Source organism: Calypte anna, chromosome 3, assembly GCF_003957555.1.
Source record: "Calypte anna isolate BGI_N300 chromosome 3, bCalAnn1_v1.p, whole genome shotgun sequence".
Classification (NCBI taxonomy): Eukaryota; Metazoa; Chordata; class Aves; order Apodiformes; family Trochilidae; genus Calypte; species Calypte anna.
In genome coordinates, this window is record NC_044246.1 from 77,801,075 (window position 1) to 77,916,964 (window position 115,890).

Consider the following 115,890-nt stretch of genomic DNA (forward strand, 5'->3'; position numbering starts at 1 on the left):
ACTGAGTTGGTAAAGATAAAAAAGGGAAAAACCCAGCCTCTCCCAGAGCGACTACAACCTCAGCCCCAAGCAAGGCACGTCCTCAAACCAGCCCCCTACCAGGGAGCCCGAGAGACGCCCGGCCTTGCCCTGCCCGCACCGGCCGGGGAGGCCGCGGGAAGTCCCGGGACGGGCTGCGGGCCGGGGCTCCCTGTCAGACGACGCCGGGCCCGGGCTCAGTTTTCCTGCCGCCGCCACTTCTTCCTCCCCCTCCCACCGCCCTCGCCGGCGCAGCCCCCGCCCCCGGCCAGCCTCAGTAGCGCTGACGTCCCGGGCGGCCGTGGCGGGCAGGGCCGGGCCGGGCTGTATCGTGCCGGGCGGCCGGGGGCGGCGCAGAGCAGAGCAGCGCAGCAGCCGCGGCGGCAGGGCTGGCAGAGGGGCGCCGAGCGCGGCAGCAGCAGAAGCGGGAGAAGCCTCAGGTAAGGACGCGGCGCAGCAGGGCCCCGGCCCCCTCACCCTCCTCCGCTACTCTTGCGCGTCCACCTCCCGCCCGGTGCGGAGGTGCCGGCCCTCCGGCCTGCCCGCGGCGCAGTGCCTCATCGCCTCCCCGCGCCGCCGCCTCCTGCCCGGGCCCAGAGCAGCGCGGCCCGGCTGGTACGGCAGGTGCGATCGGCTCCCGGTGAGGGCTTCGGGGAGAGGACGGGGATGCAAAGGAGGGAGGAGGGCGGCTTTACGCCCGGTAGCCCTCACCTGAGACGCCTGGGTAACGAGGGCAGAGTTTTGCCGCTGCTGTCGCCGCTCAAGGTGCGTCCTGGCGCTGGCGGGGTCTGCGGGCTCGGGTAGAGCCGGTAGGTCCGGGGGAGCGACCTGTTGGTGCGGGACCGGGCCGGGCCGAACCCCTCCGCCGGGTGAGAGCTCCCTGTCAGCCCTCCTCGGGGCAGGTGTGCTGTGCGCTGTGCCCAGACCTTCCCGGTGAGGTACAAGTGCAGTCTGAAGTGATTTTAGATTTTTTTCTTCACTTCTTAAAGTCAACTGTCATGGGAATTCCTTCCCTGTGGTTTTTTTTCTCCTTCTTCCTCCCACCCCTCGTATCATCCTCTGTGAAATGCCATCCCTTCTGAGTGTCAGCTGACCCTCGCCTTGTTTCAAAAACATTTCTGTGGTCATAGGATTGTCAGTATCACAGAAAAAAAATATGTATATATATATATATATACATATTTTTCTTTACACAGTATGACCACTCGTGCAGTTGAAATACATCTTCTCTTGGACAGTGTCTCATTTAAGTACTTTTGCAGGCTGCGTTTTTGCAGCACAGTGGGGTCTGCTACCCAAAACTTAGTTCCTGTAGCTTGAATTCATTAGTGAATAGGAAAACTTAAAAAGGTTCATCCCCCTAATGGGCCATCCCTGGAATACAGCTTGCAATGCAGCATATTTATTGTTGATGTTTGCCTGATACTTGGCCCTCAGATTCCCAACTAGTAAATCCTAACGCCACCAGAGGCCTGTAAGATTGAGATAGCTAAATTAATAGACTACAGGTTGTGTAAATAGGAGGCTGTTACCTGTTACTTCATCCAGATATTGATGATTGTCAGCCCATTTATACAAAGGTAGAGGGAAGTACTATGTCATCACTTGAGTGCTGTCTCTCCTCAGGGGGGAAAGACCTTTGAGGCCATCTAATTTCTTACAGCTCATTTGGCATCACTGGGCTGCAGAGCAGCCTGTGAGCTGGGTTTATAGCTGTTGGAGTACAAAGGTTGATCAGGAGGCTCAGTCTTCCTTCTGTTGCAAATGTGACAAATTAACAGGGCAGAGATGTACTCGTGAGTTAAATGTCATCTGCATTTTTTTCTTTTGGGGACAGAGGGGAGTGATAGAGGGAAAAAAGCCTAATTGCAATAGAAATTATGAAACTTATCCTTGTGCAAATTTAAAAGTATGAGCAAGTGTCTTCTTGCAATGCTTGTTTAAATATCACAAAGCATGTTCTAATGTACAAGTTAAGGATGAGATGTATGGTTTATAAAATAACCGCAGAAGACTGAGTGTTGTTGAGGTGGGAGAGTAAACATCAAAGCACAAGTTAGAAACTTTTGTAATGTTTTTACTAACGTAGAAGTGAGGATTCAGTTTGCTGGTTTTTATAGTGGATGTGTTTTTAATGTATATAAGTTAATAAACTATTTAGTGATGGCACAGTTATGCCTTTGACTGTGAAACTATAAAGCCAGCCGTGCGGACAGAAAGGCAGTAAAATTTGCTGTGAGGTTTAATAGCTTTCTGAATTAAAACCATGTCAGCATAAGCTTGCAGCAATTATAAGTAAGCTGAACTAATTTCCCTAGCCCATGTTTCTAGCCCAGGTAGGCATTCAGGTATTATCTTCACAAAATACTGTGTCCTTCAGGATCTAGGATCACTGTGCCCCTTTCTTTTGATTCAGGGTCAATATTTTGACCCATTAACCATAGTGTTCTCATAAGCAAGGTGAAGTAGTGCTTGCACAAGGTACCTGGTGTGCAGGGGTGGAAAAGGCTTTGTGACTAATCTGATCTTTATATTCTCTTACTGTTTGGTAGTGCTGAAGTTAAGTTATGAAGAAAACTTGGAGGTTTTAAAATTTGGATGGTTTCCTGAGTGATGTGGCAAAGTGGAGTAGGGACTAACTTTTTTTTGTCACTTTCAGTAGCTAATGTGGAAATGTGAGATTAAGCTGGCAGGTTCAAAACAAACAAAAGGGGTGTGTGTTGGTTTTGTCCCAGTGTGTGGTTAGTTAAGCTTTGGAAATCCTCCCTGAAGCATGTGGATATTGAAAAAGACTCGAAAAGCAGCAGGGCAGATTAATGGAAGAAAATGCACTAAGGCTTACTTGTACAGAGTACCTCCTGTAGCTCAGAACATCACTGAAATGCAACTGGAGCCTGGGAGTATATACTGGGAAAGTACTGTTAAGGATTTACTATATTTGTTTGTGCATTTCAGACATTGACTACTGCAGGCAGCATAGTGGAGATAAGAGAGTTGCTGTCTGACCCAGTACGACTGCTTTTAGGAATATTGTTTATTCACCTGGAGAGTTTGAGAACAACTGAGCAAAAGGGAGCAGGTCTAGAGGTAGCGACTCTGAATGGTTATTCTTCTGGAGTGATTATGAGTTATTATCAAACTTGGAAGTCAGCTTAAGTGGTGCTGGGGTCACTGTGGTACTTGATGTTGTCATTGATCAACAGAATTAGTGCTGAAGGAGTCCAAGCAGGGGTTTCAGTCTCTGGTTTTGATGCTCTGTTTTGGTGGACAGGAGGTTTTTGGTATGCTCAATGCTTGCATTCAAGTACAAGTTACTGTCTTCAGGAAGGAGATCCCATAATTCATATGAATAAAGTCAGATGGGCAGCAGTACCATGGAATCAGATATGAGGGCTATGGGAGATCATGATGAGCAATGAGATGCAGTGCTGTTGAGGTTTATCACTTAACTGTTCATACTAGTGAGGCTTAAGTTAAGAAAATGTGTTCAGTTTTGGCCACAGCCCTATAAGAAAGAGAAATGCAAATGTCTCAGTTCAACAGAAACTTAGCAAGAGTTTGGAAACCATCATCTACAGAGATGACGTGTTTGGAAAGTGTGTTCTACAAAGGCTAGAAAAGCTCAGTTCCAGAAGAAAGAGGATAACAGGACAAGATGATGTTACAGTCTTAAAATTAGTGGAAGTGGTCTGTGTCCTGTCAGTGACTGTACTGAAAAAATTAAACTACTTTGTACCGAAGTTTGATGTACTTCATGAAAACTGCTATGCTTTGGAGAAAATGGGAACAAGCTCAGGTTGTGTAATCTCCTTTTTGTGACTTTAAAAAAAAGTCAAATAGGGCTTGTGTTGAGGATATATTAGACTTTCCTTCTGCTGTTTTACTCGTTCTCACAGGGGGCTGAACCTGATGATTTCTTCAGGTGCTGTCTGTATTCTGGCCTGATTTTATGTGGAAAAAGTAGTTTTAGTGCTCAAAAGAAATGCAGTTTCTTTGACAAAGACCTAGAATCATTCAGTTATTGCTGATCATCTCTTGTAACAGCTTAATTTGGTTTTAAAAGAATATTGAGGCAAACTGTTGCATTTGACAGCAAAATGTTGGGGTTTAGCAGCATAGACTGTAATACTGTAGGAAATGTTTAGGTGCAGGATCATGCTGTGATTTGAACTGAGGAAATCAGAGGGATAAAACCCATGGTATGTATCATGTGCTATAGTATATACTGTATGTGGCATCATGAACCATGTCCAGACGTTATAGCACCTTCTGTTCTGAAACAGTTTCAAAGAACTGTCAGCCTAAGAAATCAGACTTGTTAAGCAATGTGTATTTCTTTATGTACCTTCATTTTTAATCTGTTTTTTAAATTGCACATGGGCAGACAGAAATGACTTTACATTCTGTCATGGTTTAACCCCAGCCAGCAACTGAGCTCCACGCAGCCACTCTCTCACTCCCCAATCAAAAGGGAAATCAAAAGGGCAAAGTTGGGAAAACTCATGGACTGAGATAAAGACAGTTTAGTAGGCAAAGCAAATGCCATGCTCGCAAGTGAAGCAAACCAAAGAATTTGTTCACTGCTTCCCATTGGCAGGAAGGTGCTCAGTCCCATCCAGGAAAAGCAGGGCACCATTGCACCTATTGGTGATCTAAGAATCCAAATGCCATCGTGCCAGATGTCCCTGCTTCCTTCTTCTTGCCCCAGTTTTTATATAATGAGCATGACACTGTGGGGCATGGAGTATCCTTTTGGTCAGCTGGGGTCAGCTGTCCCAGTTATGTTACAGCTTCTTGTGCACCCCAAGCCTTCTCACTGGTGGGGTGAGGAGCAGAAAATGTGACTGACTCTCTGTAAGTGCTGCTCAGCAACAGCTAAGGCAGTCCTGTGTTATCAACACTGTTTGCAGCACAAATCTAAAACACAGCCCTGTGATAACTAATGTGAAGAAAATTAACTTGACAAAACCAGCACCCATTTTAACACAACATACCATCTATTTAGGTTTTTGCTTCACTGTTTCTTGGAATGACTGTAGAACATTTATAGTAAATACTGGTGACTGACCCGTTTCTGAACTATTGATGTTTCCAGGTAACAATATGGACATATAATAGCCATATAATATTATAATATGGCCATATAATAATATTCTTTATAATTATATAAAGAATGCAGAAAAAACACAGTTTTTGAGCTGAAGTCTGTGGGTGAAGCCTTTTTTTATTTATTTTTCTTGTTGCCAAAATATCAGTTTTGCAAAGCTAACTGAGGTATCAGCAGACTTCATGCACTTTTCTAAGGTTTAGTTAGGAAGAAAAAGACTGATAAATCCATGAGGTCTTTAATCTCTGGCAGAGTGATTTCTTTAAGTAATGACTGTACATAATTCATAGAATGTAATTTATTGGAAAGAGCACGCTAATTCTGTCCTTCAAGAAGCAACTATCACAGAATACCAATTTAAGAAAAATTGATTTAGTCAAAGCAAGTTTAGGGATGGGGAGGGAGGGAGGGCTGGGTGGGTTCAGCCCTGCTGCTGTGCTGCATGCTGCAGCTCGAAGGGAAAGCCTGCTGCCACCTGTGGACCCAAGAGCACAGCCTTGTGCTGGTAGTTTGGGAGCCCCTGCAGCACCCTTCTTACTTTTTCCCCAGTGAAAAGGGAGTGAGCTGCAGCCAGTTGGTGTTTGCCCTGCAGTCAGGGTGCTCTGCGGGGTGAATTGCAGCTGCTGGCAGCAGCAGGGCAGGCACAGATGCTGAGTAAGCATGGGTTGGTATCAGTGTAGCTGTGGCTACACTGCAGGGCATGCCCAGAGTTTATGTGACCCCTGGAGGAATTCTGTCAAGCCAGGAGGAGTCTTTCCTTGTCAGCTGAATGCTTCTTCTCACTCTGCAAGCTGATGGATGAAGGGTAGTTTCTGCTTGCTCCAGGGACTGAGAGATGGAGGAAGCACCCGAAGTTAGATCTCACTTTTCATATGTGCCACTGCTCAGCTCACCTGAGCTCTGAGTGGTAAAGGTGGAATGGGGCCATTCTCCAAAGTGGGATCTGGCCCTGGCAGCACTGAAGGGAGCTGTCATGAGCACTGCCAGAGATGGGGTTGACACACTGGTTTGTGTGTCTTTCAGGGTTTGGTCTGCTCACAGAAAAATCAAGAGAGAAATTCCCAGAGTCTTCAGCTGGAAGTCTGAGTGAGCCCTGGATTTGTAATTGCTCAACAAAAGACCTTTTTTAACATAAGAGGAAATTTTTCTTTGTGGTTATTTTGAGTAACATGGCTTGAACAAGCTTGCTGACTTTTGCAAAAATAGTTAGATTATTTGTTTTCTTTGTAATTAAGAAGATTCAGCTGACTGATCTGAAATTTTTTGGGAAAAAAAAAAGACGTGAGGATCTAACAAAGTCAGTGGTTCTCAAAAAATGTCTCTGATATCAGCAAGATCTCTGATCATATTGGTGGTAGCAACTTTCTGAGCTGTATCAAAGTATTTCCATGGATCCTTCAGGTTTGGTCTGAAGTCATGTAAGTATAGTAATGTTTCATATTTTGAGCAAATTGTGCCTGTGATTTTTCATGTCCAGAACTCTGTCCTTCTTATCTGCTGTTGCCGTGACACTCTGCAAGGTTTTAGTAATCTCAAGGTTCTCTCTTAGTGCCCCAGCTCCAAAGCAACCTGACTAAAAGGTGGGACTGCAAAAGCTGTGTTTCAGAAGAAGCTGCTCAGAGGAGGGCAGTGTGTCCTCCAGTCCTGTGAAGGAGACCTTGCCTGCAGTGGGGTGAGGCACCCTGAGTTCTCCTCCATGCTTCACTATTTGCTGATTTCTTCAAGCACGACCCATAACACCTGCTCTATAGTGCCAGAGGTGATAGCAATAAAAATCTTTCACAAACTTCTTCGTGATAAAAATGGCTATTTTGCAGTGTCTTCCTTTTTCTCAGGTGGGTGAGCACTCTGATCAGGCAAGCTGAACCTGCCTGCCGTGGTGCTCTGCTTGTTGGAGGGGAGGCACTGGAGAGTTTTGGGAAGAGGATGTTCTGTAGCTGCTCTGCTGGTTTGAGGTTTAATGGTGTGCAGTAACCTTCTGTGCTGTCAGTCCTGCTTATATACTGCAGAGTTTCCAGGACAGGGGTCAGGGCATTCAGGAATGAAGAATCTGACAAATATTTTTAGGAACTTCAATTTTAATGATCCTTTAAGGTTTCAGTTCTTGAGTTGCTGAGCTGTGGTAATTTCCAGCTGGTCCCCCAAAAGATGGGAATCTTTCCATGGCAGCAGCCTCCACTCTGCTCTCTTCCCAGCTGTCCTGGGCTTTTCCACACCTCAGTGTGAACTGCTGGCTCTGCAGAAACCATCAGAACCATCAACCTTGTCTTCTCCGTATCCCTGTTGCAGAGGGACATCCCGCAGTTCAGCGTTTATGCAATGGGGAAGCAGGAGCACGTAGTGGGGAGCAGAAAGGATGGGAGGCAGAAACAGTGTGGCCAAGTGTTACCCCTACTGCTCACCCTCTGTGGGCAAACTGCAGCGTTTTTTACAGTCCCTTAAACCTGTGAAACACTTCATTGCTTCTACCAAAAGGTACGCAAATGCCTCCAGTAGCTCTGTTGTGGGGAGAAATGTGGACATAAAGAGCACATGTAGGGAATTTCAAAGTCCTAGCAGTACAACCAGAAAGGATTTAAAGATCATGGACTTCAGAAGGCCCCAGATAACATGGACTTTTATTACTGTGTAAAGATAAAAACACTTGGGCTTATTACATGTTGTGGTTTTAGGGGTGGGGAGGAGTTCTTTTGTGGTTTATTTTTTTTTTCCTTAGAAAAATGTGCTTATTTTATGGGCTCCTAACAAGTTTATATTTTTGCAATGTTCTTGGATTGCTTTAAAGCTTTTGGTGTGTTCCTGCATCAAGCCTTTTTTGGCAGGTGCATGGTTACAAAAATGGTGTTCTGCAGCATGTTGTAAATCTCTGCTCTGCTACAAGCAGTGTTATTTATGTGGACACTGTAGGGACAATGCTGTTTCTCCTTCTCTCATACTTGTTGGCATGCCTTCTGATGAGTGTCCTGCCAGGCCTGTTTTCTCCTCCTCTTTTATTTATTTTTTTTCCAAAAATAGACTTACTTGCCAGCTGTGTATTCATTTGTGGGAATACATGTGCATGTTGCATCATTACTTTATTGTCCTTGTTTTCTCTTTGCTGGGATAATTTCTTGAAGACTCTAATAGATTTTTATAGATTTCAGTAATTGATCTTCTCATGGCTGTGCTTGAGAGCATTGCTTTCTAAGTTCTAAATTTCAGAGTTCTTGGGAAACAAGAGAAATGGGCTTGCCTGCCATAGTTTTATTGAATTGGAACTGTTGGAAACAAAGAATTTAACTGCAGGTGTACAGAAGAAACAAGTTTCAGAGATGGTGAGATGACCTTTTGTCTTCAGTTGCCATCCTGTTACAGTACTCTGGCATCTTAAATTAGTCATGGTCAGACACTCAATCTCAGATTATATGGACCTTGACATAGTCTTTGGTTCACTGCATTATATATTATAGTAAGTGTTTGGAGATGTTCAGGGTTTTTGAAAAAATAGTGTAACACCCTGATATTTTATTATATATATATTTTACGTGAGTATAAATTTTAAGGTTTGCTTAGGGAAAGGATGCTTTTTCAAATAGGTTTTATCTTCTGATGGTAATCTGAAACAAACTGAGGTCTTGTTTTATGTTTTGCTTTGAAGCTCTACATGCTTTCAGAGAAAGATTATTGCTTAATATCCTAGGGAGAAGAATCTTATCCATGAAGTTTCTTAGTCTGTTATCATGCTGTACAAGTCATGTCTTGCTCAAAAGGTCAACACCCACAGAACATGGTTTTTGCAGTGCAGTGGACTAAGTAGCTGCTTTTCTTGGGGCTATAAAAGTCTTTCCTATTGTAAATAAAAATGCAGTCTTTTGATGATAGGGCATCTGATGCTATGTGTATTTCTATGTTAAATGTGAAATTATAATTATATATATACACAACATCAAAGCAGCAATGGTATATGTAAATAATATGTTGATCATATACTCTTCTGGATTATTCTTTTAAAAATTAAATCCTTGCAGCCTTTCCCAATTTTTCATACATAATATGTATTCTTAAAAATATGACATCAGATTTCTTTTAACTTGGAACTGAAAGAAATTTTTTTAACAACTGTTGGAATTCAGCTTCTTTATTTCTGTAGATGCAGAGTTTTGTGTCTGTTCATGTAGTGGTGAAGTAGTCAGTCTAGCAGGGTTTTTAAGATATTAAGCTGGTTCATAGATTTTTTTTTTTAATTATTATTTTTTTTTAAATTGTCCTTCACAGCTTCTCTTGTAAACTCTTCTGTCCTGGATCAGTTTCTGAGCTCTGTAAAAGGAGAATTGTTTTTCATCCCTTTAAAAAGATGTAGTCCTGTTATTTCCTGATGTTGTTAATTATTATTTTTTAGAGAAAAATTGGAATCTATGTGAGTAGTAAGCATTGACTGCTTAGATGGAAATTGAAATGTGTATGTTTTCAAATGTTTTCAAATTTAAGATGAGTTGTTCTCCGTATTAATCCTGGTTTCTTTATGAATCCCTGTGGGAGGGAAGAGGGTGGACAAAGGCTACTTTATGCTGCTGGCGTGTTTGCTGAGTGACTCTGCTGCTTTAGCCCTAGGGAGGAGGTGGAAGCAGGGGAGAGGGAAGCAGGGAGAGCAGTAGTTTGAGGTGAGCTCCTTCTTAACACGTGGAGGCTGAAGGATGATGCCACAGCAGGAAAGGCTGGGGAGATGAGAGGACCAAAGGGACCTCAGCAGACTCAAAAGGGAACGCTTGAAGACTGTAGTGGAAGAAAAATGCTGGTTTGAGTGCTTGAAGGCAAAACATGTTAGCATCAGGGGTTGCCCTTCTTGCCATGCCTGGGCTGGATTTCAGAGCTATTGTCTCCTTCTCAACTGGAAGATGCTGCCTGATTCCTATACGTGCCCAGGCACTGATCCCAGGTGTGCCTGCCAAAGGTGTAAGGAGGCCACGAGGCCTTGCAGTTTGGGGTATTTCACCCCAAGACAGGTAGAGGTTTTGGAGTAGCATCTGAAGGTGTGCTGAGGTGTGGTTAGTTGTAATTAATGAAAGCTAATCGACTCATGTTTTCCTAGTACTCGGTGTGTTCTCTCTAGCAGCTTCACTTGTTTCCCTCCATCATCCTGTTGGAAATGACCAAGGAGTTTTGAGAGGGTTCAAATAAGGCAGGAGCCTTCTCAAAAGGATCTGTTACTTCCCCCGCTGTACATACTTTATGGAAAAATTTGGACAGGCAAGATATAGCTGTGCATGAGCCTCCTGTGGGGTTTTTTTGTTTAATTTGACCAACTCTTCCAGTTTAAATTTGTGGCCTCACTTTGCGATGAACATCTCTTAGGCAGCCAAACCCACAGAATTCTAATGAGCAGTCTGGCAATGAGGTAAGCACATCTGTGTAATAAATACAGGATTTTTTTCAAGTATCTAATAATACTTTTTTCAGGCCTTTGCTTAAGAAAAAACTGTGTAACTATCATACACCTGAAGATACAAGAGAGCCAAGTTGAACAGAAAATAGCCACATCTGCAAGGAAAACAGTTTTATGTTGCGAGGAATTATTGGCCTAGTGTTGTTAGCAAGCATTTAAACAAAGTTTGGTGGTTGGTGTTTGCTGTTTATTTTTGAAGCTTATGTCTTAGCAGTCTTGAAGTTACTGACTTTGAAAAAGATGAGTGTTTTAATTTTTTCTGCCACAATGTTGCTTCCCTTAAGCATCTCCTGGAAGTGTTTGGACTACGCTGAACTTTTAATATAAGCTACAAGCTTGTACTAGTACCTAGGGAAGTTAGAAAAACTAAAGCACATTCTCAATTACTGTATTTCTGTCAAGATCTTCACATATAATTCAATACTAACAAGAAGAAAATGTGGGAGGAAAATGAAGAGTTCTTTTAAAGGTCTTCCTGTAGCTGAGAGAGAATTTTCCACTGTGTGGGTACCGGGGCACTCATCCAATGGCCCCCACCCAGGTGGGAGGAGAATGTCTTGGTGTGGAGCTTTGGTGCTTCAGGTATAGTCATACATGGGCTGCAGACCTGGGTTTCTTGATAGCTGATACCCCTCTTTACACTGCTGGATGTAATGGCAGTCAAATTTTGACCCAGATGCATGTGATAGTCTTCATTTCGACTTCGCCAGAGCGTAAAATGTAATGAACACCCCAGTATATGTTGTTAGCATGTCACCTGAATTGGCTTCCTGGGTTGCATTGTGTCTTGCTCATTGTTCATCTGCCTGAATCAGTCTGGCACCCGGGCTCCAGTGGAGGTGTGGTTTGGATCCTTGGTGCTTCAAGCACAGGTATTTGTGGGTGGTTTCCTGAGGCTGCTCTGAATCAGACATCAGCTGCCGCCCTTAAAGAAACCCTGTCTAATTTATAACCCTGTCTAAATTATAATACAGGGTTATAATATGGGTGTCCCAGGACACCTGCCTTGCTTTTTTTTTTTTCCTTTTTTATTTTTTTTTCGCCCCTTCTACATTGCTGCTTCCAGGATATCCTGCCTTTTGTGTTTCACAACTGGCTGGAAATGAGAAGGATTTGCATGGCGTCAGGCGTCCAAATGAGCACACAGCTTCACATGCTCTTTGTGGACTGTGTATACCAAGAAAGGTTGCAAATGGAGTTTGTACAACAGAGCAAGTAAAACTGGCTGCATCAGTACAGTTTTCTGAGGAGGAAAGAGATGCTGGTTTTTGTTTTAGTTGGCAGCCAGACTTATACTCTAGTAAAAATGGTAGTGGGAAGACACAGGGCAGAGCATCTGGTAGAACCAAAATTTAAGGATTAGAAAGAGTTATAATCAAAATCCGTATTTTTCTCTACTCTGCTTTCCCTGTTTTGGTGATGAGCAGTGTCATACTGGTAAGCTCTGGGCTGGGGTGTGCTGTAATTACTTGGAAGCTGTCAACCTACAATTAACCCTGCTCATTAGCCTGAGGTTGGGAGAGTGACGTGGAGGAACGCTCCTCACTGCACACTTTGCTCATGTGTGCCCAGCACAGCCTGGCAAGCTCTGCACAAGAATGTGCTTGCTCCCCATGCCAAGCAGCAGGAAGAAGTGTTTTTTGTTGTTACAGGCTATTGTGGGTTGCTGTTCTGCTGCTTTGGGCTCCTTTAGCTACTAACATTGGTCCTTGCACTGGATCTTCTACTGGGTTAGCAGAAGCACTTTGTCACCATGCCAAGAGCACCCTAGAAAGCCCCATAACTTTTGCCACCCATAATGCACGTGGATTCACTAGATGATGCCTAGACCAAAGCTACCATCTGTGGGAAGTGGCAGTGTGGGTTATACTGCTGTATTGAGATCAAGATGTGCTTTACAATCTAATTTTAATTGCAGCTTAATGTGTAAGGGGAAGGCAGTTTTGATTAGAAGAGCTTGAGAATGGGAGTAAGTACTAGACGTACAAACTTCATAATGCCTACACCTCCCATGCAGGGTGGCATAGGTAGAAGCAGCCAAGTGATGTAGGGAAAGCAAAACCTGAAACAGTGGCTGCCAAGCTGTGGATGTGCTGGACAGAGGAGGCTGAGAAGATGTGGCTCACCTTCCAGGTTTGCTTTCTCTTCAGAAAGCAAAAATGTATTTTGAGGCTGGGAGAAGAGATAAACTATGGGATACCTAGAAAAAGGGGGGAAGCCAAGGCTGAAGAACATGAAAATCGTGTGCTACAGTCAAAGCCTTTTTTTCTGTTGCACTTCTTCAACAGAAAGGCAGGCCTGGCAGAAAACTAGTCCTCCCTGCCCTTATGTTTTTCAGTATAAAAATAGTTCAAGATACCTAGAGCAGTAAGGACTTGCAGGATGGCTGCTGTAGTTGTTAGAGCACTTCCTGGGTGGCTCAGGAATGGTCTCTGAAGCCACACCTGGTGTATTAGTGTTTCCTGTGCCATTATTACAGCACCCACTCTGTATGTGTTTCAAGAATGATGCCAAAAGCTTCTGTAGCAGAGGAGGAGGAGGATCATCACACAGCACAGTTGAATTACAGCATCCAGTAAAACTTGAATGAGTTTTATAGAGCAGCAGCTGCAAAACTTCCTTGATTTTTGAAGTATACTTCCACTTCTCTGTTGTGTGTTTATACTTTTATACTTGAGCATCAGTAAATATTGTCATGTTTTAAAAAAATATAAAACTTATTATATCTTAAAAGCCCAGACCAGGTGCGGATATTTTTCTTTTAACAAGATGAGATCGTAACACTGGGAGGTTAGCAAGCGTGGCTCTCCTTTTTCTGTGAAGGGTGTATAGGAAATTACTATTGCTGATTGTGCAGGTATTTGAGAAGGCATTTGATTAATTTCATATTTTCCTTGCTGTTCCCAAGTTATTCGGTTTATTCAAGTCTGCCAGAATAAACCTTTATAGCTAGCACGTTCTTTTTACTACTTGGACAAGTAAAGCAGAAACTCTGGAAGTTGTGAATTTCCTTTTACCTGAGCATTGATACCGAAATGCAATATCACCTTGATGATTAGTATTATTAATTTTCTTTCTGTGTAGGAAGAAAGAAATACCATCTGTTTTTGGGAGATATTGTGGCAAAAATATACTCTAGTTTTATAGTTCAGTCTTTTAAACTAGAGTCAAGTGCTTCTTTTAAACATCCTCTATTTATTAATAGACATAATAAGATAATTCTTCGGACAGAGTGTCCTTCAGTAAAAGGAAATGTGCATGCCTGTAATTGAAGACAGGTATGCTGGTGAGGAGGGTGGAACATGAGCCATAGTGAAGAGAGGTGGAGTCTCCATGAACATGGTGTGACAGGGGTACTGATTCACCTCCTGATTCATTTTGCAAAATGGGTCTGTGGGTTGGTTGTGGGTTTTTTTGGTTTTTTTGTTTCAGTTTGTTTTAGTTCAGTGGGTTGTGAATTGGGTCAGCTGGGCTACTTTTTAAGTATCAAGAATGATTGTGTTCAAAAAGAGTAACATGAGTTCTTCCCTCAAGTCGTCATAAAGGTCTCTGGGAGGTGACTGAAGCCTGTGTGTTTATTGCTTTGTCTGTGTCAGCACCAAAGGAAGGAATGGGGCTTCTCTGGGTTCCTGAGGAAGTGCCTGACTTGCATTAACCCTCTGAGCTCTTAACTGTAGTCAGATTTATCTCTGTTCTACACATAACTGTTTCTTATACACTGTTTTTTTGTATTTTTCTATGGTGACCTTAAAAGATCTCTAATCATATGGTGCTGTAAGACAACTATACTTACAAGCTTTTAGTTCTACTTCCCACAAATATTTCAAAACCCAAAAACTCTTCCCTAAAGGAGATTTTTACTCCAGAGAGGAAATACGAGGCATGTATTAGGACCTTAGTATTAACCCCTCTGTTCTTCCAAGAGGGTACTCAATGGTGTGATCCATCATAAAAGCATATTTGAAATATTTCTATCCACAAAGAGGAATGTTCGTTGGACATATCTAACTTTGATGTGGAATTACCTGACCACCATATGATCCTGCGGTACTCAAATTGTGAATGACTTTACAAAAAAGCTATGTGGACCATGTGCCTCTGCAATGAAGAATATATTTGCTGGACTATAGGAAGTGCTGAAGACCTCCAGCCTAGAGTCCCTAATGGAGTGCTTGAGTGAATATGAGTTGTAGACGAGAACTCCAGAAAACTGAAGAGGATGCTTTGTAAAGCCCTGAACAAAGGAGTCATCGGGTTGTCTTCCTGTGGATCTACTGATGAGAAATTTCACATGATCCCACAATCTTTCCTTCAATAGCAGCAAAGTCTCTGCTGCATCTTTGATATATGTTTGATATTTTTCATCTTTTAATAATATGTTAGTTTTTCATGAAAAAATGAGGGACTGTTTTGTGGTTTACTGTTTGGCAGTCAGCAGGGAGGGTCTTTTCTTGTCATCACAAATGCATGAATTGTTTTTATCATCTGGATATTGCATGTGACTTTTTGAACTCTCTGCTTTTGGTTGACATTGCTGACATTTCTGAGTATCTGAAATATCTACAAATGCTGAAAATGGCCTGGAATCATCTCTCAAATGTGTCTAGCAGAAGGCACTAGCACTTATCTTGGGCTGTGTCTGTATATGTACTGAAAATAAATAAAAAAGGCAGTTGCTTTGCAGACTGGTTGTGATGTTTTGCAAACCAGACTGAGAAATACTGAACTAGGAAGAAAAAAAAAATCACGTCCTGATTTAAAATCTGTGTTACTGATTAAAAGTAATTCTAGAAAAGATTTTTGAAGTCACCAACAGTCTTTGTATTTGGAATAGTGCCCCTTTCGAGTCTGTGTGGCCTCTGTTTCTAGTGAATATGTATTGGAGCTTTTATCTGCTAGATTGAAGAATTCTGTAGGGTTTGTTTTTTTTTTCAGGTAAATATTGTGTATATTTAACCCATAATTGCAGGTTTGTTTGAAACTTAATGGAATCTATGTGTGGCTGGTACTGAGCCTATAGAGGGAAGTTGTAAAGATGTACAGGAAGAAAATTTTTTGTCTTGACCTTGGGAAAACTGGAGTAAGCATCTTCTATGTTAGGAATTTGTAATAATCCTAATTACTAGTTATTTTTAGATTAGTAATATTTTTTTAGTGGGAAGGTTTTTTTAAACTATTCAGTTAGGTTGGGCTAGAATAGGAGGAAGGCTTTAAAGATGCAGCTTTTTTAAAGATGTGCTTAAAGATATCAGAAAGTGTTTGAATAAATAAAAATAAGTAAGAAGATTCAGGTATCATTGAAGCATGCTTAAGAACTATATCATGCTATCCTCTTCTCTCATTGATTAGCTAGATAATAGGTTTAAATGCACCAGAGAGCAAAAGCAGTGGATTTTATAGAAATTGATCTAAGTTTGTTTTTTCCTTTTGTGTCACCTAGCTGAATCCTAATGGTATATAGGTTGTTTCATTAAACTGCGTTGGGTTCATTCCTTGGGAATGATGTTGAGAAGATGAAAAATTCTTTCATTAATTCCTTCTATTTAAGTTCAGTGCATTTCTGCTCCAGCTGTACCTGGTTCTTCTTTTGCATTTAAACTATTGAACTACCTTTCTTGATGGTCTCCCTGTGGAGTGTATCGACTATACTTTCTATGTGCAGATGTGTAGCTGATACATAGTTCTATTTTAGCAGCTAAGTTTCTGTCATTAGCCCCAATAACAATTTAGTCTTTTTGATACAGACCCCCTAATATTTCTCCTGGGCCCCTGGAATCTGTTGGAAATTTCACATCTCTAGGGTTTTTTGGAATATTAGCTTTTCTTAATACCCTTTTGGAGGCTGTCAAATCAGCAGTTAAAATATACCTGTTCTAGAAGAGCCTTATTTAAATCCTAAAAGTAATAGTGAGTGAAGCGTTACACAGTGAGTTAGAGGGCTGAATTGTCCTGGCAGGGAGGTTTTGCTTGGTTTATTCAGTGAAGGTGTCTGAGGTTGGTTGTAAAGAGTATGCTGATTTGTATTGGTGAACTTTATAAAGTTCTGTGTGTGTGCCTTGCACACGCTCCTCAGGGATATTTTTATTGATGTCTTTCAGTGTGTTTCTGAAACAGCTTTGAATTATATTTTATATATTGCCCCAAAAGGAAAGAAAGTTAACCTTTTATGAAGTTTGAAGAGGAGCAGAGATTTAGGTACATGATTATATCTGCACAATTGCAAATGTTAGCTGTGCTTTTGGCTTAAAGCCCTAACTCAAAGCTCTCCTGTCTGACAAGCAGCAGGAAGATTAATCTCCTCTGGAGGGAGGAGGAATCCACCCCCAAGTTTCAGACAAAACACAATGATTAAAGTTATTTGTAGGTTGAGTAAGTGCAAGCCTTTGTTTGGGAGAGCTGAACAGGGTTATGTTGAAACATGCAGGAACAGGACTTAAGCACATTCCTGTTGCTGCTGCTTCCAGGTTTCCAAGCTGCAGCATCATCTGATTGGAAGCCTGTGATAAATTACTAGCTGAGTGTAGAAGTGATATTTTACTTGGAGATCTGTTCCTTGATCAGACAACACTATCTTTGGGTGTCCTCCTGTAGCTGGGGTGAGGGTTGCTTGCCAGAGTGCAGTGGGGTAGGGAGAGGAGGAGTATTTTTGCCAGAGGAGGGATAGGGAGAGGTGCCTGGTGGTGGCTTAAAGACTGGTGGCTGCTGGATCATCTTGGGACACTTCAGAGGGAACTGAAGATAATTTTAATGATACTTTCTGTTTAGGAAGCAAGATCACTACAGTTGTATAAAGCCTGAAAGGAAAAACTCGTGATGTTTGAGCTCTGCTTTTTAAAAGACGCATGCATTTTAAGTATTGAACTTTGGAGGTCTAAGGGAAAATGTGTTGTAGTGGGAGTTGTGCATTGTTGGGGATCGAAGAAGGAGTATAACAGCTTATGTTATTTAAAAGAAAAAGTTATGAGAAGTTCTCTTCCTATTGTCTTAAGACCTTTCTTGCTGTTTAAGTAATATTATATGGCCAGTAGATATCTATGACATGATAATGAATGCACAGGATATAAAACTTCGATTAAAATGGTGGTGAAGTGTGGATAAAAAAGGAGAAAAATGTCCTAAATTTGCCTGTGACTATTTTAAAGCAACAGTGGCTATTTCTGTCTTCTCCTATGCCAGGAGCCATCAACAGCCAGATGAAGAATGTAGAAGTGTGCCTCCCTTAGTGTTTTAATTTGTCTCAGGAGTTTGCTCTTGTGAATCTCCCGCTTGTCTACACTTTAGCTCCAGCCACCAAAATGGATCCTTTTGGGATGAAACCTAAGTGAAAGATTCTCCTTAGAAAAACACTTGATATTCTCCCGCTGTGAGTTCGTATTCAGTCCTGGGGCCCAGACTAGAGCCATTTGGTACTGAATAGATTTAGTAAAAACCTCAGAATGCCTCTAGTATGGTGCTAGCCTCTCAGCACTTCTGTTTTACCATGCAAATTTGTTCCTATTTTACTGTTACTTGCTAACATAGATGTATCCACTGAGTTCAAAACTTGTTTTTCAAATTGATGTCACCACAAGTAGTGGCTTGAAAAAATTTGTGTAAATAATGCACCCTTCACTTCTGAAATTTGTCCTTTTATTGAGATGATGGATGTTATTAAAATCTCTGCATTTAGTAAAAAAACACACAGACCGTCCCAGACCCTCCCCCACCAAATTGGAAGTATCTAAAATTGGTCATACAGGGTTTCTATATGACTTCTCTGGCCTTGTTCTAAAATGTGTGCAGTTTAATTTAAAATATTGTAGGAAGGGCTGTAAAGCAACAAAATTTACTAGAGATGTCATTTAGAGTTGAAAGTAATACCAGTGTTTTAATTTTTCATTTTGTTCCTGAGGTGAACATTCATGTAGTATGATCTTAGCCCTACTGCAATGTTGAATTCTGAGATAATTGTTAAAGGAATGAAAATTAAATGGAAACTAAATATTCATGTGATTGAAAGTGGGGAAGGGAAGAGTGGTTGTGATGAGTTTCCTGACTTCTGGAACTGTGCCCTTTGTATAAAATATTTCACATAGTCTGAAATGAAGCCTCAAGTGCCATAGGTAACTGCTCTGATCTTCAACATGCTGAGTCCAGTTAGGAAATAGCAGTGGCAACATGACAGTACTCATCCTCCCAGAAATTTTGATCCAGATGTAATTGCTCAGGAAGTTTTGAATTTAAAAACACCTAAGCTACATTTTGTGGCTGAATTTACAACCTGACTAAAAGCTTCTCTTGACTCCACTTTTGGCCTCCTTGCCAAAATAAATAGGCTATTCTTAGCATGTGACCATGGTGGTTTGTCCTCTGCATGAGTTTCTGTACAAAATTTGTAATTACACTGAAGTCTTGGTCATGGTAGCCGTGCTTCTGCATGTGTTGTTTTCATATAAAGATTTATTGAGGCCACGTGTGCCTGTGGTTGTGCTTTAGTACAATTCCTGGCCTCAGGGATGACCAGCTGGCTCATGAAGAGTCAGTGTGTCCACTCTATCACCTGCAGCAGAGACTTCCTACTGAAAGCCTTAAAGCTACCCTAGATTTCTTCTGGAAGATAGATTTGGCCAAGCCTGGTCTCTTCTATAGGTTTTGTAACATATGGACAGCAAATTATTAATGATTCCTGTGGCAATGCTGGTTGATAACTTTTAAAAGTCACTGTTGACTTAAATGGAATCTTCCTACCAGGGATACACTTGGACGCAGCATTCCTGTTAAATTAATGAATAACACTTTGTGTGTAGTGGGGGTGGTGAGCAGTATTCAGATGATATATTTGGGGTTTAAAATTAGTCAGTTATATACAACTGAAATTTGATCTCAGTCTTCTGCCTTTGATCTTCTAACCTTTTTCTTAACAAGAAGTCAGCGTGATGTTCCTGAGATGGATTTCTTACAACTTGTGGTCTGTAGAAGTATGAAGCTGTGGGAGCTGCATCAGTTACTTGCTGACCCAGCAGTAAGAAAAGCAGCCTGACAGGAGTACATTGGTCTTAGGCTGTGGCAAAATCTTAGCAAAGATTAGCTTTGGTCCAGAGTCCGTGTTCTGCTTGGCCTCGTACTGAGGTTTAGGGAAACCCAGGACTTTCTCAAACCTTGCAGAGAGTTAGTGTCCTACCAAAAATGAGAGTTGAGCTGTGGTCAGGATGTGGCTAATGTGTAAGTTGTCATGGTTTGCAGTTTTCCCTGCTGCTGAGATCCTGTTGGTGCTAATGGTAGGTTTTTCTACTGTTGCTGTTCAGATGCCTGGCCTTTCCAGCACTTTGCCTTCCATGAAAATACAAACTCTTCTGGAACAGTGCAAGAATTAAAGGTTATTTTAGACTCACAGAATGGTTTGTGTTGAAAGGCACCTTTAAAGATCATCTAGGTCAACTGCTCTGCCATGAGCAGATCTCCCACTAGATCAGAGTGTTCCAAGTACCACCCAACCCTGACCTTGAACATTAACAGGGATGGGACATCCACAGCTTCTTTGGGCAACCAGTTCCACCAGGGTGTCTCAACATAAGAAATTACCTCCCTTACATCCATTTTAAATCTGCCCTCCTTCAGTTTACAACTGTTACCCCTTGCTGTGTCAGTAGAGGCTCTGGTTAGAAGTCTCTTTGCATCTTTCTTATATGTGCCCTTTATTTATTGAAAGGCTGCTACCAGGTCTCCCTGAACCCTTCTTTTCACTGGGATGAACGACCACAAATCCCTCTGCCTTTCTGCATTTGTTCCAGCCTTATTTTTTGTGTATTTTCAGTGCATTTTATTAAAGCATATGTTCCATGTCAGTCTTTGAGATTGCAATTGTGTAGATGATTTTTTTGCAATTACTGTTTCTTGCTGAGATTACTATTTGTACATTCTTGCTTAATAAGGGGCCCATTATACTTAACTCCACAAGAAACCCGATGGATTTACTGGCAAAACATACTCTGTGTCAGTTTCTCTGGGTAGCTCTGAATAGGCTTTTTTGGTCCTTTCTAGTTGATAACTGTCTTAAATGGCTGTCACACTTGTATACTAAGAGAAAGCTTTCAGCCTCATCCCTCGAATTTTCTTTAGACTAGAATGAACAGATTTGGGCAGGAATCTTTCTTTTTTTAGTTCCCCATTTCTGAAGAGGAAGTTTCTCCAGAGTTCCTCACAATCTGTAGAAGATTGTATTTCAGCCTGTCACCTAGAAATTACAGCTGTACTTTTTGTAGGAAGTACAAGCTGATATGAAAAGATGAAAAAGTAGGTAGCACCTAATAATGTAAGCATTTTTAGGAGCTGATTCTGTCTCTGAAAGAATTAGGGCTCTTGTGCAAAGGGGGTTGACAGTAAACAGTTCTTGGATTGTGCCTGTTAATCTACAGATGCTGATTGCCATTAGCTTCTAGTATTTTTCCTTTAAAAAGTAGACAAGTCAAAGTTTGTGCTTTTTCAGAACCTCTTATTTACTTGCTATTTGTTATTCTGGTACAAGGACGGAAAGCACAATTCTCTTTTTACCAGTTCAACCTCTCTGCTGTGGCCTGAGGTCAAGCATCTGAGGTTTCCTCCAACAACCTTTGATGCTGCCATCTGCAATGCTTCGTTTATTTGATTTGAATTGGATCCTGGCTGAGTGTATATTCTTATTTTTCTAAAATATGGGTTCCATTTTCGCTTTGATATGTACCAGGAAGTGGCGTTTGGCAATGTTTTCTTACGGTTGGACTTCAAAAACAAATTATCATGCAAATTTGTCTCTCTGTTATTTATAGACATCTATGTCTTTATCAAATTGATAAAACTCAGTGGCTTTTTTGCTTATCTTTGTATTGACTTACTTTCTGCAGTGAGGGAGTTATATAGCTAAAGTTCAAAACTTGACAAGACAAATGAGTTCAGGGAAGTATCCAGACTTCTGTGTTTGTTGGTCAGCCCTGGAGTACTTCCAAAGCATTCACAAGTGCAGCTGGGGAGAACAAACTTAGTGAGAGGCTTAAGGTTATGATTCAGCTCTTGAGTTTTCACTGTTGGAATTGCAGAGTTGCCCGAACTTCAGGGGCTGAGCTTTACTCATCAAAAAGGACAAATTATATGGTATCATCACCAGTTACTGTAGGTTTTCTTAAGTATTTTTCTGAAAAAAATAGTTGTTAGATACGAGTTCTTGAATTATGGATAAGTTACCAGAAATTCAAAAGCACTCAAAAGGTTCCTTTTAAATTATTATTTTATTTTAATCTTTATTTTTTCTTAAATTGGTGCATACAAATATGCCTCTGATTTACTTGTGAGGGGCTGAACTTTGCTGGGTTTATGTATTCATGTGAGTTAATCTAGGTGAGTCTGCCTCAGTCTCTTTCTGAATTGGCTTGGCAAAAACTGATGTAAAGTACAAAATATGCTGACTTTAACTGTATGAGCCCCACCTGGTCTCACCAAGATATGCCTTTAGGAAATTACAGAGGTTTAAAATTCTGGGATCCCAATTACTTCTTGTAATGTGCAGCATTTCAGATGATGCAAGCTAGTGATCAGATATTTTTGTATCAAACCTGTATTTATGATAAGTGATAGCATTTCCTTTAAGTACCTCAAGGAAGGACTTTTTTTTTTTTTCATATATATATTTTTTTCCCATTTCTTTCATTCGTGTTATCTGATTTTCTACTTTTTGTGCTGGAGATGTGCTTGTTTTTGGCCAACCTGAGGCTGATTGGAAGCTTTTGTTTTATTATACAGAGCTCAAGAAGAAACAGAAATACTTAGAAAACTGCATAGCCTTAATAGAGAATAAACATTTCAGTTCTTGCATTAGGTCACCTGAAGATGAGCAATAGCTTGGCAGCAGGGTGCATTGGGTGGGGTACCAGGGCACTCCAGTTTAACAGTAGGAGAATATCAGATGGTGAAGATGGATGTTTGGGGAAGGCTGGGAAATGACATTACTGGAAGAGAATTTAAACTTCATGAGCTCTGAGATAGCTGTCCTCAGCCTTCGAGAAGTATTTGTTCTTTCTGATGTTTACACCTGGAAAACATGGTACAAGAGGGTGTAAACAAAGACACCACTGAAGTGCTAGCTGAAGGGGTTTGAAGTTACCTCAGTGAAGCTGCTCCTTCAGTATGATGTGCGCTGGCCTGCTTAAACACTACTACCAGTGGTCACAAAGTGTGGTCTCCCAACTGTAGGGATAGTTTACTCCAAGGTGCACCTCATTAGCTTGAACTGCTCCAGCTAGATCAGTAAGAGATCACGTCTGTCTGCTTCATACTTTATCATGAGGCGGCTGAAGGTGCCTTTGATTTTGCTTTGATGCCTTTATCTGTTTGCAGACTTCTGCCTTGTAGTTCCTTTCTTCCCCTCTCACTGCCCACTGGTTTCACTAGGACTGGCTTGCATAGCCTCAAAGCATTCAGTTGATTTGAACAAACTCTTTCAAGCTCTGTTTTCTAGCCACTTTGGTTTTCTTGTTTTTCTGTTCCTCTGTTCTGTTTAGTAAGGCTTCTGAAGTGGTGTCCAGGCCGTAACTGAGAAGTTCTTTTTTTAAGTTCAGCTTTTTAAAAAAATTATTTTCTTTTTATTTTTTTGGTCTTGCTGAAATTTGGGATTGTGCTTTGCTGCTTTCCCCCTTTCAGCTTGTTGCTTGTCAAAAAGTGCTTATGCAGATTCCCTTGGCATATTTACTCATTGGTTATAACCAGCAAGAATTTTGTTAAATTGACTAGAGATGGGTTTCTGCAACTAAGATCTGCTTCAACCTATCTTTCATGATACTGAGAGATGCCTTATTAATTTTGTTTTCATTTTCTGAACTGTTAGTGCAGTAGAATGCTATGGCATAAGTCACATCTCAACAGATACAGTCAGTACTTGCTGTGAGAAGCTCTGGAGTGCATGGTGCACATCAGGTGCCACAAAGGCCTGCTGTGCCCATCAGGTGTGCTGAGGGATGCATTTCCAAAATGCCCAGTTGGGCAGAGTCCACTGGGAACTCAGTAACTTGCTCCAGCAGCCCCTGTTGTTGGCAGAAGGGGAAACTTGCCATCAAGGTTTCTGGAGCTAGCAGGTTTGTTTAGGCTTAATAAAAGCAAGATGTTGCGTTTTACAGAATCACAGAATTGTCATGATCGGAAAGAACCTCTAAGCTTACCATGTCCAACCATTTTTTGGTATATTTGGAATTTTTGAAGCTGGAGCTACGCCTAACGTTTTTATAATTTCATATAAAATTATGGCTTTTTCTTTGGCAGGTTTGAGCAAATGCTTCCATACTACAGGTTGCAGAAAGCTAAGTCTTTTGGCACTTAGAACACATGGAACCTGCTTGTTCCCTTCAATTTATTTGTTTAGGCTTATAGAAATTAGCTTTTTTTTTTTTTTTTTTTTAACTCTTCATATATGCCTTGTTCCTTCTTCGTGGAAGTATGTCATGTCAAGGAAAATCAGTCATGATTTAATATGAGCCAATATCAATCTGCCAGTTAATATAAAATGTATGCTGCTCTCTTCCTTTGCTATGTCTCATTTTACCTTTCATCTTTTCTACTCCTTGCTGTCTTCTCACATGATACAGTGCATGAGGGTGTTAGCTGCTTCTCCTCTGCTGGTATGCAACAAGCAATCTTTTTCTGTCTCCAGTCCCTCTTTTGGCCTCGTTTCTTCCCATACCCTCAGAGTTGATGCGCTTGTAGCCCAAACCCTCCTTTCTCTGGATTTCTTGGAGTTTCACTGTAACCTCCAGTGGCAGATTTCCTTGGCCATTCAGTATTTATTTTTGTTTCTTGTGCAGTACGGAGGCTCTTGGCACTTGGCAAACAATAGCCAGAAGACATCTGGCCTTTTAGAAAACTTTTGTGTTAAAGTACGCAATATGTCAGATAAGCTTCCTATGATAGGTACTTTTTTAGGATCAAATCTTTGTTATGTGAAAGGTTCATATAATTACAAAAGTGATAGTTGATTAAACATGATGAGCATGAAGCAATGGTATTTCAAGACTGAAGGAGCTTGTGTCTGTCACACCTCATTTTCAGAATGGTGAAAAATACGGAACATTCATTTCCTGTGAAGGAAATTTCTTATCATTAATTGAGTTAACAAATTGATTCCTTTTAGGAAGTTATTTGGATGCAACATACATTTAAATATTTGCAGGCCAAATAGTTCTGTGTGTTTTCAAAACATGAACCTGTTGCAGCAAGTCCAGAGCAGAGACACAAGGATGGTCAGAGGGTGGGAGCACCTCTCCTACAAGGACAGGATGGCAGCTGGGATTGTTCAGTCTGGGAAAGAAAAGACTCCAAAGATATCTTTCAGAAGCCTTCTAGAACCTGAAGGAGACCTACAAGAAAGCCAGGGAGGGACTTTTTCAAGCTGAAACAGAAGATTTAGATTAGATATTAGGAATAAATTATTTCCTGTGAGAGTGGTGAGGCACTGAACAGGCTGTGCAGAGAAGTTGTGGGTGTCCCATCCCTGTAGTGCTCAAGGTCAGGTTGGATGGGGCCTTGAGCAACCTGATCTAATCAGAAGTGTCCCTGCCCATGCAGTGTGGTTGGAACTAGATGATCTTTAAGGTCCTTTCCAACTCAAACCATTCTATGGTTCTTAAGTAGACCATGTCCTGCCCTACATCAGTATTTCTCAAGTTGTCCAGGCAGGGAAGAGGCAGGATCAGGGAGCAAAACCAGGATCATAGCTGGGGTGAATTGGCTTGAGTAATGATTAAGACACAGGGGAAGGTGAGATGGTTTAGAAAAAACTGTGCAATTATTTCACTAATCCTGTTCCTACCACACCTATGCTTCTGGTGCTTAAATTTTTTTTTCCAGGAGCGTGGATGTTGAAGGCAAAGGTGTTTGAGAAATTATCTGGAGCGCTACAGGCTTGTTTAACCAAAGTTCAGAACCCTTTTTTCGTAATCAGGAATTGCCATATTTACTCTGGAGAAAAGAAAACAAGGTTTCTTCCCTGCTTTAAGCAGGTGTAATTGGCTCATTGTTTCAAAAAACATTCCCAGTAGTAAACACAACATCGGAGTTGGTATTTCCCATGTGAGTGCTAAACATAAAGCGAATACAAATAAAAGAGTAATTCACACAGAAATACCACAGAAATAAGTTTCTAGCTGCTCACTATTGAAAACCTGTTCATACATGCAAATATACAAGAAATAGAGCATGCCAGGAAGATAATTTAATCAACTGCTGTGCTCAAATTGTCTCTAGCAGTCAGAGCATGTAACTTTAAAGAAGATTTTATGTAGTAATTCTCAGATGTGTGAGTTATTGCTCTTTGGTTTACTTTCATACATCTACAAAATGGTTTGGCAAATAACATGATAGCATTATTTTCAAGGCAAATTGTTTCTGTGGATACCTTTGTGCTGTGCTGTATCCTAGCCCATTTTTTTTATTTCCTGGGCTGGCAGAAGTCTCTGCTTAACGCAACATACTGATGCCATTATACACAGGTATGAAAAATCTGCAGTTTGGTATGGCTAAATTGGAGTGTGTTAGTGCATAGAAGTTTTATACTAAATCAGAAAAGTCAATAAGAAATAAAAATTGGGTTTAATATTCAGTTAACTATGCAGTTATGACTGCATTGCATTTAGCTGGCAAAAAAGATATAGACCTCTGCAGTATATCTGCAATTCCTTTGAAAGATTATGGCACCTGCAATGGGGTGCTGAATGCTGCCTAAGCTTTGATTTGTCAAATTCTGTTGGAGTTTCAGTTAAAAATAGTGAACTAGGATTGAAAAAATAACAACTGACAGTAAGCTACCATTGGATCAATGCTTTGCTCTATCTTATCTGTCCAGTATGTTTACAGGACCTTTCTCAAAGCATTCTCATGTATCTGATGTGATCTGAAGAATTTTGAGCATCTTTTCAGTTGTATGGTGTTTTTAGTATAAATTAACCAATGTAATTCCACTTTTACTGTGATAATCTGCTACTGTACCTATTCTCAACAGTCTGTTTTTCTTGGTTTTATTTGAACTAATGAGATACAGTCAATTGTTTAATGAAGTTTAATTTTTCATTTGTTTTAATTTGTTCATTCAGCAGTCAGTACAGTGCCTTGGTATGGAAAACTTTTCATAGGAGAGTAGGTAGGAATTAGATCATGCAAATGCCTACCTCTGGGCTCTGGTAACAATTTTAAAATGGCATTACTCTTTTGTTTTCCTAGAATTCTTTCACCTTATATTAGTGTTTGATATCCTCTTGAATAACATACAGAATTGAAATGTAGCTGTATTTAAATGTAGCTGTTACTTAAAAATAAAATAAAATAAAATCTGTTATTTAAAAATAAATAATATTGAAGTAAAAATAACTGAGATGATAATGTGACAACTTTCAACTGAGGAATTCTTAGTTGTTTCATATACTCAAATGTGTTATGTAGATAATTTTTTTGAGTAACCCTGTCATTAAACATTCTCCAAATGAAAGAATAATATAATAGTGCAAAAAAAATAATTAAAGAAGAGCTGATGGATGCTGTTCTTGCTGTTGTCACCTGTGCAGCGTAGTTTTGGTCTGCAAGCAGTTTAGATGGCTGGCTTACTAGTGTTTAGTAAGTACTGAATGTATTGTGTACTATTACTGATAAATCAAACATATTTAGAAGATAAATTACAGCTTGACAATCATGAAAATATAAAATCAGAGATTTGAAGAAATAACTATTAAGATGAAGAACTTTAAACAATGGTTTGTTTTATTACTGTCCCTCTCCAGTTCAACAGAGACGACCTCCTGCTCTCTTTTTCTATGGACTTTAGGCAGAGGGTTTTCCAGGCAGCTGGTTTTCCAGTTATATACATAATCTTTGTGAATTTTCTCCATGGTGTTGGAAGAAGTCTTAATTGTGGAGACCAAAATAACTTAACAACATATAATCAACTACTTTGATCTTTGTGAATACCTATACATAAATTAAAACACCAAAGGTGACTCATTTTAGTCTCCTTTATTTGGATGCATCATTCAGGTGACTTTCAATTATGTTGCCTCAGTGCTTTTACCTAGGCTGTGAATTGTAGAATCACAGAATCCTTGAGGTTGGAAAAGACCTTTAAGATCCCATAGTCGAATTGTAAACTTAACACTGCAAAGCCCACCGTCTTTTTGCTTTCACAGTTTTCAGAAACCGTGTGGTGTTTCAACAGTGTAGTGAAGTTAACTGTATATAGAGTGGATTTAGGTGGATGCACGTGGGGAAAAAAAGTTTGTTCTGCTAATTGCTATTAATGAATAGTCTGTAACCAGACTGGAGCTACGTTTTTATGGGGAAAATGTGATTTGACAGTTCTCTGTCCAAATCTATATTTTTCCCACTTTCTACTCTGATATGTATACTTTAATCAATAAGGCATAGTTTCATGGTTTAGAAAAGTGCTGTTTTCCTTCTTAAAGTACTTGTATCAGGTAGATGAACTTTGAACTCCTTTTGTTTTGTTTTGTTTCCTCTTGAAATGCTGTGCTAGAAACTGGCTGTTCAAGAACTGGTTCAGGAGTAGATTTCATGCATCTATATCAAGGACAATGGCATATGCATGAAATGGAGGGGTAGAGAGTAGAGCAGGTATGACCTGATAAGTTTTGGTATCCAGTTTTAATGTGCTGCCTGTCAGAGTCCCAGCTGACAGAGATGGAGTTGTGCAAAACCAAAATTTTACAACTGGTTATTTTTTGTTTTTTTTTCTTTGGTCACTTCTCAGGCAGAAAACTGTATTTGTTTGACAGATCGGATGGGGCTTTGAGCAATCTGGTCTAGTGGAAGGAGTCTCTGCCCATGCAGGGGGATTGGAACTGGATCATCTTAAAGGTCCTCCCCAGCCCAAAGCATTCTGTGATTCTATGATTCTTTAGAAGTCATTGTCCCATGAATAATTACTGCACTCCGGTGCTTTCACCTGAAGGCTTCCTAGACTTCTACAAAGCCTCAGGTATTTTTCTTAAGCATCCATTTTTCTGATGTTGCCTGAATTTGATCAGTACCGTGTCCTTAAGGAGAATTTTTTAATCTTGTGATGCTCCCCTGTAAAAAAAAAAATTTAATAAAGCATGAAGAATATATAAGAATGAAAAAGGCCATGTCATTGGGCAAAGCAGAAGCCTCTGGATGCTAACTGGGGAGCTCAGTTTCTAACTTTTGGCAGTAATTTAAGGTTTTGTATGTTGTGCAACATGGTTGTGTCCTAAGCCATGGCTGTGCTACTCAGGATGTAAAAGAAAGACTTGTTTTTAGTGGTTGTGTGACATCACTTAAATACCAATTTGAACTAAAATTTTAAAAGTAAATGATAGGTTTGTGAAGAAATGAAGGCCTGGTTTTATCCAGAAATAAACTCAGCTGTTTAGCAACTGTGCTCATGGTGGCAGTTGTACACAGAGGTCAGATCTGGCTGAGAAAAATAAAAAAAAAACTGTGGTGCATACTAGATCTTATTTACGGTATACTAAAGTAAAGAAAAAATGGCCAGTATCCAATTGTGAATGAATACAGGTTTTGTTTTACAGGATTTATTGTGTGATGCTGGCAATACGTGATGAAGATGATGCTATTTTGTAGAGTTCATGGGATGTGGCTAAAGGTTTGGACTATAGAGAAGTGAATGTTACACTCGAGGTTTCAGAACATAAGCTTTCTATGTGTAGTTAAAAGAAGTTAATATGCTCTGTTCACGAGGGGAAAGTAAACCACAAGCTTTCCTGTATTGAATAGAATGGTTTAAATAGCATGAATTGCATGAGTAGAATGCACTAGAAACATTTGTTAAAATCTTTGAGTTTCTTACATTCTGGACTGCATTTGAGAAAAAACCCAAGCTGATTTGCTTGAGTAAATTTTATGACGAAGTCAGACATCAACACTAAATTAAGTACCTGATAACTAGGGCTTTTTTCAAAGTCTCTTCAGAATGCTATTTCTTTTGAAAAATACTTGACTTTTCATTGTGAGTCTTTGCTTTAGAATAATTTTTTATCTTCTATTATTTCACACTAAAGTTAACAACAAATTGTCGAATTCCTTGAGAAGTAAGATGCTGAGACCAGCAGCATTCTCAAAGTGGTCACATCAAGCCTTTTCCTTCTCTTCAAACTTTTCTATTGAAGACTGTGGGTCTTGTGCAGTGTGTCCTGAGAGATTCTCAGTAGGACAAGTGTCCTTTTCTACTCATGGATGTGCAGCTTTCTGGTGGGCCATTGACTCGTTTTCCTTGCTGCCACTAATGGCAAAGGGTTCTGCAGCCTTCCACGGTTGTGAGAAATTTTGTAGCTCCTTTTTCCTTCAGATGTGGCAAAAGAAAAATGTGGGACATGTTTTCTAGCTTTTGGTTCATACTGAGCAGCAAGTTAGACCTAGGTGATATGAGATACTTGTTACAAATTTTGGAATCACTAAAACATGTCAATTTAGTATGTGAGTAAGTTTTGGAGGAGAGTAAGAAACTGCTTGGACAAGTGATCCTTTCAAGCTGTGTGGACTCCCTATCCTTATTAGGGTAAGGACTGTAAAGGAGGCTTAAAAAAGAAAGAAGAAAACCCCAAATTCTGTGTATTTAAAATGGCACCGTTAGCCATTCAGAGTGTGCCAGTCCTGGCAGCTTTCCTGGTTAGTTCAATGAACATTGCATGCAATCAAATTCTCCTTTTAATGTGGAGCTCATTTAGCTGCATAACTTGAGGAGCCTCAGGTTTGAATGTCCTGGCCTTTGCATCTGTTTCACTTGTACATCATAAATTCTTCTGAAACAATTTTCATAGTATTTTTAAAGAGAGTAAGGTTGGTGTTCCTTAAGAAGCATAATTATAATTTTATAGTATCAGAGGTCAGTCTCTTAAAAGCATCTAATATGATAAATGAATTGTGAACAGATGTATTTGTAGGTTATTTAAAAGCTCTATTCCCAGCCACATGAAAAGAGTGAGCATGTTCATTTGCCTTGGTTGACAAGAGACTGGATTTCTGCTCACGTGCCCTTTAAAAGAACTCAAGTATTTGCACACCAGATCAGGTACAGACAAGTATCCATCAGCCATATGACCTCCTGCATGCACATGTATGTATGTGTGTCTGCACATGTTATATGTATACACATGTATACCCCCTTCTAGTATAGTCTTAGCTCTGAACCTGTCTTGTACTTCTGTTTTGTTTGTGAGATAGACTCCTTTTTTAGTTCACAATTTAGGGAAACTGAGGAAAAAGCTTCAGGGGGAGCAGACTGTGAAGCCCCCCAAAAATGGATCAGCTCCTGAATATTCTTCATAGTCAAGGCTGCCCTCTGTAAGCAAAATGTCACAGATTGGAAAAAGGCTGGAAGAGTCTTGTCCTGACAGGCTGACTCTGGCCTGCAGGTTGGCTCCTTCTACACTGAATAATATGAATAAACATAGTAAATTAAAGTAGGCATAGTGAATCCTGACAGTTTACAAAATTTGTATACAAAAGGTTTTTTGTTTAATTTTTTTTTTTTTTTTTTTTACAGGAAATACTGGATTGATCCCACAATGGAGGACGGGAAGCCCGTTTGGGCTCCACACCCAACTGATGGATTTCAAATGGGTATGATTGTGGATATTGGCACTGACAACTTAACCATTGAACCTTTGAATCAGAAAGGCAAGGTAAGTGTCCCACAAAGAAAGGAACAGAGAATAGTCTTATAAAACCCATTTCACCTGTAGGCAGGATCTTTGCCAATATCTACAGTTCTACAAAAGCCTGAAGGAGTGGAAAAGTTTTCTGTTCAAAGTTTGATCAATAATCTTTGTTTAGCTTTAGTTCAAACTGCAAATGAAACATCCTACTGATAGGAAGCACATGCCTTCTGTCAGTTGTGTGTTGCATAGGTGCTCATGAAAGAGAATCATTCAGTCTTTGTAGACATTTTATTCAGTGCTGTATACTTATTTTTTCTAATTTAGAGACTGGTCAAGAGTCTGCTGGTGGGATTAGCTTCTGTCTTTCCCCTTAAACACACAGAGGTGTCCTAAGTTCTGGTTTACTTCAGTGTTTAGCTGATGAAGATTGCAACATGGACTCTCTTACCTCAAATACCTTGAGAAGTATCCTGGTTTTTACTAACTGGGATAAGATCAGACACTCTTTTAGAAATTGTAGGTTTTGTCTTAGTGAATGTGTGATGTGTGCCCTTTCTAACAGATTTGTCCTTTCTGTATCTTCTTGTGTGGAAAAGGCAACATGGAACTTCTTTTTTCATGTCAACAGTAGTAAGGAATACCTTGTTACAGGCCAAAAGGTTATGCAGCAGTTCTTCCTCTGGGAAGGAATGTCTTGTTTTTCTACATCGTGGAGAGGAAATTTGCTTTCCTTAGAAATATGAAGAAAAGTTTTAAGTCTTGATTTTTGTGTGTGAGAGATAAAGTCTTTAGGTTTAGTAGTAGTGAAATGCATTCTTCAGTTCAGAAAGTGAAAAATTATTCAGATGAGAATACTAAATATTCCAAAGCTATGGTTAAGTAATTTTTAATTGACTGAAATTATTTTTACCCCCACTGCTATTTTTTTTAATATCCCCAAATGGTTCTGATGTGATAAAGACCAAAAGTCTGTATACTGAAACAGAAAGGGGCAATAAGGACATTCCTGAGTCACTCTATAGTTCTAACTCCTTTCAGGGAACATGTTGTGATCCTGAAAATACAGATATTTTGCTTCCTGTTTCACAGTGGACAGTCTCTGTTATCTAGGAGCTTGATATCCTCCTATTTTTGGTTTTTTTGTTTGTTTATTTGTTTTTTTAATTAAGCATGTCAATTGAAGGCCTGATGTTCACTCATTTAAGGGCATGAGCACTTCACAGTTAGATGCTTAAATATCATAGAGCTTATGGTCCTATATTTCTAATTATCAAACTTCCTTGTAATAATGGAGGTGGAGTTAAACATTGTCTTGATTACCTTCCAAGGCTTTTTCAAGGTATCTTTGATTTCTTTTTAAAAAGAAATGTTTCTCATTGCTTTTTGTCTTTTTTAGAAGACTCTTTTTGCGTGCACTTTGACCATCAATTTGAAGTAATCCGCATCAATATCCATTATTACCCAGACTTTGTTTACTCAAAATAATAGTTCAAAAGTGCTCTTAAGTAAGAAGGAGTGATCCAGAAGCTCCAGAGTTGCCTATGATAATTACAGGGAGGAGAGGAGTAACCTGATCTTGTAAACATATCCAGGCAGTGTACCATATTATTATTATTTAATCTGGGTCATTAGCATGTCATATATATTCTCTGTAGACGCTGGTAGTTTACCAGAGATCACAGGCTAAAAAGGAAGTGTGTATGCATGTGTGGGATTATTGCCTTTTATATCACTTAATGGTTGATGGAAATACATTGTTAATAACTGCAATAAATGCTGCAAGGCAGAGGTTTTATGATTTCTTAATATTTTCCCTCCCTCCCCCACCCATCGCTAGCCCTGGTGTTGCAGACTGGCACCCTCTCAGCTCTGCCCACTGAGCTGTGCGTGACACAAAAAACGAGGTCAGCAAATGGATCCAACTAAAAAGTGAAGAAGTGGAAAGTTTTCAGGACAGCAGGAAGCAGTGGCAGGAGGATGGAGGACCTGAGGCCAGTGTAGCGATGGATTGCTGTGTATTACGAAACCAACTTAGTCCAGACAGGGTGAAGGTAGTTGGCCAACACACCGATTTACTTAAAAACCAGCAATAGCAGTTTTGAGTACCACAGGCCATACATAGTTATCAAAAGCATTTACATTTCTGTGCAGGGGCTGGGTGTCTAAAGAGAGGTGGGGATCTGAGTCACCCAGCCTGTGCTATACAAAGAAGTGTAATCCAAGCTCCAGGAGAGTGCTATCAGAACAGAGGATGCATGTGTTACATGATGGGAGCTACTCTAGGAAAAGTAGATCATCAGCTTGCAAGGCTGATAAATGCCATGACTGGAAAGAAAGCAGAGAAATTGGAGAGGAGGTTGCTAATGATCGTGGCCCTCCTAGGGCTGGAGTGCTGCCCTGAGAATGGGCTCTGAGCTGGAGCAGTGTCCCACCAGCAGGCGTGTGCTGGTGTACAAAGAAGAAGGAAGGTAGAAAGGCAGATAGCTGTTAAACTTGACTAGGATTGCATTTACACTTCTACTTGGAACATACTTTTCTGGACTCTCTGGGAATCCTAACCACATAGTGCATGTATTTCATTGTATTGTTTGATGCTATAATAGGGAAAAGGGAGATAAGAGTGAAATTCCCAAATGGGGAATTAACTCCTGTCCTGGAGGTAACAAATTTTAAGTAAAATGATTAGGAAGAGATGCCTTGCTGTAACTTGATCTGACATGCCCAGGACCCTTATGGCACTGGGAGGAGCTGGGAGGTTGCTGAGTGCTGCAGACATCTGCTGACACCCCTTCTGCTGTCAACTGAGAGGGACCTTATGGCTCTGTGCCAGTTCTGAAGACTCACGAAAGGCTTTATGAGGCACCAGCTCTGGTATGATGGAAATAACCAGGAAGATATTTTCCTGGGCTAAGTGTAAATGAATTCATGTACTTTGAAAGTAACGACTAGAACATCCAAAGGTCAGCGTTTCAAGATAAGGATTTTATTATTTTTTTAAAAATTAGATAGTACAGCTTGCTTGTGGAAATGAGGTGTATTGTCTGCCTTACACACTGTACTGCTTTAGGTTGATTTGTGAAATACAACTGAGGGGAGGGATGTCTCCTGCCTGTATGTGGAAGGTATAAAGGAAGGCATGGTTACATGGATTAGATTACATGGTAGAAAGAAGATCCTGCTTGAATGGAAAGATATCTTTTTTCACTCATCTAGTTTCTGGGAGAATAGTTAAGATTACCATTGGATTGCAAGGGCTGCTTCATTAAGAAGAGGAGGAAAAAACCTTACAAAACCCCCTAAACGCTCTGTTTTGCCTTGTGACCACTTTAGGGTCTGATAAGCTTAATACCCTCTCCATTTTAAGCTGTGCCTTATGCAAAAGTCTTCTATGGAATGAATGCCTGAAGTGTTTTCTTCCTACAATAAATGTTTAAAGAACTAATAGCAGAGCAACATATTGAAGAATTACTTTGGATATTTTTTAATTGATAGACTTGGGATACTTTGCCTGTTTTCTAACTTAATATATTAGAATTTAATAGTAATTGGCAGTACTCAGAGCTCTGCACATCCCAGTAGCATACTTGCCTACATAACAAGTAATTAACTGCCTTACATAAAGCAGTGGTCCAACAATGACATTTGGGAGTGAAACTCTTTGTGACATACTTAGAATTAGGTTTCATGTTTTGATCTAAGTAAGTCTAGCAGAAAAGCATCAGCTTTCAGATAAGTTGTCATATTGTTTATTTGATTTACTTCCTCTGAGATATTCTAGAAATCAATTCAGAATTCCTCCTGAGTGAAAAAAAAGAACAAGGCCATAATACAGCATGAATTATCATTATTTTTTTCACTGAAATTTACCTGGGGTCAGAAGGCTGAGTGGTGACGACACTGAAAAAGCTCTTCCTCCTCTGAGATGGGAATATCTGGCTTGAGCTCTGTGGAACATAAAAGTGTCAGAGACTGGCTAACAGTTGTGCAGAATAGTTGGGTATTGTGTTCATTCTCTCCTGTGGAAAAAAAAAAAAGTCTCGTAGTGGATAAACTTTGGTTACAGCAGACAAGAACAAGAAATGAAGTTAGATTTTTTTGAAGCCAGACACGCTCTTTTTAAATTTTCCACTCTTTCATGCACAGTGAACTGATTATATGGAAGCTGTTGTGTACAAATATATCTTTATCCAATGAAATATACCTTTATTGTTGGCAAAATTGCAGAGAAAATTCTTTGTATAGTATGTCCTAACTGTAATACCGTGAGAGAGAGGAAAGGGCAGGGAGAGGGAATCCATGCCTTGCTAGAACTCTGAATAGCAGCTGACAACTTTCTGAGGCAGGTAAAGGTGCTCAAGTCCTCCATGTCTCCTCCAACCTCTGATTAAGGGTATTTCTGAGGAAGAATGGACATTCAGACATTCCAGTGTCATTGAGGAGCTCTATTTCCCTTAGGAGAGCTTCTTGTGCATAGTTTTCTGCATTGGATCCTGATAAGGGTATGCCAAAATATAATTTATTATGACTGCAAATTGCATACTTTACGATAACTTTCTAGGGAAGCGATATCACAGACTTGCTGCTTTCTGACTGGCACCAGTTGGTTCTGTTCCAAAATATTTTTAACCCTTCTCACTTCAAAGAGAGTTGGAATTTGTGGCTGTTCATGATGCTGTAAGCTACTGTGTCCATTTCACCATGGCAAAGCTATGAGCAAGTCACTGTATTCACCTAAAATTCCACGTGAGCTGTTTCTTGTGGGACTGTCTTCCTGAGTGCAATGTTAAACAAGCAAACACATTTGTTTACTGAGGTCATTCTTTAGATCCAGTTGGTTGCCTTTTCAAATATTAGACTAGACTTCTTGTCTCCACTTCCAGGGGGAAAAGGAGCCTGTGCCTGCAGCACCATGGCTGCTGTCATGTTTAAGTGGCACAACGGGGGTTTTGTTCATTCATAGGTAGCTCTAACAAGCTTTTACTACAGTAAACAAACAAAAAATATAATTAAAAGTGTGCCTCTTACAATAGATTTTTTTGTGCAGATGCTCTGAAGCATGTGTGATAGGATGATTTTCCTTCCTTTTTACAGCAATATAAATTATGATTTCTAGAGAATAAGGCAGAAACAAAGTTGCTTTTGTTACAAAATTTTGGAGTTGGACATGAACACTTGATAAATAGCTGTTTTGTATTGAATAGGGTTGAAGGAAGGTCTTGTTTTGCTTTAATATTGATTTATTAAAGAAGAGAAACAAGCAACAACTGAAGTTACAGTATTTGAGGATACAGAGGATACTAACAGTTATATTTTAAGTAGGCATGTGTTAAAACAGCATATAATAACGACAGCACAATCCTTTGACTGAACTAATAGTTTTTTATTCATAGTGCTTCTTTATAAAACTGAGGAAGCTGTCCTTTTCAATGCTGTTTCCTTTGTAGAACTTGTTTTAATCTTTATTATTTTATATTATGCAGTATTACAATTACAGTGCATTCATTTCATCTTCTCAAGCGTCTTTGAACTATATTTCTATTTTTATGGAATTCTGATAATGTTTATATATTTCATCTTCAAGACTTTCCAGGCTGCTATCAATCAAGTCTTCCCTGCAGAAGAAGACAGCAAAAAGGATGTGGAAGATAATTGTAAGTTATGAATTATAAATTCATAAATTATGAATTATGAATTTATGCATAAATTATGAATTGTGCATTTAGAAAAAAATATTTTGCATAGAAGAGAATGTTTCTTCCCTGTAGTTTGTTTTGCTTTTTTTTTTTTTTCTTTTCACTTGTGTTTATTTATAACCTCTGCTAGTCCTTTAAACTTAGTAAAGTGAGCTCATTTTAAATTGGTTTTTAGTTTTTGGTTGAGCATTTCAGAGGAACTCATAGTTACATTATTCGCACATGCAACTGTTACTTGATATCAGATACATATCATCTGTCAACTAACTCAGGATCAACTGCATTCAGCATTGTGGGGGTTGACTGTATCTTTTATAGTGCAGCAAAAGAGTAAGTTGCTTTATCAGCAGCTGTGTTGTACAACATTTTCCTGCACACAACCCATTTCTCAGATAGCATTCCTGTGGAAGTACAGGTAACTGAAAAGAAATTTAAAGATAACATTCCTGAAACTAGAGATGGGAATCTGGGCCCACTGGGGCCACTGGAAATGGAAATAACAGTGAATTGGATACAAGAGTGCTGCTGGAGAAGGAGTTCTGAGGTGAACCTGTGTAGCAGTCTTCACTGTTGATCTGCGGGGCTTTTATTTTGTTAAATACTTCAGTTAGATGTGTGGAAGCAAATGCAGTACTCAAATCTGGGAAGAGAGTAGCAAGAAGGGAGAGTAAGTGCTGGGAAGTGCTTTTACAGAACTGTTGAACAAATAACTTCATTGCTGTTGCTCCATGTCAGCAAATCACACAGACTCTCCTGTCCTGAAAACCTGATGAAGCCAATTCTTTCACATGTTTCCCATGGTGTTTGATCTTGGGAAAATACTGCTAACTTTGTAAGTGGTGGGCAGAAGTGTCTTCTATTGTTCTTCATTCAAAATGGAAGCTAAGGCTTTGAAAATTGTTTAGGTGATTTAACTGCAATTCCTGTTTTGAAATAGAAGTTAGTATTTATATCCAGTGACAGGAAATACAGCTGTTTCAGCTTCTCTGCAAGGAGCAAGAAGATGAGACCTGAGGCTTGTGATCTGACTTAAGTGGCACAGTGTTGTTACAGGTGGAAGCAAACTGGCAGCCTGGTTTCCAGTTGCTTGTATTTTTGCAAACATTATGTGGACTGAAACCTTTCAAGGATGGTATCTATATTTTTTGTACATGATGGTGGGTTAGGGAAATGCATTTAATCTGTGCAGCTCTCACAGTGATTTTGCAGAGCACCTTCTGGTAATTCTGTGTCCTAATCAAGGAAATGAAATTTCGAATGAGATTATGTAAATAATTTGAAATTTCAGCAAAATACTATTCAGTTAATTTACAACAGTGTTCCTGTAAGAGAAAATATCTTCTTTGTCTTGCTGAGTGAAACATAAAACTTAAAAATGCTTTGCCCAGTAATCCTTTCTGTGTCAAATGTTGTTTTCAGACTTTTAAAATGAATTCTAACTTTTTGTTCATTAGTTCAGCTTTTTCTCCAGGATGCATGAAACCCAAGTTCAATTTCTTGCTCTCTCAGAAAGCACTTCTGCTGAGCATTGTTTACCTTTAAGAAGGAATTTTTAAAAACACTGAGTGCATTCTGTCTCTCCTTGTTATACTGTTCTGAAAAATCCTGAGAAACTAGTTGATCATTAAACTTACCATTCCAACCTATGCTTCAGTGATTAACTCCCTTCTTGGAAGTAATTTGGTGAAGTATTGTGGTTTTTTTGCACCCTTAGTCGTCTGTATCCCAAATGCACTAGCTGCAAGAGACACCTTTTTGAAAATCTAGCCCTTCCTCAAATGTGAATTGTCAGGAAATATTGCAAGCAGTGCAGAGACAAAGCATTTGTTTTGGTTTGCTTTAGGGTTTTTTTGTGATTATTACTTCTTTTCTGCTCCCCCCTAGCCCTACTCAGTTTTTGGGAGGTGTCACCATATGCAGAGTTTTTATTTTCTTATGGCCAAGAAAAAGGTTTTTTAAATTATTTTTTGGGTCAAGAAATTTAAAATAATTAAGGGGTGTACAGGGTATCAGGTAAGAATCTTAAAAAAATAGTTCTACACATGCAGAGCCTTGCAATTACATGATAAAGTTACTTTCCACACAAACCCCACTTCATTGTGTGCAGAGGGGAGCCAGTGTGAGTAAATTTGACATTGAATTTTCCTACCTTTTAGTGCCTCATTTCACTTCTGTGAACTTTTTGTGTGTGTATAAGTAAATATATGTATTTTTAAGTGCACATACATACACTGGCTATGACAAGCCACATGAATATTCGAAATCCTTTCTGCAGTGACTTCCATTGCCTCTAGATATGGATGCCTCTCTAAAGGGATTTATTTATTTGTTCTGCATTATGAGCCTTAGTTTGCATGTCTTGAGTCAAGGTGGTGACATTCCCTGAGGGAGCAAGCTCCCAATATGCACCAAGTCTGCAGGTATAACTGCTTTAACAGGGACTTGCAAAGAGAGTACAGGGCTTGCAATGAAATCTCTGATCCTTTGTTGTTTAGATAACTATTAAATTTTTATTAGGATGTTTCCTTTAAAAAATACTGTAAACCCTGAGCAGTTCTTACGGTCAAGGGAAAGGCTTATTTCTTTAAGTGCCTGTAGGCAATTACTGTGTAGTAGTTTCTCAACTCAATACTGAGAGTCCGAATGACTTAAAAAATTAGCAGACTTCAGAAGTTACACCCTGCCCCCCTCAAGGCATACACAAGGGGAGAAGGAAATTTTAGTTTTCATGAGAGCAAGCAGAAGCTTCTGTTTCTGGTGCATTTCCTTGTAATGTCTGTTTCTTTTGGGATGATCGTCTTAAAAAAGGTGAAGGCAGAAAGAAGGCAGTGGAGGCAGAGCTGCAATTTGTGGCCCCAGTGCCACATTCTCCGTCCCCTGGAGGAAGCCGGTGGGCAGGTCCCTTATGGCTGGGGAGGGCAGGAGGAGAAGTCCTGCTGTGTGACACGAGGAACCCACGCGTGGTCACGGAAAGCACCCGTGACCTTGGGTGAGGGGGTGAGGTAATAAGGTCTGTTGGGGTGACAGGGGGCAGATGTCATGGTCAGGGCAGCCCTGCTGTGAAAATGTCACACAGGCTTGATTTCAAGGCTGTTGTGGTCCAAAGGGAGTTTCTGCTTGGGGTAAAGCTTAAGTGTGCCTTGTGTGTCCCTGCTTACACAGGGCTTTTTGTGGAGGAAGATGGTTTCTGCTAAACAACCCAGAAGTTCAAAGGTCCTTTGAGAAGCTTGAATGACTCCTGCAGCTCGAAGCAAAGCTATATTTAGTTGTGTAAGGGAAGGAAGGGCTGTTGTTCAGCAAAATTATGCAAGCCAGAAGCAGGCTACTGAACCTACCTCTGCTTCAGGCCAGTCTGGTGTGGGTGGTAGGAAGCAGAGCCCCTTCTCCATCCACTGCAGAAGGAAGGCAATAAGGTTGAAAATGAAAATGCAGATGCTCTTAAGAAGCTCTCATTATCCTCTCCCAGTATCTTTTGGTTCAGCAGAAGGAGAATTGAAGGAGATGTTAAGAGCTGCTTACTGAGCTTCAGGTGTCCTTGCAGGGCGAGGTGGCTGAGCACATTGACTTCAGGTCATAAAAGCTGGCAGCCCTCTTGCACAATCCTGTAAATAAGTTGGAATACTCCTTTTTTCTCTGATGGAGCCCTTGAGAAAGGTCATCAGTCCAACTTGAGACACAACTTCATTGGTTCATAGATGTGGCCCTCATGAGGTGTGGGGTAGCAGTTACTATTACAGGCTCAGCACTTACTCTTGTCAACAGTAGTCAGGTGTAAACAACTCTTTAAGTGATGCTAACACTATAAGGTTTACCTGTTTGGTAATCAGTCAGTCGTAAGTGGACAAAATAGTGTTGTGCACTTGAATTTTGAGCAGCAAGAAAAAGAGGATTAAACATATTTGAAAATGGAGACTGTGTGAAGTGCCCTCAGTTGGTTTAGGGATAATGTTTTTAATATTTTTACAATGGGCACTAGAAATGACATCTGTAACTAAGGCTGCTAACACTTTCCAGTGCTTTAAAGCTGAAAACAAGGACCAGCTTTGCCATTATGTGAACCTGTACAGTCTGAAGCTTTCTCTGGGTGCCTGCTGGCTGCCTTGAGCCACTGCCTGGTAATATTTAATCAGAATTTGTTCAGTTATTTTATATTAACAAGCTAAGGAGAAAAAAAAGCTAGGTTTTCTTGCATCCACATTTTTTTGCCCTCCAGCAGTTTCTTTGAGGAAGCCTAATAGCAAAAAATAAATCAAAATTGAAACATGACAGGTTGTGTTGGTGCTTGGTGTTGCAGTGATTTCCTCATCGAATCAGTGAATATAAATATCTAAAAATCACCACAAGCCAGCAGTTACTTTAAACATCAGTCAGGTGGTGTTACCCCAGGGACACTGTGGCTGAGATTGGAGAGGGGAGCTGAAAGGAGGGAACCAGTTGGTGTTAGGGATTTTGATAGGCATCTGTTCCTGTGCTTACAGGCTTGGCGTGGAGGGAAATGCACAGTGTTTGTATGGAAGGGTGGTAAAAGGGAGCTTACATGGAACAGGGCAGGCTTCTGGAGTCTGACTTTTTGTTCAGCAACCTTCCATAACTCCAGTTGTACAGTGAAGAGCAGGTCTGTGATTTTTACAGCCCACAATTGAGTCAGCAGTTCTGCCTCAATCAAGACAGTGTAAAGAAATGATTGATAGGGTTAAACTGTAACCAAAGAGAGGGGAAATAAATCTTTTTGTTATCCTACGATTTAGGTTTTCAGCTGTATATGAGAATATACATTTTAATGGTATATGATCATCTTTTACTTTCAGGTTCCCTTATGTATTTAAATGAAGCTACTCTCCTCCACAATATCAAAGTTCGGTACAGTAAGGACAGAATTTACGTAAGTATACCATGTCACAACAACCACTTTCCTGGTAGATGTCCTTTCAAGCAATCAACAAAGTGAGTGTTTCCAGTTACATTTTTTCCTGTAATAGTAAACAAAAGTGGTAACACTGGAAGCTTAGGAAGTTTTAGACCTTTTTTTTTTTTTTCTTTTTTTTTTTTAACATTCTACCTTGTTTGAGATTTGAATCACATTAATCAGAGTAATTTTAGCTAATTTTTACCAAGCAGAGCAATAGATTTTTCTTTATGTGACTGGCTCTCCATGTGCAAGCATATCAACAGCGTTGTATCACAAAGGTCTGTTCCTACAGGTAACTTACTTTGCCAGCAGAGTAGCTGTTAACAAAGATGGTTTTCTTTCTTCATTATTTTTGAACGAAGCAAACAGGTGCCGTCTTTGACACCTCCTAGCTCAGATGTCCATCTTAATCTTTTATATTGCTATCAAATTGCCTAATTGTACTTAATGAATTCTGGCTAAATTACATTTTGTCCTTGCCATCTGCCCAGACACTGACAGCTGTGAAACAGAAGAAAGATAAGAGTTTTCTTTCCTATTTTTTTTTCCTAATTGGAAGCTGACTAGTGATAACACAAAACAGTTCTACATACTTTTAAAGTGTCTGTGTTAAAATAATCAATTTATGTATTAGCATATGGTTCTAAAATGAATGGAGTTAAACCCTTGTACAGAAATGTAAAAAGCAAGTATAGTTGTTTTTCTTTGTTACAGTTAATTTTACATGACCAAGATAGAGCACCAGCTTTAAAATAAATTTTAAAAAATAGTATTTTAAATTCTGTTCTGGAAAAATAATAATTAAACCCACAAACTATAAAGCCCTCAAGGAAGTGGAATTGGAAATTTGAAATGGTCATGAGGAAGGATAATATTTAGGTTCATTCAGTCATTCTTCATTGTAAACAAATACTACTAATAGGTTGTCCTGAGCAAGTGTGTTTTCTGGATAAAAAAAAAAAAAGAAAAAGTTCAGTTTATATTTTAACTTCCTTTCCCCTTAAGATAGTTTTAATTAAAATATTTTTTTGCTTTTTAAAATGCTGTTGAACAGTATTTGTCTTGTTACTAAAAGGAAAACTAATACTTGTTACTAAAAGGAAAACTAATATCAGTACTTGCAGTTCTTGAAGAAATGTTTTCCTTCGGTGAAACAAGTACTGAAAATAGAAACATACAAGAAAATTCATATACTGTGTGTGATCCAGCATATACCAATATATGGTGTCCAAATTTCAGTTGCCTAGGGATATGCTGAGTAACAACAAAACAAGTAAGTTATTCAAGCTGAAGGTTTATATGATTTTCTTCAGAGCTGTTCCTGCAAATATATATATTTTTTCCTGTGATTCAGACATATTTCTTGTATGTAATCTGGCCATTATAAACAAGCTATGGAAGTTTTTTTCATAGTCTCCAGTCTTCCTTACCCTATGGAAAGGTAAAAAGCTGCCTTGGTTTGAGATTCTGCTCAAATTCCTTCTCTGTGAGAGAACATTTGCATTCTGTATTCCTCCCTGTGGAAGCAGCCATAGCTAATTCCTCTCGGCTGAATGCTTTTATTGCCTGGCTTGAGCCTGTTCCCAGGCAGGATCCTGTCAGTCCTTCCTGCTGAGTTTCTTCTATTAGATAGTGAAAAATTATCCCCCTCACTGGAGGAAAGTGCATTATGTTAGGTTATTCACTTTTGAGGAGGAGACTGTGGTGTCTTACCCTTGATCCCGTAACTAGGACAATAGGAAATAATTTAAAAGGAGATTGGGAGAAAGGTCAAATTTAGGACGTACTCTGCAGCTCAGTGCTAAGGAAATTCTCCTGAGAAGTGCTTTTTAATAAAAGTCCTGAGAAGATAATTAGAAAAACTCTAAAAATTTATATCTTTAATCTGCATTAGCTGGAGAGAACTGTAAATGTGTTTGTTATATTTGGACTATATTCTTCAATAGGAATATTAAAATTGCTGTCATCCACTTAGTTGCTTAACATCTAATAGTTTTCTGTTAATTGTTTTCTTCACAGACCTATGTAGCCAACATTCTTATTGCAGTGAATCCATATTTTGATATCCCTAAGTTTTATTCATCAGAAACTATTAAAATGTACCAGGGTAGATCACTTGGAACGTTGCCACCACATGTTTTTGCTATTGGTATGTATTGAGGTTGTCTGTTATAAAACAAGAATTGAATACTTTGCTGTTATCTATGAATTGCCATCCTTAGCAGTGATTAATTTACTTTGACATGTTAAAAACACAGATTGCTAAAATTGCAAAACTTTAATCCTTGAAATGCAGTTAGAGTAACAACAAGCCTGGCAATTTTGTTACATTATTCTGCACTTCCACGGTTTCATGTCTAAGCAGTTTAAATATAACTTACAACCACAAAAAAAAAAAAAAAAAAAAAAAAAAAAAAAAAAAAAAAAAAAGAAAAAAAAAAGAAAAAAAAAAAAAAGAAATTCAGATTTTGCAAGTGAAGACTGACATAATTATCATTGGCACTGTCTTTCAGTGTAATGATTTTCTTAGCCTTTTATAATATTGCCAGAGCATATGCACTGTTTCTTTTTACATGCTTGTGTTATAGGCAGGAAGTGCATTTACATATTAATAGGATAAACCTGATTTCAGTCACTTAAAAAAAAAATAAATTGGAAACTATAAATCAACATTTTACTTGGTAAAAGCTACTATGTTGAATTCTGTTTTTATAATCAGAAGTATAAATAGCTGTTTTTATTACCTGTTGCATAAAAAGAAACTTGCTTTTTTCCAAGTTTCCTTGTGTCAGATACTACTTGTTAGGCAGTACAACTGAAAGTTTCCCTTAAAAAAAAACACTAAAGTCAGATGGGTTACTATTTTGTAAATACAGTTAATTCAAGAGGTTAAGTTCTAGGCAGTTGTTTTGGTTTGTGTTCTGGATAAAGCTGACTAGATCTTTAAAAATAAAGACCTGTTAAGACCTGTAAAGCTGTTACATGTAAAGCTGTTTGAGAGGAGCAACTGTATGTAACTTAAAGAAGAACATACTTCAATAAGTTGTAATGCACTCAAATGTAAAGATTTACCTTTTATTCTGAAAATATTGCATTTTAATTTTTGTATTATAACTTAACTTTATGCTTGCAACTCTCCTAAATACTAATTTTTACGTATTCTTCTTTTTAAGCTGATAAAGCATTCCGGGACATGAAAGTGCTCAAGATGAGTCAGTCCATCATAGTCTCTGGAGAATCAGGAGCTGGCAAGACTGAAAATACTAAATTCGTTTTGAGGTTTGTGCTTCTGGAACAAATTTATTTAGTCAGTCTCTTGTGTCGATGCACTTGGTTGATGTACACACAGAGTGAATTGTGAATTAGTACATTTAAGACACCATTAAATAAGGTATTAATAGAAGAAATTAATAGTGTTAAATGCTGACACAATAACATATGGAAATACCTATATATTCATGGAAACCTTGACTTGGTTGTAGTGACAAAATGTAGTAGTTACAGCTTATGATGCAGTTATTTTGGTATTGCACATCTGCTGTTATGGTAGGTTAAAATGTAACTAGGCATTTTAACTGTATTTTGCAAGACACTGTTCATGTTGCCATAAATGTGCATCTCTGTGTTTTCTCTTTGTTTCTTAAGTTTGCTTAAGCATCCAGTGTTTTTAACTTTTGATTTTGAGATCACTGCAGAGATTCTGTGAAACACTTTACCTTAATTTACTGAATAAGAGTGAATAATAGGATTTTTAAAATTTATTATTCACATATGACCAATACCAAATGAAGAATATTATACTGTGTTGATAGAAGAGGAAGCAGAGCACATGTATATTGCTTTAGTGGTTTTGATCACAATTGCTTTAAACTTCTTTAAATCACTGTGGAACACTGTAACTGTTAAAATCACCTGTAACACAGCTGGCTTGATTATCCAGGAAAGCATAGTGCAGGCAGTGTGAATACTCTTCCTTCCTCACCTTGTCCTTCTTTTCCAGTATAAATCTTTATCTCCCTTTTCTCAGGTATCATGTATTCTCTAGTATATATGTATGGTAGTGTTATTTATTATCTTCCCCATCCCACAAAAAGTTGTCATAGCTGTCTGTCTTTCCTTCATATTGCTCTTCTCTGCCTCTGCAACCTTTAACAGATGGCTGGAAGAATTACTACAAGGTGTATTTAATGATTTTTACAGGGAACATCCTAATTTTGATCCTGTTAAGAGTGAAAAAACAGCAGGCAGTGGGATAACATATCCTGTGGAGGTTATTCTGCTTCTCAGCAAAGGAAGTTCTGATTACACAGCAGGCAAATGTTGCTACTGCTGCTTCTCCTCACCACCCACCTCCAAAGAGTCCATGTAAAAACATAATTGAGTTTAAAAGCAGTATGGTTTTTCCCTTGTGTGATCAGAGAGCAAAAGGTACTAATACATCTCTGTTAGTGCTCCTGATTTTTATTTGGATGGCCCCGTTTTCTGGAACTGTTTCTAACTTGTCCCAGATTTACTTGTGGATTTCCAGAAAGCATGCCCTGTGCATAGGGGAAAAAAAAGCAAAAAACCAAAAAAACACAACCAACCAAACAAAAAAACCCCCCCAAAACTGTCAAACTGCAACTTTAAAGCAAGTATGTTGTGGTTTCATTTTCAAGTTCTTTCTTCAATTGCTAAGTCAGGCACCTGCAGTTTCCTGTATCAACATCTCCATGTGGGATTTTCATTAACACCAGCAGTTGTGAACACAGAAACTGTAAGCGTGGAAACACTGTTTAATTCAGGAAATATATATGAAACCTTATTCATTTACTAAGACTATGAATAAATACAGATTGTACAATAATAATCTCATTAGTTTTGTATAAAAGTGTAATTTCATATGCACGTCTAGAAGAAATTTTGAGTTTGTCTTGAAGTATGGAAAAAAATCTGAAGCCTACTAGAATACTTTTGTTTTAACAAAAATAAGTCAAACTGTATTTATTTTAAACGATAAGGTATTAGGATCTTATAATCAATGTTCTTTCCTAATGGTAAATGGTTAGTAAGTATGGTGCTCAGACACAAAATGAGTCGAGTTGGGTTGGAAGGGACCTTAAAGATCATCTAGTTCCCCTTCTTTTGCCATGGGCAGGGATACATCCCACAAGACCAAGATGCTCAAAGCCCAGTCCAGTCTGGTCTTGCACGTGCTAAATCCTGTGGGATTGATGTAATCTGACATGTGAAAGATACCAGTAATTTCATCTTGCTTTACAGGTATTTGACAGAATCATATGGTACTGGCCAAGATATTGATTACAGAATTGTAGAAGGTATTGGATTTTCTTTATTTGAATTAAAGTTTGCAATTTTTTTTTCTTCCCTCAACTTTGGAATGTCATTAAGAAGTAACTAAATAAAAGTTAGGATGGAGCTATTCTTGGACTTCCCAGGGCATCCTTTATTACTGGTAATTTACCTCAATCCTAAATTCTGAAAACTTTTTTTGTGATTTACTTCATTTTATTTACTGTATAGTATCATATAGTTCTTGATCTTGAAAATGTCTGAGGATGTGTTGGAGTTGAACTTCACACACGTGTGTGTGATTGGATTTTATGCTGTTTGAAATCTGCAAGGGTAAAATTACGTCCTCCTTATTATCTGTTAGTACCAAGAAAGAGTAATCCTTCTCCCTTACCATAAAAGTTACTGATAAATTAGATAAATCAGGCAAGTTCTTCTAAATTATGGTTCTGGGTCATTTTTCTATTACGCCTTTTCTGTCAAAAAGCATGTAATTCAGATTAATACTTTCATTGTAACTATCTTTATAACAGACTCCCAAACAACGTCAGAGAAGACTGTGTTGATTGTTCACTTCTTAACTAATGGAAAATACTGTCAGCATATCTAATAATGCCTCTTGGCAGTTTTATTCTTCTATAGCATATGGTAGATTTACTTCTATGTTACTTAAACCAAAAATTTTTACTTTTTCTTTAAATTTTCTGTTTTCAAATTTGAGCCATTGTATTGTTCAGACGAACTACTGCAGGCTTTAATCTCTTGTTGCTGTAGGTTTGCTTAAACCAATTCCTTAGTGAAATCAACTGCGTGCTAAAGGATCTTGGAAAATGGCCAAGAGTTGGGTAATGCCTGATGCAGTATGCTCTAAAATTAATTGGTACCTCTAGGTATTCATAGAAAAGTTTGAGTTTTTAAGCCTAAATCTGCATCTGATGCATGGCTTTTAAAGATTTTTTAGGCACAATTTTGATGAGTGAACTTACTGCATATATATTACTAGAAGAACATTTAACCTGTGTGAAAGACTTCTTGCAATCTGTTTTTATTTGTAATCTTTTCGTCAGCACTGTTGATATGGAAAATACCTGAATAATTATCAGAGATCTCTTAAGAAGACATTTTTGAAAGTCAGATTTGCATTTAATAAGCTTTAAGTATTAAGTAAGAATCTAGCAAAAACTAAAAACAGTGTTGATGTGGTCATACGAAGTGATGCATTAGCATCTATAATTTACCCAACCGTTATAGTTATTCCTTAATTCTTTAATATTCTTAGGAGCAGATTTGTAGATGGTTGTCAGTGGAGTTCTTTCTCAGTTTCCGCTCACTTTTTCTAATGCATATTTTTTTAGATAAAAGACTTAAAAAATCTTGTAGCTCTTTTCAGTGGTTTATTGTTAGTGCAGTTCCATAAATCAATTTTCTTTGATCTTCAGAGCTACTCAGTGCAGTCTTTCAGAGGTCTCATCTTTTATAACTACTAAGTTATAAAACTGCTTGAACTGTGCATGATGTGTATATATATAAATATATACATATATATATATGCTTCAGATTCTTGCCACTCTTTCTTTATGGCCTTTAAGGTACTTGAAAAACTGCAGCCAGTACAAAGTAAAATCACTCAGTCGCTTAATTGACTCAATTGAAAAGGGCATTTTAATGTTGTTTTTAAAATCAACACACTCTTCTAATAGTTTTAATTCCCTAATCAATCTAACGTTGCATGCATGACATTTAAGTGGCACTTTTGAGTCTGAGAGAAGTAGGTAGTTTAATTTTATGAATAGAAACTCATTGGAAAATGTCAAATTGTGTGTTGACTCATTTAGTTATATATCAGTTATTTGTCTGCTTACTATAGAAGAACACGACTTTATAATTTTCAGTGTTTGCCTCTGAATTTCTTACAGTATTGAATAATATAATTTGCAATGCTATGTGATATCTTAGCACTTCATTGTAGGTTCCACCAGAGTGGAAGTTTGCAAAATTAATTATTCCTAATAGGTAAAATTTTTCTTTTAATTTGCAAACCTTATTTCCATTAAGTTCACTATCTAATTATTATGTATTTGTTATTTCTCTTTGGTTGGTTTTTTTTGTAGCTTATTGGTCAAATTTTAACGTTTTAAAAATTTTAATTTTTTAAACAGCAAATCCCCTGTTAGAAGCTTTTGGAAATGCAAAGACTGTTCGCAACAACAACAGCAGTCGTTTTGGGAAATTTGTAGAAATTCACTTCAATGAAAAGGTACTGAAACCAGTGATGGGGTATTTTTTGGTTTGTTTTTAGTTTTCTGGGGTCTTTACCATTTTTATGGAAAAATGCTAGACTGGCAGTAGGCTGAATAGACTTATTAATCTTACACCAAGTAGTTTCTGTCTTTTATAGTTACAATGTATATTCTATCACCTTGAAAGGAAAAGCAAAGACACTGGTGGGTTGAGTCAGTAGGAAAATTGCTTCCATCCACAAAAGAATAAAAATTGTTCCCTTTCATTGCAAAAAAGGTGAAAAGGTGTATCTTGAGAAGAGCTCACTTGCTTTTAATTACTAACACATTGGTTTAGTGCATAAATAAGTGTATGTTCCATATTAGATATTAAGTATGTGGCAGAAGTAATAGAATTGTTTTTTGTCAGGAGTACTACTCACTGGGTAGCTTATGAAAAATATAGTTTGGGTGGAGGTTTGCTTGTGTACACAAACATTCCACAATTAAGGATGACTACAGCTGTCCAGCATGTCCAAGTTAAAGACTTCTGTTGACAATCCCTGTAGAGGTCATGGAGACATCTCCTCATTTTTCTGGTTGAGGACATAATGGATTGAGTTCTTGCAGTTTCTTTCTTGCAGAGCTTAAGCTCATCATCCAGACCTGAGCTTGTGGTCTTTTCCTAAGCTTTCATCCCCTGGTTTTGTAACTAAACTTCAGACCTGTGGTTAATAGTTTAGGTAATAAATAACTGAATTATTTCAAGGGTGAAGGGACATTGTGTGTTGGTCATGTTCATATTAATCAGCTTAGGGAAAGGAACCCAAATTTCTATTTAGAATGATGGATGACCTGTCAACTTACCTGTCAAAATTTACATGGTGTTTCAGATTAATTGTTTCAGCTGAAGCAAACAACACTCTTCAGAAACTGCTTAAAAGCCTGTTTCAGCTTTTCAGGGCAGAATCAGCCTATTTACTTGACCCCTTTTTTTTTTACAAGGCTAGATACATCACAAAACTTGACTTCACAGCGACCTTATTAGGTCTGATTTCTCTAAGGAATGTAAGTTACAGACACGAGCCTCCTGCATGAGTGACAAATTTGTCAGTCAGTAAATCTTTCTTGCTTGCTGTAATGGCCATGAGCTAAGGAATTTCCTTGCTATTAAGATTTGTCTAGGCACAGGGAATTTTACCATAGGCAATCTAACAAATGACTTTTGAAATATGTGTTGGACTTCCATCTCAGAAAAGAAATGCAACTTTTTGACATAAAATGTTCACTCGTAATTAGTCTGCTACAGCATAAGGGTGGCTGTAGCAATGCTCTTTGTATGAACTACTGGAATTGTACCAAGGATTTCTGCTTTCTGGGGTGAAGCAAACCATTCTTTTAAGAGGAGTGAATCTATATGCAATATACGAGTCAGGGGGAGAAGTTATGGTGAAGGCAAAGGTTTCTTTCCTAAACTTAACATGTATTAGGTGTAGACATGTTTTAGTACTCTTTGGAGCAGTGTCTGTTGAGTGAACCATGATCAGACAAATGTAAATTACTAACTTTTGAATCTCACATAGTAAAAATAAATTATTCAGATAATCAGAAAAATCTTTTTTCCTCCTAGAACTCGGTGGTTGGTGGATTTGTATCACATTACCTTCTGGAAAAATCTAGGATCTGTGTGCAAGGCAAAGAAGAGAGGAATTATCATATCTTTTACAGGCTTTGTGCTGGTGCTCCAGAAGACATTAGGGAAAAACTATATCTAAGCTCTCCTGACAGCTTTAGGGTGAGTATCAGTGTTTATAAAGCTTCTCTTATTGGCACATGGATTTTTCAAACAGCACTTATTAAAATCTTGAAGTATTATCTTTGACTTTTACAAAAATGAGAAGTTTTTGTGTTAAGTCTATTTGATCCTGAAATAAAGCAGCCTGCCATTTTTCCTTGTTGGAAAATTTCCTGTATTTTTTCTCTGTGTCTTAAAATAGAGGAATCTTTGCTTTTCCCAAAAATGTACTGTTGCATCCCCAGCTGCTTGTAATGTTGTGGGCTCTTTAGAGGTGCGAAGTGTGAATTTCTTGATTGTGGATTTCTGTAATGTGGGCAACCCATCTTTTCAGTCCTCAAAACTGCATTTATTTTTCCTTTTCCAGCCATGTGTTTAAGAAGGTGTCGGAGTTGTCCCACAATTCTCTTTCTCAAAGTATTCCTCTCTTACACTTCCTGCTAAGGTGACAAGGTTGTTGTGCTTTATTCCAGTCTGTGTGCTTTCACATCACTTGTCTTTTCTATTCTGATGCACTTTGTTCCTATCACACTATACTAATTTGTACTGCACCACTTTTAAGCCTCTCCTGTTTCTCTCATCATACTCCTCTGTCATTCTTGGTCACTCCAGGTTACATGATAAGACCACCAGTCCCTTTCAGCTGAAAGCTCACCCTTCTGACTCCAGTTGAGACAAAGTTCATGCTCAGCTCTTCCTGCCAAAATTGTTTTTATTCATTAACCATGATTCTCCTTCCCAGGATTTTCTTCACCCAATTTATTCTTTCCTGAGGAATACTTACTATTTCTGCATTTTGCCCATCTTTCCCTAACTTGTCAGTCATGTAGTGGAGAAGCCAATAAAATGGAAATAAAATCAATGCTGACTGTAATACTCAGTACCTCTAAATGAAAGTGAACAGTGGGAAAGAAAGACTTGAATCACAGTCCATGTTAGATTTGTGTTCAGTGGCGGGGAAAAAGCAGAGGAAAACTTTAGGAGGTTTTAGGAAAGGAAGAGAGAATGAAATAGTGAGTTATGCTGCAATGTACATCTGTATCTGTATTTGTAATTAAAATAAACAGTTCTGTCATCCCTGCTCAGAAAGAAAACAGTGAAATACTTGGGTCAATGAGAGGTTATGGTTTAAGCCAAGTTTTTTGATAGTATGGGCCTTTAATTGTAATCCAGTGTTCCTGTTATGATTTCTGATTTGTTTACTGCATTCTCTTCTTCTCCCCATGCTTTATTTTCAGGGGTTTTGCCCTTTTCTAAGATTATGTGGTTTCTCCTGATTAACCTTGATTCTGTGTTACATTTCTCATAGCAATCCCACAAAAAGTCTGGCTTTCTGTCCTACCATTATGTTCTTGCATTCTTCCCATTTTTTCACTGAATGGTTTTACTACTTTAGTTTAACTTTTTCCTCCAGCTTTCCTTCTTACCTTCATTGTGTTCAGATTTCACTGAATTCTGCTAAAAATGATCAACAAACAACATGAAATTTCCTTTAGTTTTCTTTCCTTTCTTGTCAGTCAGGTTTTTTTCTGTTTTATTTTCTCTTTGCCTGTGTGACTCCACCCCCATTTCTCTTATTTCTGAATTCTCTTTTAATTTCTTTGTGGTTTAAATCTCAATTACTGCAGTATGTTTTTTTCTTGAGGAAAAAAATAGTATTTAACTCTTATCCAACCAGTGCAGGTTTACTGATACAGCTATTTCTCACTGTTTTCCTGTTTGTCTCTTCTTTTTATCTTAAAATCAAGCTTTTTGCTGTCCCTTTCAAGTTCTTCCTAAGCCTATTCACATCTAACACTCTCATCACCAATTTTACTAGTTGACAAGTCTTCAGCCATTCATTCCTGATATATAATTATGTATTAATATATCAGTAAAGTTTTGTTTTATTTTCTTTTTGACAGTTATACTTCAACTGTAAATATCTACAAATATCCCTGTGTACTTTGTTGACTTGCATTAACAGGAAAAAGATTAGCAAATCAAATTCTACTGGTAAACAGTGGTCAGTTATTTGCTTGTGTTCTCTCATTTGTCATCATCTCTCCCCTGTCTCTTGGTTTATGCTTGGCTTGGAATCTTATGGAAGCAGAATTGAGTGTGTTTCTAAAATACACAGACCAGGTGTCTGTGTATTTCAAACCCTGCCATGGGTTTGAAAAGATTTTGTAGTGCAACCCTGGAAAGCACAGGGTTGCAGGGCTATAAATACAAGGATGTAAATTCACTGTCATCTTTTTAGACTTCTTTGATCTTATGGGGGAAAAGGAGCTCTGATAACAAAGCATTACAATACTATGATGATTGTTTTATTTTTGGTGTATCTACCTACTTCTTTTTCTAAGTAAAACTTGGTCTGTGCGTATCTGTCACTTAATCCCCCAAAATCTCTTGTACTTAGATTTAACAGAATTCAGCAGTGGGCTAGAAGCCTTAAAGATACAGAGCTCCTGCTAGTTTTATGCAAAGCAGTGGTTGCCTAGATTGCTCCTAATTAGGGCACACATTGTGGGGAAGTGGGTGTATTCTGGTGACCCAACAGGTTGCTGCTGCCTCCTGGCCTGGCCAAGTCACTCTCTGCATCCTGATTAGTGAGCCGGGAAGCAGGCACAGAGCTTCAGGCTCATGTTGTTCACATTTATGTTGTGATATGATCTACATAATCTTGCTCCCTAAAAGCTATGGAGTAGTTTAGGGTATGTTTCATTACTTCCTCAAAGGTGTTTCTAAGTTCCCTTATAGATCTTGTATTATTTCTTTAAATATTTAACTTGTGTTTTCTTATAGTTCATCTAATTGTACTCAGTTGAGCAATGGAAACTTGATCTGATGCTTAGTAAGAAGGAACTGCTTCTGTTCTCTAGGAGGAAAACTTTTCTTTTCACACACCCAACAAACACAATATGTAAATCCCCATACCATTAATTTTACTACATTTTTCATATGGTGCTAGCTTACAAAATTTTCTTCTTTACTGTGCAGTAGTTCTGTGCAATATTCTCTTGGATGCTTCAAAACATGTTGAACGAATTTTCAAATATGTATTTTTATTGTGCAGCCACTTTTCCATGAAAACTTATTTCTTATAGTTAATATATTTTTAAATCTGGAACTGAGTATGCTGCGTGCCTACTACTGGGGATTTTTTTTCTAATCAAAAACTCTGTTCATGAGAGCACACAAGGTTTTAGCTGTCAAGGTCAGAATTAAAACCTGCTTAAAATTGGGTACAGTTCTGCAGTACAGTACAGCAGGCACTCACTTGCCTGTTTGGAAGGTGATGGGGGTTACACTGATGGGGGTTATCTCTGTTAGTTACCTCTCTGTTAGTTCATTTCCCCTGGGGAAGCATGAATTTAGTTGGCAAAGGACTATGAAAAGTGCCCTCCTCTGAGTGCACCCACACAAAAGCATTCCATCCCGGGGGCTCATGGTTTAGGTTCCCCCTGCTGAACATCTGCAGAAATTTCAGAGGAATTGGGTAACCCTGTGCTTAACCTTGCAGGTCTAGGTGCCTTAAACTGCACCACATAGCTGTGAAAGTAAAGCTGCACAGTAAATCTGGAGCTGGAGCATAGTTGCTGGAGATGAGAAGTTGAATTTTTTCCACATCTTAATTACTGGAAGAGAAATCAGATTGCCTTAAGTTTGGGGGTTACTGATGTTACAATAGAATGTTGCATATCCAAGATTTTTAAAAAAAATGCAGCAGTATGTAGATGTTGGATATGATAACCTCCAGCTCTATATTTTTGTACTTGAAAAATAATTTCTTCTCCATTTAATATGTAAATTTACTTTACCTTTCAAATGAAAGCCATTATCATGTGATTAAAAGCCTCCTATGTAGGTTATTATTGAATACCACACTGGTTCTCATTCTCAGCCTGTCACCTCAGTTTCCACACTCTCTTGAAAAAATCTGACCTTTTTCCCTTCTTATCGCCTGTTCCTGAGGCTGTGTTACTATTACTGTAACACAGGAATATTCTGTGCTTTGCGTTGTAATCGGCTGGTAAAGAAAACTTCTCAGTATTCTGCTAAACATCAAGTTAACTTTGGACAGTGTTTCTTGTTACTTTGTTTTGATATTAGTTTTTTAACCTATTTTTCATCTGCTATTAAAAAATGCTATGAATAGTATTCCATTTTTAATAATTTTTGTATATAAATTGTTATCAAAGTGTAGGATTATCTGTGTTAACCTAGTTGAAAACATCATCTTTGTTTATGGGCTAAGGCAAAGAATCAGTTCACTTACTTTAGACAAAGGGCTCTGTCCAGGCTTTTGGACAGAGTTCTTGCTTTCAGATGAGCAAATGAGAAAGAAAAAGCTGGCAATCTCATTTTGCTGGAAGTGTCAGTCATTATCTGAATGCCTGGTTTATTCCTTTTACTGTACAACATGGGTATCAGAAACCAGATTCTGAATTCTGCTCGTACAGTGTTATAAGCTTAAAATACTCTCCAAGATTTTTAATACGCTCTCTTACTACCTATGGAAAGATTTCACTGGTGAGGAAAAAAAAATGATACAACTACTGTTGACATAGTACCAAAAATTATTTGATCCTACTTGTCTCATCTCACCACTAAATATACTATATAAAGCATATGGGTTGCTGAAAACATAAAAATTATTGTGAATTTTTCTAATGTTCTATACAGCTTTCTGGAGTAAAGTTTGGTATTACACATAAGCCAGAAAATTTTTTTTCTTGGTTCTTAATTTTGATTGTCTTTTCTCTAACCCCACACTCTATTAAGAGGTTAAGTGCTGTCAAACATCAAGAAGAGATTGTGGAACCTAGAAAAATTAATATCCCACTGTGTTAAAAATTTGTCACAATTGAAAAGCTTTCAATAAAACTCTGTTACTGTTGCACTTCTGTAATTTTGTACATGTAAATAAATGCATTTTCAAATCATTAATTCTTAATACCTAGCGTGTTGTTGGTATCATATGATTAAATTAAGCTACGTAGAGCAACACTTAAATGACAGCATATGTTTTTTGTGTTTCTTTAAGCATGCCTTCCCACTTTTTTTTTTTTGTTTTGTTACAGTATTTAAATCGAGGCTGTACCAGATTCTTTGCTAACAAAGAAACAGACAAGCAGATTATGCAAAATCGCAAGAGTCCTGAGGTATGTTTGTGTCTTCAGTTCATTTATGTTATTAAGTAGTGAATATGGAGTTGAAAATTATGATTACAGTTTCAAAGTGTGGAATGAAATGTTCATTTTACACACCTTTATATAGGTCTAAAGGGGTACTGTCAAAGCTGGTACATTTGAGGCTCTGGTTTTGGAGTACAGTCCTAGAAATACATTTTAAGATGCATCTTAACACCACAAATGGAACAGTATATCAAATTATTTCCTTTTCATTCTTACAATAATATAGCACTTAATGATGCAGCTTGTCTTCTGTGGAAAGCAAAAATTTATCCAAGACTTACTGTAATTTTAAATCATAATACTGCTAGGAAAAGGTCAGGAGCAGCAGCATTTTCCAGAGCTGCCTGGGTTTTTGAAGTGATGGTTCAAACTGTTCTATAAAATAGTGCAACCTCACTTTCAGCACAAGTACATCACCCTCCTTACTACACTGAGTCATTCTTACTGGGTTTTGTTGTCCTCTTGCTATGAGCTGCTACTTAAGGCAGAGCACTGATATTTCCTGGAAGAAACTGAAACTTCAAAACGTTTCTTTCCTCTTGCTTGATCACTATTTACATTTTTTAAAAATGGAAGTACCAGAATTTGTAGCTTTTAAGCCTTTGAGCTTATTCTTATGAGAAGACTAAATAATGTAATCTGTATTAATAGTGTATGTGAATTGGAAATTGTTTAAACACTTAATTGAACATCTGCTCTGCTCTATAATACAGTTTTCATTTATTTATACCTAAAGTATGAATTTGTCATTTATATAGCTGGAAGATATTTCAGATCTTAATTAAACCCATATTTGGGATATGACAGCAGAGCAGTCTGCATGTACATGTGGAATAATGAAAATCAAAGCTTACTCAAGAGCTTCTCTCCCCAGGTGACATCTCTTTTGCCATTGGGAACTGGGGCTTGAGCTTGTACCTAGCTCATACCTAGCCAGGAAAGACATTGTGTGTATATGTGTGTGTATGTATATATATATACATACACACACAGAGACATACATATATTCCTTTGCTCAGGTCAACATTGTAAAGTCTGCTTTTGGGTTTCTGGTGCTTACATGTTGCAACACTGAGCACGGAATGCCAATTTCTTTTGCTTGAATGTAGGCAATTTCTTATAATGGGGAATGATGGAGAGTGAGAGACCGAAATGCAGATTTGATGTTACTGTGAGGCAGAAAGCTTGTAGATACTTAATTCTTGTAAAGCATATAAGCTAAGAGGTGGCTGGGAGATTTTGCCTCATTTTACCTAATTTGTCTTAAATTAAGACTTGCAGAGAAGTTAATAATTTGTACTTAGTACTAGGAGATGAACACTTGCAGACTTCCACTACTCATGATTTAAAGGCAAGTGTTCCATGTTCAAATGTGTCTTGTGAAGGACTCAATTTGAATTAAGTGTAGTAAAATAATAGATACTGAAATAATAATTCTAAAAATATATTTTGGACATTAAATAGTGGGACATATGTGCCATAAAACTTGTATGTTACAGCCATGTCAATTTGAAGGCACAATGAACAATCACATTTTCATCATATTAAAACTTAGTTGAACAACTTAAACAGGAAAGATACTGCATTTTTCATTTTTTAAAATAAGAAATGAATATTTGCTCTGTCATTTTGTGAAAAATATTGTTTCTGTTAATAAAAATAGCTGGAATAGTCAATTAATACTCAAATTATTTTTGTGTTTTCCTTATCAGGAAGATGAGGTGATCATTTTATATAATTAATATGGAGTTTCATTTTACTGATGTGTCTAAATGTGGTGTGAAGTGAATTTTTCAGATGCATGTGGTGTGGTGTTTTGTTTTAATAGAAACAGTGTTAGCTTATTTGACATTAACAAGGCTTCTGTTTATGGTTAATAATTCTTCTTAGTTGAAATAATTTTTAAGTAATTGTAAAACCTTGGATTAGTCTCTGCATGTTCAGTTAGTCTCTTGATTGCATGCGAGTGTGTTACTATTTACTATTTAAAACCACTAGCAAAGAAAATGGCATTTGATGTATTTAAATTAGGAAAATCAGTAACATTTTAAATTGTCATTTCAAAATGTAGTTGGTATTCTTTTAACCCATAGAATACTGGGCAACTTTGTAGTTCCTTTACCAGCAGCAGATGTTAACAAGTATCTTTAAGTCTGTTTGGAACAGGGATAACTCCTTGATTTGTCCTGGGCTCCTTTCCCATGGCCTGTCAGACTTACTCAATTGGTAGGGGCTAGGAGCACTCCCTGGCATAAGAATAACTTCTAAGGATAACTTCCTTAACCAAAGCCTTTCTTTCTACTGCTCACTATTCTGTATTCCTCTGTCCTTATCTGTCACCCTCTCAAACTTCTTCTTTCTTGAGATAGTTTGAAGTTTCTTTAATAGCTGAAGTTTGAAGATCATGCTTTGAAGTATGAACAAATTAGTTCTTGTAAAGCCTCTACTGTATGAAGAGCTCTAGTATCTCTCTACTTAGTGTGGCATGCTTTTTCATGGTTTTTTTTTAATGGTTTATTCTTGACTGTGAAATATTGGTTACATTTACTTTAAAATCACATGATGAGTATTTGGTTTATCTTTTTGTTTTATAGTATCTCAAAGAAGGTTCCTTGAAGGATCCACTCTTAGATGATCACGGAGATTTTAACAGAATGTGCACAGCAATGAAAAAGATTGGGCTGGATGATGCAGAAAAACTGGATCTTTTTAGAGTTGTGGCTGGTGTCCTTCACCTTGGAAATATTGATTTTGAGGAAGCTGGAAGCACTTCAGGTTAGTTGAAACATATATTATTTTCTGTAAATATACTGAAAATGTCTCCATTGAATATGGGTCTTTTTCATGTGAGTTACTGCTTTAGAAAGCTACCTTGTCTTCAAGGGTAATTCAGTCTTAATTCACAGCATTTTGAAGTCAGGTTTACCTGCTTGTTTTGAAGTTGTACTTCTTTACATGCTCTGAAAGCAAACAGACTTTCACTGAAATTGTTCAAATTGTTCAGTGCAAAGTTTGCTAACGAGACAATTTTTGCATTTTAGTAATAATTTTTAAAAGTACAACTTCTTGCTAATGTCATGAAAACTTGAAATTAGCAACCCCATCTGTAAGGAAGAGCATTAGGTCCTTTAGCTTCTGAAAACACAATCACACTAGTATTTTGAGACATAGGGGAAAAAAAATTTGTAGCAAAAACTTAGGTAATATAAACTTCTTGATTTTGAGATGCCACTCACAAGATGAGTTGGTACACAGTCTTCATCTTGAGTGATGAATTAAATAAGCAGTAGCCTCACTACAGCAGATTCTGTAGTGAAAAGATTGAGGGCGGTCTATAGTCCAGTGTAACCTGGTCAAAGCCTGGCCAACACCAAATCCAAATGGGGTAGCTTAGGGTTGTCACAGAGAAGGTGGGTTTTCCTTTAAAACTTTCTTGTTTTGTTTTGTTGTTGTTTTAAATTTTTAATTTTATTTTATTTTATTTTTATTTTTTCCTCTTGGGAAACACACACAAAAAAAGTTGTTTATTACAGGTCAGGTGCTAGTTTCAGAGCTTCCAAAATCGAGTCAAAAATGGCTTAGTCTTTCAAAGACTCCTTGTTTTTTTTATTTTTTTTTTAATTATTTTTTCTTAGTGTGATTGCAGAGCTAAGGAGTTCAAGCAATATTTGACTACTTATTCATCCTTTTTGGTCTCTTGACCTGTAGAAATAAATTTTACTGAGAACAGCAGGAAATAAATGTCATCCTGGCACAGTAGTTAAGTGCTGAAGCGTTTTGAGCACTGCAGGGACAGGTTTATGAACTTCTCTTGTGGTTGGATGAGCTCTGGGGCTTGGGCCATCTTGTAGAGCTGTTTCTCTGAGAAAATCACAGACTCATCAAAGTTGGAGAGGACCTCTAGCGATTACCTAGTCCAACCCTCCTTCTAGAGCAGGATGCCCTAGAGCTGTTTACACGAGTGCATCCAGAAGGATAAATAAACTACTGCTTATTTAATTCATCACTCAAAATGAAGATTGTGTACCAACTCACCTTGTGACATCTCAAAATCAGGAAGTTTACATTACCTAAGTTTTTGCTACAATTTTTTTTCCTTATCTCTCAAAATACTAGTGTCATTGTGTTTTCAGAAGCTAAAGGACATAATGCTTTTCCCTACAGATGGGGTGTTTTAATTTCAAGTTTTCATGTCTCCAGAGAGGGGAGACTCCACAGCCCCCTCTGGCTGCCTGTTCCAGTGCTTTTTCACCCTCGGAGTGAAGAAGTTTTTCCCTCATGTTTAACTTTGTGTGTTCCAGTTTTTGCCCCTTGCCCCTTGTCCTGTTGCTGGGTACTACTGCAGGGAGTCTGGCATGCAGAAAATGCCAGTGTTACCCGAAAATGCCAGTGTGAGGGACCTGCCCTGACAGGCACTTGCACCGCAAGCAAGCCAGGAGGGGTGACAGGAGCATCTAAACATTTAAACATTTAAAATTTAAATCACTACGGCTCTTAGGTATTAGCACTCCTAATACTATTTTGTTGTTGTTCCAGAGAATTTTCCATTAAATGAAAAAAAAAATTAAAATTAAAAAATTAAAAAAAATTTAAAGAAAAAAAAATATATAGAGAGAGAGATGAATGTTGGAAAGGATTGTTTCAGTGCAGCCGGGAGTTCCGGCAGTCTCGGGGTGACGGCTGTCTCGGGGTGTCCGCAGGGGGCTGCACGCTGCGGCCGCGGAGCCAGCCGGCGCTGGAGTGCTGCGCGGTGCTGCTGGGTCTGGACCCGGAGGACCTGCGGGGCAGCCTGACCACGCGCGTCATGCTCACCACGGCAGGGGGCGCCAAAGGAACGGTCATCAAGTGAGTCCCGAACCGAACCGCTCAACCCAACCCAAACCCAACCAAGCTGCCGCCAACCCGGGGATGGAAGGGAGGGGAGGAACCGGGGAGTGTCGCGGAAGGGGGGTGGTGGGAAGCAGCGCTGAATTGGAGCGTCCCGGGGTGTTCGCGGAGTGGGCGGCAGTGAGCGTGGGCACAAGTGGGGGGCCGCGGTGATCTCGCCCGGCCCGGCCCGATCCCCTGGTTCTTTGGGGTCTGCATCCCGCCACAGGCTTTTGTGCGTTTTCTTACCCAGACAGGAAAGTGGCCTCTGACTCCCTCCTGAGCGTTTCTGAGTATGAAGGGAGTTGCAGTTAGCCCGAGTGCCGTGATTTAAAATGCTTATTAATACTCCATGGTTTACAAGTGCAAAACCACGGTGCTATAGAAGTGAGTGCAGAGAAGCAGCACACGTTGTCAGGCCCTTCAAGACAGACACCACTGTGCTGTCCTTTTGCATCAAGTATTAATTTTGGGACAAATTTTTAACTGGGCTTTGATTTTACTAATTTTTTAAAATTATTTTTAAACCACTTGATTCAAATGTGTGTTTTTTACATGCTTTGTTTTGCTTGCTTCATTGTCATTAGTTCCTTGGGAAATTTTTTAAATTTTCAAAACATAGCAGTTGTATAATGTCTGATTAAAATGGCCTTTTTACAGGAAAGAAACAGCTCTGAATAAGTCTCATGAAAGAGTCTGGTGTCAGTGAGTTATACTATTTGGACAAAGCAAGTACAGCAGGCAGCCTGTTAAATCCATAACCTACACAAAATTAGATATACAAATAGATTTTACAGATTTTCATTTTTAAGAGATGTTAATTGTTTTCCTAAATTATTTCAAAAGATAATTGGATGCAACTTCGTTGTCATGGGGGACACGCAGTCCCTATGATACTGGGTCTGAAAGGCATTACTAAGTGGGTAGTACATCCACCCTCCTCAGGGCCTGGGCAATTAGAATCCCTGTGTTTGCCATATCTAATTATTCTGAAATCAAATTTGAGCTTTAAAAGCACCACTCCAAATGGAAATCCAGAAATGCACTGCTTCTTGCCATTGCTGGTAAACAAGCATTTAATTTGACAGTGAAATTAGTGTTGTTTCATAGTAACATAAGAAAGAAGGTTAAGTTTAAGAGAAAGGTTTGGTTTTTGGTTTTATGTTTTTTTTTTCTGTACCTATTAAGAACATATCACTGTTGAAGTAAGTGATATTAAATAGAGTGATTATAAGATTTTCTAATATATTTTGCTAAGAAGCTTTTATCAAGGTAACTTCCCAGGTACAGATAAGATAGTTATTTTGGTATGCACACTGAGAAGAAATAATTGCAAAAAATGTATTAAACATCTTCCTTATTATTTAATTTAAATGCAATGGAAGTTACGGCAGTTGTGGAACTGATTTTTAGGAAAATAAGGTTCACTATGGTTGTTAATCAAAACCCTCTGGCTTCTACCACAAGTTTTCTCACATTGAGGCTTAGAGCACTCAAGTTGTCAGAGATGTTAACCAAGCTGCATGAAACTCAAGTGTGTGTTTTAACATTTGGATTTCTAAGTTGCATGTTTTTCTAGGTTGTGTATTTTCTATAGCCAAAACATTTCATCACAATCTTAACTTCTCGATGCTAAACTGTTCTAAGCACATAAAAAGGAATTCTTAATGTTCAGCTGAATGCTGCAGTCAAGTAGGAAACAAACATTTGCTTCCCTCATTGGAAAAATGCATAGGTGTTTCATATCAATGTCTGGAAACAGATTGTTTTGGTCTCATTGAGACAGAAATGAAACTTTATGCACATTACACAAGAAGTTTAATATATGAAAGCTGTAATTGATTATCTGTATTAAGGCATTTTGTGTTAATTCCTTGCATATTTTATATATTGACATATTATTTATACTTCTGTTTTGAGGTATTGCTAAAATTTCTTGTGGACTGGAACAAATTAAAACCCGATTGATTTAATCTTGACATGTCACTGTGACCAGTAGAGTTGGCAAGTGTTAGTTAATTCATGCTTAGTTTGTATCAGGCTTACAGGTGAAAAGTTCATCTTGTAGCAATTGAGAGAATTGACTTTTTTGGTTCCCAAGGGATGTAATGGATTTGAGTAATGAAGGTTTCCAGTGATCAAGAGCTCATTCTGTGCAAGAGAAGTAATCTTGATCTCTGCCTAATTCCAACTAATAATGATAAATTACAAGAGAATAACCGTGGTGCAAACACTGGTCAGTGCCTGCTTCCTGATCTTGAAGGTGAAACTGATTTTCCTGGATAAATGTTGAGCATAATAAACTCTCAGTGCTAGCCTGTGCTGTTTGCACATTGTGTTTTCTAAGAGAACCATCTTAGCTTTAGCATGGTTATGGACTGTTTTTCCGGTAACTTCATTATTACTGAATAGCTGACCTTTGAGGTCTGTCTCTAGATAGAGCCAACAAGCAGACTTTGTGGTCTGTTTATTTGTATCCTTTGAAAGAGAAGGGGTGTTGAAGAGTTAATAACCTTCATAGCAATTACCATTGAAAAAGCTATAATGCAGTGACAAATGGTAAGTAATTGGGGAAGGGTTATTGTGCCTTCAGTTAAAAGTTCAAGATCTAGATCTCTTTATAATATATTCAAAAGTGTATTTCTGGGAAGCAATTATAAATTCCTCCCCCATCCCCAAAAGTTATTAGAAATTGAGGACTCTTAATCACTGTTATGTTGCTCTCAGCTGATATGGAAAGTTACAAATAATTCTTCTCTTTATAACAGCCTTTACATGTAGGAAGACATGAGTCTTTCAGGACCAAGTGCCTACAACAGTGGCCAGTATTTTCCAAGTTTATTATTTTCTCTCTTCAGATTGATGGCAAAATAATTTATAAATTAATTGAGAAAAGCTTTTCTTAGTACTACAGCTAATGTTAGATAAGGCAATTGTATATGCTATGGTTGCTGCTTCTATGAATGCATGGTGGCATGAGAGTTGTTGGATTTTAAAGTTCATAGTATTTTTTATTTAATTCAGCTTGTGATCCACTGTAACTGCTGATCTTTCTCTGTGCTTACTTGCTAATTCTCCATCTTGCATTTGTATTTTTGAATTCTCTAAGTACCCACACACAATTTCATTTGCCGAAAGCAGTCTTGTGGATTTTTAGATTATATCTTCAATTTCTGAAAGTAATTTAATTTACTCATCTTGTTACTAAGATTTCCTGCTTTCTTAGTTCAGTATTATCAGGCTGTTTTTTGAAAATAACCTGACTTTCTCATTCGTGATTACTGAAAGTGTTAACTGGAAGCAGGGAGGGCTGTGATCAAATCGCATCCATGTCAGATTCAGATGGCACCCCACTGTAAATGCTCTCAGTGAACTATTGACTCAGCCTCTGAGCACAGATTAGTTTTGGCTGTTGCACACATAACATGGATAAAGCGTGTCTGTATGGGCTTCTTTTGGGAATGTTTGGTGGGAGGTATCAAGCAAAGGTGTATCTAATATACTGCTTCTTTTTTACTACATCTCAAGCAACCCTCTCAAGGAAAGTTTCTTAAGAACAAATACAATTTTTGTTACAACTTCAAATTAACTTTGGATTAAGGTAGTAAAGATTTTCTGTTTGGCATATTTATCTTGATAAGCCTGAGGCGTTAGCTCTCTGTCATTTCAAAACTCTGCAAGCACAATCAGCTATATTTTTGTGCCAACAGATCTTACTTTTCCCAAGTGCTATATTTTGTGGATGGCAAAAATGAATTCAGAGGACTCCTTCCACCATCTCAAAGGATTAATGCATTAAGCCTCTTTCTCTAGCCTTTTCTAAACGTGTGTAGCTAAAAGCAAATGCATAGTAATAAATACACCAGTATCTTTTTATTATGTGGCTTACTGCATATGCAAAGAAAGTGGGTTGAACTGATTCAGGCATTTATTAAATAACCAGCAAGTTTTCTATGGCAGTGTAGTTTAGAAACTATTTGGTTGCTATCAATAGTAGAGCTCTGACAAGTATATCCAAAGAGCTACTCATTTTTCTCTCTGTGTGCTAAGGAACTTTTGTGTCCAAGTAGATCATGTGAGTCCTAATCAGTCACAGTGAATAAACAGCTCAGATGATATCACTGTGCTCAGGGTATAACAAAGGCTTTGTTCTGCTGGGCACAATGGAGCCAACAAGGAACAGTAGGAGGGTGATGCTAAAGGCTATCTCAGTGGATTTTATTAAATACTAATTTACAGTGGGCTGACAGGGAGACTTGACAGCTGCACTATGTTTATCTGGCCTTGTTAGTCTCCCAAAAGAGCATAATGACCACCTTGTTTGCTGATGCTTTTGCCATCCATGTAAAGTGTGGTTACAGAGAGATGTATTTCTATTCAAAATATTTGTTTGTATTAAAAATCCAGTACACCTCTTGGATGGTAAATACATTCTACTAATCTTTCATGCAGTTTCTCCCTTTCCAAGAAGACTTTCAAGGAGAACCCCATCATCACAAAGTAAATTATTTTACAGTGTGAAAAATTTAACTTAGAAAAATTAACTTAGATGGTTCCTGCTTCTCCACTTCTTCTTGGAGTATGTTTTCTACCAAAATGTGGCCTTTTTTTTTTTTTTGTGTGTGTGATAATACTGAAAAACACTGTTTTCTTTTTAACTTCAGATTTCTTTTTAACTCAGATTACAAAAATGCTGCTTGCATTCTTTAATTATGTAGGCCTTTCACTAGGTAGAGTTATTTAATACAGGCCATTTTATTTGTGAAGTGGTAACTATATTGGATGACAGTAGATGGTGGGGATCACTTCTCTTCTCCTTTCATTGTTGAAGACCATGGGCAAATTATACATATTTTAATTGTATTTTGTTTATTCTGGAAAATGTTTTGGGAATGCATGGAATTGTCCCCAGGATATATCCAAATTGTAATAATGCTTTCCCCTAGGCTTTAGACTCTGTGGGTCACTGGAAACTTTGCTGAAAAATCAGTATGAAGAACAAAGTTTTGCTGTTGTTGCATCTTTACCAAATAGCTTAGAAAATCAGAAAATTTTTCCTCTCTTTTTGTTAGAAGTAGCCTACGGGTGGAGGAGAGGGGGGGAAGGTGAAATAGAGGAAGGAAAATGCAACTTTTCCTTTTCAGACAGGAGCTGTGAAGAGATTTCTTTGTCAATGTGCAGAGCAGGGGAAAGAAGGAGCTGAGGGACAGCAAGTTCTCAAGGAGGAAGTTCCTCATGCTGAGTGTCAGGTCTGTGATAGGGCTCTTCTATACTGACTGGCTCAGTGCAAATTCAGCATTATTTTGTGGTTCTGTACTTTCAGCTGTGCAAAACACAGTGCAGGGTTACATTTTTTTCCCCAATAGTTTCTGTTGCATGCTATGATAATTTAAAATAATAGTAGGGTTTTGTGCAGTCTTTTGGGTTCTGCTTAAAGGTGACAGAATTTGTTATTTTTGGAGAGCATTTTACAAATACATGCTCTAGAAGTACGACTCTCCCATGTAGTTTAGGCTACTTAAAAAAAAAAAAAAAAAAAAAAAGCATAAATGTGTATTGTATTATATAATAGGCCTGCAACTGACATGTGGGAATTAGTATTCTGATCTCTTAAACGTATCAGAATGGAATGTAAAGGTACCTTCCTGCTATTTATAAGACAAGATTTCTGTCAGTCCTCGTTACCATAAGATAAGTCAGGAGATACTTAGTGGAAGACAAGCTTGTGTGTAAAGCTAATTACTATCTCATGTAATGTAGCTGCAGGTGTCCTAAGGGATCTGAGTCTCTGGTTCCCTGCTTTACCAGTGACAATAGAAAGTGATCTCCATCAGTCTCACGTTTTTCCATCAGAAGTATCATCCTTGAAGAAATACCAAAATAATAAATTTGAGTTAGTGTAGTGCCAGTGAATCCTGGGAAGTGAAGGAAATGATGTAAAATTGGTAAGCACTGTGTAGCATTGTTTTCCTTTTCTGACCAGCCAGTTCTTTGTACTCCTGTGGACAGAAGCTGCCAAGAGGGGGAGACAGAGCAGTTCTGCAGCCACAACATCTCCAACCTCGTCCATAGAGTAGACTTAAAAAGTTGAGAGACGAGGTTTTTTTTTAAACATGGATTAGCTGCATACTTGTGAAGTTCTGGTTATCCAGTCATCATACTGGTTATCCACCACCTTATCTGGACAAGTCTGTGCTTTGATTATTAATGTTTGTTACTGCAGTGCTGGTGGTCCAAGGATATCAGAGGGAAGAAGTAATACAGGGCATTACATAAGAAGAAAATTTATTTATTTATTCTTCATTAATGTGATCAAGATATTTAGGAAAAGTGTAAGAGCTTTTGGCATATATCCCTCATCCTGTATTTGCAACTAAGAGGACTGATGTGATAAAAATCTTGATACTATTTCTCTGTGTTCCTCCCTGCAGTTTTTTTGATTCTGATTAGCAGAGGTGTCTCTCCCTAAAAATCTCCTTTTAGTTTACCTTAACATTGGGTATCTGTATTTCATGATGCAGCATACCCCTAAGTGGACTTTGTGTACCCCTAGTTGTTCTAAATTCTGGACCTTCTTTCCATTAATGAAATTTTGGTACTGTCTGATCAGTAGTTGTTTTACTTTTTCCCCTCTGTATTTATATTTTTAGTTGACAGGTAAAAATCCTTTGGAGAGATCTAATCTTTGACAATCTTACTGTGATCTGATTCTGTGCATAACAGAATTGTTTTGGTTGGAAAAGACCTGTAAGGTCATTAGGTCTGACCGTTAACTTAGCACTGCCATGTCTATCATTAAAAGATACCCCTAAGTGCCACATCTACACATCTTTTAAATACCTCTAGGGATGGTGACTCAACCACTACCCTGAGCAGCCTGTTTCAGTGCCTGAAAACTCTTTCAGTGAAGAATTTTTTTCCTAATATCCAATCTAAACCTCCTCTGGTATAACTTGACTGTTTCCTCTTGTTCTATCACTTGTGAGTTGAGAGAAGAGACCTCACTCCGTCCTCCTTTCAGGCAGCTGTACAGAGCCATAAGGTTCCCCCTCAGGCTCATTTTCTTTGAGCTAGAATCATAGAATCATAGAATTAGCCAAGTTGGAAGGGACCTCAGAGATCATCTAGTCCAACCCTTGACCCACCGGAGCAGTTGCTAGACCATGGCACTGAGTGCCACATCCAGTCTTTTTTTCAATGTCTCCAGGGACGGAGAATCTACCACCTCACCGGGCAGTCCATTCCATAGCCTAATCACCCTCTCTGTGAAGAAATTCTTTCTAATATCTAACCTAAACCTCCCCTGGCACAACTTAAGACTGTGTCCTCTTGTCTTGTTGAAGGTCGTCTGTGAAAAGAGTCCAGTTCCCACCTGGCTACAGCCTCCTTTCAGGTAGTTGTAGACAGCAATGAGGTCTCCCCTGAGCCTCCTCTTCTCCAGGCTGAACAGCCCCAGCTCTCTCAGCTCTCCTCATAGGGCCTGTGCTCGAGTCCCTTCACCAGCCTGGTTGCCCTCCTTTGGACCTGTTCCAGGACCTCTACATCCTTCTTAAACTGAGGGGCCCAGAACTGGACACAGTACTCAAGGTGTGGCCTCACCAGCACTGAGTACAGGGGCAGAATCACTTCCTTGGACCTGCTGGTGACGCTGTTTCTGATCCAGGCCAGGATGCCATTGGCCTTCTTGGCCACCTGGGCACACTGCTGGCTCATGTTCAGTTTCTTGTCAATGCAGACTCCCAGGTCCCTTTCTGCCTGGCTGCTCTCCAGCCACTCTGTCCCCAGCCTGTAGCGCTGCATGGGGTTGTTGTGGCCAAAGTGCAGGACCCGGCACTTGGCCTTGTTGAACCTCATCCCGTTGGAATCGGCCCAGCTCTCTAGTCTGTCCAGGTCCCTCTGCAGAGCCCTCCTGCCTTCGAGTTGGTCCACACTTCCTCCCAGCTTGGTGTCATCTGCGAATTTGCTGATGATGGACTCAATCCCTTCGTCTAAGTCGTCGATAAAGATATTAAACAGAACTGGGCCCAATACTGATCCCTGGGGGACACCACTAGTGACCGGCCGCCAACTGGATGCAGCCCCGTTCACCACCACTCTCTGGGCCCGGCCCTCCAGCCAGTTCCTAACCCAGCACAGGGTGCTCCTGTCCAAGCTGTGGGCTGACAGCTTTTTCAGGAGAATGCTATGGGGGACGGTGTCAAAGGCTTTGCTGAAATCCAGGTAGACCGCATCCACCACCTTCCCCTCATCCACCAGACGGGTCACCCGATCATAAAAGGAGATCAGGTTGGTCAGACAGGGCCTGCCCTTCCTAAACCCGTGCTGGCTGGGTGTGATCCCTTGCCCATCCTGCAGGTGCTGTGTGATTGCACTGAGGATGATCTGTTCCATTACCCTGCCAGGCACTGAGGTCAGGCTGACGGGCCTGTAGTTTCCCGGGTCCTCCTTCTGGCCCTTTTTGTGGATTGGCGTGACATTCGCCAACTTCCAATCATCTGGGATGTCCCCCGTGAGCCAGGACTGTTGGTAGATGATAGAGAGAGGCTTGGCTAAACAACCCCCATTCCCTCAGGCACTCCTCTCCAGACCCTTTAGCAGCTTTGTTGCCCTTTTCTGGACATGTTTCAGCACCTCAATCTCTTCCTTGTAGCAAGGAGCCCCAAACTGATCAGAGTACTTGAGCTGCAGCCTCACCAGTTCTGAGTACAGGGGCACCATCACTTTCCCTGGTCCTGCTGGCCACACTCTTTCTGAAGCAGGCCAGGATGCTGTTGGCCTTCTTGGATGCCTGGCCACACTACTGGCTCATATTCAGACAGGTGTCAGTCAACATCCCAAGGTTCCTTTCCACCAAGTGCAGGACCTGTCACTTTGCCTTGTTGACTGTCATACAGCTGGCTTTGGCTCATCCATCTAAGCCTGTCCAGATCCCATTGTAGAGCCTTCCTACCTTCAGGAAGACCAACATTCCCTCCCAACATAGTATCATCTGCAAACTTACTGAGGGTGTACTTAATCTCCTTGTACATATAGTGGGATTTTTATCAGCGTGGCTTTTAATTTTCAATCCTGTGATTAGGATCTAAGGACAATTTGCAGTCATGCCATAAAGCCGAAACTTGATTTTTTGTATTTCATTCACATTGGTTCTTAAACACTTCCTTAAGATTTTATCCTTGTATCAGTTGTCTTATTCTGGGGACTTCTATAGGTGCTTCCTCATTTTTAAGCAGTGTAGCTGTTTTGTAGTTTTGGTATGTATTTATCCAGGAAATGAGGTGGTTAAGTGCTTTGAAATATGTGCATTCTAAGTTCATACTGACTTGAAGAAATAGTTAGCTTTGTGTTATCATATGCATCACTAAATATGCAGTTTTGTGTTGCATTTCATAGACTTTGACTTCGTACAAACTTGGGGTTTGATTGTTTATTTTAACCGCTAAACTGGAATATAAGCTTGTAATAAATAGTCACAAGGAATAATATATGTTTATAAAGAAAAGAGAGGATAAATTCTCATCTTCTGAAGTTCCCCTTCTTCCAGGGTTTAAGGAGAATCCTTGTTTCAAAATTTTATATAATTTTCATCTTAAGAATGCACTCCCTAGATGTTTCTTAAAATTCATGGCAGATTAACTTCCAGCTTCACAGTTTTAGTTGTAGCTCTTACAGAAAGCATAGGGCCAAAGATGTAAGAGGCAGGCAAACTGAACTAGAAGTTTTGTTGTTATTAGGCAGCTCATAAATAGCTGAAATATTTTTTTCAGATGGGAATCTATGCATTTTAAATATCTTTCTCCTGCAACTATCAATATAGTTTCTAATATATTGAATGAGTATGAAAACATCTGCATCTCACTTCTACAGGGGATAGCTTAACTTGGCAAGATTGTTTCCTATGGGGCATGGAGCTTAGGGGTTTTTGTATACTACTTTACAATAATTAGAAAGGCTTTTTTTAAGTTTAGAGTCTAATCTCAGTATTTCAGAGTAAGGAATTCTGAAAAATTTTTTTTTTTTTAAATTTTGTTTTTTTAGGGTACCCTTGAAAGTGGAACAAGCAAACAATGCTCGTGATGCCTTGGCTAAAACAGTTTACAGCCACCTGTTTGACCATGTAGTGAACAGGGTGAACCGGTGTTTTCCATTTGAGTCTTCTTCTTTCTTCATTGGAGTTCTAGATATAGCTGGATTTGGTAAGTATACTTCAAAAAAAAAATCTCCCTAGTTTTGTATTATTGACTCTAAAGTTTCAGTGATAAATTCTGTAATGAAGAGTGGGATGGTGATGGTTGGGATGGGTTACACAGGTTTAAGAAGATAGCAAGAGAGCAGATGAAGCCTCATTTTCCTGAGATTCAGGAATGTAGAGGAGATCTAGAGCTTCTCCCCATGACCTAGTAACACTAACAATCATTAGTCTGAAACTAGCCATCTTTTAAGGGTTTCAGCTTCCTGTACTGTCTACATAGACACAGCTTTTGAAAGACTAAAAGTTTGAAATGGAGTCTTACTGTGACCACCCACTAAAACCAGGGAAGATACTGCATGTGCCTACTGTTTTCCCATCTAGCCCTCAGAAGATCACTTCATGATGACATGAAGTCAGGCAGATGAAGTCTCTGAATTCAGATAGTGTTTCCTGGAGGATGGATAGTTCTGTTACAGAACTGGATGTTGGCTCATGGTTACTCCTTAGAAGTGGTAGTTCCAGTAAAACTTTCCTCTTTTTTGGCTCACTGGGGTTCAGAATAAGGTGTGTTTTTTGGTGTGCTCTAGCTCTGCCAAGGTGGTCTAAGAAAAGGGAAAAAGAGAACCTTTGGTTTTTAAGTCTTTAGCCATGATACCATGTTCCAGCCTGTTGTAACATGGATGAATGAGGGAGATGTACAGGTACAGTTTCACTGTTCAGTAGCATGTTTCTTTGGTTTGCTGCCAGATATAACTGTGTTATCTTAGGAATATTCTTTGCTGCCATTTTTTTACATCTGTCTTGTAAAAAATCTGCAAAATTGTTGATTTTAATAAAAAAACAACAAATGGGTCTGAAAACATCTTTAAATATTATCACCATGAAGCTTCCCCTATTTACTGTGTAAGACAAACATGGTACATGGTTTACTGTAGAAGTTTGAATTCTTTTTTTCAGAATACTTTGAACACAACAGTTTTGAACAATTCTGTATTAACTACTGTAATGAAAAACTGCAGCAGTTTTTTAATGAAAGGATTCTGAAAGAGGTATGTTACATTTAATGCTATATTTGGGGAGTTATTTTTTAGTAAAGTGGCACTTAAAGTAGCAATGCTTTCCATAAGATTGCACATTGGGCTTAGATTAAAAAAAATTTCAATGTTAACAATCTTTTTTACTGCTGTTTGAGATCTGGCTGTGCCAGAAGTAAATACTGCATTTGGAAAACCAACAATCTCTTTTCTTCTATATTTTTACCATTCATTAAAATGAGACATGCAGATACTGGACAGTATCTCAGATCTACTGGGAATGTCTAATTGCATGGACATATCATTAAGGAGGTGAAGTCAGAATATATTAAACTGTGGAAGGAAATTCTAAAATATGTGTTGACTCATGCTGTATTTAAAAATATCTCTATGGTTATTTAAATAAACATTTTGTATGAGTGAAAAAAAATCCATAGTGAGGGGTGTTTTTTCTCCTTTCAATTTTTGTCTTCTTTTTAGGAACAAGAACTCTACCAAAAGGAAGGCCTGGGGGTTAATGAAGTGCGCTATGTGGATAATCAGGATTGTATAGGTATGTACTTACTGAAATGCCAAGCTATTTGTTAGTGTTGTGGAGGAAAGGGTTTCAAGAAAAAGGGAAAAATATGTGTAGCACTAATAATTCTATGCTTTTAATGACAGTTAAAACCTTGTGAATTCTTTCAGCTTTGTACAACATTCTAGTTCTGGTGGTAGTAGAGATGTGTTGTCCTACATTGTCTAATAACTGCAGCCGGGACTTGTGAATTTCCGGGTCATTTTCCTAGAAGTCTGATTAGAATAAACAGGATAAATAAACTGCACAATGGTGTGAGGCTGTGTGTGGAAAAATATTCCATTAATAAAAAAAAATGTCACCCCATTCCCTCCTTTTTTTTGAGCCAATGGTCAAAGAAACAAACTGTAGGCAACAAGTTGTAGATGTTACAGCTGCTTTTAGTCTTCCACAGATTGGTACACCAGAGGCTTAATTGTTTTGTTTGGGCTTTTCCCTGCTGCATTCAACTTGTGTTCTCCAAATTGGTGTATTGTGAAAGAAGTTCACCTTTCTTTTGCATTTACAGTAATTTTACAGATTACTAGCCAGTCCTGACTGAGCAGAGGATTCAGAGTGACAGAATTCAAAATTCATTGCATATCTGGTTTTCTGATTTTCTGTAACTGCTTAAAGAAGCTTGCACTCTGTCAGATAGGCCTGTACAGTCACTACATCTGATTTAAGACAAATCTTGTCAAGCAAACCTGTCAGTCATCTTGTGAAAAAGCAAGGTCTCTGTCTGACTCATAGTGGGAAAATGGGTCAAGTTGTAGGGAGTATTGCCAAGTTGTTGACTTCCTAACATAGAAAAGCTTTGGGCAGCTTACCTAAGAATACAAGTAGGGTCATGAGCCCTCTTACTGTTCCAACCAACATCAGACACCCCATCACAGGTTTGATGTTTTTCATTGTAACAGTTGTTGTTAGGTAAATTAATACAATTACAGCTTAGTTAAACCACAGCTTGTATGCCTTTTTTTTTTTTTGTAGTTACACAGACAGGAGAAAAGTATTTTCTACTGCTTTTTGAAGTGACTATGAAAAATAATGTTGATTTCTGTTGAAACATTATTTTCTCTACCAGCCTAGTAACAGCAATTATCATGCAGAAATATTAACTATCACAAAAGAGAGGAATGTTATGTTGACATGGACAATGTTTAACACTTAGAAGACTATTAGAAACAGTCACTAATTAGTATGTTAGAATGCTTTGATGGAATGGTAGTCCATTCCATCAGTTAGCTGAATCAGTTAATCCAGATTTTATAAGCATGATTTTTTTGTATCAGGGCTGTTCTTGTGTTTTAGAGCATCGTAGCATTTACAGTCTGGTAAGAGTAGGCATTGTTGCAGTACAAGCATTAGTCATTTCCTTTCCACAGGAAAAAATGTAGATAGTAAAAAATTCTCTTACAAGAACAGTTTCACAGATAATACAATAAAGTTTTAAAGCTGCAAAATTCCTGTGTCCAATAGTTTTAAGAACATAAATTTCTATGTCAGCTTTCAGAGAGTTTTTTTATGTGTGTATAAGGTCAAGGCAGTGAACTTGTAAAAAACTGTGAAAACACCACTGTGTTCCTAAGTAATCTGCCTTTCTTAAAACAAATGCATTTAATTTTTCTCTCTGGATCCTGTTGTGAATGGAAGCTGACACGTGGTGAAATATGGATGAAAAAGATTAAAAAAAAAGCCCTAAAACCAAGATGAGCAATTACCCCCTTAAAGACCTGTGGTTGTACCACAGAAACATTTCAGCACCTTTAGATAGCCAAATTCAACTTGAGACTCAAATAAAAAATGCAAATAATCAATGTGTGATCTTTTTTCCCCTGTGTTCCTTGTTTTGAGCTTTGTATGTATAGAGTATTAAATAAATCAACAATTGAGATATATAGAATTAATTTGTAATGACTTTTTGTATTTTGTATTAACAGCTGTTTCTACAGTTATACAGAATCCAATCCAGTAGCATTTTAAACTTGTAATGTTCAGTTCTGATATGAGGCTATGTATTCCATTTTTTATAAACTTTTTTTTTTTATTAATAGATTTGATTGAAGCAAAATTAATAGGTGTGCTGGATATTTTGGATGAAGAAAATCGTCTTCCCCAACCAAGTGATCAACATTTTACTTCCGTCGTGCACCAAAAACACAAGGACCATTTCAGACTGTCTGTAGGTTCTTTTCTGCTGTCTGTCTTGTTTTAATAAAGCAGTTCCTGGAACAGTTGATAGTAACACTTAAATTTAATGAAATCCTTTCCTAAGAAATCTCAGTCTGCTCAATCCATATTATTTTGTTAAGACCAAGCTTGTTTATTAGGCTTGTTGAAAAGTTCACTTAAGGTTTAAGTCTTCTAGCAGTTCTAATATCCTGCTGAAACTAAAGCTGTACTCTTCACTTCCATTTGAAATTTGTTAACGTGTAATGTATGAAGAAAGAATACAAAACACATTGTAATTTAAATTGTTTCATATCAGATGAGGTATTTTGTTGTTAATTTCAAAAATTGCTTGCTTTGGAGAATATCTGATGTGGAGTGTCTAGCTAGCACTCCAGAGATGAAAATAAGGAACACACAAGAAAACCTTTTTATTTAAAGAAAAAACTTTTTATTTCAAGAAAAACCTTATTGCAATTTGTACGTTACTTCTTTCTGGGGAGGAAGGGGTAGGGAGGAGAAAGTTCCCTGCTGAAAAAACGCAAGCAAAGGGAGCTGAGTAAAATTGCCATCCATTTACATTTGTTTAGTTTTCACTTAATCTTGCCTGATTGCTGTGCAATTACTCATGTTCCTTTGTATGTATATGATCATCCAGGAGCTTGGCTTTTAAAATGCACCACCTAAAACCAAATTTTAAGCTTTGTCTAATTCATAGCCAGTAATCAGCTGTACCATGTATGGTATAAAAATTGTTGATTAAAGGCAAATTAGCTGGTATTGGTATTGATTGTGAGGTATCTAAGGGTGCGAACAAAAAGGAAAATATGTTTCTGGAATATCTTGCTTTGAAAAGGAGTAGTAGTGGTCATAAGAATTGTACTGCAGGAAATGTAATTTTTAACACCTAATGTTCCTGGCAGAATCATAGTGACTATTAAGAGTAAACTTTTTCTCACATTCCAGATTTTATTTTATTATTATTTTTTTTGGTAATTTAACCTTTTAATTCCAGATTCCCAGAAAGTCTAAATTGGCTGTTCACAGAAATATAAGAGATGATGAAGGCTTTATTATCCGACATTTTGCGGGAGCAGTATGCTATGAGACGGTAATTTTACTTCTGCAACACTATTTTGGTTATGCTTTTGTAGTACTTTTCTATTTTTCGGTGCAGATAGGTTACATAACAAAATTTCCTTTCATCAGCAGAGAAATTCAAAAGTTGATATATCTTAGCTTTGAAACTAACATGGTGAGTGTGTTACAGAATCGGTAGTTTCTTTTACAAACTGTTTTGGCTTGTTATATAATGGTATCATGAGTCATAAGCCACTGCTAATCTTACATCAACAGATACTTCCATCTTGGGGAGAGGAATATACTACATGATATAGAAAGTGTTGATAGACTTAGGAGTAGCTTTCCTACATATGCTTATCCTTGTATGCAATCACTGTTTGTGTTACATATTTAAGTGATGTTACAATCAGTAAAGAATTAGGCTTCTCAGAACTCCCAAATGATGATGTGCTGAGTGCGGAAATGGAAGCAAGGAGGATAATCACTGACAAAAAGACAGTTGATCTCTTAAAAAGCACTAAACCTTACCTTGAATTTCATTATTTCAACAACATCCTTCAAATTTGTGTATTTTTTCTCTCGGTTTGTAGTGTTTTGTCTGTGCAGTTGGAAGTTATTTGAATTAGCGTAAGAATATTTACCCCACATGTTCTTGCTCATTTTTCAATTAAGTTTATAACTGTTATCTTTAATTTTCTTTTCAAGTAACTGGGTCAGTGAAATAAATGTGTTATTATTTCCTGGGTTGTCTTTTCAGATGCAATTTGTGGAAAAAAACAATGATGCTTTGCACATGTCCCTTGAATCTCTTCTGTGTGAATCCAAGGACAAGTTTGTTCGACAGCTATTTGAATCTAACACTAACAACAACAAGGATCCCAAACAAAAAGCTGGGAAGCTCAGTTTCATCAGTGTGGGAAACAAATTCAAGGTAATATAATATAGCAGAGAATCTTACTTTAGAATCATGAAATGGTTTGGGTTGAAAGGGACCTTAAAAGTCATCTAGTTCCAACCCTCCTGCATGGAGGCAGGGACACCTCCCACTAGACCAGGTTGCTCAAAGCACCATCCAACCTGGCCTTGAATACTTCAAGGGAAGGGGCATCCATACCTTCTCTGGGCAGCCTGTTCCAGTGTTTCACCACCTTCACACTACATTTCTTCCTGATATTTAATCTAAGTTTATTCTCTTCCAGTTTGAAACTTTTTGCCTCATCACTACATATCCTTGTAAAAAGTCCCTTTCAGCTTTCCTGTAGCCCCCTCTATTGTAACTTATCTCACTTTTAAGCTAGCTGAAATAATGAGAACCTGAGGATGGAAGAACTAGCAGTAACTTGAGAGTCATAGAAAGAAAATTTTATTAAATAGACAGTTTGCTATTGAATTATAAGAAAACAGTATATTCAAGCTACGTGCAATGCAATGCATTTCTGTCAAAAAGCTCTTTCATAGTAGTAGTTACAGGGATTATGCAGTAATTTTAAAGCCAGATGGAAATCTTTATTCAAAAGGTTTAAAGCCTTGAGAACAAAGTTTGGATTCTGTGGAATTTAAGGGGTTCTAAATGTGACAAAAGGTATTCCATCCTGTCTCAATTATGCGTTCTAGAAGATGTATCAATTGGATACAGTTTGCCATTCTCAAAATTCAATACCTAACCTAACCACTGTTTTTCTTCTTCTTAAATACAGTCATGGCTTTCACAGAAAGATGTTCATTGTGCTGAATATTTCCTTTCTCAATAACTGAATCTGATGCTTCTCCTGATTTTCTCCTTTCTTCTGCTTGTAAAGCTGATCGTCAAACCTTGTCTCCTCCAAATGTTTCCTACATGCTTTTCTCATTCAGCGCTTTTATTTTAGCTGGACTATTCCAGCTCAGGATGGCTAGAAAGAGAACAATAGGGGAATTAAGAGATGAAAAGCAGGCACAACCATTGGCTGCAGGTAAATTTATCGGTCTCATGGATTTTTTGTTGGTAGAGCTGCTGCAGTTTCAGCAAGAGCTCTTTTCAACGCATCTGGGCCAGATCCAATGAAGGATTTGTATGCCTTCAAGTCAAGTGCTGCAGCATTTTTGTTGTGCTACTTCACCAAGGGTACCTAAAACCACACATCACATTCGTATCGAGACTCCTTAGGCAGACTCTGGTGAAAGCAGGCATCTTACACAATCCAAAAAACCTTGTGAAGTGTGGTGCTGCCAATAGCAGAAAAGTGTTTCTGTGCGGAATCAGGACTGCAAGATAAATTCCTTCTTGCAGAATCATATCTTGTGGCAAGTATTTAGAATTATTCTCTTAAGAACACAGGGATTAAAGCAATGGGAAGGATGTGGTGGCAGCACCTGCTTTTTGTATACCAACAGTATTCTGCTTCATGTCTAAACTGCATTTAGTGTTTTATGCCTACTGTATTGGAGCATTTATCTGACAGTTTGACGTAAGGGATTCTCCTTATACCCTTCTGGAGATGGGTTGTTATGTAGTCAGAAATTAAATTATGGTGGGGCCAGGAAAAGTAGGAGACAAATCCTGACTTGTAAGGTAGTGATTTTGGTGCTAGCAGGGTGTCCAGTACCCAGTTACTCTTGAGTTTTATTCTGACAGGTTTTTCCACCTCTTTCTTACTATAGAGCAATTGTAGAACTTAATGGTAACAATTGGTTTAATATAAAATGCATGGTCAGGAGGCAGAGTGAACAAATGGGTAAGCCATCTCCTGAGCAAGCCCTGCAGCCATGAGTCTCTTTTAGGTTAAACCCTGATCCATTGTTTTTTTATAACTGCACTTTCAAAATTAAACCAACTGTTGGGATCCTTGAGATAATTTTCTTCCATCTGATTTCTCAACTCTTCTTGGATTTAGCACCCCACATCGAGTAGGTGTGGATGTATGAATGATACTGTTGTCCAATGAGGGCTGAAGGAAAAATTGAGGCATATTTAAACAACTAAGCAATTGAGTGTGGAACTTTTTGGACTGATTTTTGGACTTTGGTGTTCATCTCTGCACCGAGGTCATGACTAAAGTCTTCTTTGGATCTGGCCCATCAATCTGTAATTCTTTCAGTGTTTTTAAGTTTCATGGCATTTTGAATGTATGTGTTACTCCCAGTAATTCATTCCCAGACACAACATGTGCTGCTGATGAACACTAATAGCCTTGAAAATTTCACTTCAGATAACATGAAATAAGGTCTATTATCTTAGTAGAAATTTCATGTCTTTAAGAATTATTATTGCATCATTACATCAGCAAGTCTCAAATTGTTCTAATTTCATAAATTATTAGATAATGTTGTAGGAACTTCTCTATATGAAATCTTTCACACATCCCTTCCTTATAATTAATTAAAACTAATTCATATAAAGCCAGTTGAGGAAATAATGATTAATTATTTCATCAGATCTACTCAAGAATCTTTGGGATAATTTTACTTTAATATAGTCATGATGGATTAACTAGTCATAACTCAAAGGGCAGAAATTTTAGCAATCTGTTTTATTCATATAATAATTTCATTAGTGAAATTTACCTGAGAATGGCTCTGGCTTATTTGTTATCAAATCACAGAGTATAAGGAAGGGGTATTTTTCCTCTGGCACAAATGTCTTTTGTTGATGGAAATTAGGTTGTTCCCTCCAAAACTAAGAATTTCTAACTTGAGAAAGCATAAAGATGGTATCTAAGTAGATATAAAGAGTACACGTAATTGAGAACTTAGCAGGAGGTTATTAGTGTTTGTCGTGCCTCTTGTGACATTCTGTCTTTATTTCTAACCATACCCATAGCTTAAAAAAACCATACCAGTTAGATCCAGTGGAAGAGGATCTGGCATCTGTAGTTGACACATATTACCCATACAAATCAATTTTCTTGGATCCAAGATGATTGAAACATAGAGTTTAAAAAAAAATCAGTCAAAAGTCAGATCCTTCAGTTTTGGTTCCAGTACAGAAAGTGAGGAATATGTTAGGACACACAGAATTTTGCTTTACTTCAGTCTATATACTTAATGCTTAAACTAGAAAGGTTGGCAGAGCAGTAATCTAGGTGGTAAAATGCATGCATCTGTAAAGTATAACTGTTTTCCTCATGAGGATCTGGAATATTTCAAGTCCCTTCCAATTGCATTCAATAGCAACTGTAACTCAGTTTCCCTGATAGTCTCAAATCTGTGATGATCCTGTCTACTTCACACCAAATAATCATAGGGCTGATCTTTTCTCATCATATGTTTAAATCTAGCTTCAGTAAATGTGATTTTAAAGTTACAGTCTGTTGTCATCAACGCAGAATTAAAAATTTGGAAGTTTGGAATTAAAAAAAAATATATATTATGCAAGTTCATTCACCAAAATGTTGACTTGGCCTCAAAACCCCCAGGAAAACCCTGAGCATATGACTTTTTAATGTTAAGTACTTGATATATAAATGAATACCTATTATAGATTAAATTTGGGCTTTCAGAAATATTCAGTGTGTTATTTTAAAATTATTGCTGATCAGTGTCATTTTCTTTAATTTCATTACATAGCCACTATTTCCTTTATTTTCCCAAATGAGCTTGCACTTGTTTTATAACTATGTTGCAGTAACTAGTTCATACATTATTCTTGTACAATTAAACACAAGTTATTTCCTCCAGACCATTCATGCACACTTGCATGACTTTGTCTATTAAAATTCTGTGAACATTTGATTGATCAGTTCTGTCTGAAGTACTAACAGTGAACTTGCATGCAGTGCTGCTATGCCACTATTCTGTCTGTGTATTTCTGTAGTTGTCTTGGTAAGACTCTTGAAATACATGCTTTCTTTTACAGACTCAGTTAAATTTGCTTCTGGAAAAGCTTCACAGTACTGTAAGTATATATAAAGACGCAGTTTCATAATTTTCAGACCTAATTTTAAGAAGTAGTCAGTGGTTATCCTAACAATATGGGTTACAATACGTGTGAGAATTATTTGCTTTGGAGTTTGGAGATATATGGTGCACCTGATATGTCTTGCTGTGCAGGTGATGATTGTTGAGTTTCTTGAAAAAAATAGCAAACATGAATGAATGAAAGTTACACAATTTGAGTAAACAATATAAGATCTGTCAGGGCTGCATTGTCCTTTTTATGTCATTTCTTTCTACTCACTGGTTATTATTGGTGATTAATTTGCATAAGGCTTAGAGATGTTATTTAGAAGTAAGGCAGATAATTTATTAATAATTTCTGTTTTCAGATTCCATAAAGCTGTTGAAAATAAAAAGTTTCATTTCATCTTCTCGATAGGCTTTACAAGCACAGATGGTCAAAGAATCTGATTTACCTAATGAGTATTTGCTAATTTAGCTGATGTAATTTGATAGTTTGTGGAACTCTCCATGTAGTTCAACATCCCTATATTTTTAGAACTTGTTCTTGTAGGAACACATTCTAGTTTCTCATCAATGCATGTTCTAGCCAGAAAAAAAAAAAAAAAGGACATGGGATGGGTGCTGGAGTGTTGGCAATGTGAAGTTTTTACTTTACTCATGAGGCTGGTTTGCAGGAAAGATGATCTGTTTGACAAAGAACACTCTGGAACTGAGACCCAGTTCAAGGAAAAAAAATTATATGGCCAGGCTCACTGTGCTGAGTTTAGCTAACCCATGACTGAGGATGTTCTGTTAATATAAAGCTTCCTTGGCAAGGTACTCTTTCACTTTCAGCTGAGAGAATGAGAAAGAAACACTGCAAACCAGGAGTAATGTTATATTTTCTCAGTCCCAATTTTGTTTTAGTTTATAAGGGCCTCATTTACCATGAGAGCTTGCCTGTCATAGGAAAATCTGAATAATTGGATTATGTTTTAAAGAAAATGTCATCCTTAATGAATATGAAATGATCAGAGAAAAAGCAGTCATTGGAATTGTAGAAGTAGCACATCTGGAGCAGAATGGCACACCATGGTTGAAGGGAGAGTACAGCTATGGGCCAAAAGAAATGGTAAGAAGTAGAAGTTAGAAGAAAGGAAGGTCAGGTTCATCTGGCATGATTCCAGCGTCAGGAGTCTGGTAGCCTGTTCACTTATGTGAACCCAGGAGGGCTGAGGCATTTAGGTGATTTGGCTGTGCAAAATAATGAGAGTAGCAGAATCTGGACTGCTAAATGGTAATTAGATTATACAAATATTAAGAACTGTTCAGTGAAAACTTGAAAGTTAAGGACCCAACTGATTGCTTTAGTATTGATTTCAGTTACATGAAGACCAAGGCTAGAGAGAAAAAAAATTGAAACATGAGAGAAAAACAATGTATTTCTCTTATAAAATACTATTATTTTCTATCTTTTCTTTTTCCCATCCATAATTCTTAAATGACTAACTGTTCTTTCAAGGGTTTAAAAAATGTGCTGAGTATGCTAACTTCTTGTTTTGGTCATAGGGGTCTAGCTTTATTCGCTGTATCAAACCAAATTTAAAGATGACAAGTCACCATTTTGAAGGAGGGCAAATTCTCTCTCAGCTTCAGTGTTCAGGTAATGCACGCTTCCAGTATTTTTCTGTTTATTACTTTGGGCATTATAGATGGACCTAAGTTTGAAAAATGTGAGGTGGAAGCATTATTTCCTTGCTTGAACTGTTGTTTTGTAAAAGGTAGCTTATTTAAAATTTTCTAAAATTTAGCTTTTTTATGCCTTATGAACAGTTATTTAGATTCTTAGTACCTTAGCTCTTCTTTTAATCAATAGATCCCTAGAAATTATTCATGTTAGCAGCTGTAAGGTATCTTCTTCACAGGAAGAGTTGATGTAATTTCTCTTGACTGTTTCCATGTATTATAATTAAATTTTAGACAGCAGATGCATATATAAGAAGCCATGTAGCCCTATATCCATACATAAATTTAGATTTCCTGACCTGGACCTGAATTCCATCTCTTTCTGTTGCCCCCCAGTGTTGACAAGGCAGCAGTTCAGTCCAGACATGCAATTGCAAAGTTTTACAGTAGTCTTACAACCTCACATTTCCATACGTGCTTACTTGAGCAACAGTCAATGAAGCTTAGTCTAGAAAAACAAAGTTATAAAATGCAACATTAAAGAAAACAAGATGTAATGCTATAAAATATTTTTGGAAAAATAAAGTCTTAATGTAAATAAATAAAATTTCCACTGAAAGCAAATATGCAAAAGGTAGCAAACACAAGTTAAGAGCCATCTTAAAAATGCAGAATGTGTTTATAGGGTTAGGTAAAGCAGAAGACAAAATCCAGGCATGGCCTGGATTACTTGAAGTAATTTAAACCTCTTACTGACTGCATCTGTACTTTACTGTTGTTGCAGTAAAAATGTAGTAACAGTATTCAGCATGTTAAAATTACAGTTTAGCAGAATATACCTAGTGCTGCAAGTACATTAAATGTTCTAGCATTGCATATGTGTATGACACTGCATCTGTACATCTCGCAAATATTACTAATATGATGGAAATAAATGTCTGGCCAGACATCATTGGGTTTTTGTTTTTTTTTTATTTGCCGGTTGGTTGGTTTTTTGTTTGTAATAGTTTGGGGATTTTTTTTGGAGGGGGGTTGTGTGTTTGGGGTTTTTTTTGTTGTTGTTGAATGTCAGGTCTGCTAAAAAGAAAAAAATAGAAGAAATACTAGAAAAAAATTTTCTGTGTGATTGGGTATTATTTACCTCTCAAATAGGGAAAAAAACTATAGGCTTTTCTTATCTGTTCAGTATTAAGTTTTTGTGAATGATTGCATGATCAAGGCATGTCAGGGACTCTATCAAGTCTCAGCTGAATTTTGTTGAGTAATCTCTCATAAAGTCTTTGAGGCCTATGTCATGAACATCTAGTTAGCATAAAAATCCCTGCTTCATTTGCAGTTTACTCAGAACAAATTATGCTCATGTCTTTTTATAAATCTAGGAATGGTCTCTGTTCTGGATTTGATGCAAGGTGGTTTTCCTTCACGAGCTTCATTTCATGAACTATATAATATGTACAAAAAATACTTGCCTGAAAAATTGGCTCGACTGGATCCTAGGCTTTTCTGCAAGGTAAGAAAGAAATTAATTGTTCTTTTATATAATCTAGGATTGAAAATGTATTGCTTTTTTTTTTGGTGGGGGAGGGGGGAGGCTATATTTTAAATTTTTTTTTTTTTAAGGAAGCAGAATATAATCCCAAGTGTTTTGTGTTTCAGGCACTGTTTAAAGCCTTGGGACTGAATGAAGTTGATTACAAATTTGGGCTGACCAAGGTGTTTTTTAGACCCGGCAAGGTAATTTTTCTCTTAGAGTTAATGAATGTCAATCTTAGAATAATTTTGGTTGAAAGGGATTTCTGAAGGTGACATTGGTCAAGACATTGCTAAAAGTGTGGCCAATTTAAATAAAGTTGCCCAGTATTTTTTATAAATACTGTTTACTTTCTGTGAAAGAAATCGATATTAAACAGAGGTTTAATTGGATTGTAGTGTTATTGCTATTGCTGCTGTATTCCTGATGAAAAGTCTGTATTCCCAGATGTTTTACCAGTCACTTAAGACTTATATTGACTATTAAAAGGAAAAAGTCAGAGTGAAGAAAAAAAAATGTTTTCTAGTCAAATCAATTTATGGCTGAAATCTCTTTCTATGAGTGTGAGCATTGCTGCTGCTATGGAGAGAAAGAAGATGAAACAGGGAGCTGTTCTGATTAGAAAGGAAAATCATTGTACTCCCAGAAGAATTTTCTTACTGTGATAAGTACCAAAAAGCAGAAGTGCACAATTTTCAGAAAAGTTTGCCTTCAGTTGGCTACTTAGTTGGATACAAAGCTTAAAAATTCCAAATGGCTTTCAAGGATTTATTTTTTCCCAGATACAGAATTAGAAATGTCTTGAAGTGGTAGAAGGCCAGAGAAAGTGTTCAGGATGTATGCTTAACAATTAACTTTTTTGTAATTTTAGCAATAAAATTTTTAGTAATTATATATGGTGAAATTATTCAAAATGTTAAGTGTTGAACCTTAATTCAAGAAACACAAGTAGTAATTTCTGTTATCATTAAAAAATGCTAAAAACATTTTACCTTTTTTATCCAACATACTTTTTAATAATAATGTCTGACACTGCCTGTTTCCCTAATTTATGAAACTTTTTTTTTAATTATTTAGTTTGCAGAGTTTGATCAGATAATGAAGTCTGATCCAGATCACTTGGCAGAGTTAGTTAAACGAGTGAATCGCTGGCTTATCTGCAGTCGTTGGAAAAAAGTTCAATGGTGCTCACTCTCAGTCATTAAATGTATGTATTTTATGTTTTATTAAATCAAAATGCTTGTTTAAAATTATAGCAAAGCAATTATTTCCTTGAAATGTGGTTAAGGCCGTGTAGCAGATGGTTACATACTACAGTAATTGCTTTCAAGGTTAGGGAGATTTTTTTTTTTTTAATGAGGCACATGTAGGGGGCTTAGAGCAGAGGTTTATGAAAATGGGACATAAAGCCCATCACCAGTCTCCTGTGTCCAGTCTGCTGGGGTGCTTACTGAGTTTTGGGTAAACACACAGAAATAACTAATATTCACAGGTCTTGAGGGGGAGAGACTTCAACAGAAGTCTTGATCAACAGAACTTCAACTCTCAGCTGGCAACATAGAGTCTTTTAGTTCTGGGAAGTCCCTGCACAGAAGTTGTCATCTCTGGCCAGAAACTGTGCTTGAAAGCACTGACATGAATTGTCAGCATTTGCTGTTGATGAGCAAATAAGTGCCTGTCACTATTGATAATGCAGTTTCGAAGTGCTTGGCCTGCCCAGTTTGCTTTGCAGACTAGAAATGAGGCCGTGTGGACTGGAGATTGGTGCTTGTGGGTTGCTTCAATGAAGGTGTCTGGGAGATGGGGGGAGGTCTGATGCAGGTTGTCAGGGATCTGTAATAACACAGAGGGTGGAAAACATACAATAGGATGGGTAAGAATACCATGGGGACCTCGTGCCACACCGATCAACCATTTGGTGTTGTTTATACTGGGGAAAATTCAAAATTTGTGAATTCTTACCATGTAGAATTCAGGCATCAGAAATTGTAACACTAAAGTCATTTTTTTGACCTAGAAATTTATGCTGTTTAGTCTGCTTTTCAGACAGATATAAGGGAAGGTCTGTCCCTGTGTCCAAAAGGTAGAAATACGGGGAAATAATGACGTGCCTTTTTTCAGCGTTTTAAAGGAAATTAGAAACTAGTTTTATCTCAAGAATAAGAAACAGATACATGAAATAGAAATAGATACATACAAAGCAGAGTGCTTCTTTGTGATGGCCGAAGTCCAGTAGTTACATAATCACAGAATCATAGAATCATTAAGGTTGGAAAAGACCCCTAAGATCATCAAGTCCAACCAAAAACCCCCCACCACCATGGCCACTAAATAAATATCACTGTATTGACAAACCATGTGCTTAGTTAATGGTGAAAGGCAGTGTGGATCCTTAGGCATCTATGCTTCGTCTAGTAGCTATGTAAACACTGCATTTGTTGTTGCATATCTGGGCTACCAAGCATGCAAGCTTGTGCCTGTGCCTTGACATTATTCCCTGTCTAGCTTGTCTCCTGGTCCCAATAATTGGAGTCTTTAGATAAAGACTGTTATTGAAGAACAATAGCTGGAGGTCTTGTTTCATGTGCTTTCATGTCAGTATGGCAGAGAAATGCTCAGCAAAGTTGCAGCTACATTATTATCTCCAGCAGATGCTGGCAACTCGATTACTCTTCGGCACCCATCTTAGACTTCAAGCTGAGCATTTCCTGCCTGCCAGATGAGGTGACTTTTCACTGAGGTTACGGATGTCGGTGATTCTGGAGGCAAGGGAAGGGGGCACACATGAGTGCTCTTAATTCTTCCTCTTTGTTTTGGATGGGAACTTTTATGCCTAGCTAAGGATTTTGAATTCTGTTGCCTGCTTTGTCCTAAGTATTGAGGTCCTGGTACAGACCTAGTTCCCAAGCACATGTAGTCTATATATACTTTTGAGCCCTTGAGTATGTGAGTAATACAGGAGTTGTTTTAAATTGTTTAAACCATTGAAACCCAGTATCTTCTGTGTGTTTGCAGTGAAAAATAAGATAAAATATCGAGCCAGTGCCTGCATTAAAATACAAAAGACTATTCGTATGTGGCTTTGCAAGAGGAAGCACAAACCACGGTAAGGGGATAATCTGGACCTTTCTTAAGAGATGTTAGTTTAGCTCTTTATTTTTAAAATCCTTCAGTGACATGCTGCCTATTAGAAATCCCTAGTTAAGTGTCTCTGAATGAAATTTAAGCTCATTCATTTTTGTCCTTTACACATGCACATGTTCCTTTATAGACCCCTTTTTTATATTAAAAATAATTATGTGTTCTGTCTGTCTTGTCTCCTCCTGAAATGAAGTAATCCCATTAGCTTTAATCTGACTGCATGAAATACTGATGGAAAGAACACTTTGGTCACTAAGGTCTGCTGACACCTTTTTGTTCTTTGATAGAGAGCCAGCTCTCTGCTCTTTAATAGCAGGGTCCTATAAAATTATTTTTTTACACTCTTTGATAGTTGCGTTTCACTTTGTAGCCTGGCATTTCTGACCATATCTCTATTTTTGAACTCTTTTTTACTAATCTTTAATGATTTGATTTAGTTCCCACTTTCTCTGTGTTGTTTTCCTGATTCCAAGTTCAGTGATTTCTTTCTAGGAAGACTGTCTTTACAGAATTGTAACTTGTATGTACGGCCTTCAGTACTGTTTTTTTAAAAAGATACAATTTTTCCTGGACTCATCTTTCTGACAGCCTTTTTTTTTTTTTTCCCCTGTGAGCCTATGAGGTCTAATAATGGGGTTCTCTGCTGTATAGTTAAATTTTACCTGATTCAGTCCCATTATTGCTTTTTGAGTAACTGGCCCATTTCAACCTTTATCCACTCTAGTCAAAATCCTCTGGTGGTAACTAATGATTTGTTATTGAAAATAAACCAAACAACCATATTAATTCTCAAAACAAAAATATATTTTTCCATTTTGAGTCACCATCTGCTAATCAGTTTTAATTATGTTTGCAAAAAGCTCCGTTGCTTAGTTACTTCACGTGATAATGTTTGAATTTCAAAAAAATAGGGTAAGCTTTATCAGCAGGCATATCTTTTCTTCCTGAATCTACCTCTTTAATGTGAGTGATTAGTTTAAAAGATACCATCTTGTGAAAACATCTCAAGATACAAATAAACTATCTCACCTTCACAGCATTGATGGCCTGATAAAAGTGCGTACTCTGAAGAAGAGACTTGATAAATTTAATGAAGTAGTAAGTGCTCTGAAGGAGGGGAAGGCAGAGACAAGCAAGCAGGTCAAGGAGCTGGAGCGTTCTATTGATGCTTCAATGACCAAAATTAAGGTATGAAATGATCAGAGAAGTAAGTTCCTGTTACTAGAATCTTTAAAAACATATCCTTAACATAAAGTATAAGACCAGTGTATTTTTATTGACAGAAAAGACATATTAATAGAGTTCTTAATTTTCAGACACACTGGGTAGATCTTGTTTAAAATTATTTGTGAATGCATTGAAGTGGATCCTGAAATTATGTGCAAATGCCCAGACTTCAGTATTATTATCTGTGTTTCAAAATTGGCACTGAGAATTTAAAGTAAAAATGCATGTTGATATCGTGAGATGAGTGTTGTTAATAATTTCCTTGTTGTTTTTATTATTGGAATAAGGTTATATTAGCCATGTTTTAAACTAATCAGGGCTCAAATGTTATTTTATCACATTTATCACAGAGTGAGGAGATTTGTATTCCAATTACTAAGTTTTTTTTTCAGAGTTGGTAGTAAAGATAGATCAGCTTGCAGATTATTCTTCAGGATCTATAGTTCTCAGTTCTTGTCACAAAAACACATAGGCAAAATACAGTACACTGGAATTTATTAGAAGAACAATTGTGTTGAATTTTTGTCCCATACAATCTTAGAGCTTTCTTAGCATATTGTATTAAGATTTTTCTATTAAAAGTTGAAGTTGAGAAAATTATGAACTTAACCTGTCTATTTAAGTTCTCTCTTCCAATAAAAGTAAGATAATCTGATTATCATAATCATACACCCTCAGAAATGGTCAGCAAACACCCCATGTTGCATTTTTCATTAATGTATATCACTTTGATTTATAAAATGAAATTACTCTGTAGGTGTCATTGAGGTTTGAAAGCACACATAACTGAGACTTGTTTTAATAATTTTCAACCTGATATTTGCTACTAATACTTTTTAAAAAAAGAGTCCCAAGACAGTGTAGTACTTGTTCTGAGTTTTTGCATACATAGTAAAAGAAACTATTCTGTGCTATGACATAAAAGGCAGAGCTGTAAGTAACCAGTATAGATGCTAAGAACATGACACAAAATGCACATAGGAGGCCCTATCTTAGCCTGGTCAGAATTACTGCAAAGTTCAACATGTGAGGGCATGTTTTAAACAAAAAGTTGTGTTTAGTATCAGTGATAAATTGGACATAACTTTGTGTGTTTTAAATGAAAGAGGAGAGTAATGGATTCCCAGGATTTTAAAAAGGGAGGGATGTGCTCAGGCTCCCTCGCCCTGAAGCATTTGTATAATTTAATTATACTGCTACATGTTCTCATTTTACTTTGTATTTTTTTCTATATAAATTTCTAAAAAGTGAAATACAGTTGTATAAGAGTATAATCCCCTCTTACTATTTCAATGTGCAGACCACTATCATGACTAGGGAACAGATCCAGAAGGAGTATGATGCTCTAGTGAGAAGCTCAGAGCAGCTCCTGAGTTCACTGCAGAAGAAGAAGCAGCAAGAGGAGGAAGCAGAGCGGCTACGACGCATCCAGGAGGAAATGGAAAAAGAAAGAAAGAGACGTGATGAGGAAGAGCAGAAACGAAGGAAGGAGGAAGAGGAAAGACGTCTGTAAGTCTTGAATAAGTTGCTGGCTATACAATGAGAAGAAAATAAGAAAGGCAATTTAATGAGAGGTTTTTTTAAAAACTCCTGTGCTTAAAGAGAGTCACCTGGATTATATTTCCAGAGTGCTACACAGTGTTAAAACATTTCCTTTCCCAGTGATTTATAAGGCAAGTGTAATCAGAATAGAGTATGGAAGAAATTACATGGTGCAGTTGGAAATATGCACTTGAAAAGTTTCTTGAATTTACATACAATGGTTCTGTCATCAGGACTCTGCTGACTTCTGGTTAACTATTTAGTTTTATGAAAGTTGCTTTCCTATCATTCACTTGCATCGTAATAACATTTTCATTTCCTCCTTCTTTATAATAGAAAATCTGAGATTGAGGCAAAGAGAAAACAGGGAGAGGAAGAGAGAAAAAAGAGGGAAGAGGAAGAAAAGCGTATTCAGGCAAGTGTTTTAGCTGCATGGGATGTTTTGAGAATTTTGTTGCTGAGTCGTTTTTTTTTCCATTCTATTTTTTAATTTGTTTCTTTTTTAACTCTTTTATAGCTGAGGTTCTCCACTGAGTTTAATGTTATTAATACATGTTATTAATACTGTCACTTTAGTAGTAAATGTAAGGCAAAAAGCATGATTAGGGCATCCAAAGACAAACCACCTATTTCTAGTCTTCATGCAAGTTCAGGTCTGGTGAGTAGAGGTGCATTTGCTTTTTAAAGGATCTTTTAATTTATTTTAAAGTTGAAAGTACTAAACATGGCGAGTCCTAGTTTAGTCTTTGCAGTTACTGCAGATGTTTTATGCCAGGCAGGTTTGGCACTCCTTTACTGAAGTCACATCTGAACTCAGGCTGTGTTATGTAGCTATTTAATTGTAAACACTTTGAGAATATTGTTAATAATGAGAGGATACAGGACTGTCTCTAGTAGCCTCTTTGACTACGTTCTTGTGGAATAAATGCATGTAGTTCAAATCAGAATTTTTTTCGTGTATCTTGTTCCTGGAGTTGGCCTGGCTGCTTTATCCTTTTTGCATCTTCATACGTATTTCTATCACTTCACCCTCATTCTTGATAAACAAGATACTAGAAATAACAGGGAAATTATAGCCTAGCTGTGATGAAAAATTAATCTGGCTATTTGGTCCAGCACTTGTATCAGAATAATAAACACTAACAGCTTGCAGAAGTTAAACATAAAAAGAGGAATCTGCTATTTGGCTGGTCTCTAAATCATTGGTTGGAGACCATTGCAGATTTGCCTACTGTTTTCTGAGAAATTCATGGAATAAGTTTCCATCCAGGGACATTCTAAACGTATTAAATTATGTGCATTGAGCAAGCAAAATGTGCTGCCAGGCTTAAAAACTTGGTTTGCCAGCACTATAAGCATCTCCAAGGATTGTATTTATTTATGTTTCTTTGTTTCTGAGATGTGGATATCTGCAGTGCAGAATGTAGTTTACATTTCTGCCTAGAAATGCTTTGGATACAAAGCAGATAATATAAGGCAGAAGGGTATTTCTTTCTGCTACATGCACTTAATTAGTCATCACCTTTCCTTCTAGTGGTTGTTACTATAAGCTAATCTAAAGTGGGATTCATAGGATATTGTCACTGGTGTTACAGTGCTACTTCAGTGGTGAAAATTCATGATGAATGGAAAGTGACTTTGACTTTTGGGCACCAAGGAAGGCACTGAGAGGAATTGGACTTTCAGAACTATGAATTTGATGGTCACATTTTACTTACTGTGTGTGCAAGACCTTTTGTTAAATAGTGATGGTAGACTGGAATTGTTTTAGTTTTGTTCTGCAGGAGCAGTATATCTGTATTTTTTCTGCATTGCAGTAAGGTGGAATTTTACCATTTCCTTAAGTTCAAAGCCAGATCAGGTCCACAGAGGACTGGTGTGCTCCTCTTGATCCCTTTTCAAAATGAACCATTGTTCTATATGCAAAGCAATGCCTGCTGGAAAGTCTTACTATGCCAAATGTAGAATGTCTGGGTAGTATTGTGTTAGTGCTATGGAGAGGTAACCATATTGCTCTGTATCCTCTGAGCTCTAGTGATTCTGGAACTTTTTCTAATAGCTAACAAAATGCTTCATGGGTTTTTTAAAAGAAGGAATAATTGGCAATTTAATTTGAAGAAGTAATATGCGTGGTAGACAGTAATGATTTGAAAAACTATGTGAAAAATGAGATGCAATCTGTAGCTGGTTTGGCGTTTTTTTGGTCAAACTAAATACTGAAGTACTAAATACTAATATTTTTTCAGTTCTGTAAATTGTGCATGTTTTGAAAGCTACTACTTGGCAAATCTTTCTGATCATTTCCTTATGTGACATAATGGTTTTTATTGGGTAAGGCTGATATAAGGGTTAAGGTAGAATGCTTGTTTAAAGAAGCTGTGATTGCTTAGGGATAGTCATAACCCTATAAGGGAAAAATATTTGCTTAGCTGATAACCACAACAACCTTGAGATAAGGAAGCAGAACATACTGGGCCTTAAAGATAAAAATTACTCAAGTCAGCAGTATCCTGACTGAAGAACAGTGCATGCCCAAGGAAGAAGAGGTGAAAAGTTCATTCTAGAGGAAGACTCTTCATCCTGGCGACCCTCCGTTGCGACCACCAGGAGGCACTGCGCAGGCCTCAAGAGGAGGGACTTGATTATCGAAACTAATTATCAAAGTAGTGAGATTTCCTGAAATTCTCCACCCTGCCTAATGAATATGTATGATTATTTGCAATAAGTTGGTGCCTGTGAGAAGCCAGTGGTGTGCACGTTTGTGGAGGAGCGATCCCCTGTGCACCTGGTGCTGATTAAACGTCACTCTCTGTAGCTACGAGTTGTAGAGTTTTTGTTCTGCAAGTGAAGGCTAATGGTGTGTTTTTATAAAACAGGCTGAAATTGAGGCTCAGCTTGCTAGAGAACGAGAAGAGGAAACCCAGCACCAGGCAGTGCTTGAGCAGGAACGTCGTGATCATGAACTTGCAATGAGAATTGCCCAGAGTGAGGCAGAACTCATCAGTGATGAGGCTCAGCTTGATTTAGGATTGCGCAGGTATGGGGTTAAGTAGTTAAATTTCTCTCTCTCTCTCTCTCTCTCTTTTTTTTTTTTTCCCCAATTTATTTTTATTCTTCCTATCCTGATCCCCTTGAGAAGACTATGATCCTGGCTTCATGTATCTTTCTGTTAATTAAATGAACCCTTTAAGTCAGTGTATTGGATTATTTTTTTATTTTTCAAGTTAACTTGTGAAATTTTGTTAGAAATAGTTTGCTTTTGCTTAAAGACTTTCCCCATTTTTCATCTTGATACATCAATAATTTTGTAGGTGTTTATGAATATGACTGCAGTTCTCTTTTTCTTTTTGAGTTTTGGCAAGGATACTAACCAATTAAAGTTGTGATCTTTATGACTCAATTTAAAGTAGTGAATGGAATTTCTGGATTGGTAAGTAGCAATAAAATATGCCCTTTCTGGTACTTGATGGTTCCAGTAGTATAGTGTGAATTTGTGTGTCTTTTTTTTTTTTTTAAAAGGAAGCCCTCATTGAATGCAGAAATAGTAATTTCTGTGTCCTGACTGGTAACTTATTTAAAGTGGAATTACTATATTTAATATGGATGGGTCTGAAAAGTAAATGTGGTCTTAAACATTTGTTTTGTTAAAACTTTTTAGACAAGAAGTGCTTGGCTTTTGTTATGCACATCCACACAGCCTGTAGAGCAAGAGCTTTTAGTATGTAAAGAGTGATGTCTTGGAAACAACTTAGAAGTTGCAGTTGAAGTGGAACTTATCAGTCAAATTCCATAATGGGACCAATAAACATGATCACATCATTGGTGACTTCATTAGTGCTGCTTTATTTACTATGTTGTTGTTGAAAGAAGGGATGTAAGAAAATTCCATGGAGTGTTAAGCTTCCAGATGTGTTATCTTTGCTACTCAGATTTTAACTAGGTTTATACCTTTTGTTACTATATGCAAATGTGAGCTAGCAGGTAATTTTTTTTTCTTGCACAGTATTTCTAGACATTTCTACCTTAATTATTGTGGTTTTGCCTTTGGTTACACAACAGCTGTCATACTGTCTCAGATAAGACATTAGCATGACCAGTTACATGTCCAAGTGCTTCACAGACAGCATTTTGGAAGCTTTCTTACTTTCCCTTTTTTTTTGGTGCAATACTCTGAAGGTAAAGCCAAATATCACTCATGTGTTACAACCTGGAAAACTTCTTAAATATGAGAAGAAGCATTAGGCAAGGAAGACTTAGGGAAGTCATTAACTTTTCTGTCAGTGAAATCTCTTACTAATCTTTATAGTATTTCTTTCTGCTCATGGGTTATCCTGGTGTTTGTATTCCTTGAGTAGCCCCAGAATTGATGAACTAACTATCCTGATAGTTGTAACTGCCGGTTTCTTTCAGCTGTATAGCAATCAAGAGAAAAATGAAGACTTTTTTCTTTATGATTGGAAAGTGCAGAATGAACAAACTAGCAGGGTTATGTAAATCCTATCTTGAACAAGACAATATATAAATTTAGAAAAAAGTAGTAGATTTTTCTGCTTATAGGAGAATTATTTTTAGCTCGTTAGATTTTTTTTTTTTAATTTCAGTTTCTTAGTTCTACTTCAAAAGTTATAAGCATGTTCAAAAACTGCAGAAAATTCTTCCAATTTCACCTTTGATTTAATTTTGTTTAGACCTATTTAAAAAAAAAACAAACCTAAAAACTTCTCCAGAGTATCTTCTACTGAAATCCAAGGGTAGATTTCCACATATCTGCAGGAATTGTTTTAAAGATAGAAACTGTGGAAATTCTCTGAAATGAAAACTCGATACTGGACTGGAGAAAACATGTAATTTAATAATTTAAACAAATTCTCATGATTTATGTTGATTGATACCTTACTAGAGTTTAAGGAATCAATATTTTGCCATCTCCTGGCTTCAAGAATTGCATGTTACCATCTACACTGAAAATCACTGTAACTTTTATGTACTCATATTTCCCTTTTCAGTTAAGTTTTGCTGCAGTAAGATAAAGCTTGTATTATTCCATAATGAATCTGTGCAGTATACTGGTTCTACAGTGTTTTCACACACTTTATAAAACATCTTTTCATTCTTACACATTGACATGAATAATAGGGTTTTTTCCATCCTGCTCTACTACCTGTGAAGTGAAAATAGTAAGAACAAGGGGAATTTTTATGGGCCACTTTGAAGGAACTTTTCATTTTGTCTCAATCTGACGGCACTTGTGATACTTAAGTGTTGTCATATTTGCAAATGAGTACCCTCTACTTTATTTGTTTTCTCCTCAATATCTTAGTGCATTCACCATTAGTTTTCATAGATTCAGAAATATTAGTAGTTTCTTTGCCAAATGTACTCATGTGCTCCTTTCAAAGAAGAAAAGTTGTTTGTTCTGGCAGTAGGTCCATCATACTTATTTGTGCTTATTCTGGGATGGATATGCTGGACCTCTGCTTTTATTACTTCCAGTAACAAAAGGACCAGTTTTATTACTTCCCCAGTAATAAGGGACTTTCTGCACCTAGGGGTGATGTACAGAACTGCTTAGCACTTAAGCAAAAAAATTAGTTCTAGGTATGTTTTCAGCAGTGGAGTATTTTTAATCCTTGTACTTTACTGAAACGTGTAGTATAGGATGTAGCACCAAAACTAGCTAGGCTCAGGGAAGGCGGTCTGAGTTTATCTGTTCTGTCCATTGCATTGGAACAATCCAAGGAGGTTCTAATAGGTGGAGTATTCAAGAGTACAAATGTGTGCTTGTGGCTCTTCAGTATTGCAGGGTAGACTTCTGTGAGTCTTCTCACAGCTTGCATGAAGAAGTTATCTGTCCTCTTCTGAGAAAAGCTACCTGGGGATTGCTGTTATTTCTTGTAATGTGCTTATCCATTCGTAAAATATATCAGTAGCATGCCCCAAAATCTTTGATTTTGGAAGATGGAGTGGGAGGGAGGAAGGGTGGAGTTAGTTTCACTTGTACGCTTTTTACAGATTATCTTAATTTGACAAAAAAGCCAGTATAATGTTCATGATTAACTTATAAATATGAAGAAAAAAGGTGTATATATACCAGTATATGTATATTTTTCTTATTAAAAAAAATTAAAATCATATGACAGTAAATAATACATGAGAAAAAAGGAAATACTATGACACACCTTCTCCCACTTCAGATTGCTAGAAATGTCACTAGGAAGTAATCTACCTAACATAAATATCTTCTGTTTGCAGAGCCAATGGAGCAAAGCTGCAAATGACTGCGTATGGCATTTTTTCCATTTGAATGCTCTAACAGAAAAAAACCAACCCACTAATTAATTACATTAATTAATTTGAAGGAAATTGATACTGTCCTCTTATTTACTAGTACCCCATAATAATCTTTATTAGCATGCATCTGTAAACTTTAAATCAGCTTGTAATATCTTATATCCACTACTTTGCTTGTGTCTAATAAACAAATTAAAAATCTAATATAGCTAATAATATCTTTTTAGAGATTATACAATTAGAGTAAACTTTTTCACATACTATCAGTTCTTCACTACCCCGTGTGATTTATTGCTCTTTACAGAATCAGGTTATGCTAATATGTATTATTAACAGGAATATTATTTAAAATACATTGCTTTTTTTTGCACTTGAACTAGCTACTAGCTTCAGTTTGGTTGGCAAGAAACTATCACCGTTACAAAGGCTGCTTGTATATTAATATATTTGGTTTATGCTTATTTATCAATTTTCTTATAGGGAACAAATGGCCACAGAAATGTCAGAATTATTGTCTAGGTAGGTGAAAACACCAAATGAATCAGTCATTTAATGAAGAGAAATCACACATGAAATTGGTTGAATTATTATGGAATAAAAATAATGGAATCTGGGTTTTACTAAATGCTAAGCAGAAAAGTAAATTATTTCTTCCAAGTAAATTTTCTTTATCAACACTTCCAGCAATTATTTTCATTACATTTCAGAATGTTGCCTCTTCCTGCATGCTCGCTCAACTACATTTTTTCACTTTTCATGTACTGCAAAGGTTTGGCTTGAGACTGTTTTGGTTCTTTTTAAGGTTATTAATACTCTGTATGGTACAAAACTTTGTCAGGATGAGCAGTGATGGCTGATTGTCATATATTGATGCTCTTCTGCAAGACTGCTACACTTAAAGTCATGTAGAAAACAAAAGAGTGATCTGCAGAGTAGCACTGCAGTGGAAAGGCTAAGCCATTCAATTGGATTAACATCCTTAAAGATCACAAGTTTAACCAGAGATCTTACAGCCTAGTTCTGCTGCTCTGAATTATGTAGCAAACTCTTAGGAGTGGTGGGTAGTGTTGCTAAATAGGGAAAATCCCTAGGATTTGTCAAATTAGATTCAAGAAGGTAAGACACTAGGCAGCGGAAATAACGTGTAGCAGCAATCCTTTAGTGTCCTACAGGTATGCCAGTGATAACAAAATGTTAAAATGTGTATTGTCAAAGACACTGACTGTGTAATCATTTGGTTTACACTTGAGAGTAGTGCTAAGGGTGAGGAAAAGTGTTTGTCCCTTACCTATATACGGATTAAAAGTCAAAGAGGACATTTTTTATGTCAGTCTTCTCACATACCATGAGAAGCTGTGTGTTGACTGAGATTAGTAGTAGAGTAGGCATAATTAAGCTGATGCTGCAATAAACAGTACAATTCAGTAGTTTTAATTACATTTATAAGGATGGTTCAGTTGCTATTATGAACAACATTTGGTTAAACAGATTGTTTTATTCCATGAAACTTAAAAATAAATTGCATTTGTTATCTCTGCTTTCAGAACAGCTCTAGCTACACAGGAACTTTTCAGAGAAAAAATATATTTATAACCTATTCAGTAATATGGAAAAATAAACAACATAAAACTTCACAGTCCCACATGAGACCTTTATGGAAAAATAATCATTAAAATGGCACTCACTGGATTATAAATACTGTAATAGTGTAGGAGTCCCACAAAGGTATTGCTGCAAAAACAATCTTTAACTGAAAATGCCTGGTTGCTTTTGTTTTTCTCTCTTGTGAATTTTCAGTGGGACATACTGCATCAAGCATTTTGCTACCCTAATACAAACCTAGTTTCTTCTGAAAAATCATCTCAGATTCTGATTGATAATTCAGTTTGCCTCCTGTTCTTCATTGGGGACAGTAGCATATGTTGGTAAAATCCTGTGTCTTTAATTCCTTAGTGTTTAAAAAGAATTCAGCTCATCACTGAACACTGGAGTATTTTGAGCTGAGTTTATATCCAAATAATCCATTGGAAGTTTGCTGTTCCTAGTGGAGAGTTCTTCCACTTCTCATCCATACAATTTTTAAGGAAAAAAAATTTTTTTCAGGTTTATCTTTATAAATATATGTGTAATGTTTGTTATATGGATAATCTTATTCATACTGTTCAAAAGGTAGAGATTTTATTTATAATTTCACACTTGCGTTACTGTTGAAGTACTGTTGACAAATACCCTTTGTCTTTAAGAAACACTGCTTCTACATGTGTCTTTTTATACTGGTCAGCCTTTCTTCTGAGAGTGGTATTTTTTTTCCCTGGTATCTCATAATGTCACTGTTTATTTCCCCCTTCCCAAGGATAATTATTGCTGTTGTCAAACAGCTACTACACAGTTAACTTAGAAATTATTTGATTTCTTCTCTCAAGTTAGACTTTTGTTGCAGGCATGCAATATTTTCTGTAGTCTTGAAGCAAAGATTTTGTCCTAGTGCAATTTTGAACAGAGGAGAAGACACCTTTTCTCCCTTCTCCTTGCCTACCTCAGAAATATTTTTCCTCATTTGCTTTTCAAATGGAACTAAAAATGTATATGTTTGTATGTATATGTCCACTCCTTGTCTGTATTCTGCATCTTGACTAGAACAAAGGAAAAAGGGTACATCAGCATGGTGTGAGGTACATGTGAACAGACTATGTGTCCTCTCACACATATGAATGACAGTTCTCTTTACTCTCTAGGCAATCCATCAGATATGATTTTGAATGTAAAAGATGCTTTCATTTTTCCTTAATCATTTGATGATCTTGAACATAATGTGATACTCTGGCTTTGAATTCAATCCCTCTGCTGCTGATTTTAAGTGGAGTAAGCATGCTGCAGTGTTGATTGTGGGATCTGTTACTCCTGTTGTAACAATTCCTTTTTCATGCTTGAAAAAATACATTTTTTTAATAATTGCAGAGGTCCTACAGTTCAAGCCACAAAAGCTGCTGCTGGTACCAAGAAGCATGATCTCAGTAAGTGGAAATACGCAGAGCTTCGCGATACAATCAATACATCCTGTGGTAAGTTGTTGGGTTTTTTTTTTCTGAATTGAGAAAGAAGTGAAGTTGTAGTGGTATGAAAGATAAAAACTTACTCATTAATTTATTCAGTCTTGAATAAATGCCTGATTAATTAAAAAAAACTTTCTTGCCCCAGAAGGAACAGTGAACAAAGCTCTTTACACACTGAAGAAGCAGAGTTTTCTCTGTTACCTCCTTTACTTACTATATATTTATGATGTTAAACTGTGTTGGATGTCAGACACATGTTATAGTTTCTCAATTAAATTGTCTCAGTTCTGTGTATTTCCACAAAGGGTATAATAGTTGTTATGCTTTATCTAGAATTTGTGTGTACTAAGAAATTTCTTGCCGTGTCCAAATCACATGTCAAAAATGCCATGTAAATCCATGCCATCAATTAATTCCCCCAAATGTTATGAAGATAAAAATAGATAAGAATTATTCCTTTATTAAATATTAAGGTTTCTTTCTGCTTCTCTCTGAAGGCAGCTGGTTCATTTCTGATTTAAGATAACTCAGAATTTCTCTCTGGATGTAGAAACTGGAATCAAGTCTATTCTCTCTATTTGCATTTAAATGCCAAACTTGGCTCTATATTCTAAATGTGCTAATTCTATGATTCTAACTATTGTTTCCACAAAAGTAAGACTGGAGCAGTATTTTTGGCTGAATAGGTAGTGCTACCATATGTTTGCCTCAAGTGAAGCCAGTATGGATACTCTTAAGTGACTTACAAAAATGCCTGACACTTGTACAGTCTCTTGGTATCAAGAAATTCTGAAAAATTAAAATACATTTAATAAAGTAGAAACAGAACATGGATCTGAGCAGTCATAATGTTATTTTTCTTTTTTTCAGTTGCAAAAATAAAGTTCATCAGTGAAAATTTATGTATTTCTGTACTGTTCCGCTTGTGATAATGTCAACAGAGAGATTTATAAAGTGAAAACAATGAAAATATTATTTGTAGCATTTCACTGTTCCAAATCCCACAGTAAAAAAAAAAAAAAGCTGCTTCAGGGACAGCCATTCCTCTAAAGGAGAAAAGTTTATAATGCACTCAAGAAATTTTCTGGGCTATAAAGGGCAGGCCCTCCTACTGCAGAGAATGATGGTTTGGTATGTTTTATTATGTTAACATACTAGTATTGCAACACAACCTAAAATTACTTGCCTATCAATATAGAAAATAATTTCATAAGTAATTTTTCTGATTTTTCTCACTCATCCCTTCTTTCATCCTTTTTGAGACAGATCTTGAACTGTTGGCAGCTTGCAGAGAAGAGTTTCACAGAAGGCTAAAGGTATATCATGCTTGGAAATCCAAGAATAAGAAGAGAAATGCAGAAACAGAACAGCGTGCTCCCAAATCAGTCACAGACTATGGTGAGGAGAGACAGTTTTGTGTTTATAGCAGTTTTGGTGACCGTATTCTAATGAAAACATTGCTAGAATGAATTTTTGTTTCGCTAGATTGGAGGAAATTCTTCTATTTTCTAAGAGTATATTGATTAAAGGTAAATTCTTTAAAAACCTTGGAACTGCTAGATACTTTGCAGAAAGTTGAGTTCTTTCAGGAGACCCACATACATGTACTGAATACCTCTCCCTAAAACCTTTTCTCATACCAATTCAGAGCTGTTAAAACTAGTTCTTGATTTGGTGTTGGGGTTGCTGGCATTTCTGCTAAATGATCATTGCTATGCTGCATAAGACTGAGGGAGATAATTTTTTCACTTATGAAATGGTGGTTTGCATTCTGAGATTTCTGAAATTTTGTTTTTCAGGTTGTTCTTACTGGTTCTGGCCTCAGTAATTACAAATGATGTGTTCAGCAGAGAGAATTATACCTAAGGATAGAATAGAGGTTCTAGAAATAGTTCTCAAATTGCATGAAACTTATTTTGGTGCTGTAAAAACCCCCAAGGTTTCAAGAAATCATTAATTGGGATTTAATTCACTGTAACATTTGGGGTTCAGGTAAAACAAGTGTTGGTCATCTGGGTTTTTTTTCCCTCGTGCTTTTATTCTCTCCTACGACACAGATATGTAGACATAGATGTAGATACTTTTAAAAGGTGCTAATAATTCCCTCATTTAGATTACTCTAAGCTGTATACATTTCATGGTTTTTTTTTCTTTGGTTTTTTTTTTCAAGTTCAGTGAGTGTTTATATTGCAGTTTTTTGGTATGGGGTGAGAGATTTTTCGTAGTTACTGTTTTCTCATTAGAAAACACAGATGTGCTGATTTCACAGATGGGTATTTATTGTCAAAGCAATTTATTAATGATAACAGTTGACTGTGTTTTATATTGAACTAGAAGGTGTTGGTGTTACGCTGTTTTTAGCATGGCCATGTCTGAAAACCAGGTACCCAGTTTCTGGACTGATAATTATGGTTTGGATTGTTAATCTTCTCCCCTCCTCCTCAAATCCAGTGATTGTTATAAAAGGAATCTAAGAAATGGACAGAATCACAGCAAATGGATAGAATAATTTAGCCTGCTCTATTCTGGTTCCTTGATTATGGTGTTCTCAGCCACAAAGTTAGTGGCAGAGGCAGGGGAAAGGAAAGATGGGGAGAAGATGCTGTCCTCAGAGTTCTCTTATTCTGGGGAATTGTCCAGGGCCATGGGGAATACAGAACCCAGGATATAAAGATCCCAGTGGATGTAGATTCTCTACTTACTCTCAGTGTTAATCCTTACACAAAGACACCTCCTTCCTCTTAATTTCACTGATTGGCATTCATTGCTTGAGTGTTACCTAAGAACTTCAGCTTTTCAGGGTACTTTGATACAAATATATGACAAGCAAAATCTGGACACCTGAAAAAAATGTTATCAAAGAATGGGTACCTCTTGGCCTTGTGTAGTAATATGGTTTTAAGTGCTTAAGAAAGATTATGATTGAAACAGCAGGGAAAGGCATTTGAAGCACTTCTGCAGTGTAGTAAGTTGCTGCAAATTTGAGCTTGCAAATTCTGCCTGGCACTAAATGGGTAAAGTAAGTACACACAGTATTGCTGATGGGAAGTATCAAAGAGCAGAAAGTTTTTCTATTTTGTGAAAATAACACTTGGAATATTCATGTTCTATTCACATTTACAGCTTTCTTTTAAATGTTTCTCATTACATTTTTTCACTTTTCTTAAAATACAGCTGCATATGCTCCAAGAAAAGTTAGAACATTGCAATTCAGAAGGTGACCTTTAGATACTCATTGGTATCAAATAATTCTTTCTATTGCAAAAAATTACACTACACAGGCATTACACACTATATCATAACCAGCTGAGAAGGTAATAAGAGGAAACTCTGATTTTTTTTAGATGTTTAAGCTACAAGTGTTTTGGTTGCCACTGAATGTTTGATTTAAATGATGTAGTTTCTCTTTTCTGTTTTAATACTGATAACATATATTTTTACAGGTAAACTTTAATTAAAATCCTGTATTCTGTGCAGAAGCACTGTTTGTATGTTATTTTGGAATTTATTATTAATAGAGGTCTGAAAATGTCAAAAATTAAAAATATAGTGTTAATTTAACGAGCAGATTTGTTACAGCAGTCTGTGTTCAGCACGTATACAACTAGAGTTTTGTAATGGGCATACAACTTATTGAAGTTATCAATTTCAAAATTAAATCCCAATGAAAACAGAAGCAGTTGAAATTCTATGCAGCTTGAGGAAAGAAAGGCATTTCATATTTGTCAGTGAGCAGAAAATCATAGAATCGTAAAGGAGTAGGAATACATAGCTCAACATCTGTGTTTATTTTGAAACTAGAATTTCTATTTCTCTGTCATCAGCATTGATTTAAAATGTTGAGGTAATGAAACTGTAACTTCTAAAAGATCCAAGTATTTATGTTTTGTTCAACATGTAATATTTGTTTGCAGATTTTGCACCATTTTTGAGCAGCTCACGTAAGTGGGGAGATGGTTGTACAAGCTAACTTTGAAGAATAGGAACACTTGAGAGCCCTGTACTAACACTAATCCAGTGTTTTGCTACACATGTACATAGAGTTTAATTGTTAAAAATTTTCTAATTGACAATTTGGCACTGTTACTGAACTGATGGTTATTATATGTTAACTCCAGTCATTTACAAATGTAGTTTGTGGCTTCTTTTCTTGAGATGCTTCCCACTTGAGCAGTCATGGGAAGGGAGAACGAAATAACCTTTTAATGTAATTTATATGAAAGTACCATCTCCCATTTTTTCCTCTTTTCTTTCTCCCCTCTGCTGCTCCTTGCACCCCAAGAAATACCATGTTTGTTCTGAAATTTTTTACTAGCTGATTGTGATTTTTCTTGTAGCAAAACTCTGGAATCAAATTAACATAACAGCTATTTCCCTAGCACACAAACTAACATTCAGGTGATGGCTTCTTTTGAATAAAGAACTACAATTACATAGCACTGAAAAGTAGAGGCTATGTTGGCTGCTTAGCATTCTTGTCCTTTAGATTTCCTCTTGGATTTAGGTAGCATAGGAGTAGAAATAAGGCTTAGCAATTACCATGGCAGTGCAAAATGTGTTTGACAAAACCAATGCACTAATTTGCTGTGATAAATATTCAGACAATTTGAAGATAGTAGAATGAATTTCCTGTGAACAGTAGACTGTATCTCCTGGTAAGATATGTGTTCTGTCAGATTGATGTATAAAAGCAGCATTCACCTATAAAAATCTTCCGTTGTCATCTCTTTGTTTATGTAGACATGGAAAAAAATTGGGGGTGTGATTCGTATGGTACAGATTTTTTTGTTTTTTTTAAGATTCTCTTGTTCACATTTAGAAAAACTATTTATTTCCAAATCTAAGGAGAAGAAATTTCAAGGTGCACTTGCAGTCCTTTAGTCTCATTCATAACTGTAAAAGCACATTATCAGAAATTATATTGTCAGTTTTCATTTTATGAAATTTCAGCTCAAAAGTTAGCTTTGCTGCTTAATAGGCAATGGACTAAAAATTAATTTAGTTTAAACTGTTCCCCTTATAGTGAAACATGGAAGTATTAATTGTGATTTCCTTTTGTAGAGCTGGCATACATTCACACTTAGAATTTCTTCAACAGGGTACATTTAACAGTGGTATTGTGAACCATTAAAACAAGATCCGTAATATCCATTTGTAGGATGCAGTTTTTAGAGGGCTGGGTCTTGCCTGTAAGATTTAAAACTAGTGATAGTATATACATAAGATGAAAAATACCAGTTGATTAGTTGGAAGTTATGTGCTTTTAACCGATAGGTTAGAGAGTACTTGCTTTTATTAAAAAGAAAATTTATCTTCAAAGTCTAAAATGTATGGGGACTGAGCAGTCCAGAAATACTCATGGGAAATATTTACCAAAAAAAAAAAAAAAAAAAAAAAAAAAAAAAAAAAAAGTATATATATTTAAAATATTTCATACAACTGTCTTCTCTCAAAGTTTGGTCTGTTGATTTTAATGGTCTAAAATAAACAATTTCTTTGAAAAAGAAAGTAGCCAGAGAGTAATTCTAATGCTGGAGTTTAGTACCCAGAAATCTAAGCAAGAAGTTATGTTTGGTGACAGCTTTATACTAAGTTTTGTTTCTTGGCAACATTTCTATTAACAAATTGGCCATTCCTAACAGTATTAAAAATCATTCTGCATTGACTGTCAAAAATTTTATAGTGATGCTTTGTATTTTTGTTACTGAAAATGCTTCTTTCCACTGTAACTTTGTTTTACAAAGAGATGGGCTGAATTGGGGTGCTTATTGATTAATGTTTCCGGTTGGTAAGAAATTCCATATGGGGAATTTTACATTAAATATTGGTTTAAAGCAGAATGTATTATTTTACTGGCTTTGTTTTTTCTAAATGTACCTGGTGGCATGGAGCAACTTAGTACTACATGGAGATACAATAGTTAACATAAACCTTTCCTCACCGGTGCTGTAGCTGTAGTGATCAGAAGACTGCATAGTATATGAGATGGGAAAACCTTGGAGGTTTTCTGAGGTTTCAGATGCCCTTGTATTCAGAGAGAAGCTCTTCAGTTTTTTGGGGTTTGGTTTGTTGAGGTTTTTTTTGTTTTGTTGTTTGTTGCTTATTTATTTTTTATATGCTGGTGAACCAAGTCATAACACAGCTTTCTTGTTTTCTGGTTTTTTTTTTGTTTGTTTTCTTTGTTTGTTTGCTTGTCTTTTGGTTATTTTTTTTTATATTTTTGAATGATAGCTCAACAGAATCCAGCATCCCAGCTGCCAGCCAGACAACAAGAAATTGAAATGAACAGACAGCAGCGTTACTTCCGCATTCCCTTCATCCGTCCTGCAGACCAATACAAAGATCCCCAGAACAAGAAGAAGGGTTGGTGGTATGCACATTTTGATGGGCCATGGATTGCCCGACAGATGGAACTTCATCCTGACAAGGCACCCATACTCCTTGTAGCAGGTTGGTATTGGAAGCAAAACTGAAATGTTGAAAAGGTTCAGAGCTGATAACTTATTGTAGAAAAAGAGGCTGATGATAAAAGCTCTCGAAGTTGTATATTCTTTTTTATTTATTTTTTTTTTTCCCATCAGCAGTTCATATCTGGGCAGAATTAGAGGTTGTGATGTTGATGATGTTTAAATATTATGGAATATCATTTGGAGATGTAACTGGTTATGTGTTTTACTTGTTATGTGGGAAATAACAGACAGAGTGGGAATCCAAATATAATTGGTTTTATTATTGAGCATGCTCAGTTTATTCACTGAACTGGAGACAGCATGAAAGTAAACCATCAAAATTTATCTGGGAAAGTTCTACTCATCATTAGTTAGCTTTTAGTTAGCTTTGAAAAGTTACGGGAGTTTGTATCAAAACAATTCATGTGGAGGGTATATTGTCTTTCCATAGTATGGTGCTAATAGAAAAATGATGCTTTTACCATATTTGAACTGCTTAGTATGGGAGAATAGCTTTATAACCTTAAATGTTTAAAAGAAAACCTAAATGTGGTAATGGGTCAGTAGAGATTTATCTGGTAATGAAACGTATCCCCCTTTTCTGGAGGACAGTTGAAAGGGGGAAAGAACAGTTGGAGAAGTGTTGTTTGCAGTTAGAATCATAGAATGGTTTGGGTTGGAAGGGACCTTAAAGATCATCCAGTTCCAACCCCCCTGAATGGGCAGGGATACCTCCCATAAAACCAGGTTGCACAAGGCTTCATCCAGCCTGGCTCTAAACACTTTCAGGGATGGGGCATCAGTAAGTTCTGTGTTTTGAGTTTTTGTGTTTAACTTGTAGGCTGAGGAAAAGGCCATAACCAATGTGTTGAGCTTCAGAGGAATCCTTTACTAGTAACAAACCTTCGTTGTTTCTCTACTGATTACTTTCAGTAGAATTCCTTATACAAACTTGGCTGTTCAGTGCCAAAGCCCATAGCTAAAAGTAGCATTGCTGCTCTGAGTACCACATCAAATGGATCATCAAATGTTAAAAATAAGTTTAAAATACAGGAAGTGAGCTTCACTCATCATTTCATGGGATTCCCTGTGTCAGTTCCTCTAAGCAAACACTGTTTGTTGACCATGGGAGGCTGACAGCTTAAGAATACTCGTTACTTGATAAAAAAAGTCTTGAGTTCTTAGTCGCTTTACTACATTTAAATAAATGAACAGCAGTTCACTGTGAAACTCTGTAAAACTGAAACTGCATGTAAAAAAAATGCAGTTGTCATCCCACAGTGAATATTGGGAGTATATATCAAGATGCCGATCTTCCTGACCTCTTTCTTTTGTTCTTTTTTACACACTTTTAAAGCACGATTTTGTCAGTTGCAGCACCTGATGCCAGTTTATTCTGGTTCTGCTTTTCTGGTCTGTGAGAAAAAAAAGACAAAAAAAAGCTTTAAAGTCTCTTACCAAGCCAAAGCTTGCGAGAGGAAATGAAATTAACGAAGATCTCTGGTAATGGCACCTCTGAGTGCTGTAAATGCTGGATAAAGATTTTTCTTTTTTTTCTTTTTTTTCTTTTTTTTTTTTCCCCTTCACCATTTTAGGTAAGGACGATATGGATATGTGTGAGCTCAATCTGGAAGAGACTGGCTTAACCCGAAAGAGAGGGGCTGAAATTTTGCCGAGGCAGTTTGAGGAAATTTGGGAGCGCTGTGGAGGGATCCAGTATCTTCAGAACGCGATTGAGAGCAGACAGGCCCGTCCCACCTATGCTACAGCTATGCTGCAGAACCTCTTGAAATAAAGAAGTGGTCATTTTGCACAGTGGCATTTGAGATGAGAACCCTTGCCTGTGACACAAAGGGAAGAGTTCCTCTGGGCAACAGGGGACGTAAATATTCTATAATCACCTTAGAGATATTTAATATAAAGTGAACAGATTTTATTAATCATGTGGTTTGATAATTTGTACTTTATGATGTTTAATTTGTGTAGTGAACTTTACTAGGTATGAAGACCTTGAAGAAATTTCAGTCAGTGTAGTTTGTTGCATTTTGTTTATATGTTGCTTTTTCTTTAACAACAGTTTCTGCTAGAACTCTTCATACTTTTAAGCTGTCTGTCTATACCTTGGTACATATTACAAAGAACTGCATTGCAAACACCTTTTTGTAAAAAACCCTTTTTAAAACACTGAGTAATTGGCTTCAAGTGGTGGCCTAGTACAGAGGATATGCTGTTTCTAATAACTGGAATTATGAGGCCTTAGCTTTGACTTCTTCTACTGGAGAAGTTGGAGTATACTTTTATATAAATCTGAGACATTTTATGTCCTGATTTGAAAACTGGTTTGTGTCTGTATTTCCTGACTTTTCAGAAACTTATGGGAAATCCTCCTTAACTCGAGACCCGTAAATTCCTATTTAGTGCATTCTCTGTCTTGGTTTAAGAGAAATGGTTTCCTGTACATTCTAGGAGGAGAATTCCTATATGTCAGTACTGTGTAATACTGGAGGTACTCAAAGAATGTACTGCTCATTAGTGCTTATACCACTTCTCTCAGTTTCTTTTTCTTTTTTTTCTCTTCAATTACCAATTTCCTTTAGACTTCTGTTTTTCTGACCAAATTTCCATTAGGAATTCTTGGGCAGTTTGTTTATCCAGGTAGGGTAATTTCAATATATTATGCAAAAGTGTCCAAGACATATATCTGGAGGCATGTCAGATTAAGGATAGCATAAGGGAAATATCTTCAGCCTTTTAGTAGCAGTGTAACTTAAATGAGTATTGAGGCCTGAGCCTCAGACATCCTGTTTATTTTAATTGTAACGAGATGCACAAGGTCTGTACCTTTTTTTAGAATGTATAAAAGTTTGGTCCAATAACATATTACATCATCTTAATGCTATGTGCTGATGAAATAGCTGCAGTTTTAATATACTGGAGTATTGTAGTGATTCTCACACTTGAGTTTCATTTTAATCTTCTCTGTGGAGGTTCATACCTTGTACCTTCTTAAGCCATTTGTTTGGGGAGTTTTTATGGGTGGGAATGATGAACTTCATACAGTTTCAGGATGCATCTTTTTAACTTACATGAATATTGTTTCACCATGCTGGCCACTGTTTCAACAAATTAAACTTGATTATTTTTTATCTCTTAGATAGAAATTTGAAATATAAGTAGCTTGATGTCCTCATTCAGGCCGATTTAAAAATTACGTTTTACTCTATCACTTGACAGATTTGCTTACACTGTAAAATAATTTCATTTACTCAGTGTGAAACCTCTTGGAAACTTTAGTTTTTAGATGCATAACTATACTTAATAGTTTTCCAGAGGTGCCGTCTGTAACACAGAGAAGGCTCATGACTTTATCCATACTTCCTGACCTTAGGTTGTGCTTGCATGCCACAATCTGCTTGTTATAAATGCACCTCTTACTGCAACAGATAAGGAGACATTAACTAATGGGGGTTGGTCTCTTTTCCCAGGCAACTCTCAGCAATACAAGAGGGCATGGTCTCAAGGTGTGCTGGGGGAGGTTTAGGTTGGACATTAGAAAGAAGTTCTTTATGGAGAGGGTGATCAGACATTGGAATGGGCTGCCCAGGGAAGTAGTGGATTCTCCATCCCTGGAGATATTTAAAAAGAGACTGGATGTGGCACTCAGTGCCATGGTCTGGTAACTGCAGCGGTAGTGGATCAAGGGTTGGACTTGATGATCTCTGAGGTCCCTTCCAACCCAGCCAATTCTATGATTCTATGATTCTAATACATTAACTCTGTATGAAGCTGCTGCATCAGGGAATCTTGGCATCCACTGCCTACCCGCTCTTTTTTTTTTTTTTTTTTGGTCATATGATTGCAAACAAGAAAATGTTTTCATTTTTCCCAGACAAATTCTTCACCAAAGCAGTGATTTTTGGCTGGAAGACAGTGCATCAGACTGCTGGCTAGCAAGTTGTGCACAAACCTGTACAGTGTTGCATGAGTTTAAAGTTGCTGCTTAGGAAATTTAGATCACTGGGTTAACATTTTACTGAAATGGAACCCACGTTTCAGAACTTCCAGTCACCTAATCCCACAAGAAGCTATGATTGTTTTTAGAATAAAATCATTGAACTAATAGGGCTGAGATGCCCAACCCTTTATTTATCACTATCTAGAATTAACTTCTTGACTTAACACAGTCTCAATCCATATATATATATATACATTTATGAACTGGATCTTATGAGACTAAACATGATAAGCAAAGAACCTCAAAGTGTGTGTGCATATATATACACATAATATATATATAAAATAAAACATTAAGCACATATATAACGTGTAAACATACTTGAAGGGAATTTAAATAAAATTAACTGATTTTTTTCCAGTCAGTTCCTTTGATTGTGACAGGATTTCCCTGCCTGGCATCAGAAAGGAAATTTATTTTTCAGAATGAGGTGTATGGGAATTCTTGTTAACTTAATAACTAACAAAAAGGAGCTATCAGGAAAATAAAACTGACTATGAAATAGTGGAAGAGGAACTCTGGTGGCTTGATGTTCTCAAACGAGATGTTCCCACTTCTCTGCATTGCTCCAGCAGGATGCCTGAGGCAAGCAAAAGATGCATTCCAAAAATCAGGGTATGCTAGTTTGCACAGAACCATTCTTTTTTTTGAAGTTTGTTTTTTCCGGGCACCAAAAGCAGCATCTGCTTTTAGTTTTACTTATCTTTTTGTGGAAAGAAATTAATTTTCGGGGGTTTTTTTGTTTGTTTTTTGTTTTGGTTTTTTTATGTCAGGCAATACTCAGTTGCTTACAGATTGTTTCCCATGTTCCATCTACTTTGTCAGATGATTAATTTATATTGTCAGTTGATTTGAAGAGGAAATGCAAAAAAAAAAAAAAAATGGAGGAGGGAGTTGATTTATAGGACTGTGGTATTACCTAATGCCCTTCTGGTCTGTGGTTATAGAGGAAAAAGTAATTTGTTAAAAAAAAAAATGATATAAACATGTTGGCTGGGTTCTGTTTGCTTCATTTAAAAAAAATGAAATCTTCCTGCCTTTCAGTGAAATTATGCATTATAATTGAGATCTGCCTGAAACATCACCATGCCAGGCTCCATTCCTGACTATAGGGGACCAGGAATATTCATTGTCTAGGAAATGCTACTTGAAGGATCACAAGGTCATTAAATTCTTGTCTTTCATCCACTGATCAGATTGTTTTTCTTTACCAGTTGAATCCTTTGAGTTTTACTCAGAAATCTTTTATTTAAAGTATTTAAATGACCTCCTAATACTGTACTGAATATTAAAAAAAAAAAATAAATACATTCCATGTTGAAATTTCAGTTGTATCTCTCAACATTTTCTCTTTAAAGATTTAAAGTGAAGTAAGACTTAAAGTGTAAAGGTAAATTAAGTTATGTGAAGGATGAAAGGATTTCTGTGCTGGAACTACCTAATGATTCTCTGTCAAAATCTTTGGTGATTAAAGGTACTCTAGTAAAGATTTTGTCTTTCTAAAGTACTTGTTCCTCTAAAATTACATTCTGATATTAAATATTCCTGATCTTGTTATATCTTACACCTCATTTTTCAGTATTTGTTGAACAATTATATATTTTACTTATATTACTATTTTTTTAACCTCTTTTACTCTCACTTTCAAGGTATTCATCATCTGCTATGAGGTGTACTGTTTGCATCTTGTTCATCAGGGACCACTGAAACCACTTACAATACTACATGGAGTTTGTGTGCTCCATGAAAAGCTTATGTTTGGGTTGGGGTTTTGTTCAGTTTTTTTGTTTGTTTGTTTGTTTGTTTGTTTGTTTGATTTGTGGTTTTGGTTTTTTTTTTTTGCTTGTTTTTTTTATAGTGTTATCAAACTTCCCTTTCTTAAAGGCAAAATCAGAGTGGTATCTTAAATTGAAGACCACCAAAGTAATTCAGACTTTGCTATCTAGGAGATAAAATTTTGTTTCACTTTCCTTAGGGTTTTTATTTCCAAATCTAGCTTTAAACCAGTTTTAGAATAATGTGATGTGTGAGATTAAATACCAATTCAATTCCCTGTGAAATTTTTGAGGAGTTTTATTGTATTTTATTGAAATACAAAAGGCTTACATCCAGCAAATATATTTGGTAATTAATAGTTGAGAGTGATAAATACAGTCGTGAATAATAAATGTTAAAATACACCTTTTAAAATCACTTGTTTATTAACCTGACTAGTGAGAACTAGTATGAATTGGAATATCCTAAACACATACAAAAATACATTTGTAATGGAAAAAAAAAATAGAATGCTTTCAGCATTCATAATGCATTCTTAACTTACATGGGCAGTAAAGAAGCTCTAACATTGGCAGGGATGGAAGTGGTTTTAAAGAGGTTTTATTCTGTAGTGTTAAAGTGTAAAACCACATCTTATATTTCTTTTTTTTTTTTTTTTTTTTTTTTTTTTTTTCCCTAGTTTAATAAAGTAAAATACTAATTCAGCTGTAGAAACTCAACCTTATATTCTTGGTGCATTGCCTTCATTTGTACATAATCACCAGATCTGGTGGTTTTGCAGGCAAATTTGTGCAGTTAATCATTTGGAATTCGTAAACAGTTCTTTTGGGCATGCAGAGTAAGGTAAACTAAAGTTCAGTCTTTGCTGTGGTAACTTTGTAGTGCTAAGTAAAAAGAATTATCACTAAATGCTGCTACTATCCTGAATACTTGCAAGTCTGACACCTGGATAAGGAGCTGTTATCCAGTATACTCATGAACTTTGTAGAAGCTCAGTTTGAGCTGTAAGTACAACTTCTGGTATGCACCAAGCAGCAAACAGTGCCTGAATATTATACAACACTGGTGCAGCATATAAATATATATATATATATATATATTCAAGAAAAAGATGTTTAAGATAAGGTAATGCTCATATATGAATCAGGATTGTGGATCCGTGGAGTATAAATTACTAAGCCTCTAAAATACTTGATGGCCACTCATTGCCTACTTATATTTCTTCTAAAACAAACAGTAACCTCTTAAAATTATTTGTGTATATAAATTGTACCTGCTTACGTGCAACCCTGTAATCTGCTTGCTACTGGCAGGGTGCTTGTGCATAGAAATCTCTCCTCTGAAAACAGTGAATAGCATTCTCCATTCTGAAAAGATGAAACTGCAGGAAATGTGCCTCAGCAAAAAAAGTTTGAAACCTTAGGAGAAGAGAATTTATCTGTCACTAGGAATTAAGCAGTGAAGTGTCTATGTACATATGTATACATGATCTGTTTATTAACAGAAAAATAGGAATCTCAAGTTCCCAGAAACTATTAAGAACAATTAATTCTGACTTGTGAGCGATTTGCAGTGTGAACATTGCAGGGAGAGAATGGGAAAGTTCACAGACACTTTTCCTGTGGCCTTTGGTCAGTGGGAGCTGTGATCTCTGTGTTTGCCACTTACATTAGTGTATGTAAGGAAGGTTAATAAAAAAAAAATAGAAACACAGTAAAGGTCCATTGGCAGCTTTACCAGAATGGTTGTGACATAAGATACTGAAAAAACCTTAACACTGGTGTCTTCTTGCTAGGCAAAATTTAGATATGGTCAAACAGTTGGTCAGCTTGGTCATCTTTTTAAAACAATTTGTTTAATGGGCACTGATTTTACAGCCAAGATGTTTCCTTGAATTTTTTCCATTTGCATAATCAACCTGAAGTCCAGTCCTGAATAATGGAGACTTTCCTTTTTGAACACCTGTAAGAGAAGCTCTGATAAGACATCTGAAAAGAATTTCTGAATTTGAAAAGGCTTTGTTTATCTACTACTAATAGACAATATCTCACTAAAAGCTGTTGAGATCATCTCCAGTTGATTGTAAGGAGAGCCGAGTTACTCCTGAAGTTATTCTACACCAAGTCATTCAGCTCAGGGTAAAAATAGTATTTTTCCTCCCTGGTTATAACAATGCTGTGCTTCTGTATGGAATAACAAGCCAGTACCACTGATATCATCATAATCTGAAAAATGTATTTTTGATTGTAAAAGAATTAGAATGCAGTGTGCTGCAAAAGAAGCTGTGTCTGTAGTATCTATGAGATTCACAGCTACAGCAAACCTGGGATAAAAGAATCTTTGGGATGTTCAACTTCTCTACCTTCTTTTTAGTGTAAGAGCAGGAACTGTGCCATGCAAACTTGTGAATTTGTATAACTTGACACCTGGTACCCACAGACAAAGAGCACAGCACTGCCATCTCTGTGTGGTGTTTTAGGTTTTATTTCCCCCGTGACTCTGGTAATGAAACACTAAATCTCTGATATTGGTGGGGGAGCTTTGCTGTATTGTTTTAATCCAAAATACTGTTTGCTTAATGATCCAAGCAACTGACACGAGGATGAGGTGAGTGGCAGTCCTTGTTTTCTCCTCAAATTTAATTTCAGTCATCTTCTGTGGTGGCTGAGATCCAGTCTTCCAGAGCACCATGCTCTGTGTCAGTCACTGGGTTCAATGAACAAAGAACAATGCAGTCTATATATTTCTTAGGGAGAATCTATAATCACTTTTGGGCTGCATCTGAATTACATCACATGGAACACTCTTGCCAGTTAGATTGAGCATTATGGACTAAATTATTCTACCATCCTCTAACACAATGCCCTTATGTGTAGACACTCATTTTGAACTTAAGTACTGGTAAAGAGTGGCCAGAATTGCCTAATAGATATTTTTTTAAAAACAAAACAAAACAAAAAATACTTTGTGGTTGCCTCATTATTCACTGAATTAAATTCATTCACTGAATGAATTTCCTTTACTAGATCTTAGGAGGAACTTTGTCACATTTTACATTTGACAATTCAAATAGGGCCTGGAATGACACAAGCCTGGGTTTTCTCTCACAGATGTGACATTTTATTTCTTTCTTGAAATCCATAATGTTTTTGTAAGTAGTAATTTTAAGCATTTCAGCTGGTATGAAAGTTTATTGCTCCACAATTACCCACAGACACATTCCTTTTAAGATGGGTGTAAAATAGTAATTGCAAACGTCTGTGCACTTGTTTTTATCAGCAGTGAAGACAATTCATTCTCCAGCTTTTCCAAACTGCTGCTCCCTGCTGACTTCTCAACCTCTGTTGCTGCGTTCTAGTCCCCCTACTTGTCACCTCAGTCTGTAAATGTCACCTTGAGTACCTGAAGAAACCAGATCTGGGCAGGAATCCTCTGTAACCATGTACTGGCTCAAGCCAAGGATGGATGGAGCTGGGTAATCCATCTCCCATCACACATCCCTAGTGCCAGTGTTAGCCTGTACTGGTATTTCCCTCAATAGTAATGGGTACTAAGAGCTGTGGTAAAGCCTCTCTATTCTGAGTGGGGCTGGGGCTCAGAGAATTGAAAATGGCAAAGAGCTTTCTACCATACTTTCAAAAAGGATACTCAGATACATCAGAATTAAGGGAGAATCTTGCAATTTTAGAGAATTTTTTGCCTCGGTTTTCCTCCTCCCCCTCCAGCCCCCGCCAAAGATACATTGGGTTTCAACTTGCAGAACTTGAAATATTGTTCAACGTATTAGCAGTGTTCTGCTCAAATTAGAATTCCAAGTTGTTCAAACTCTGTGTAGCTTCAACAGCCACAAGTTATTTTTAAATGATCTGAGTTGCTTTTTCATTTTCTGTGCTCCTTAGTGTGTTTCAGTGACTGCCACATTAGCAAATGAGTGTACAGAATGGAACTTTGTTGCGTAAAAGCCCCTGAGAAGGGGTTGTTGTTGTCCCACCAAGTTTCCAAAGAAAAACAGTTTATTTGTGTGGAATTACATACAGAGGCTTCCTGGTGACACTGAGAACTAGGAAACTCAGCAGGTTTTTAAAGCTCTTGAAAATGGTCACAAACCTTTGTTTTTTCTGGCTGATGCTGGAAATGAAGAATTT

At 37.4% G+C, this 115,890-nt stretch overlaps 1 protein-coding gene across 1 annotated transcript; it reads left to right on the forward strand.

The window, feature by feature from the left end:
- Positions 1-397: 397 nt before the first annotated feature.
- Positions 398-109,411, forward strand: MYO6 (myosin VI). Its single transcript, XM_030447088.1, has 35 exons — positions 398-458; positions 31,072-31,210; positions 36,768-36,837; positions 41,688-41,761; positions 43,808-43,937; positions 44,962-45,067; positions 47,051-47,106; positions 49,240-49,337; positions 50,930-51,094; positions 56,161-56,241; positions 58,869-59,049; positions 60,975-61,119; positions 71,179-71,336; positions 72,290-72,381; positions 72,847-72,919; positions 74,980-75,107; positions 76,110-76,205; positions 76,935-77,108; positions 81,012-81,050; positions 82,604-82,697; positions 84,100-84,230; positions 84,377-84,454; positions 85,329-85,458; positions 87,267-87,357; positions 88,430-88,580; positions 89,920-90,128; positions 90,498-90,576; positions 93,038-93,198; positions 96,414-96,443; positions 96,933-96,971; positions 99,411-99,514; positions 100,772-100,903; positions 103,420-103,446; positions 105,737-105,955; positions 107,550-109,411. Exons 2-35 carry the CDS (start codon positions 31,094-31,096, stop codon positions 107,747-107,749), a joined length of 3,858 nt encoding a protein of 1,285 aa, XP_030302948.1. The 5' UTR covers positions 398-458; positions 31,072-31,093; the 3' UTR covers positions 107,750-109,411.
- The last annotated feature ends 6,479 nt before the right edge of the window (positions 109,412-115,890 follow it).

Excerpts from the sequence above, each read along its gene's own strand:
- MYO6 (XM_030447088.1), top strand. The coding sequence starts at position 31,094 with ATGGAGGACGGGAAGCCCGTTTGGGCTCCACACCCAACTGATGGATTT. Across the intron at positions 56,242-58,868 it reads AAAATCGCAAGAGTCCTGAG|TATCTCAAAGAAGGTTCCTT; the intron begins GTATGTTTGTGT and ends TTTGTTTTATAG. Across the intron at positions 84,455-85,328 it reads TGTTTTTTAGACCCGGCAAG|TTTGCAGAGTTTGATCAGAT; the intron begins GTAATTTTTCTC and ends TTAATTATTTAG.